A 144,179-nucleotide genomic window follows, 5' to 3' on the forward strand; every position below is an offset into this window, starting at 1 on the left:
TTTGAACAGTGAGTATGACAACTTGAATGGAATGCTGATCTCCTTTCATAGAGTGCCAAACTTATCTATTATCAGTTCCAGAGTTTCACTAAATATCAGCCAGTCCCACTTCTAAAAGCACCTCTACCTCTTCTTGGAGAATTTGCTCTGGTTATATTGCAGTCAACAGAAATCTATTAATTCTATTTTCATATGCATAGCTTTTTCTAAGTCTTAGCAAGTCAATATAATATTCAACTAATTTTGTTCATTCAGTAGGCTTTGGAGTCATCCTATACTTTATTTACTTTTAGGCAAATTCACTGATACCAAGGATCTAAAATAGGCTTATATCCTAAATAATTGCTGATGCAAATAATGTATAATGACATCTCAGGAAGCTGACACTTATAACTTAGATTGGAGATGTCACTGTTTACTCATCAATTTAAAATGTGGGAGAGCACTGTTTACTGAAGAAAGAGTTGTAGAAGACAAGGGGATAATATAGACTCCAGACAGTGATAAAAATGTTTGTGTTGTGTGGAACCATCTGTTGGCTGCTCCTCAGTTGTCCTCTACAGCATGGTTTAGTAGTCAGCAGCAACAGATATTTCTTTCATAACTCACAAACTATGCTTCATATAGTTTTAATTCCTTCATTTCTGAGATATAAAAAATCCCTTAAACACATATCAAAGCTAACAGTGGAGGAGCACAATATATCAGCATCATGTGCTCATGTTTCACCAGCCCTATAAACCAGAGATCAGCACAGCTGAGCTTAACTTTTCTAACTTCTATTGACTCAGCTCTAATTCCATTTGAGATACTGCAGAGACACTGCAGAATCCCCTGGCCCCATCAGGTGTGACACAGGAGTGGCACCTGAAGGACAGCCAGGACATCCTAAAGTGTCCCAAAAGGCACTAGATACCTATGGCTGGACAACTGAATGTCCCTCATGATTTCAGCAGTACAATGAGTAGAAGAAAGCTCTTGGGACAAGGTGTGAGCTGGCATAACCTACTGTATTTCTCTCTTTTACAGTCTGAGCACACTCCACTCTTATTTCCTCACAGTTTCTAATGGGAGGTGACCCCAGAACTTTACTCTTTCTGATACAAGTGTTGTTAATGTTGCCAGCCTTACCCAAGGATGGTAAAACTCATTTGCTTTAATGCCAACATCCTTCAGCTTCACCAGCACCAGTGTTTTTCCTCCCTTGCTGGATGTACAGAGAAGAATATCCACTTACACCACAGTGTTTGCTAGGCTAAATAACCCTAGGCTTCAGCAGAGCTTTTTAGGATGACATTAACAGTCTTTATCACTACTGGAAACACTGAGTCTGAGACTTTCTATTTGCTTTTTCTACAGTCACTTGGGTGAATCACAGCCATCCTGTTGTTAGCTACCAGACTCCAGACTTTCTACCCTCTTTGTCATTTTGTGTGGGTGAGCTTCCAGATTACAGTAATTTGTCTTTTTATTAACTGCTTTCATATCATGATGTTTTATTTCATTTTTTTCTCTCTTCTTTCTTATATACCCAACTATATCACAATCCAGTATAACTTTTCTTTTATAAGACATGAGCTTTCACCTTCACTCTTAATCACTGAAAGCTCTCCATTCTTTGGCATTAACTGAGGAAGTTCATTATTAGTTCAGAAATTACATCCTGGGCCAAAAAGGAAACAGAATTTATTTCTGCTGGGAGAAAGACAGAAGCAGGGAGAAGCATATGAAAAAGATTATTGTCTTCAGACAGACTACCTAATTCTTGTATTTGGGGACTTAAATCTGATATCTAAAGAAAGATACTGTAAACTGCATGTTGATTGGCAGGAAAGAATACCTAAAGCAATGATGAGACTTGAAATTGAGGTTACCATGGCCTTGCATGGACTGCTGCTCACATGATGTACACAAGGCAGTTTCAGACTCTTCTCAGTGGTATCCAAGAAAACAAGGAATACAAGCAAGGACTTACATGTATACATAAGAAAAACCTTTTACCTTGTAGGGGTGACTGAACACTGCCCAGAGAGGATGTGGAGTCTCCATCCTTGGATGTATTCAAAACCCACCTTGATGTGGCCCTGAGTAATTTGCTGTGGCTGACCCTGCTTTGAGCAGGAGGATTGGACAAGACAAATTCCAGAGGTGCCTTCGAACCTCATTTGCTGATCCTCTACAACTGGGAAAGTAAATTGAAATCTACAAGGACTAAATTTTTGGCCAAATTTTGCTACACAATAGAAATATCGTGGCCAGAGTTTTTTCAGGTAGTGAAATCCCTGCTTCTCAAAAGCCTTCATCTTTTACTTCCCCATCCTGAAAAACCTGGCTTTGGAAGGATCAACCCCATCTTGTTTCTTAAGTGCCCTTTTATTCACAAGTCTCACACACTGAAATGCAGATCTGAGAGACTATTACACATAACTGCAGCTGTGGCACATCCACCTCTGTCCTGAGCTGGGATTAGTTCTCTCTTTCAGCTTGGAGTGTCCCTTTCTCAGTGAATCCCTGCTGGATTCCAGAGCTGCTCACTCCTGTCCTGAATAACCCATCCAGAATTGCCACTCCAAGCAGTGTTTGATCAAAGTCACCTTTCCTTCACAAGAAACATTTTGTTCCCTTCCTTTCCTCAGGGCCCAGTCCAAAATCTGATACAGAAGAGCCCAGATAATTCAAATGGAGTGTCTCACTCGTGGCAATCAAGCAAAGAGATAAGTCAGACCTAGAGGAAAAAAAAACAATCTGGTATTCACCTGCTCTAGTTTCACATCTAATCCAAGGTGGGTCTGTAGGCTCCATCTGTGCTAAATGAGACAGAGCAGGACTTCACAAGAGGATTCAATTCATCTCTAAGGTAGGAGGCACAAGTCAACACCTGAAGAAGCATCCCCTTCCCCTTCACTCTGTTACACCCAAACAGGAATTTCAGGAGGCAGGTCAGGTGTGCTGAGCCCCATGGCACTCCCTCCACACTATCCTTGTCCATTTCCAGTCATTCAACCACCATTCCCCTCTCCTCAAATGCAAGTCCATTTGAATTTGTTCCTACTATGTCTCCTGACTTAGTAAATCAAATCCATTGTAAGGCACAAAAGCAGAGGCTTTCTTCCAATCCAAATAAATTATGTTCAATGTTTCAGGATTGCCTCTCAATCTGCTAGTGTATATAATGCATTTAAATGAAATGAATGCATATGAATGGTGATTGCTCCTTATTGAAACGCACATCTCTAAACACCCTGTAATCTTGTTTCTTACCAGTGTCTCCCAGAAATTATTCCAGCATAAAAGGCTTTCTTCTTCATTCTCACACCAGCTTTAAAGCCATAAAATACGAACTGTTACTCAAGCTTTTATATTGTCATTGTATTTATTATTTATTCCCTTTCCTCCCACACACATTTATAAGTGTTTTGCAAATATATAAAGGAAATTCTCGAGGCTGGAATTTGGAGAAAGACTGGGAAAACAAGCAATATATGAAAGACAGAAAAAAAAGTCTCTAATATTCTTGTCAAAAATTGGTAAATATTTAGAGACCTCATCTGATGCTTATTGCCAGGAGCAGGAGACTTTTTCTTTCTGCAGTAATTTTTTTGCCGTCTGAATTCCTTTCCCATCAGTCAGTCCCCCAGAACCATCTGATCTCTTAAATGAGCAAAGTAAATGAGTTCTCTTCTCTCTGCCTGTGTCTTATGTGTTCAGATTCCATGTCCTGAATGACTCAAAGAGGCATTAAAATCTGGACACACTGTCTCAAAAAAATATATAAAGGCTTCCCTAGAAGATTTCTAGCACACCTGGGGATATATTTTTACTGAGTCTCAACTGCTGTCAAATTGCATTTCTTCCAATTTGCCTACTAAGAAGTAAATTTCACAATCAAACTGACTTTAAAAACCTAAACTTCATTTCCCAGAAGACCAAGGTACTTCAGATTCAAATCACATTGAAAACCTCCTACCTGCCTAAATCCCTTTTGAAAACTGATTGCTTCTCAGCCCTTTCCCAAAGAAACCTACACTCTCCCTGTTAATTTACAAATCTAACTATTTATTTTCTTTCAAGTAACAAGGTGACATTTTTTTTCAGAAAACAGATATTTCATGACCAGGAAAATAAAATAATTTTCTACAATGACAACATTTAAAATACACTAGTTGCAGTATGATTTGTGCATGAATGGGTGATGAAAGAAATGCATTTCTTCCTGCCAAAACTAACAGCTGTATTATTAAAAATATTGATAGGATGCTGCAAAAAATCCAGTCAGATTACTATTGTGAAAAAGTACCTCATCTGCTGCTTCTTTTTAATACAGTAGCAAATATACTGCCTGGTTTGGCTTCATGCCAAGATTAATTTTAAATTGGACCTCATGAAATATTTATGAGGTCCAATTTAATGGGATTGCTTTCTCTGGCATTAAGCCTGTGTGGATAGCATCTTAAACACTGATGTTTTTAACAGAACCTCAAGACACACACACACAAAAAATCCTTGGGTATTAATAGGCTTATTAATAAATTGTTTAACGCTGTGACAGTCTATGTTAGAAGTATTTTGACAGGCCCTTTGTAGTGAATCTTTACCTGCTTTTCCCTGAGCCTGCACTTTGCACTCTGTCAAACAAACGCTGCTTAGCATTTAGCTAAATGGTAAATCATCATTAGTTAGAAACAAGCTGAAGTAAGGCTGGCTAAAGAGCTAATCACCCTTAGGTAGACTTCCTGGGGAACTGACAATGCTCAGAAAGCTACAGACACCACTCAGCTCCTCTGTGGCTTTCTTGACTCACTGAGACACCATTTACCTTTGGTTTCTAATTACATTTAATAGTTCAATAAAAACACTATATTGAGACACACATACTTACAAAAGCCCTCAGTGTTTCGTACAAAGAAAACATACTGAATAATTGATAAATCATTTTCCTTCCCTTTTTCAATTAAGAGCATGGGCCTAATCTCTAGAGCAAATTATTTCAACTGCATTTGAACCCATTTCTAAATAGCTGCTTCACTGCTTCTTCTCAGTGCTCAGAGTGGACCTTCAGCAGTCAAAGACCAGGAATGGAGTGATAAAGGCAGTGCAGATCACAGCCAAATTTGATCCCAGCCTGCTACTATGAGACAGCACCATTGATGTGTGACCCCTGTCAAATGTGAAAATAGTACTGCTGACCCCAAAGGACCCCCCAAAATCTATGGATCAGCTCTACAGCTGCAATTGTTTCCTTGAGTACAGAACCAAGTGGGTAACAGAGTACAGAGCCTTTCTCTTTTCTACAGAGAGCTTTGGGAGGCCTGACCAAGCAGGGCTTGTCTGGAGTGCAGGGCAGTTGTGTTCTGCATCACAAACTGAAAATATGCTCCTGTGTTTCCCAGCATGAGCCCTTTAGAAGGGCCACAGATAGCTCACATGTCTTGGGAAAAAACAACTAACATGAGATAGTCAGAAGAAAAGAGATTGTCCATCTGATCTGCTTTGTTCAACAAACCTTTGCAAAAAAGTAAAGGCTGCCCTCCACAAAGGCAAAAAGTATCAGGTAAGCATGAGTGAGTAGCACACAATTCAAAAATTGTAGTGAGAAACTACATCAAATCATGTGTTTGAGTAACCAGAATCAATTGCTAAAAGATGCACCTTTCCTTATTGGTGCCCTCTGATTCTAGAACAATTGACAGACACAGAGTGGGACATGATATTGTAAAATGAGCCTCAGTTCCTTTGTACTGGAGCTAGAAATATTCCCATTTAAACCCCACATCCATATCACCAGTGCTGCACTCAAGGAGGCAGAAATTTGGCTTCACCATTTGCCTTCCCAGGACCCAGTGTGCTCAAGAGTGAGAGCCCTTTAACAAAAATAGAGCCATGCTACCAGAAGTTTGGAACTAAATATAAAAAAATAATGATCTAAATAATGAAACTACAAGGGAGTTTTAGGAAGGCAGATTGTAATTAGCCAACTGGAATTTAGCCAGGACACCACAGCTAACACCTCTGTGACCTTCAATCAACACTCTTTTAATATGCATGAAGTTGAGTTTCTTTATCATTAATAAACTGAATGAAAATCCAATTGAAGCAAATACTCTGTTGGTTGATTTTCATCATTACAGAGCTGCTGGGATGATGAAATTCTTGGGGGGAATATTGGTGCACAGTTTTAAATGCATAGCCAGCTAGCATTCTGTTCCCTCTCCCATACCTCTGATGCTTGACAGCTGTTGGACGTGCACAGAAAATATTTTCACACTCATATCTGGGGTGTATAAGCAACATACTTTGGATGTTTCCTGGCAGAAACCCAGCCACCCAAATTCCCACTGAAGCCAGCAGGATAAAAGAATCTGTAGAAGGATACCTTGAATTCTCTTTCTCTCTCCTGTGAGGCCACTTTGGGACTTGGTGTATTTCCTAAATCACAGGCTGCACCCTCCCACTTTATTAAGGCATAAAAGTGCCAGGCCAGAGCAGCACAAAACCTGCTCATTTTGTTGTTCCCACACAGATCAACACTCCCAGCATCAAAGAAAAGCTAATCACAGAAAAGCCACGATTCACAGGCAGCTATTTCAACTGGAGGAATCCCACCCCACACAAAGTAGCTCTATGGAATAAAAACTTTGAGCCAGCTACCCCTGTTCAGGAGTGTTGATAGCAAGATTAATTATACTTCTGTTGAGAGGCAGAAGCTGCCACAATGATGTGTCACCAGCACTTACCGAGCAGGGATGTATTCATCACAAGTGACAAGACTGCAGAGAAGTGAAATTCTTGTTTAATATGTGTCTGTATGCTAATGCAGTTTGAAAACAAAGTTCTCAAAAGCTGGATGAGAAGAAAAAAGAGAAGAAAAAAGAAAAGGAAGAAGAAAAAAATGCTTTAGCCAAAGTAAATGACAGGAAGAAGTAAAGCAATTTAATTTTTTTACTCATTTTACAGACCTTTTGAGATTTAATCTGCACAGCCATTAGGGATTTAAAGAGGACTGATGTTTAACTTGTTTGCCCATTTGACTTAAGACAAATCCATCTGACAACAACAAAGCACTTTCTTTGTCTTCACCACCACTTAATTTAAAGGGGACATGTTTACTAACAGCTTAATCTGTTTAATACAAATAGTCTTTTACATTCTTTAATCTTGTCCAAAAAAAAAACAAGAAAAAACCAAAACAAACCTTCAGAAATTATTTGGTCCCTTCCAAAGCCCAAAGCTGGACATATTGGAATGTGATATCAATAAAATATCTTAGCTGTACAAACACACTCAACAATTTAATCTTTCTCAAAGCAGGAGAATATGTAATTTTTTAAGTGTCTGATGAACACTTTATGCTTTTTTTTGTGAAAAAAAGTTGATCTACAGGAATTCTATGGCAAACACACATATTTATTTCACAGAGCAACATGCACAAAGCTTTAGTTAGTATTCATGAGGATTAATGTCAAAGAGCATAACCACCACAACATCTCTCAATGTCACGCTGTTTCTAAAATCTACTCAGGAGAGTTCAGTGGTCTTTTTTTCAATGCACATATAGGCTTGAACTGCATATGGAATGCCTCTTTTTCCTGGCATATTCTGTTCCATCACCACTGCTGCCACTTGGTTGTTTAATGCTAATAAAGATGGAAAATGTCTTATTCTGTAAAAGTGTTAACCACCTGCTGGTCAGGTTTATTCTTTTCTGATTGCATTTTCTTGTCTTTGCTGTTGATGTTAATCACAATCCAGTAGGAAAAAAAAAAAAAAAGAGTAATGAGAATCTACAGATTCCAATAGTTTCAATTCTGGAACTGTCTAGTGTACCACCTCAAATAAACAATTCAGCCCCAAGCCAGAATGACATCTGGACATATATTTAAGAAAAATCATTCATCATAAAGATGCACTTTATTGTCTCATTGCATTGAAGCCTTGCCTTTCCTCTGCATTTCAATTTCTCCATCTGCAAAATGCACTAAGAGCAATTCCAGCAAAAAGGTATTGCAAATGCAAAGTAGTGTTCTTGTCACTTTGCCTGAGAACTTTGTTCAGGCAGTCAAACTATCTATAAGGTGCCAAAGATTAAATTTTATGGTTTACATCTAAAATTATTAGTCCACAGGATTCCAAACCTTGCAGAACACTGTAGATGTACCATGTTACCATCAGCTCCCCTTGTACTTCAAAAATTCTACCAGCATCCATATTTCCTCTTCTTTAATATGGAGGAGAAAATATATACTTGCAAAAATCCATTCAGAGCTTAACATTTTTAAAAGAAGGCAGTATAAAAATTGTTTACTGTTTTATTTAATGTGCCAGAGTTGCTTCAGCTATTAGACAGTTATTAAAATAAAGCCTTTTATCTTCAGATTCAAAAAGGAATGCAATATAAAGACACCTCTGTCAAAATACTCACAGTGACTACACTCAGGAGTAAATGCAGCCATACAAAAGCTAAGTGATTATTAGTCCTGGTTAAACAAGGAGCTTGTGGAAGAAATGGGAACAAGCCAATACTAAGCATTTACACAGGCCTTTTCACACAGGAATTTAAAACATTTTTAAAAGAAAACAGCAACACAAAAAGCAGCACTTGATTCCTGAAGCTCAGTCTTCTGCTGTATCTAGTACACATCCATCTTGTCCAGAAAATGTTGGTTTTGACATTTGCTTTGTTACACATATTTTCACTTTGCTTCTGTATCAGGTATGCTGAGTAAACTGCAATTTTATACCAACATGCATGCTTTTGAAATCAGACAAATATTTGAATTTCACTGTGGAGTCTCTATAAAACCCAATTACACCCTGTCCTGTAAAAACAATTCTTGACAGCAATAATAAAAACCTTATGATAATAATTGTATTTTCACGTTAATGGCAAAATAAAGAGTTTCTAGAAGGTAGTCTTCATCAGCCTAACAACTATGCTGTATTTTAAAAAGACCATGGCCACAGAATAGGTTAGATTTTTGGAGGTTTATCTGAAAATTTTCCCTTAAATTATCATTTAAGATTTTACATGGTTTTGGAGGAAGGCTGTCTTTTTATTTTATGTGTTTATAGCACTGTATCCTATCTGTCAAAATCCTAGAAATAATGAAAAATATCCTGGTAATATTTTCATTAATACTATGCTCATTGATTGATGGACACCTCCAGCTTGGCCTCAGATATCTTACCATTTTATTCAGAGACACAACATCTTTTAAAAACAAACCAAAACCTGCAGCCCCAAGGCATTTTTAAAAGCAGGACTGAGGGATTCACTTGGCTATAGATGTAAAATGTGCATCCCATCTTTACTGAGCTCTTTGGAAAGCCTCACTGGGCTGTTTTTGAAAGCATGGAGATGCTAACTGAGAGGTTGTGTTTCTCTTTAGCTGCAAAAGTATACACAGGGGATAATTAAATTGCAATTAACTTCTAACCACCTTGTCTCTCAACAAAGTGATTCTCTCCTGTGGGAAAGGAGAAAGTAAAGGGGATTTGGAGGTGTGGTGTACTTCCCTGCCTGCTTTCCCAGAGCTGATGAATGCCTACTCCAGCTGGAAAAATATAAACAGCTCCAGTGAGTCAGAGAAGTTTGGACATCTTGCTTGGTTACTTGATGCCAGATACCTGATAATGCAGACACTCACTAATCCCCCATGTACATGGCATTTTGGGAGTAAGGCAGAGTATGAATAGTCTGTTGGTGAAGACAGGGACTTTAATTAATCTTACTTTGTGGGGATTCACAGTTTTAGACTATGCAAGTGGTGGCATTTAAATTTTTTGCCTTATCTCTCTTCACATCTTCATGCATATAAACAGTAAGAAAAGCCTTGTTGGATATCCTCCTTTTTCAGAGCAAGGCCAAAAAAGTTCCTTGGATGTTTCAGTTAAGAAAAATAGACAAAATGAAGGAAAAAAAAAGATTAAACATTAATAATTCTGCAGTATGTAACTATCCCAAAGGCATGGGAGCAAGCAGGCATTTTCCAAACATGTCCTCTCCCAAAACCAGTGAAGTGCCAGATGTCACACTGAGAAATGGGACAAGTTTTATTGGGTTTTAATTAAGAATGATCACTTCAGCTGTGCAGGCAAAAGAATATGCCAGAAGCAAATGCAGGTGAAAGAAAACAGCTTTTGGCTACGAATTTTCAGTGTAAGACTTCTGTGCCCACATTCTCACTGTAATGTCTCACCATTACCCAGAATCTGTTGAAATTGGGCAAATCTCTGCATGTCAGGGGATGTCACCATAAGGAAAACCCCCCTTACAGCCAGGGTCCCCAAATCTATGATGCATTTTGCTGTTTGCTGCTTCAGTTTCATCTGAAATGATGCAACCTGCAAGACAACCAGTAAACTTGTTTTGGGGAGGAAAATATTCTGCTTCTTTGAGAACACCCTGTCTTCTTCAGCTGTTACAGCACCTGGCAGTTTTATGGATGCATTTTTTGTTGCCTTTGGACTTTGTATTATTTCTTTATTTAGCATTGAGAGTGAATATGGACAATTTATGGATCAAAGACTCTCAATTTGTCTCTAATGTGTCTGTGTAAGAAAAATTAAGACTGCCCAACCCTGTGACATGTAAAAAGGATTAGGCATTTGGTGGGATTGTCTGGGTTGGAATTTGGAAATTTCCACTTTCAGTGCATACCTTCTTATGTCTAAATCCATTTCACATTCAAAATATCTTCACAAAATGTGTGTCACAAATTATTCTTGTTTTTAAGAAGCTTTTCATTACTTTCAAAATCATTGCCAGTGTAGTCAGAAATTACCAGTGTCAAGAGTTAAGGTGAAGATTATTTGTTGTTGGATACTGCTGGGAACCAGGGAAAAAGCAGCCCTGAAGCCTTGGGTTTCTCAGGCTGCACAAGGACAAGAAATTATAACAATGATTAAACACCTGCTGGAGAAGTGTGCTGTGTGATGTTTTGCAGAGAGCATGTTTTCAAAGAGGTGTTGCCTTCTTGGACCAATGAGTCTTCACTATTTTGTACTGCACAAACTACTCTATATAAAAGTGTAGTGTTTCTTTAAATAAAGCTCTATTTTGCTTCACCATTTCATGAGGAACTATGTTGCATTATCTTTTTCATTGCTCCCCTATAGCTCAAATGCAGCAATTATTCCTTTATTCATGCCTTTTGCATCAAGAACCAGGTATCCCCTATGAGGCAAATGCTGTACATTTAATTTACAGCAGCTGGCCTGAGCATCACAGTACAATCAGGCAATGTAAGAACAAAGTTTCTTCACTGAGAAACAATGGAAAGTCAAAAATGCAGCTTGTTATTACAGCAAATAAAAGACAAATTTCTTTAAAATTACACATTTTTCTTGTACACTCCTCTTTTTGCTAAAGGAGTCTCTCAGGACATAGGAGGGTATTTGCAATGAACAAAAAAGCCATAAAAATAGATGACAAAAAAAAATTAAAATTTGAACGTGTCAGAGCTCACAGTCAGACATTCTCCATGAACCTGGGTTTGCAAGCCCAAAACAGTCACAAGGATACTGGGGCCTTTCAGCTCCTGGTTCTGTCTCTAAAGGAATGGTTGGTTGAAGCTGTTGTGTGCAGGAGCACATTTTAGTTAATTGTGGTCTCTGGATCTATTGATGCCAGAGAGAACTCCACTTGCACATGCCTATTGAAGAATGTGATACCAAGGCATCAAGAATATTTTTCTATTTTATATGTAATTAAATATTGATTTATGGTAAGTTTTGTTCAATTGCAATAAGAACTGATAAGATATTGCAAAAAGGTAAATTATTCACGTGATTTCCTGGTTTTATTATAAAAATGCTGAGGAGGACCTGTAGAATCTAGCCATGCAGAATCTTTTTTCATTATCTCATTATCTTTTATTCATGTAAGGAGCTAATCTGATTTTGATGCAACTCTGTAAATCTGGCACAGGAAAGAAATCCATTCAATTGTTTTGGTTGCCATTTGTACCCTTCCTACTCTGTTTCACAGCTCAATTTCTCCAATCAACCTTCACCTCTCTTGATGCACCAACATAATTCAATCTTACCTCATTCTTGACAATTCATGGCTCAGGGAAGATTAAGACTAACTGAAGAGTTTGTCTCATTGAGGAAACTGGGAGGAAGAAATGCACAGAATTTAATGACTAAAGCCTGCATAAGCACCTATTTACTTTTTAAAATCACAGATCCTTGTAGCAGAGGAGAGAGTTTTAATAGGTTATATTAGTGACAAAATATGAGTATTTGATAAAATGCTAAAGTGAAATGCAAAAAACTATCATCCAAAAGGTATTCACTTTATGGAATGTATACAGGATAGCAACTTCAGCAGATAACATTAGTAGCTAATGTTTAATTAGTGTCTGACTAAGCCAGGTTGTGGCACTCAAAGTTTAGGGTGAAATAATGTTATAAAGTATCGGAGGTGATGAAGAGATAGACACAGATTAAAAGACAAATGGTAGGATGTGAGGTACAAGAAGAATGCTGAAAAGAGGCACAGTTATTAGGAATATGAAAATGCAGCACTGGCCTGATTCTCATTTGTATTATGGAGTCTTTATGCCTCTCTATTTGCTTAATGTGGCTTTGAATGAAAGAAAATTAAAAATCTATAACCCCACTGGATTTACTAGCATGACTTCATCTGCTTCAGTGCTGACAAGAATTTAAATCTTACTCTTCAATAAAATTAAATTATTTAATACTAGAACTGGTTAAATACAGAAAAAAATTTAAAAATGTATTCATATTCCAAAATCTAATAGGCTAATAGATTTCTAAATATTATTCTTCATTCATGCATATTTACCTGAACTCATTTTCAGTTGCAGGAATAGAGAATATTTCGAAGAGTCATTCTTGATGTGGACACCCTGGGATGTGCATCAGCAATTCAATGTAGTCTATTCACAGAGCAAAACCATCATCAGGTAACCAATCTCAAAGTACCAATATATGCTACAAATATAATCAAGTCTTTTTTGGACAAGTTCAAATCAGGTTTTAGTTTGAGCTGCCTCAAATTGGAGTGATTTCAAATTTTTCACAGAGAATTGCATTGGTTCTGCCCCAGGAATAGGTATTTCAAAGCAGCTTTTAAAACACTAAACCCAAGTGAAAGAATAACCCTGTCACTTAATTGGAAATATCAGGTGCTGACAAACCAGAGTCATATTTTGCAGTGATAAATCTGAATACCAGATGTGTTCATATATAAGACAGAGAGCAGAAATTCCCTACACATACTGCCCTCACTCATAAAGGAGGGAAATGGAAAACTGTTTTCACCCCAACTTCCTCATATGAATCTCAGTGTCAACAGAGTATCAACTGCTAATGAAAGGTTCCTTCAGACTGCCTTGTACTTTGCTCTGAATCAAAGTGTGACTGCTTTCACCTGCTCCTGCCAGGATAATCATCTGAAGGTTGATCAAACACCTCTGAGCCTGCACAGGAGCAATCTCAGATGGGGATGGATGCTGTCAGCCAGGGAGATGTTTGTTCAGCACTTGTCACCTCTGGATCACAGAACCTCCCTGTGCACCTTTCCTTTTTATTATGACAACACTCAAGTCCAGCAGCTTTCATTCCTGAAAGCTTGATGAAAATACGTGATGATTTTTTGAAATATGAGAAGAAGCTGCTTATCTTTGGAAAGATGTTTTCTTTGATGCTGGTGTAAAAATGCGTGGAATGCATCTAAACTCAATTAAGGAATATTTGTAGTATCACTTAACCTCTTGCAAATGCTTCCTGGCCAATTGTAAAGAAAGCTGACATTTCTTTGAACAGAAGAAAAAAAGGATCAGGGAGATACATATTAAAACTTACTTCTTGTGGGAATATGGTCTGGGAAGTTTCTTGCCAGAAGAGAAAATTTTAGGGCTGCCAATAAAATGTAATGTTATGTAACATCATGTCATTGCTTAAAGGTTGGATATGGAAAATATTCATTACCCAAAAAAATCCATCTCAAAGTGCTAGGCAGGTTATACGGACATCAAAATATTTTTAGGTATTTCCTTAAAGAATGTAACTACCATGAAACACTGTACACAGCTCTTCTACTTCACAGATTTTTACCACTTCCTAATGACAACATAAAAAAGCATTTTTTATGATAGAGTCTTAGATTTGGATACTCAATAAAAATTGGTATGTTGTTCAGAAGTGGCTTCAGTTCATTCAATTCATTTAAGAGTTTCATTACAGCAGATAAACAGGAACATAGTGGCAAAGACCTGATAAAGAACAGACTGTGTTAGTAGGATAAACCCATAACATTCCCAAGTCTGAAGGAATACAGAACTTTCCTTCTAAGGTGGCCATTCCAATCTAAAGCAAGTCACAAGATGCTGTCAAGTGCTGTTACTATCTTACTATTCAAGTATTTTACATGCCTCAAGTTACTAATAAAAAAAAAAACAGCTCCTCTGTTCTTGACCATTCCCACCAACATCTCTAGAAAACACTTTGGTGGTCATCCTTCAGCTCCTAAGGCCTCATGGTCCAGACTCCTACAACCCAAACTCCATCTGAAGTTGAACTTTGGGCTTTCAAGGAATCTGAAGCAACAGAAAGCACCAAATAAGTGGAGATCAGACTGTGTGAATCAAGGGTCTCCATGTCCAGATCCATACTATGCCTCTCCAGGGCTTTCTTAACATAAATCCTTGCAGGAGGAGGGAAGGGACAGTGCAGTGAAACACACAGCATTTTCCTCCCCAACTCCTTCAGCTGAGACTGATACCTCCAGGAAAGTAATTCCCAACAGGTCTACAAGCATCAGTAAAAAGTATCAGAAACTGAACGGGATTGGGGTTTCAGATATGGTAAGAACAAGGAAAAGTGAGCATCAAAACACCCCATACTTTTGAATTTCAAATCTCAGCTGTGTTCTTTAACTAACATGGATGATGCAACCATGACATCAACAGACTCTTAAAAGAATTATTGTGAGTAAAGAAAAATGGAAAAAAAGAAAATTCCTTGATTGCTCAAAAATGCTTCCAAAGGGAAGGTGTGTTTATTCTGCCAGCAGTAGGATAAGGCTGAAGGTGGCAGATGAGGAATTTAGCAGCCACCTGATAACATCAGCATTATGAAATGCTGTTCACAATGACAAGGTGCCATTCAAGAATAGTAATGGAATTGCTAATGTACCATGGAAAATCTTCTCCACCACACTTCTGCACACTAGAGAAACATGGTCAGTAACCAAAAGGAAAGGAGATTATGCTGGCAAACCAATGGAGTTTGCTGCTCAAAATAATGTGCATGGCCACAGTATCTACACACAGTCACTGCCATGCACAAAGCCATCCACAACCTGCCCTGAATGAAGTTTGCTCAGATACTCTTCATGCCAAATACCCAAGTATTTGCCAGTCTTCCTGGAAGGGATTTACAGCCCATACTCCCAGGACAATATCCTTAGTACTGGCCATTATCAACTTTTTGCACAAAGGGTACAAGTTGTTGACCAAAGGCTATTGTATCATGAGATAAAAGACTTCCTGGAATTCCCTGGATAAAGGCACTGAGAGATAATGCAATACATAAGGACCTCAGGTGGTCTTTAGACTAACACTAAGCTTCCAGAAGCAGGACAAACTGGAATCTCCTACACTGTTTACTGAATGGGGAATATTTTAGTAGTTCCCAATCAGTCTGCCTTTAGCATCAAACAAACAGAAAATCTGTGAGATTTGGAATTTTAAGTCCTGTTTCTTACAGGGCTTTTTTCCAAATAAGGAACAATCACACTTGCACATATCTCCTGGTTCCTCCTGACAGAACATGGCAAGGTAGCTAATTAACACACTAAAACATGCGAAGAAATACAAGTTATTCCAATTTATTTTCTCAAAAATATCTTTCCAATTTGTTTTGTTTCATTTGCAAAGTGTTTCTCCATAAAGATTTATCAGAAGGGGAATGCTCACTTTTGCACTGTTCCAATTCACAGTGCAGGTGCTCTGCCTTCTGAACACCCAAGGATTCTGATTTTCTTGTGTTATCTGAGTGACTCAGACTGGAAAGATTTGCCCTCCTCCAGGTTTTGGATCATCATGAAAAAATATTCTAGGTCACTTTGGTGCTTAAGTCAGAATCCAAATGCATTGATGCCTGCTAAATAAATACTTCACAGGTATACTTTAGATATTGTACCCTGCCCTGGAAAAGGGATATTGCATTGCATTTACTCTGTAATGAAGGAACAAAGGCTCCTTCCACATGGAGCTTTTACTTCTGGTTATAAACCATATCTCTGTGGGAAATCAATAGAGTTCTCTGCTTTCTCTTTTCTTCTTTCATTCTTCTGGTTCCTTCTCCCATGTAAGTCTTTGCTTCTGTAATGCCTCCTTTTTCCATCCCTCTTGGAATCCTTGAAAATAGGGGATCTTCTTTACTGGTGGGCTGAAGAAGAAACAAAATCAGTGGGATGCAGTCAGAAATAATTGAGACACAGAATGGAAAAAACCAGTGTGGATTTGATAAACATCTATACTAAACATACTTGCATTTCATTTGCCTGAGACTTAAGGCCTTTTGATAACCTAATCTAAAAGTTAAACTTCCCAGGAGCTAGGAAGAGCTGTTGATTGGAAAGGGAGGATATCAAAGAAAGAAAAACTTTTCCTGAATCTGTTTTGTTCTAGTAGAGATCACTATTTAAAATACTCTTTTAATGACTGAATAGAAGCAAATAAGCAGCAAGTCAAATATTTTCCTCTAGCACTAGATTTAAGAAGAGTATTATATCACTTTTTTTAGTCATCTGAATATAAATTTTTTTCAATTTCTTACTTAAGGGAAATGCCACAGTAAAAATATCCTTAACAATAACATCTTTATTGCTTAGGATTAGAGAGCAAGACCACCTTCTAGAAATTAGTAAGGAAAAGTGACATTAATTTGACCTACAAGAAAATTCTACTGCAGGAAGTGCTAAGAGCACAACTGTGAAAATGAGCAATAAGAAAAATTTCCAGATAAACACATTTAAAAGTGAAGCACACTGGTTAGTTACAGTGTCAAACAAGAACAAAATAAAAATGGGCAATTTTCAATTTAGAAATTCAACCTTTATTTATATTATTACAACCATTTTCAGGGAACTCATCATTTTACACCTGTTCTATCAATATCTCAAACAATAAAGGCATCACCTTTGGATTTCAAAGCGTTATTTAAAACAAGAAAACAAACATAAAAATGCTTTTGGTTATGCAGAGGAAACAGAATTTATCTATGCAAGGACTGGAGTTAATTAAAATAAGTGTTTCTAAGGTGCTTAGGAGGCACTACAAAATCAATGAACAAAACTTTCTCACCAGCAGAAGATTATGGTTTATGGTAAAGATAGTATCTACAGCAGGCAGTGCTCTTAGACAAGGCTGTCTCAGTCTTCCCACTAAAATACCATCTTTACAGGAGTTTACATCTTCCCCAAGCTGTAATGATTTGGGCTGAGAGGATGAAAATTGCTATGGCTGAAATTTTTGGGAAATGTTGACCTAAAAGTACTCTGCTCTTTCTCAAGGCTGGGAGGATGAATCCATTTCTTTCCCTATTCCCTCCTCCCCCCACCTTTTACGTTTTAAGTAAAAAATACCTTTCACAGCTGCTTGGTGGAGATGCTACTGCTCCCTCCGTGACTCAGATCAGGATTGGAAACAGGGAGCAGCAGTTGCCATAGCATTGATATTCTGTTGTTCTTGTGAAAATGTCCACAAATTCAGCCAAGTTATGAGTTTCTGCACATCTACCCACACAGACTGAGTGGAAAATTTGACTGTAGAAAAAACAAGCACAGCTGGACCCACTGAAACCTGTAGGGGCAGAGTGTGTGTACCTCATCCTCCTGAATCACAGGTCCATCCCCTTGCAGGGCTTGTGAGCCTTTCTGTCTGTGTGCACCCACCAGGCCCAACAGCATGCAAAGCTGTACCTTTCCTGTGCCTTTTATTGCCTCTGTCTGCTGTCCCTCTCTGCTCAGTCATGGTTAGAAAGGTATACTGAAAAATATCCCAGCAGAATGAGAATCAAGCAGAAAAGTTCAAGCATGATTGGATTGAGAAGTTCAATTACAAAGCTTGGAGTGGAAACTGGCCCACATAATGAAGAAAAACAAATGGTTGTCCAGTGCATCCAAGGATTTTGTCTTTGCCAGAGTCTCCAGCAACCAGCAGCTTCACAATCACGTTCCCAACAAATGAGGTCTCAGTTCCTTTCACAGGATGGCATTATGAAAAATAAGGCTGGAAAAAACCCAGCACCTTGGAATCCCTGCATAACTTTGCTCCAGCCCCTCAGAAGTTTTGGACCTTTAGATGTTCACCTACATTAAGCCATTTCATTCTATGTACCAAGAGACCAACAGGCTGGGAACCCATCACAGCTGGAAATACACAGAAATTGAAAATGGCATCTTTAAGATCCTCTCTCCCTTACAGCACTTTCAACAGGAGTTGAAAGACTGGCAGTGCCTGAGGAAAGTTAAGAATGTGGTCATAAAATTAAAGAATATAATCCTCAAGTATTGCAGACAGTTTTGGCCAGAACCTATATGAAGCTGAAAAGATCACCCCAAACTTTGCACTGATGAATTCTGACTGTCTGGCCCTGACTTTCTGAAAATCCAGATTACCTGAAATCAGAATTCTGGTTTATGAAAGAGCTGAGAATCCAGAACTGCAGAACTTGGGCACAGACCTGCTTTCCTTACAAGAAGTGTGAAGTATTCTGAAATATAAGAGGTTTAGGGCATCTCGAATTTATAAAATTGATCACTTTTACCTTGATTTTACCATTTTTCCTGTCCCTGTGCACTATATAGCAAAAATACATTTAAACAGTGATTAACCAAAGGATTAATCAACTGCCCTCTTATGGTAGCACTATATAGAAAGATACTTGAGGAAGTTGATAATCATGCATTCAATGCTGGGCAGAATGGTGTGCAGCAAAAAACTCAGTGGCATACACTGAACAATTCAGATAAAAAGAAACATCTCATAAAGCTCCTATTCAGAGATTTCTTTTGTATATGTTAAAGGCACAGACATCTCATAGGAAAAAGTAGCTTTGCAATCATGTAATTTAATATCCCTGTCAGGATGGTGGTGAATGATTGAAAAAAATAACCAGAATTATGATTGCCTGTGTATTTTTTATTTTCTCTACACTTGACTTTGCAACCTTAACACTTTTTTAACAAAGCACATGATATTCTGACTCACCAAAAACCATTTTCCCACTTCTGGTCACTTCCATATCAGGAATTTGTAAACACTGCTTTCTTGTATTGAAGTCCTACTAACATTAAGGAAAATCAGACACTTGAAAAAGTCACAGAAGATTATATTCAAATATATTAGTTTATTATACATTTCTAGTAATTTGGAATACTGAGCCTGCCTTTCAAAAACACATGCAAATGCTATCATTTATCAAGCAAAGGTGCAAGACCATGTTCAGTGACCCATTTAGGAGGGTATGGAGGTAGAGGCCAGGAATCTGAAAATATCCTCTTTAAAATGTCTCCCTTCTTTAACTTGGCTCAATTAGGGAAATGGTTTGCCATTAAACTATGGCTCTCCCACACACCATTTAAATACACACTTGACTCCCATTGAAATGGTCAGTTCAACTTAAATTAGATTGAACTGTGCATAAACAAAAGGCTACTGGAGAGCACAAAACTCCCATAGCACCCTCTGCTGATAAAGAGGGAATGGGATTAACATTCATACAGAGCAATTCCACAGAGCAGGCAAAGCAACAGAGGAAAGTGAAAATGGGTTTTCATTGCAGTTCAGAATTTAAGCTGCTGCTTTATAAAGGGACCCTTTCAAGACATTACACTCAAAGGTCCAATCCTGCAGTCCTCACTCTGGCAAAATTCCAGCTGAAGTCAATGGGAATATTGCCTGTGTAAGGACTATTCAAAATTAGTCAAACTGTCTGAATATCATTCAATCAGCTCTAATCACTGCATTGAGGATAAAGGCCGTAATTTTAGCAGTTTTTGTCACTTTAAATTCTTCAACAAATACTTGCATTATTCCCTGTAAATCATCTTGCCAAGCAGTATTTGTCAAATAATTGGACAATTTTTTTCCATCAACCATTGAATAAATTATGAATAACAAGCACTGATTTAACCATGTGACTCCCATCAGTCAATTCTTAAGTTTCCTATGAAGGGCTTAACTGGAGGTTTTATTGGTGGCTTAAACATTAGAGAAAATCTCATTCAACAAGAACTACTCAGCAACCTTTCCATCAGTATTGACAACGTTAAACCTGAGTGGCAATTTACTTTTTTAATTGCATGGACTACCATAAAAGTTAGCATATTTATGATAGCATGTCTGATTTTACTCATTCTTTCAAATCCAAAGTATAATTTTAGAAAAAAACAAGCAAAGCTCTACTTAGGAGAGATGATATATGTAAAGAGATTTAATAATATTTGTCAAATTAACAGATATGCTTGGAATAAATATTTATTTTCTCTCAGGCACATAAGCCTCACACAGGCACAATAGCTACATCACATTAGCAGCAGCATTTGTGTCTCCTATTCAACAAATATTATGCTGGTTCTTTCACCTCTGAGACAAATTATAATTAGAAATATGAGGGTTATTAGGAAATTTTACTCTCTGTCAATAAAAAATAGACTAGAAAATAAATACACATTTAAACAGGCATTTCAGAGGCATTTAAAATTTTAAAAAACAGGGAGAAAAATTAATTTTAAATTAGAAATACTAGGGAATCAATATGCACAAATAGCCCAGTGACCAGTATCTAAATTATTCAGTGACTTCTGGTTTAGAAGAAGAAGTTGTCCCTTTAAAGATCTATTATTGTGCAATAGAGTGTTAGGAGAAAAACTGGGGTTTATCTGAAGTTGTATGGCAACTGTAGCCACAAGTATTGGGTATTAGTGATGGTGCTCTTCAGCAGCACCTACCCCTGAATTAGAGAAGAATTACTGTTCCATGCAGGGCTTGCCCTACAGAAGCAATGGGGATTCCCTCTCTCTCTACCCCATGTGGATGTAACTATTTGCAAGGGGTTTTGCCTCATTAACTCTCATTAACTTTGTGTTTCCCCCTCATTAATTCACCTTTTATTTCAGGTAGTATCAGGAAGTGCAATTAGCTTCATCAAGCACATCTTCACTACACAAATTATTTACCTGGTAACTGTGCTGATAATTCAGTGGTTTAACAGCACTTTACTACATATTTTCAGTTGCTCACTACCTTGCCAAACTTGAGTTGTTTTCCATGCCAGGTTTCTGTCTCGGGAAGCAACTTTTCTGGAAAATTTCTGTAAAATCTTCTATGTGAGTGGAAAAACTGTTTTGTCTACATTCAAGACCCTTACGACTTTCTCAGATATTGCTGAAGTGGTAATTGCAGAGAAAGAGAGAAAATTGGGGCATGTCCTTCTACATGTGCCCAAGGGAGTCTTGCTGGAGTTGGCAGATTTAAAGCTTCTGTCTTTGGCTACTATGTTCCATCTTCCCAGAGCTCTGAAAATAGAACCACTTCAACTACATTTTACCCCTATAAATTGACCAGCCTCTATTCTTGTCCTAGCAGCCTACACAGAATGTTTTCTGCACCAGTGCAGGAAAACAGAGGCACCTAGATCAGAAAAGCTGTGGCTTTTACCCAGCCTGAGATCTGTGGATCCACAGCTTGGTGGTACAACCCAGGCAGTTTATCCACCTCCCCAAGCCTGCCTTGAGCTCAGTGTGGGCCACCCACAAAAGTATTAACTTGGTTTTCCAGAAGGATTTTTCCAGCTCCCACTACATCTGTGTGATGCAGAGAGTTAGAGGCTGAAGGCAAGTTCCCCACCTTGAAGTTAATTTGGGGAGATGGCAGAGGAGCAGAAACTCCCTGACAGCTGTATGGACTTTTGAACTGCCTGTTTCACTCACAGTGCTCCCCTTCTGCTCTGTGGTGCCTATGTAGAATAGTTTAAAAACCCTTTCTGATGCCAGATCTGGAACTGGGAAAGGTAGGAGAAAGCACTGGAGCAGACTGGAATATGATAGAAGAAATCTTCATCCTATAGCAAAAATTAGAAAGCAGCTTAGAATTGACTGTAAAAAGTGATCCTAACCAGCATTCAAAAAACCCATGTCTCTGAATACACACCTTCCAGCCTCTGCACAGCCTTGCTTTCATAATTATGTCAGTCTTTTGCTCCAGGTCTCTGCTATAATTGCCCTGGTTTTCATATTAAAAACATATTGGGGTAGGTTCTCACTGGTGCAAACTGGCAACATGCCCTGATTCTCGTGGAACTGTGCCAATTTTCATCAGCTGCAGATCTGGACCATTCTTGCTAATTTACTCATAAAGAAGCTCCCCACATGCCTCTAATCATTTCCATTTTCCCCCTTGACCCTTCCTGCGTTTGAGGCTGGGTTTTTATCCTAGAAACATGGTGAGAAAATGCTTTATTTTGTTTCATCAGCAAATTGGGATGTCATTAGTCACCACTTCCAGCCTCTCCTCCAAAATCAGATTCACAATAGGGTTCAGCACAGAAAGGTCTGTGACACCTCCATGGTTTGGGAAGAGGCAGGAAGGGACACACACAGGGCAGCTAAGGGAGTGAGATCTGCTGTCTCAGAAAAATAAGTGGCTCTGTCTCTGTGTCAGCTTAAACACATCTACAATGATCCTTGGATATCCCACTGACGTATTTTTCTAAGGAAATCTTTTGTTTTCTATCACCAACATAGATTTCCCCCTCATTGGCTTTATTCGTCTCACCTTAACTAATAAGTTTTTATTTTCTTGCTGAGCTGTGCTACTAGCTTCTCTATAAAAACTTTGTCTAGTATTTTTTGTGGAACTCATGTCTTTTTAATAAAACTATATATGTACTTCTCCATTAAATTGTTAATCTTTGAAACATACTATAAGGCTGGAGCAGCAAGATATACTGTTGCAAAAATCAGAGTTATTTTTTCTGTAGAATTACATTCCATCCAGGCTCTTTGTAGGTTTGGGTCTTTTATCTTTAATGACTTTATCAATTAAGTTTCCTGACACCAAAGAAGTAATTCCTGGAAGCATTCTCAGAACCACTTATCCCAACACGGTTTTGTATGAAGCTGGCTACCTCCAGTTTTCCTCTATTGTATCACATTTTCCTGATTAATTACCTAACTTTTAATAGGAATTCGGTTAGCAGTTCTTTAGCTCCTTCAGATTCCTTGGACGAATGCCACATGTTCTGACTTTCACTGTCATTTAATTCCATGGGTTTTTGCAAACCCTGTATATACATCAGTGCTTTTGGCAACACTTGCTCTTTGTAAATAGCAAATACTAAGGCAAGTGGTTCCTTATGATCTGCTCTGCTGAAGTTCTAAACCACCAAAACATTTTGTTTCTGCACAAGCTTTTTGTCTTCTCAGTTTGTTCCCTCTGTGCCTTGGTGACTCCTCATGAATTTCCAGCACGTTATCACTGTAAACAATTCTTCAAATTTCCTCTAAAGTATTTGAGGTTAACTACACTTGTATTACAAGCAAATGGCTTTTAAATAATAATAAACCCCTATTTCTTAGCAATGCACACCAATGTTGTCATTTATCTTTACTCACATTCACCTTAAATCCCATCAGAGAAGAAAACAATCTTTGCTTTGTGCTCTTTACTGTCACTCATAACCTATTCAAGGCAGGATTTAGCCCATGTGTTTAATCCAGGTCTTATGAACTCCATTTTCTTGTCTTAAAAAAAAAAAACAAAACTGTGGGATTTATAAAACAGCTTCCCACTTCCACATCCCAATCTCTTTCCTACACAGTATAGAGAAATGAATTATTGCACCTCATTGATTTTTTAACTTAGCACCATATTTCACAAGTGATAAATTACACCCACATTATCCTGATGCCAGACATTAAGCCCTACTCAGAGTTTCCTTTAAGCTCCTTATGTCAGTATTTGCAAGTTTTATTATTTTATTGAAATGTTCTTCTTCAGAGGTATCCTCTCTCTCTTGCTGCACCACAGATGCAGTTGTTTACTGTGTGTTCTGTTCTTGGGTGTATTTTGCAAAGATGGGAGGTCTGAGTAGCCTTTAAGGAATAGAACATACAAGAGGAGATAAGCAAAATTATAGGAAAATATCCTTTCTTGCAAAGACTGTTTTTTGCTGCATACACATTTGTTCTATGCAGAAATGTGTAACACTAAGGAAGAATAAGAAATATTTTTGCTTTGCATAAATTGATGAAACAAAGAACAGAATACTGGGTTTATCAAGTATCTTAATTTTTTTAAGTTGAAAATTTGTGTAATGCACAGGGTGCAAAAAAAAAGACAGGAAAATATCCTAGGCCTAGGCAAAACTCTTGAGAGTGGTCTGACAAACCCAATCTATTCAGATTAACAACAGAAATTGAGGGATGACTTGATGACATCATTAATGTATCTTTTCAAGGAGAAAATAATGCCAGTTAATAAAGAGCTCTTCAGCCTAGATGAGAGAGGCATAAAAAGAGCAAATGGTGAGAAGCTGATGCCAGACAAATTCAAATGAGATATAATAAAGAGTAACAGTCACGATGATTAATCACTTGAACAAACAGCCTCCTTCAAATTATGAAATTTTTAGATTAAAATTGGATGGATTTCTGAAATACGTGATTTAAACAAATGGTTTAAGTTCTAAACAACTGCATAAAATTCTTGGGTGATCAAGCAGTGCCTCAAACCTGAAAGTTTTGACATGTGGCAGCTTCCAGAAACATACAACCATTCATAACTACTGCTCTTTTTCTATTTTTTTTTTTTTTTTTTAATTTTCTAAAAATGCTAACTTTGTGAAACAGTTTTCCAATCCTCAGCCTTGTTACACAAAAGGTTAATTCCCCTTCAGACATATCGGGTAAAAAGCAGGTGAAAGTTGTATTTAAAAAAACACTCCTGTTTCAAATAGCATTTAACATAAAGAGAGAGAGGGGGAAGAGGGAGAAAAAGACACAAACACCAGCTCTGGAAGTATTAAAAGCATGCTCTGAAAACCTGTGTGATGACAGTTTGAAGAAAGCAGCTTTTATGTGCTACTGAGCCCATCTCCACAATGTCTTTTAAATGCAACTGTTTACCTAGAAAATATCAGCAAGGGCCAGAATCTGGACTAGATGAGGCACCTTTTGATTGCAGACACTGAACTGAATCCTTAACTAATAAATTGTTCCACACCTTTGTCTAAAACAAGAAAAGCAAAGGTCTTCATTTTCTCACAAGAATGCACAAGCCCCCTCAAAAGCAGCATGGTTTTCTACATCTAAGTCTCAGTATTTGTTGACTTAAAGAGTTTGTATGAATGACAATGCACATCACTGGTTTGTTACTTCTGTCATCTGTGCTACTGAGTGTACCTTGGCTCAGATCAAAGTTGAAAGCTTCTTAAAAGATACACAAACCACAATGTGACAAATAGCATGCTTTGTTTGACACAGCAAACAAGAAATTACTTTCATCAACCCAGGGAAAGAATCCTGTGTTTTCAGTGCTAATTCTGAAGGCTGCAGTGATGGAACCAGAGCTTTACTTCATCCCCAAGGAATGAGGACCTCTCCAAAGACAAACAGAAAGGAAGAAACAATATCAGTGCATTAAATGCTGACAATGGTATGAATTCAAGGCTTGCACTCTGTGGGACACATTTGCAAAAAGTTCACCCTTTACGCAATTAAAATGGATTTCCCACGAAGTGAAAAATGTCTCCATTAAGCAAATATTAATCTGGCCGGAAATTACAGATTAGAACACTCTCAGCACTTCATAAACAGAGCCAAAACTAAACATTCCTACATCTACCACATTACATTGCCTCATACCACACATGGTTAATGCACAGGCATCAGAAATATTGCAAACAAGAGGCCTTGGCATCACCTAAGCAATTGCCAATGCATTCTTATAAAATATTGTAACTTTTTAACAAACACAAAGCACCTTAGATTTATAAATCCCTTCTAAATTTGCACTATTGGAGTAACAAAATTTTCACTAAGACATATGCTCAATAAAAATCAAATCAAATCAAAAATCAAATGCGTGAAATCACATTTTGGTTGAAATGTAATTTGATCCAACAACGTATGTATATAAATTTATCCTTAAATCAAGCTTTTTCTACCTGAGCAGGAAGTAGTATTTACCTAACAGAAGAGATTTTTAATTCAGCTGCTAACAAGGGGCAACCTTTTCACTGACTTGTAAGGGCTTTAAATGAGACCTAATAATATCTCTACTGCCCTCACAAACTAAAATTGCTCAGCTTTCCTACTGAGTTGGAAGCACACGCCTGAAAGTTAACAGAAATTCACAGAAAATGCAAAGAGTAAGCAAGTAACACAACAATGACAGACATATAGTATGCCTGTGAACAAAACAAATATATATTTGATGTATGTGACCAAAGGGCAGATTAGGTAAAACATTTTCAAACTCCTGAGAAGAAAGGGCAGACACTGTATTTTTGTAATTAAGGATGTCTGACTCAGTTGTCTTAAAACAACTTTTAACAGGGCAGCTACAAAGGCCTGTGACACAGTGCTCCTTGCTGAGTCAAAGGCAGGGCTCTGGTGCAGATTTGCCAAAACCTGCCCTCCTCAGCCAGCAGAGGTATTTCAGGCTGGAATTCCTCTTTAATGCATTCAAACTCAGCTCTCATTGTTTATGACAGCAGTGCACTTGGTTCTCAGGAGAAATACTGACTTGTAGGCTGCCAGTAGCATGAATATCCTGATTTCCAATAGGAGAAAAAATCTGTGTGTTTACATATGCAAAGGTTTACCCATCCTACCCAATGTCTGTGCCCTGGAGCTTGGCAGGGAGGCAGGGACCCAGCCCAGCATCCCTGGGACAATCCTGCCTAACAACCCTTCAAGGGATAAACTAAGGGCAGGTAGAGCCCTCACCATGCTCACTGCATTATTTATTATTATTATTTATTGTGTGACACTTCTATTACACATCCTCTTAGAAATTACCTTTCCGTTTGAATCAACCTGCACTATAGAACTGCTTTCCTTTCACTTATATTCATATTTTATCACACTTTTTTAGCACAACTAAGTGCAAAAACACATCAGAGGCAGGAAGTTAAATGATGCAAAGACACAATATCAGTGGAGCTCATTACACTTGCTATACTAAAAATTTTGCTTCAAACCTTTGTCCCAGCATTAGTGTTTCTGCACCAGATTTATTCAACTCACACAATTTAATAGCTCTTCCTGAAAAGTTACTCTCCTGCCATTGATGACAGCAGGCCACCTGCCTCTGCTAATTAGCAGCAACATGCCCAGTTGCAGCTCTACAAGAAGAAAATAGATTGGCTCTTTGGCAGATGCATTTCATTCTAGAAGACCAGAAGCTGTTCAATCTGTGTCCTACTCCTCCAAAAAGGTTTTAAAATTTGCTGCAATGTACAGTACCTCAGCTGAGTGCTGCTAACCTGTAGCTAAAAATCCTCATTTTTCCTAAGTCTCCTTAAAAAGGATTCTGTAAAATTCAATCATTCTACACAGATCCAAGATTTCAGCACTATTCAAACACACAATTAACATTTAAAAATTACATACCTGGATAAAACCACGTATCATTAGTCACTTATTAGTCACCTTCTAAACAGGCAGCGTGTTCATTATGTTAATGTCCTTGGAGTGTTTAAAGCAAACTTTTGCATTTGGAATGGAGGCTCTTGGTAAAAGGTGGCACTTAATAAGAAATGGCAATTATTAAGGCATGTTACTCTCCAGAAGACTGCAGTATGAATTTTAATTTCTTCTTGGCCATGTATCAGCTAAGGCTAACACAAGCATTTTCGTTTAGAAGCAGTAGGAAGTACAGTAAAAGTGAAAACCAAAAAAAAAGAGACGACACTAATCTTCTCTGAGTTTCAATTAAGGGCCAGCACCTCTGGATTAAAGGCTTATTTTAACTAAAAGCCTTAATTAAGACTACATGTGTATAGGATCACCTTAATGAGGTATGACAGAAATAGAAGGGATGGAAAACATTATTTGAAAAGAAGCTTATTAGCAACTTTAGGAAAGTCAGTCATAGTGTCTAAAAAAAATGGAATGCAATACTGAAAAGACACAAGAATGCTGAATCATGTTCAAGCATAAAACTGAAACTGAAATAGGCACAAGAGAGGTAATTTTCAGTATCTTTATGTTCATACTGATATATGTTAGTGATTTTTCCATACATCAGTGGGTTGGGTTTTGGAAATATTTCAGCATTTACCGCTTCATTTAAATTTTAGATAGAAATTTATTTTTTTTTTTAGTAGAAAATTGAGTTTTCTACTTTATTTCCTAATTAAAATTTATCACTGAAAATCTTTAGAAGTTTATACTGTAAAATATCCCTTCACCATATTTGTCAGGATAACTTGCAAGTTCACTTTAAAAATCGCTATTTTATCTTTTTATTGCTGCCTTTGGAAACAATCAGTGATTTAATGTCATTTTAAAGATAGCCACTTCAGCTGCTTTCTACATCTTCCCCTACCGAACAGAGAGGTATTCTCATTTGCAGATTTGACTTTAAAGTAATTACTTGTAATTACAGAGAAGTGCATCTAGTGGATTAATCACTCCATTTATATGCTGCTCAAAGGATTACTCTCAGGACAGCCTCACTTCTTTTGCTCAGAAAATGTCACTTCCACAGGAAAACAAATCTCTCAAGTCAGCAGCAGCTGAGAAGGACTCTGACAAGTATTTAAACCCCAAAAATCAAAGAAATTGCACACCTGGATTTGAGGCACCATCTGTGCCTGTCCTCCTTGTGAAAAATAAAGGGCCACCAAGTGAGAATTTCCAGCAAAATGGCCAGAGGAAGCCTACACTCCTTCTAGGACTTTTGCACTATTTGGGATCTGAAAGAAATACATCAGTGCTATTCAAAGATATGGGCAGTGCTTCTGGAAAGCACACTCTAAAATGTGGGAAATCCCTGAAAGAGCTGATGCTGTACTAAACACATTCTTGCCATGTCCCCAAGCCATTTTCTTTCTTGCCTTGGACAAAAATGGGACAGTGAGGGCAAAGATCTGTGTTTGATCCATGTGGATACCATTCATCTGTTGTCTTTATAAAATTTTCTTTTTCTTTTAGTGGTGACTCTATTATAGAGTTGCCAAAGACACAGGTCACCCAAAATGTCAGTGAGGAAGCTGCTGAAGGCTCTGGAGCACAAGTGCTGTGAGGAGCAGCTGAGGGAGCTGGGGATGGAGAGCTGGAGAAAAGGAGACTCGGGGGGGACCTTATTGCTCTCCACAAGTGCCTGAAAAGAGGGAGCAGACAGGTGAGGGCCAATCTCTTCTTCCAGGTATCAAGCAGTGTGGATGAGAGAAAATGGCCTCAAGGTGGGTCAAGGGAGATTTAGATTAGAAATCAGGAAAAATGTCTTTAGTGAAAGGGTTGTCAAGCACTGGAACAGGCTGCCCAGGGGAGTGGTGGAATTACCATCCCTGGAAGTGTTTATAAAAATGTGTAGATGTGGAGGTAGAGACAAAGTTTAATGGTGGATTGGTAGTGCTGGGTTAATGGCTGGACTTTTTAAGTCCTTTCAAACCTAAACAAGTCCATAAATCTATGATAATCACAGGGCCTGCCTCCCATCTTACCACCTGCCAGGTTAAAAATACACATTAAAAATTGAAAAACACCACAAAAAAGTTTTCAAAATCCAAATGCACGCTGAGGGACACAACTAATACTCACTAACTCTCATGGCATCACAAAGGCATAGAGCTAAAAGAGAAAACACTGCCTAGGGACAGTGGGATACAGGAAGGGGTAGGGAAAATCAGAAAGGAATCATTCCCAGGGGATTCCCTATGGGCAGTGACTGGTATCAAGCCAGGAGAGGCTCCATTTCACCCTCTGAGGAGAAGGGAGCAACACCTCCCACTGCCAGCTTTCCCTCAGAGCCTGTATGGGGCTGTGGGGTTGGGGCTGTGCTGGGAAAAGGGACAAGAGGCTAAAAAGAATCATCATGGCTGGAAAAGAGCTCTAAGACCAATGAGTCCAACATGACTCATTAACCACTGCCAGGTCTACCATGAAACCATGGAACCATGTCCCCAGGTGCCACATCTGCAGCTCCTTTGCAGCACAGCCCCAGCCCCCCCGGTCACCCCACCCTGAGCTGTGAGTGCAGAAGTGCAGAGTTGGCTGTGCTGGAAAAGCAGCAACCACACACTGAAACAGATCTGGGCTCCCAGGTGTAGGAGGGACAGGGATCTGGAGGAGTGAGTCCAGAGGATGCCACTGAGATGATCAGGAGGCTGGAACACCTCAGGACAGGCTGGGAGTTGATGCTGCTCAGCCTGGAGAAGGGAAGGCTCCAGGGACCCCTTTGAGCAGCTTGAAGGGACAGCAGGAGAGGGAACAGGGTGATGGACAAGGAAGAATGGCTTTAAACTGAATAAGGGTAGAATTAGTTTAGATATTGGGAAGAAATTCTTTACTGAGAGGGTGGTGAGGCCCTGCCACAGGTTGCCAGAGAAGCTGTGGGTGCCCCATCCCTGGAAGTGTTGGAGTATGAGACTCTCAATCTCAGGGATGTGTGTTGGAGCCCCACCCTGGGCGCCAACTGCAGCGATTCCTGAGCCTCCTCTCTGGCTCATAGGCCAGCTCAGTTCCAGGAGGAGGCTTGGAATCCCACAGGAATGAGACAAAAGACCAAAAGAGACTCTGCTTCCTGGGATGATCCGAGCTCTATTCCTGAAGGGATCCAGGGAAAAAAAGGGTGAGCATGGGGGACGTGGGGAATTTTAAACCCAGGGTGAGGGGCAGAGGAACCCTGGATCACAGCCAGGCAGATCCAGCCAGGGAAAAGGGGTAAAGGGTTAAACCATATACCAGACCATGGGGGAACCACAGGAGAAGCCATTTTAGTGCAAAATATAAACCAAATCAGTGAAATACAATATTGGTGGGGCTCTGAGCAACCTGGGAGAGTGGAAAGTGTCCCCAGCCATGGCAGGGGGGGTAGAACAAGGAGATCTTTAGGGCCCCTTCCAACCTAAACCTGGCTATGAGGGTGAGTCAGAGCAGCCCTGTAAGCTGTGGCCCCTGTTTGTCACAGCTAAGGATCCCATTTATCCCCTGCAGCTCCCACTCTGGCCCCAAGTCACGTTCCCCTGCTGCACCAGGGGGATGTGGGGATGACAGAGGAGCAGCTTCAGCCCCAAGGGGCTGCCAGCATCATCCCTGCTCTGTGTGTCACAGGCTGCCCTGCCTGCAACAGGCTAATCCTGCAGAACAGTTCTGTGGGGTTGATGGCTGCAGCCACATCTTCTCCCCAGTTCAGCCTGAATTTTGTGATTGCTGCCATTTGATTTGAATCCATTCCCTGCACATTGCAGGCAGCCCACTGAGGGTGAAATGAGGTTGACAGGAGAGGAACAGACTTGGTGATTTATGGATCCAAAGTTAACTTCTGCACCTGGAACAGATGTTAAGCTCTTTTCCATGGGATCCTGAGGAGAAAACAACAGGAATTGCAGGTGTCTTATCTGCTATTGATGAGGCTGCTTCTCCTGAGAAATATTATTGAAGCCCTTGTACATGTCCTCTTGTAGAGGAGCACTATTCTTGTCAAATCAGCTAAAGATTACCAATGGAATATAATGATTTCACACAGTACTATTTCACATTCCCTAAAATGAAGCATAAGCATGGGGAGAAATGGAGGAACAGGTTGATAAGCCCATTCCCTGTATAAAAATAATACATTCCTGTTTATATTCAGTTTTCTGGAAGGCAAAATTAGCCTTTGGGATTGTTTTTAATTATAAGAAATTAAAATGTGTTTGGGCATGCCAAACTTTTATAGTTCATAATGAGTATATTGAATATAATAATTATGAGCTCAGTAATTAAAACTTTTAAATTACTGTTATTTTATTTAATATAAATGATAAATCAAAGATTTCATTTGACTTTTTATAAGTTAAAACTAGGATGTGTCAGAAACATCAATCTTAAATTTCATATTATAGTAATTGCATGTTAGGCTTAACTACTGGAGTTATATTTGTACAAAAGCATTTAACAATTCAAAAATATTGGCTAAGTGCAGAATATCTTTTAATTTACTATAATATGTATTGTTTTAAACAATTTATAACAATAATTATTCCAGATTGTTTGGGGGTTTTTTGCTTTTTAGGGCTGCTCCTCCAAACAAGAGATGAGAGCAGTTTCTGCAGTTGCTCTACAGGATCATATAAAACACAGCCATGAGCTCTTTTATTAACAGATTCTTCTAAGTCAAGGACAAGGAACACCAAGAAGTTTTATAAATCCCATTAATAAAAGAAATAGTCAGAATAATAGTAGATACTGGACTGAGAAAAAAGAGCACAAAAGCGAGGAAGATGCAGAAAAGGAATATCTCCTGGACCCCAGTGCTCCACAGCTGACATTAGGTAAACCTGATTATTGATTTGATTTGTAAGCTTTGTTTTTTATTTTAAATAAGCTAAAATGTGGAAACTAAGATGATTTAATGCTAGACAGAATGATATCTTGTTTTAAAATTTATCAAAATTCAGAAGTTTAAACCATTAGGTAAAAAATGGGATTGCCATCAGTGGCTTAAATATATCTTTTCATTTCTGAAACATGAAAACATTATTCTTGTGACAATAAAGGCAAAAAGGTGAAACTAGTGTATCTTGATGAAGACATATTCTTCATAAAAAGCAAGAAGTTCTTTTAATGCCTATTGAATGCCATAATGTTCTTTACATTTTATTCTCAGGAAAACAGAAGTGATTTTCTTACTGTATTTAGTTGGGGGAAGGTTCTAGCATTCCAATTTTTTTTTAGTCTATTTGAAATGGCCTGGTTTACTCCTTATTCTGTAAAAAGACATTTAATAATGCTGCATGAAATGTATTCTTTGTTAATATATGCCCAGCTTTGCTCAAAGTTAAAAAGGTTTGTTTTTACAATGGTCCTGGGGCTAAACCAGGGAAGAATTAACACCTGTAGCTAAATACCTTTTTCAAATATAGAAGCAAACATGCAGCAAGATAAAAGTCACAGATGTGAGGGCTTGGAATGATGCCTAGTGAGAAAATTCACTTTTAAATAGTGTTATAATAATACAGTTGTGGAGCAGTGACAGACGATATTGCTTAGAAAAACAAAGCAAAAGAGCATCTTAACAAACCAGAAGACCAAATGTGCTTCTTGCCTCTCAGTTTCAGCCCTGCATTTTTCTTTTCTAAAGATTTCAACAGTATTTTTGCCATGAATATCTTCTTGTGTCCATCCTTTCTGCTGCCCTGATTAGGCACTACTTAAAGAACCTTCTGGCTCCAAAATTTGCATTTTTGAGCATAATAAATTTTCATCATGGTTAATAACTGTTACATTTATTCTTTTTCATGGAAATGCCCTTTGGCCTCTCTGAAGATCAGGTTTGCTTTGCCACAGGAACTGTCCCAGCAGTCCCAGCTCCAGAGGGAACACACTAAACCAGGGATGCTCCATCCAGGCTCATCTGCCTTTGGAAGCAGCTGAAAATTCAGAGGGAAAATTCAGTTAAGTGCACAAAAAGTGAGTGTAACCAGTGACAGGAGAAACATAACAGGATGAGGGAATTAGCACTATATTTACATGGTTATAGCTGTAAAGATGGGAGGGGATTTTTCTCTTTGGTTCATTTTGAAAAGAGGACAGGAAGGGGAAAAGCAGAAAAGAGGTATTGGGGTTAAAATGAACATCAATAATGAGTGATTACAGAAGCTAAAGGCTGAGGTGAAAAAAATGCAGCCCAGGTGTGAGCATGTTTTCTGCCATTATTAGAAAGACTGAGTATTTTCTCTTTAAATCACAGCACTGATTGAATTTTCCCACAAAAATGTTTGTGCAAGGGATTTAAAAGACTGTGCTGAAATGTTTTTTGAAATTTGAATTGTTCCTGGGTTTTACTTTGTAGTATTTTCACTAATATTCTCATATTATTTCAAAATGCATCTGTCAAACTTTCTTATTAAGGATTGTGTGGTTTAAACATTAAAACTGTAAAACAATTTTGAAAATGTAATTTAATGTAACATTTTCTTCTTGAGTTCAAACAAAGTTCCACTGATCTGTGTCATTAATTTTTTTCAACAGGAGTTTGATTCCTAAAATCCAGAAGTAATAGTTTAAACGTTAATGCATGCAAATACTTCAATAAGGTTCATTTTGGGATAAATAACTTGTTTGTAAATGGGTGTGTCAGTAAATGGGTTGAGCTTTTAACTTTTATGCATAAGGATAAAAAAATTCTTGGATGTCTCGAGCTGTGATAAATGTAGGTTTCCATTGCTTGTATTTTTTCAGAGTAGTACTTTAAGAATATCTCCACAGAGCCTTTTTCTTTGCCCACACATCCCTCCTTGTGTTCCCTGCTGCCATCTTTCTTTCAGAAACTCTCTTGTATAAAAGTTTTCCTTCTAAACACCTGTACAACCTGTCTCTCACAAGTGTCCCATCTGGTTTGTATTATTTAGAACTTCAGCTTTGCTGCCAAACTCTTCTTGTTTGGCAGTTTAAATAATCCATTTGTGAAGGCTTTAAATAAGTATTTTCTCTTACCCTGGGGATATACAGAAGGCTTTCCACAAAGCCATCCCAATTTCTTCCTTAGAACAGCCTCTGACCACAGTGCTTGGAAAGAAACCAGAGCAGGCATTTTTTGGGTTGTGATACTGTCCTTCATGCTGTCACTGCTTTGCTTTCTTGCTCACTCTCCCTGTACCCAGATTTTCTCACCACAGAGGTCACCACTCCATATATTGGGCTACCAAAATGGGATAAAAAAGTAACAAAGTGAGGTCTAGGTGAACCAAACCACATGCAGGGAAATCATTCCCCAAATTGCTCCAAAAGCATAAACTGACCCAGCTGAAACCTCAAAGCTGTTGCTCTAAAACAGATTGAAATTGATTTATGTCTGATCGATGTCATGACCTCACAAGGAAGTAGGTTAGGCAGATAGTTCAACTAAAGGGAAGACAGTATTCCTGATAGATCCTTTAGTACCTCTCAAAAGTTCTTTTAAAAGATCAAAGGCAGTTTGCACAAATTTTAGATGATTAATGATATACATCTGTAGATGGATGGGCTCAGAAGGAGAATTTTTGCCTCAAAAATTAACAAATCCTGCCCTAGAATAATGAGATACTTGAACAAGGGGAACACCAAAACCCCATGATTTGCTAGGATTCCTTTTTTCTTCATGAGAAATGGGTTTGGATGCACAAGCTGCCTGATGGGGGCTTTGAAAGCTTACACAGAATAAATATGTGCTGCATAGTAATGTCAGATTAATGCAGATTCTGGTATGAATGCAAGAGTTTACCCTTTCCTTCCCATCTAGGACTGGAACTCTCATCTAGGTGGCATCAGCTTGTATTGTGATCGTTTTAATTATTGCAATTATTGTACATCTCTCTTCCTTCTTGTTCTGTTAAATACCACTAAGGCCTCCTCATGGACTCAAGCTCCAAAAACTGTAACTGTGGTTTGCTACACAAACCTTGGACATTTCTCCATGGGCTGTGGTCAAACAACACAAGCAGCTTCTCCTGGTCTCCAAAGATAGATAGATAGATAGATAGATAGATAGATAGATAGATAGATAGATAGATAGATAGATAGATAGATAGATAGATAAATAGATATTCTGCTGCATGTGGTTTTTACTGCTGAGGTACTGACACTGTACTTTATCTGCCTCTTGTGGGGGCAGGCAGGAATACTGTGAGTATTTTCACTGATTCCTTCTTTAAGAAAGCAGAGATTTCACATGTACATGCATCTAGGCACCTCACATTCACTGCTGGAGATGGACAGGCTCAACTGTGACAGTGACAGTGTCACTGGCCTCTTGTGACCATCTCTTTGTCTCTTCATGCTCTTTATTTCTTGTTCTTATATCACAGCCTCATTGAACTTCAGAATTTTGCAGCAGCAGCCATAGTAATTTATTATACTACTTGTTAATTTTTATTTTTAAGAATGCATAGATGCAATACTGAGGAAAACTTCACAATTCTGAGATATTATTTATACTGATTATTTGAAATTATGTTGCTGTTACACTCTTTAGCTAATCCCAATTTAAAGGTTTTGAAAAGTATCATAATAAATTCAAATTACTCAGCAAATAAAAATGTACATTAAAAAAAATCCTGTATGTTAAAGAGGTTCTGATAATTACTGAATATCTAATCCATTAATGGTTTACATTGGAAGGGACCTTAAAGATCATCCAGTTCCAACTCCCTGAAATGGGCAGGGACACCTTCCACTGTCCCAGGCTGTTCAGAGCCCCATCCAACCTGGCTTTGAACACTTCCAGGGATGGGGCAGCTACAGCTTCTCTGGGCAGCCTGTGCCAGGGCCTCACCACCCAAACAGGGAAGAATTTCTTCCCGATACTAATCCAAACCTACTCTCTTAGAGCTGAAGCCATTCCCCCCTTGTCCTGTCTCTCCATGCCTTTGCCAGAAGCCCCTCTCCAGCTCTCTTGCACCCCTTTAGCTGCTTGCCAGAAATTTCCTGATGGTGCTTTGTCTGATGATGGATTTACATCAAGTATCTGAATAAAGTATTTCTAAGCAAATGCTTTATTAATGAATTTCATATGTAGAAAACCCATGGTTTGTAAAGGCCTATGGGGTATATTCAGTGATTTGTAATTATTGCTGCTCAGAAATCAGGAATAGTTGAGCACTCTTCCTTGTCATTTCCTACTGAAGAATGGGTAAAGAGACCCACACAGCATGGAAAATCCATACAGCACTGTGCAACATTCAGGAAAGAATTTGCAATTCAACCCAGGGTAGAAATATAACTGAATAATTGTGTGCACTCACAATTGTAATTACTTATTTATTTTCCTGAGGTACTGCTGAAAGTCACTAGCTGGAGGAAGAACTGAAGGAAAGATTCTACTTTTAGATTCTACTTTTAAAACATTTAGTTTTTAATAAGTGGAACAACTCAGTGGCCAACTCTGATATTATTTTGAACATGACAGGGAAGATGGGTAGTATTTGTGCACTTCTGAAATTATAACAGTAGAGAAGTCTTTTTATCTGTTCTTGCAAAGCAGGTATAGGCTATTTTCTGCTTCAAATATTCCTGTTAGATATGATTCTGGCCTTCATTCATCAAGTAAACATTTGCTGTTTGTACAATTCAAGATCTTTTTTATCTTCTCAGAAGTTTTATTAATGTGAGTTTAGTACAACAATTATTTCTATCTGGAAAAAAAGTAGGTGTACCCCCAATGCCAGACAGTCACTTCCCCAGGTTATCTGATGAAATGCTGCATTTCACCTTGATGGCTTGCTCAATGCACGTGTGCATGTGGGCATAAGTACATCCTGCTTTATTACAGTCTCTAATCCATCATCTTGAAAATATTAAGCAAAAGAGACAAGTACCTGATGGAATGGAGAGCTGCTTCAGAGAGGGATGATGGCAATTCAGATTATCCCAACTGCTTACAAGGTTCTTTCCACAGTGCATATTAGGGTAGTTTTCCTGTCTGTTCCCCTTTTAAAAATTTTTAGATTTTTCACAGCCAAGTCTGCATTGTGAAAGAAAGTATTTGAATAACCTTAGAGACAGGGATTTAGCTTCTTTTTACATCAGCATTAGCTGGAGGTGAACTGTCCACAGACAGGTGGGAGAGATCTGGGAAGATCTGCCAACTTCTGGCTACCCTGAAAGTCTGAAACTTCACAAGTGAGAGCAAAAGACAGCACTCATTAAGAAGGTTACTTCAGATTTGGCACAAAAAGGCAAATGCCTCTGGAATTGTTTTTGTCCTCAGTGTTTCTTAGCTTTCCTCCCTCCAGGGAAAAAGCCACTGAATCTGAGAATTCCCTCCAGCTGGCTGCTGGCCATCAATCCTCTGGTGTTTGCCAGCTAAGAGTGCTCACTGCTCCTCCTGGGCTCACTCCTTCCCAGCCTCCCTTCCTCTAAGAGCCAACTGCTTGTTTTGTCCAACTGCACATCTTTTGTTGGGATGGAGATCATCAGCATTTGGTGGGAATTTAGGTCAGATAAAGGTGAAGTTTTCTTGTAGTCTGTCAACTTTCTCTTTTATTGTGTGTGAGAAACGCTGCATTTGATGCGTATCACCTCTTGAAATGTAATGTCTCTCTTGGGAAACGGGAGAAAAATTAATCAGATTTCATTTTAAATGTTTTATAATTTTTTTCCTCCGCTCAGTAGCAGTTGCCATTTCTTGCTTTCTGCCACCCCATGTGTTGTTAATGCAAAATTCACTATTTCACAAACTAGTTTTATTTTCACACAAAAGATCACAGTAATCACAGAAGGAAGCTGATGACCTTTCAGAATTTTTCATGTCAGCATTTTTTTCCTTTTCAGCTGTTAGAATGCTTTAAAGTCAGGTTTGGTTCTGGGGTTGTTTTTTTATTCCTTTGAAAAAACAGGTGCTGCATTCATGTTCCCATGTAGTCCATTAAGGGAGTACATTTTTATATAACTATCCAAGCACATAATACATGAGTCTTTTAATTAAACTACTAAGTGAGTATCTTAATGAATTAAATGTAATCATCTTGAAAAGTAATTTTGATTCCAGCTTTTTATGGTAAGAAATATTATTTAAAGCTATTTTATGATGAAGCACTTTATTCTTTTTTATAACCTTTTTTAAAAGCATATGGGAAAACATATTTTTTAACTGAGCTATACAGGAGTATACTAACCTGGAATAATTTAATCCATGGAACTTCATGTGAGTATGTGGAGACTTACAAAATTCTTAACACTTTAATTTTAAAAATATGCATGTTGTAGAGTGTTCATGGATTGATTAATTAACTGTTTGTACATTCTGTAATCAAGCCTGTTTCATCTCAAACCAATGAGATTAAATACACTGCAAGTAATTGTAAGTATAATTATTTTTTCAGTCCTGCCTGAAAACCTTTGAAAAATTTACAGGTAAAAAGTTGTCCTATGTGTACAAAAGAACAGTATCAGACCAGAGTAATACATGATGGGGCATGCTTAGTTAAAATTGAATTAATTAGGTAAGCCTTACTTCTGCTACAGGTGTGTCACTGGACAATATTTATTTCTTAATAATGCTCCATTACACTTTTAGCAAGAAACTAGACAGGATGAATGCACTACAAAAGTTGAAGTGTAAAAAAATGCATTAAATCATTGTTTCATATCAATAATTAAATTATATAAATTCGAGTTTCCTCTTCTTGAGCAGAATTGTGTCTTACAGATTTCAAGCTTCCTGAAGGGGATATATTGTTTGAAAAGAGTATAAAGAGGGAAGCAGTGGCTCCTAAGGATAAAAAATTAAGAAAGCAATTATTTGACAAAAAGTTATGTTAAATTTGCTTCCTTGGGGCGATTCAGCTTCCTTAAACCAGAACTCCTGAATACCAGCTCCCTCCCTTTTCACTTATTCCTTGTTATTCATACTAAACAGGCAGCACTGGAGCTACTCTGTTGTTTTGTCAGTCTGTTCATTCCATCCTCCTTAGAATCAATGCAAAATCCTTCCCTGTAGCAGAGAAAAAGAGTTTGAAGGTGACTGAAGAACACTGATGATACACTCAGAAGTGCTCAAGCCCTTAAATTTGGAATAAATGAACCTGACAGTGGATTGTGACCACTGTCACAAGAAGTCACAAGAAGTGTGACTGGAACAGACAACAGCACCACTTTGATTTTGCTGCTCTTTGGGAGTCTGGGGAAGCAGAGGTAGGCTTCTTTCCCAAGAAGGCTGCCAGTTTCCCAGGGGCCCAAGACACCATGCTAAGCCATGAAACAAGGTCTCAGCAACAAGAGGGCTCCTAAAAATGCTGAAAGCTGCTGCTGAATGCCATTAGTCAGTTTATCTCAGATGGCTACAGCAGCAGTCATGCCCTGGGCTAGCTTTAGGGTGGCTGCCCACCTTTCAGCCCATAGTTACAAATTCCATGGGGAGATTTTCATCCAACACAGTGTCCACAGAGAAGCCTAAGCAGCAGGAGCTCATTCTCACATGTAACACTTCACGATTTTACAGGCAACAAAATGGGCACTGCTTTTCCCCCTTCTGTTGAGAATAAGTGTCTAAATCTTCTCATAACAATTAGCCAGGTTTGCTAATTTAGTGCAAGTTGTGATTGAAGGACCTGCACTTATTTTTCTTAGTGGTTTTCAAGGGGGAACTGTAGATGAGTTTTCCTGCTGTTCACTCTTACACTTCTAATTGTTGGTTAATAAAAATATTATTCAAAACGAGCCATCCATTTCCAGTCACTAAAAAGCCTTTCTAAAATAAAATTTGCTTCTCAAAATTGAACTGTGCTTTTAAAATGTCACTCCCTAAACATTAGCATAAACAAATGGCATCACAATAGCAAAAAAAACCCAACTATTTTTTTAATAACCTTGCCACCACTGGAAGGATCACAAAGGTAAAATGTCAAGTTTCATATGCTTAAATAAATATCACAAAATAAAAAACAAGGTCTGAAATATTAGTACTAGAAGGACACATATGCCTTGTTTCAGGGTGCTACAGTAGCCCTTATTACACCTGGCATTAAAATTTTTAATAATCTAGATCAAAGGAGATAAGAAAGGTCACTGAAACCAAAGTAGGCTATTTTTTAGCACTCCTATACACAGAGAGCAGGGTGTTGCTTCAGCATGTTAGGTAGTGAATTTCTTTGATCCTACCTATAAATGTCACTCTGTATGTCATTTAATTGTGGTATAGCCTTTTATTGGTGCAATTAAATCTTTTCTAATGCATTACATTATCTCCAGCTCTGCTAAAAATCCTGCCATTATTTGGGAAGCGAGGTAAGTCATTGTGAAATGATGCAGTTGACTTTAGTTTCTTCCTCCCCCCTCCACATGATTTCTCCCAACGATTTTAATTTAAATCTCACCAAACAGTATAATGGTCCTGGAATTTGTTTAGTCCTTTGACTTCCTTTATCACACAGAGATGGTAAACATTCTGTTGCTAACCTGAAGTGGCTCCAAGCAGCAAAACTAGGAGGATATTAAACCAGTAAAAGCTTATCAACTGATTCATTGATATGCTGTAAATTCCAGCCTTTTCATTTTACTTTTGAGGGTTGCCATAAGTCAACACATTAGTAAGCAATTTGCTGACATTGGATCACTTAAAAAGGCTTCCTCGTGGACAAAGTTCACCTCAGTGCTTTGTTTCATGGTTTCATTTTATCACAGCCTTGTGCTGCTCTACAGATGACTGATGCAGCTTTGCATACCGATGAGGGACTGCACAGTCACCTCATGCCACTCTGTCCAGGCTTGAGGAAGACTCTCAGGCATAAAATAGTGTTTTCAGCAATAAATTCCATTGCTTTGTTTCAGCTATTCCAGGATTTTAAAAGTTATTCAGTATTATGCATTAAAACAGAGCAGAATTTCATTTTTACATGCTAGAATATGATGATAACAAATTATACAAAATGCTGATTTTCTTTCCGTTCACATTGACAGCTCACGCTGATTGAACAGTTAGCAAAAATTCTGGTTTAAATTTCATTTACACTTGCTTTTCTTCCCAACCTTAGACTTTATTTACTGATTGATGGATTTGAGTTGGGTCAGGTCATGCTACAGAAAATCCATGAGTAGCTCAAAGAAGACAGTATCTTAGCAGCAGAGGAACTTCACAGATCCCTGTCTCATGCAGGAAAAGAGTTTTCCTCTTTTTTTCTTTTTTTACAGTTCCAGCTCACTTGGTTACAAAACTAGGTCAGGTCTGGTCCAGTTTGAGACCACTACAAATTAAGACCAAGCATAACTCAGGGACAGAAGTATTTTCAAATGGATCAACTTTTACTTGAGGTGAACAGAAACCCCAGATTATGTAAGAGTTGGGTGCAGTCTTACCTTATCCTTCCTGAAGCCACATTTTAATATGAAATCAGTAAGAGCATTTGAAATTGCAGTGCAGAGATTAAGTTCTAGAACCCAGATAACACGGGGTTGTTATTGATTAAACACATAATCACATAAAAACACTGAAGATATTCACAGCGTTTCACGAGTCATTCAGAGAGCACACGGTGTCACCAGTCAGGATTGTTTGGAGACCACAAAGGGTAAATATTGGAGGAGGCCTGTGGTGGGACTGTTGTTTATTTGTTTTTTGTTGTGCACATACCATTGAAGGTCAGTGTGAACGTCTGCATGGGAGAGACTGGGATGCTTCTTTCTTGACACTGAGCAGCCATGGGGGGAAGCACCAGGTTCCCCACCTGCTCTTTGCTACACAGAATTCTCTGACAGAGTAGAGGAGAGGCTGCTGCTTTTCCCATCCCTTGGGGATTTAAATATATCCAAATACAAAGGCTCTCAGGGAAGTTCTTTCTTTTATGTTACATTGCCAAATCAGCATTTACAAATTAGGAAACAAATCCAGTTGCTACTGACAAATGGATACATCCTTTCAATATCCTGTTGTGTTAGGGATCAATTGAGAACACAGTAAATCATAACAGCCCTCAGAAAGAAGTAAATAAGACCATAGAATAAATAGAATATGAAATCATGTTAGCAGAAAATTTAGGAAATTCAAAGTTTTTATATAAATTCCTAGTGAGTTTTCCATATCATGTATGAGGGATTTTTTTGAAGTTTGATTTCTTTGTGTCTAGAAAAGTTAGTTTCAAATACTCTGATATATGCTATGAAGGGTTACTTTTTGCATTTGGAAGGCAGCAGATGTGCTGATAGAGAAAAGCTACTAAAAGAAAAAAAAGTTAAATGCAACAATAGTAAAGTGTTTAGGTGCCATGAGGCTGCTGCTACTTTGCCTCCTACTTCCCAACCCACACTCCCCCAAAAAATGGCTCCTTCTTTAACTATCAGGTTTTTTTTCTCACATGGAGAGAAAGGCTCACACTGCCTGATCATGACACAGATGTCAAAATGTGCCTTAAAACTGCTGCACACATTTATGGGCAGAGACACACAGACAAGCCTAAGACTTGTGTTGAGTCTCTGCAGAGCTTTCAGATACAGGGGTACATTAGGAGAAAGTGGCCACAGTGAGCTGGGATTGCATTCATAATGATTAAATGCAAGAAAAGCAATCCTTTTAGGTATTTGTTTTGTTGAGCCCCTGTGGGAACATCTTCAGATATGAAGATGAGATTGCCCAGGCTTATTTTCAATATGCAGAAACATACTCAAGGCAGCAAAAAGGCATAAAAATCTATACTGAGGACACCTGAGATGCCTCTTCTCCCACTGTCTGTCAAAACAACCAACCCAAACCAACCAACCCCTAAAAAATACAAAGAAAGAAGTACTGAAGACATGATGTAGTGCCAGAGCTCAAGCTTGGAGGTTTATTTCTGTGTTCACTTGAACTCTGCATTTCCAAAAATACATAAGCATCCCCATAGACAGCAAAAAAGATGAGAGGAGACTTCCAGAAAACCATTGAGGGAACTGTGGGTCACTTCTCATATAAAAATAAAGTGAAATGTAACCTTTCAGGTGTGGAAAAAGCTAGTGCAAGCAGAAAGGCTTGTTTTAGTATGGCTGTTTGAGAACAAAATGAAAGCTTAAAGCATAGCAAGGGCCCTTCACATTTGACATTTATGAAATCTTGGACAATTAAACATTGAAATATACTGCCCTAGAGACAGCACAGCAATCCCATCACAGATAGCTCCTGCCAGGCTGGTTAAATACCAGGAATAATGCAGCTATGTTTGATCCTGTACAGCTGGATGGATCAAACATCTCCAGGTCCCTTCCAGCCATGTGATTCTTGAACTTTAAAAACAGCCTAACTCTCCTGTGAAATGGAATTTAAAGTCTGAAGCTGTTTAAGTTATAGACAGTTCAGGAAGGACGGTGGTCAGGGGTTTTGCCCTTCAGTCAAACCATTAAACGATTGAAAATTACTTACAAATCACATAATGAGCACACTTTGCTATAAACAATCCCCACTGGCCTGAAGCAGAGGGTTCAAATTAATTACACACCTGTCTTAAAACACAGGGCTGTGATGCCTCTGAATGTAGAGGAATCTCCATCACATTCCCCACCTCAGCTATTTTAGAAACAGAACAATTTGAGAATCTCAAAATCGGGTTACATTGGGAGGAGGAAGAAGAAGAGAGAAGAACACAATTATTCATGCCAATTACTGATAGGATAATTTAGAATGACACAGATTCTTATTTTTTTATTGCTTATAACAGAAAAAAAGGCACGATACTCAGCTATAAACCACACTTTACCTTTATTGAAAACACAGTAAAAAAAAATTTCTACAAAACATTCAGTGTAACATTTCAAACAAGAAAAAACACATATTACCACTCCTTTCCACAAAACAAAACCAAAAAATCAGCCTAGCTAAGGCAGCAGATATTTCCTTTTTTTTCTTTTTTTTTTTTTTGTAACACAACAAAATACCCACAACAGAGAACACTATAAATCATAATTCTGGATGATCTAAAATGAACCAGGAAAGGTTTGGTTGGGAGAAGGTATCTACACTGAAAACTGTTGAGACTAAAGTAACACTCAAAGCACAATTTTTCAGCTGTGTTATACCTTGGTTAGATACATCTATGTGAAAGAAAAGTCAGCTGCTCAAGACTGTGGAGTTCATAAATCCTAAAGCACAAATCAGACTAAGAGGGGACCACCAGTTCCATTCAGCAGTTTAGAGATTGTGCGTAATTTATAATTTTTTTTTGTAAACTGTGATATTAACCAGTAACACTGCAGTGAATGTGCACAGTGAAGGTACCTGCTGCCACCATCACAGCCCAGCCAGCAGAATTGTGTTTTTATGGTCATGCCAACAAGCACACATTAAGCCAATTCCATGTGACAGGGATCAGGGTGCCAGCAGCACCCTGAGAACATCCTCAGTCTCCTCACTGTGAATTTTAAAGACAAAATTTAGTGGAGACAAGCACAACATGTGATTTCTATTTAGGTAATGTGGGGTTGGGTCCCAAACCCCACAGGAAAAGAAATGCACCCTTTTTTTGTGTACATGTGTTTCATACACACACCCTAAGATTTCAAATTCCACAACCCAAATGTATCTTCTTTTTCTATCCACTTCTCTTTAAAGCAACAGAAATCACATCAAAGAAAGCAAAAATACTTTGAAATCTACCTTTAAGAAAGTAAAAGTGACTGAAATTTTTTGTTATGGAAAGCCAAGGAGGAGAAAGCACTCTCAGAGATTTTGTGACTCTTAAGAATTTTGGTCCAGACTGGAAAAGACTCGTGGTTAGGGGGAAAGGGGAAATCACGAACCAGCTAATTTTCTTTATAAGCATTTAAGAACACCCACTGAATTCACTGCACAGGTATCACCACCATGCCACTTCTCTGAATGATCAATTCACATGGGGAGAGAAGGTCCAAAACAAGCTCATACACGTGAAAATACAAAAATGCAGAGAACAGGTGAAGAGCCTCACCTCAGCACCTTGCAAAGCCTGGCCCTGATGAGAACAGAGCTGACACAGTGTGTCCACCTCCCCCCGAGGGAGGCAGTGAGAGCTGAGCTCTCTGCACATCCCACAGCAGAGGAGCTGCAGCCAGGACCACACCAGGAGCCACCCCAGGGGCCAAACCAGCCCATTCCCCTCATGACACTGGAAGCTAAAAGCACAAATACATGCAGTGGCTAAACCCTCCCACTCATGATTCAAACTGACTTGAGCTCCTGGTAATTTGTTAGAAGACCCTCTAGTGACAGGATTGCTTAAATGGAGTTTAGTGGTAAAGAATTAATAAAAGTGGATATTTCTGTAGAGGAAGAGCAGTTCTAACTAGGGAATATCTCTGTACAGGCTACATGGGAAAAGAAATGCATTGAAATCAAAGCAAGTGCCCCAATACTTCAATAGCTGTTATCTATGGAAGCAGGGAATAGATAAGGAATGCAAAATAAAGCCCTGCTCAGGAAAAGAGCTTCATCCAGTGATGCTGACTATAAACTTAATGTAATGGGGGTAGGGAGAAAAGCAACAGCAATGCTTGGGGTGAGTCATCAACAAATATCTAGAAGCAGCATTCCAAAGTGCTCAAGTAGGTACATATCAACATTCAGGTACCTAAAATCCTAATTCTTAGGATTTCCTAACTTCTGTGTTGATGTAAGACCTTCATACAGAGTTTCTAAATAGTTTGCAATTCAGTGTGTCAAAATATCAGCAATTACAGGATATTTCTCACACTCTCTCTTGGATAGTTTGGAGTCACCTTCTATATTTGTTAAAACATTTAATGCTATGCATATTAAAAAAAAAAATTATGAGCAATAAATGAAACTAAAAAGTTACTGATAAAATAAGGTGATTAACACAAAACTAGCAAGCATCCTCAGGTTTCTGTTGCCAAGACAGAGATACCTTCAGAAATTCACAGGCTTCTATAGAAGTCCAAGACACTGTTTCACTGTGAATCACAAAAGAGATTTTAAGGAGTGATGATTTTTCTTTTTCAGAGTCAGTGAATTAATGGCATATTTAGAGAAAAAATAATTAACGTTTGTATACTAATGATACACATTTCCTCCTTCTCTTTGAAAGAAGAGTTCTAGGTGCTCCAGTTGTGAAATATTTCAAAAGCCTTCCATTAAAGCTGCCTTCTGGTATGTTTTCTTACAGTGCATGAATCAAATTTATGTGGATTCTTCTGCTATTTCATGTTTTGTCTGTCTCAAGGGGAAAGGTAGAAAAGGGTGCAGAAGTTGCATTACCTTGTGGCTGGTGGCTGTGGCTTTAGCTTGCTCTTGCTGAATGGGATAAATTCAAAAGTAGCATTTTTGTAAAGTTCAAATTCTGACAATGTGACTGAAATAACCTGCCAGCTTACCCATAGCAAATTCAGTGTTAATGAGTTGGAGAGGGAAGTCAGTGTAGGCAATATTGTCTCAACTCAGCAGTAAAATAACAACAGAAATTCTAATACTAGGAGGTAGGGAATCCTATTTCATTAAAGTAATTAAAGCTTCACAGTTCACATCAATACTTTTTAAACAAAACTAAACACATTTCTTTCTGAAGAGATTATTTATGTGGCCTTAATATACCATCTCTGTTTAGATTATTTCACCTTGATTTTTAAAAAGCTATTTTCAAGACCAGAGAATATGTTAAACAGGATTTAGCTGTTTTCCTCTACATGTTATTTCAAAATTTTAGATGCCAGTTCACTCAGTTGCTGCACATATACCACCACCTCACTTTTGGAAGAGGAGGAAGAGATGGGAAATAACTTAGAGCATGCTTCAAGAACTCAAGGGAAGTCACATGCAGGAAGAGGCCAACTGCTTTCTGTTTCTACCTTATTCCTTTCTAACTTAGACTGTAAATTCTTTAAGAGAAGGGCCATTGTGTCTTCACTACACAGCACTGGGCACACGTGAGCTCCTCAAGTAGCATCAGCTGTTTCACAAACTCACAGATGAGAGGCAGAAACATGGTGGGATGGACAGGGGCTGCAGCCCCTTGGCACCCTTCACCCCTGGTGACACAGGGGAGGATGTGCCACCCCTGGTGACACAGGGGAGGACGTGTCCACAGGATCTGCTCCAATGTCCATCCTGCCAAGCACCTGCTGCAGGAGCTCCTGCTTGCATGGGCAGCCCAGCCCTCCCTTCACTGGTGCTCCAGGTGGTACTTGGGAACCAGACAAGGAAAACAACTTATCAAATCTTTTAATGTCTGTGACACTAGAACAGCCAACAGGGTCAAAGGTATCAGAGGAACAGGGTCAAAGATAAACAGCACATTACAGACAGTAAACAAAGCTCCCTATGAATGCAAAACTGTTACTTGTACAATAACCAATACTACTGTTTTTTAGCTTGAAGTGATAAGCACATGTGCTTTATGCTTAGAAACCCCACAAATACTACAGCTCTGCAACTGCATTTATTATTGTGCTACCAACATGGAAAAAAAGCCAAAAAACAGCTCACTTCAAACACTCAGTTTACACCTATTTTTTGGTCTTGTGTGGAATCTAGTTGAAGATGGAAGAATTGATGTGCTTTTTGCCTCATAAGAAGTGAGGCAGATGTTAATGTTACTAAGATCAGCTGTATATACCTTGAAGGTATAGACCACCTGACTCTACATGAGTCAAAAATACTAGGAATGTATTGTCAATATCCATTAATGAATTACCAGTTGCTTGTAATTAAGTGACCATATGCTTCTGTGGAAAGTATACAGTGACCTGTATCTTGCATGCAGTGACAAAGCTTTGCATAAGCACGTCATTTTCAAGGCCAAAGGCGTATTTTAGTGTAGACAGTGCCACAATATCAGCAGTTGATTTTAAAACAAAACACTGTCAGTAGTTGCACAGGGTAGTTCTGAATTTCTCACCCATCTTGGAAACCATACAGCACCTCAACCATCTCCCAGAGTCCAGTGTAAAGTCTTTCATAACACAGCCTTAACCCACACATCAGCCTGCAGAATCCTGCAGAAGGGGTGGGGACAGTCGAGGCTCTAACATTTGTTTTGAAAAGGAGTCTTAAAGTCTTGCCTAAAGCTTGGGTGCTTCAGTTGAAGTAATTGCCCAACTCACTTGCAGAAGCCACACACACATTATAATCCACCTTTTTCTGTCTTCTTGAGTCACTGATGCCACAACAAACATCTCTCCAAAGGCACAAAGAGCAAGACCTATGCTGGTTCATACTCCTAGGTTTATTCCTAATATTAATTTCTTCAGAGTGTATTAACTGTCTTGGCATTGTAACAGAAATATTTCTATAAAGCTAACTGGCCTCACACACCACAATTCACCAGCCCCATTAAGACATGAGGACAATTTTGGTCATACAATGACTTGCATGAAAAAGTGGACATATTACACTGCTTTTTAACTATGATGCCAATCCATAAGGCTACAAGCTCTGAGAATACCTGACTTGATGCCCTTAATAATGTATCTCCCAATATTTTAAATATAAACTCACTTTAAAACAACTTTTAATTATAGCTCTCTCTTATTGGTTGCAGACCTCTCAGATAAAGATTTCTTGCTAAAGTGTCAGCATTAAACAAGAGAAAAGATGCTTGTAAATCTTAGTGAAATCAAGTACTTTTACTTCTTCCACAACTTGATACAACACATCAATAGTCAGTTCAATAAACCTTGACTTTGTACTAATCACACACACAAAAAAAAAAAAGTAATTCTCTAGTATCATATTTACTACAGAAATATTTACATTATGCCCCAGTTCAAGGCAGAAAATGCAGCTGCAAAAAAATAAATCCTCATGTGTACTGGAGCTTGATTTTTGAAGCACTTTAGGGGAATAAAACAAGCAGACATTCACACACACAGCACTAAGGCCTACAGCCCAGAACAGTCATCTCAGGAGAACAGCCAAAGAGTTTCTGACACAAGGTTTACCTTATTTTGGAACCACACCAGAAACCAAGTTGTCACTAACTAATATAAGACCTCAAACTACAGACAGGCAGACTTGTTTTACAGGAATAGGGAATGAACAGGAAAATTTTCTGGCTCCCTACATGATGGAGACTCACTGAAGGATCCCCATTCCAGCCTGTTTGAAGATTACTTGTAGCTGAGCAGGACAAAAGTGCAACCAGATTTTGAATACTTACTTGGTAATTTTTTTTACTATAAACTGTTTAAAGGATTCCTAAGGCTGCAAGGAAATGCTACAAGAAAGGACATTATCACCCACTGATGCCATCTTGAATCTAAAGCCTCTGAGCAGTTAGACTTTAACACTGCAGAAATTCAAACTACCAAGACTGACCACACAAGTCTTACTTACCAAACCACCTACTGTCATCTCTATAACCTTAGAATTTAATTTATGATATCTACACATATAGGCCTATATACATGTTCATGTGTACATTAACAAACAGGCTAGTGACACATAACTGGATTATGCCACTGAACAGAAACCCTGGTAACTGAAGTATAAATTCAGAGAAATTGACTTTGAACTAAAGATTGTAGAAAACTGCATCTGCAGCCTCCTAGGCCTGTGCTCCTTGCATTGATTCCAGGTACTGCTTACACACAGTAGCTCATCAAGAATTTCACAGGGGGAACTGGGTAGGGGAAGGGACCTCCAGGACACAACAGCTCCCAGAACTGTGAGAGCTGTGACAGGGGGTCTACACAGCTTTTTACAAAGCATACTAGGCTCAGATTTAACACTGAAGTTAATCTTCATCTTGGACTTCTGTAAGACATGGTTTGACCACCAGTAAAGCAAGCTGGCATTTAGAGCTAAGGACATAGAGCTGAAAACACTGGCCTTCCAAAAGAAAGCTCTGTGCTCTGTGACACAGCCTACTGCATCCAGCACTGAGGGAACTGTGACCTCCCCTGTCCTTTTTAACTCCCTCTCAGTAGAGCTGTTTATCTCCTGTCACAGATACCTACTCCAGGTACTTTATATTTCCAGCAAGGGTCATGTTGGCCTTCAAGTGTATGTTTTCTTTTTTTTTTTTCAAATCAAGTCCCAAAGTTATTCTTTATAGCTGTGTTTATATAACACAGGAGGTACTGTGCATTCAAATGGTAGCAAGTTTAAAAATAAAGATGTGAGACGTTCAAATAAAACAAATAAAAAGGAATGCATTTTTCTCTTCAGCTTCCAGTCTTCAAGGCACCTCCTGCATTAACTTACTGGGAAATAAACAAGCAGACCGAAAGTTCACTGGAAAGAGAAGAATCTAACACACATAACTTCCTCAGAAGCACACAGCATCAAAATGAGACAAGACTCGACCCAAACTAACAACTAAAAGCAATATAAAAATGCTGATGAGATGACAGGAATGCCATGAGGTTGATGTTTTCAGCTCTGCTGATTGCAGGTGATTGTTATCACAGTGTTTTCTGATGGCCGTTTGCAGAAGGCTTTGTCTCCGAGTCTCTTGGATTGTTTGATAGATGGAGTTTATCTAATCCTGCAAAACATTACAGAACAAGGAAAAACTAAGACTCCCACACAGGTATTAAAAAAAACACAGACAATCCAAATTCTACTTTGTGATTGTGGACTTCACATTTGTTGAAGACCAGAACTGATGTTCTGCCTCCTGTAAGAATTGCTTCTGGGAAATTCCCTCAGTGTTGTTTAAGTGAGAAAATCCATTAGAGTGGACAAGCATGGAAGACAGGGAATCCTAACTTTCCATTGCTTAAATCACAGACTCAGATGTTAAGAACCAACAAAGACTTGCAATGATTTACCCTGTTGCCTACAAAGATCTAAATAATTAGCTAAAATATTTCTTTTAAACTATAACATCTTTTTGTAAATCATTCACTGCAGATCTTAATGTCATTGGTGATGACCAGATCACTTCTCTAAACTACTTATACATCTGATTACATTTTTAGGACTATACTATTACTGATTTATCTGTTTCAAGCCATTTTTTCTTATTGCACAATCCCTATTTTAAGTCTCACATCTGCCCCAGGCAAGCAGTTAAATTACTCTTTTTTGGGACAAGGGAGATGAGGAAAGAGGGCAAATTAGCTATATTTTATTCAAAAGGGGCATGATGCCTGTTCTTCCTTGATTTTTACAGTTTCTCTCTAAAGTCTCCTATCAAGTCTCTAAAATGAAGGATCAAACCTGGAAAGAGTTTCTTATTCATTTCATGCAGACTACAGAGTATTTTGCTGAAGTACCAGGATGTACAAAGTTAAATTTCTTGCATTGTTGGAACTGGAATTTCAAAATTGACTACACTACCAAAAAACAAAAATTTACTTAATATTCTTATTTGTAGTCCTAATATGTGAATTTTTTGGTCATAGGCCAATTTTGGTTCTCATTCTTTGAATTCCATGGGACAGTTTTTAACAGCCATCATTTGTGATGTATAGCACTGAAAACAAACCCAGTCTGTGTCAGGAACCTTCACATTTCAGGGTTTGTGACTCCCTACTTGTGTCAAATCCAGTGATAATTACCCTACTATGCCTGCATTTTTATGCTTGTTAATCTGCCTTCAACATCTGTAATTTTTTATTAAACAATTTAATTAATTTACAATAATTTTAAACTAATCTTCCACCAGCACTCTCAGAAGTGCTTGGATTTTGCTTCAGCATCACAACTCTGAAAGCAGTGAAAACTAACATGAGTAACTTCCAGATGATGCAAAGTGAATCTTCAGTTAGAAAGAAATACTAAAGTTTCTCCACTAATTCTGTCAATTTAAGCAAATAATACTCTAGAGATCTAAAGAGAGAGGAGCTCTGCTAATTACATATTATAAGATAAAACAAAAACAATTTAAAAAAAAAATTTTAACCTCTTAGTATCAAAGGTGTTTCAATCCTTTCAAGATTGAAAGAAATATCAATGAAAGAATCAAGAGGTCAATGAAAGAATCAAGGTCAAGAAATATCAACACAAAATTCAATCAAATTTTTGATTATATCAGGTTTTAGTCAGTTACTAAGGTTCTGTACATTCTGTACAAAGATTTTCTCAATAGATGTTCAAAAAATGTATGCAGTTAAGATGTCTGCTAACTATTTTTAGGGAACTAATAAGTAGCTTTAAACAAAAAAGAAAAAATCCAACCCATACACAAGTTGAAGTTTTAATTTGGAATAACTGCTCATAGCAATGAGAATGTTTCTGTGCTCTGCAAAGACTGAAAATCTACCTGAATATCAGTAAGTACCCCAGTCATATCATTAAAATCAACACTGTACTTTAGCTCTGTACTCTTCAAAAAGCAACACAACATTATTCATCCTCACACCTTAACTTAAAGAAATTCCCACCAAAAAAAAAAAAAAAGTATTTTGTGAGCAATACCAGTAGCACATCAAGGTGTCAGTGGTGGAGCAAGGGAATGGGCAAGCACACAGAGAATTTTCAGGGCTGTGTTACCTAATGCCTTCAGGAGCTCTTCTCGCACAGCAGAGGTGAACTTTCTGACCAGACACAAGGTTGTCATGATGGCAAATAGCAAGTTGTAAGATAACACAATATAGAAGTTCCCCAGCCAGTTGAACCTTCCAAAGTCTCCAAGGAGATCGAATCTGGTGATTCCTGTTAAATTGCATGCAAGATTTAGATCAAAACATGCATAACATTTTTTTTAGGAAATGAAAAAATTCCTTTCTATTACATTTACATTTGGATGCAAAATTCTTATAGACAGCACACCAGAAGATACATGGTTAAACACATAAGACAATGCTAGTTACTATAAAACTGTAAGACATCTTTATCAAAATATTTTTTAAATTTCATAGTAAAATGCTTGAATAATAGGAGTTGAAATGAATTGCCTATTCTAAGTAAGAACTCTTTTTATAATTTCAGTAAACACAAAAAGGAAAAAATCAGCTGTAGTATAAAAACTGCTTGAAACCTCAGTTTCTATAAAACCCTTAATGATTCCGTAAAAGAGTGAAATGTATCTTGAGCTTTTTTTAAAAAAATACAGGTAGCAAACAGCCTTCCTATGAGAGCCACATTATCTTATGGTAAACACTTTTAAGTGTTCTTCCAGAGCACTGCTTTTCAAACCAAAGTTTAAAGACATCTTTCCAACTGCAGTTTTTCTCCTTGATACACCCACCACTACAGCCATGGAGCATTTGCACAGAAGGAAGAGAGGCTGAAAGATGGTGCTGACAGGTCTTCACAGGGCACCTCCAACCCTGACACTTGGGCTTCGTGCTGATCAAAGGCCTGTCAGTCACCAATTAAGTGAACAACATTTTTCTGAACCATGGAAGCATCTACAAGGTGTAGGGCCCATGCAGAAGGCAGAAGAGGAAGAAGCACAGGTTGTTCCTTTGTTAGGTGTCATGGATACTCCACTGAACACATGGCAGAACACTGAGATGACAAACACGTGTCCATTGTCTAGATTCAAATGCATTCCCAAAAACCTTTGGCTTAGATGAAGAAGAGGGAAGTCTGCCCTCACAGCAGTGCAAAAGCAGGAAGCTGACTGTCCCAGAACTAAAATGACAGCAGCAAATGAGGCAATCACAAAGTAGCCCTGGCTCTGAAATTTGTGAAATATCCTGATTTTTCTATCATCTTATTTTGAAAGTGTTTGGGGGCTTTTAAAAACTGACTTCAAAAGTGACTTCAAAAATGAAGAGATAGAATTAAGGGTCAGTTGCACTTTTTCCAAGGGTAAGCCTGACACTTAGGAATCTCACTGTACCTGCATACCCAAGACTTGCAAGCCAATTAGCACAATGCTAAAAGATACACACACTTCTTATACTCAGCATCAGTCATTTAAATTAAAACATGGGAATTAAATTGGGAATCTAAGGAAAAAAAAGCTCAAAATAAATAGTTTCAAAGGACAGAACCAAACAATCACTGATCAAACCAACAAAAGAGGCAGCAAAAAATACTAGAAAAGCACAGAAGGTTTTAGCACAGAAAGAAGAAACCAGCTGTCTGATGGGTAAAGAGATGAAGGACAAACACAGAACTGCCTTCCCACTTGAAGGCAAACAGTGTCCTCAACATTTCCAAAGCAGCAGTGTTTTAGTCAGACTGTGGAGCCACATGAAAATTAAGACAGGTTTGAATGTACAGGCTTCCAAAACTTTAAAGAAAAAGGAACAAAACAGGCAGAGCACTGGAATTGTCTGGAAAAGGAATGACATTCCATGACACAGAGAGGTCCAGGAGAACAGTGAGCCATGAAGCAGTGTTACAAGGACAAACAGAAATGAACCCTGACACTTCTGTTAGAGTAGGTGGGAGAATTATTATCTATAAATTATATCCAATTTCTTCTTACAAACAGAAAAGGTCACTGCTCATCAGAAAAGTGACACAGTAACAGTCTGCAAACTCATGGGAGAAAAAGGTTGAAAAGGTTTTGATAACTTTCTTACAGAAGCAGTACCTACTCAGTCCACAGAGAAAAAAACCCAAGATTTTTAATAACTCTTCAGTAATTGAACAAAAACTTGCATATCCGGTGGCACAAATATATATACAAAAAGCTGATTAAATTTCACCAAATAAACTATTAAAGAATTCTTCAAGTTTAAAACACATTGTAGGTTTTAGACAGCACACACAAATAAATTTAAAATGCCCATTTATTTGCACATAATACTCAAATGTAGAATACTAGGAAACCTTCCATATAGTAGAAAGTTCAATTTTCTCTGGAATTCTTTGTTTTTGTATTCTTGACTATTAAGTGCCTTGCTCCCAATTTGTTTCTCTGTGTTTAAAAATCTGGTGGTGGTGGGAAACATTTCTGAAGGGCTACGAAAAGGCTGAAAAGTTCTGGGAAAATGAGTTAACTTATTATTTAAATAAAGTAACTTAGTTTAAAACTTTCCTAGAGTTCTAGAAGAATGACATATCCACCACCTACATATCTAATTAGAATGCTATGAAACATGTAAGAAACTATTTCCATTTTTAGAAGTTGAAAAAGGTCAATGTATGTATTAGATAACTCTTGCTTTTTCACCTTTCCCATAAGGATAAAGTCTAGTCTTTTCTGACTAGTCTAGAATCTCTCTTTTTTAATAAAGTGAAAAGACTATGAATCTGCTTAACATATTTATTTCTTTTCATCTATTCAGTGCCACAGGGTGGTGGCATGTAGTGCAACACACATTGATATTTCTGCAAAGCACCACATGACTCACTGTACTCTAATGCACTCTATTAATCCTGTTTGGACAGCTGTGACTGTGCATTTGTTAGCTGTGTGTTAATTGTTCCATCTTTTTTCTTCTTTTATTTATCTCTATGGCAAACTATCCAGGAATTTCACTTCTTAGTCTGGTTTTTAAGTGAGTTTTACCATTAATCTGTTTCCTATGAGACAACAATGGACCCAGCGTGTACACTTACTGCCACAGAATCTGGTTATTATCAACTGGTAATCTCATGGATCATTAACAATTAATTTTATTTTCTTTTAAACAAGTCTTGAATGCTGTAACTTAGTGGACACAAACTTATGTTACAATTCTATTCTAAAACAGTGATTTTTCTATGTAATATCTGGCTCCACATGCTAGAACCATTTCACTTTTTAGACCTTTAATATACTTTAAATACTTGAATTATTCTTTTGCATTTTGTGGAGTTTTACTATAGATTTTTTTTTAACTAAGTTCTATAACGCCCATTTCTATAGAAATTACTTATAATGTATTAAAATGTCTCATCTGTAGATATACATAGCCTGAGATTATATAGTATAACTTACTGGAAAACAATTAACTATTCTTGATTCAAGAGGATTCTCCCTGAAATGAAAAGCAGCTACAGAACTACTGAGCACACACTGTTGGTCTGTGGGCCTGAGCTCAAACTTCTAAGCTTGTACTTAAGACTTGTACAGCCTGAGGTGAAGATTTTTGTTTTGTTCTATTTAATGTTCCCAATGAAATTCACATTAGCTACAAGGATTCTGCTACTTAAAACATGTAATAGCCTTGCAATTTAACTTCAAGAATTCAAGCTGAAGATTACCTAATTAAAGTGAAGATACAACATGTCTTTTCAACTGGTTAAAACAGCTTAACAACTTCAAATGCTACTGCCAGTCCTCAGCAACAAAATCAGGTCCGTTATGGTAGACTCCAAATTGTTAGATTTGAAAAATAAAGTTAAAAAATACAAGCATATTATTGTAGGGGAAATGAAAGTAGCCTGGTATAACTGTTGATTAAAAAACTTTTATTCAATGAAGAGTAATTAATTGTTTTTAAAAAGCCATTTGCACTCAGTGTTACCTCAAATTTCAGACACCAAATCCCAAATGCATTTTTTGACAGGAACTAAACATTAATTTCTCAGTGAACATGAAACTATTTCATACTGCTCTGGGCAATCAGTTTTCCTATCTTTTCAACTCACAATCTCCTGTTTCAAGAAGCTTCAAATCCAACCTTCTTCAAATAATATATTCTCTAAAAAATGCTTAGCATCTTTTTTTAGAAAGTATATTCTGCAGTTCATGCACATAGATGTATGTACAACAGCTCATGTAGAAATGAAGGCCACAGATACCTGCCCTTTCCACTGGAAGCAAAGGCAAATAAAACACATACTATGGGAAATACAGCTACAGGCTCTTCTTTTTTCTTGTATTCTTTAATTCAATTAAACATCCTTTATTATGATGTTACATTCATTCCACTTACCTAGTGTCCTTGACATCACTGGCAAAGCAGAGCTCAGCACCAAGATTGAGACACAGTTTCCAATTATCTGTTTGAAAATGACAAACAGCATTTAAATGATAAATGGGATTGCTGAAGGGAACACAATGAAAAACAGTGGTCAAGATGAAAAAGAATTCTTAAAAGGCACATTCTTCAAACTGAACCTAAAGCAATTTACAGTAGCATATTGTTAGTCTTGCTGACTGCTGTCACTCCTCTCCACATGGTGCTAACCAAGACGAAGATGATCCAGGAAGAAAATCAAATATGTATTCATGTGCCTTTAATCAGTGCTAGGTATGCTCAGATTCAGAATTATTCAAAACAACCATGTTACAAAGCATCAACTGTTTGCTTACTTCCTGTGAATGTTGTATAAAAGAACAATTCCATGGACTTAGAATGGATGACTGATACATCAGCTTAAGCCTTGGATGCAACTGCTTGCAGGATTAGCACTATTTAAAAAATTACAACAAAGAGCTTCCTTTCAATTCAATGCCTGTTGTCTACTTTAAATAATAAAAAAAAAAAAAAAATCACAGCTGTTAGATTTTACTCTTGTTCTTGTAAGGCCTTTAAAAAGAGTAATTGAAACTTTCTTTCACAAGGGATCATTTTCTTCAGGTTTAGTTCTATCAGAAGCCAAAGGAAAAAGGAAAAAAAAAAATTGAAAATAGGTAGACATTTGTACATACACTGTTTATTTCCACACTATTCCTGGTGTACTGCAAACAACCAATAGGAAGTATCAAGAACATTCCAAATCTCTACTACTTATTACTTTAATCATTTTGTGTGCATACCCACTTTCTCACTTCCAGCAACTTGTTGTAGAAATATCTTAATCCATTACTTATAAAAAAAATAGAAACAATGAAATACACTGAAAAAATAATTAAATTCAACATCTGTTCCACACTTCCCCACGTCAGCTGTGGGAATATTTTGCCAAAAACCTAGGCATGTTCCTACAAATTAGGTAACAGCTTTGATTATTCTAAAGCCAGTGCTAAATTGTAGAAAGTCAAATTAGCTTCAGATTGCAAAATGCTGCTGAATAGCCATCCTCAGTCTTAGTTTCATTATTCAAATTTGAATTACTTTGTATTACTTCTAGCAACCACGTTGTTCAGATCTCAAGCAAGCTCCCTGAAGTACAGTTAACACAATCAAAGTTACTCATTAGCAATAAGTTCCCTTTGAAGGAAGTTCTTTCACTTGCTTTTCTATAGCCAGTTAACAAGCTCTGCCATTCCTGGCTTTTTACAAGTGAATGGATGCCATCCAAACTAAACAGAGCACATCCTTTTTCCCACTCATTCAGCATTTTGACAATCTTCCAGTTTGTGTTTACGCAGCTTACAAACAAATACTGATCACTGCAAATGAGCCATTCAGGGCAATTACTAAGAGAGTCAGTTTGTCTTGGGTGGCAAGAAAGACAAGGAGGGGGCCATCCCCATCCCCATCCCAGACTGTACCTTACCTTTGTCATAGTTGTATCATCCTTCCTGGGAGTGAAATTCTCAAAAAAACGAAGACTGTAGAAGCCGACGACAGAAGATACCATAAGATAGCTGTGAGAATCAAGGAAAAAAGGAACCTGCAAGGAATGCAAGTTTCACTCAAGTTCTCAGCAGTCTCTGAAAAGTCTTAAGAACTAAAGAAAAAAGAAACAAAAACACATCAAGTGTTTGAGAAGGACTGACCTATCTCTTTCTTCTTTCCAGGCCAGTGTCTTAATGTATTACCAGTGTCCCAGAAAACTAGAGAGAATACTTGTTAACAGACAGGATTCTTTCAGAAAGGATACAAAATCAAAATGATTTCAAGTGCAGCTCCCACAAAGCCAAAGGTGGATAATGAGGCATTTCCTATTCCAGGTCCCTACAAGGAAAAAGACAATTTGCACAATTCAGATACATGCAATGGTTCATAAAGTTAACATCTACCAAGAACAAAACATGTAACATCTTAGATGAAACACAGCCTTTTCTCAATTCAGTGTTTCAGGGGCATTCAGATATCCACCCTCCAAATCCCCCCCACCCCATCCAATGGCACCAGCAGCTTTCAAGCTGCAGTGAAATGTATTGCAGAGATAAAACTTCAAACTCCATTACTGATCTGCTTTACTGCATCACTGTATTTACATAAAGCTTCTGCACTATTTTAGTAAGAACTCACTACTAATTACATGTATTAAATGTTTGCGTGGGCACAGGAATGAAATCTAGATGCAAAGTCAAGGTCAAGGTTCATTAGTTTCCATGTTATTAAAGCAAAAGCTCTCACTTGCACTTCCACAAGGCCTCCAAAGTTTTACTAAAATTATAAAAATTTTAAGAGAAGATTACTTTACCCCTGATCCCTTTGGCATTGCAGTCTCATCAACCAACAGGTAAAGAATGTTGAGAGCAACCAAAAGAACTGAAAAAGACTATTAAAAAGTAGAAACAGTCTTGTTACTGAAAAGTATTCCACATTTTTTAAATCTACACATTCATCCTCATCAGACTCCATAATGCTAAGTTTGCTTTTTTAAATGGTCAAGAAAAGAGTATCAAGTTTGTTGCTTAAACACCCATCTCAAAAAATTTAAAACCATTCCCTCAAATAACCAAAGAACACTTCATACTTTTTGTTGGAGAAAAAAAAACCAAAATTCTTACTGTCTCAATCAGGAGCAATATCATGACAGCTGGATAAACTAAATTCCTTTCCCAAGCAGAAGCTTTTTTCCTCCGTTCTGTTCAGAAGAGAAAAAACATAAACCTAATATCACAGATTACCTTAGAATAAAGCAAGTAACAATCATTCAGCTATCTATAAGCTCACTATAAATATAAATAACAACAGTACCCTGACCTGGAACAAACATCAATCAGTTCATAAGAAGCTGCACAAAACAATGGCAAATACGAAATCTCTCTAGAGAATGGCTGGGGAGACAGAAACAAGCAGATTTTTCTTAGAGGCATGTTTCCCTAAAAGTTTTTTCTTCCCCTAGCACACAGCAGTTCCACAAAGTTTAAAATCTGCTGAGTTTACAAATACACGGTTTACATGTATATTTTAGCATGACCTAAAGGGACAGAACAAAATTTCAGATACTTAAATAGTATTGTCCTCTTGAAGGATAGGAAAGACAGAACTAACTTCACTGGACATCACCAGCATGTGCAAGGAAACTAAACAAAACACTGCTCGAATTCTACAGAAATAATTTGAACACAAAAATGTCGTAGATTATCCAAATATTCATAAGCATATTATACACAAAAAACTCCATGCAAAGAAGTGTTACAATTTCTCTAAAGCAATGTTAAAAATAAGATCCAAATCAGACTCTTTACTTAAATTTTTTTGTTGGAGGGATGCAATGATTACATGTAATGTATTTGCAAATGCAGAAATTTGGTTAAGAACAAACTGGAATCAATCAAGCAACTGCTCCAAAATAAATATAGCACCTTAAGGTCATTTAGTGAACTACAACCTACATGAAAGTTCATTACCTAGATTTGTTTTCTTGCTTTTCACTTTTTCAAGCTCGCGTTCCAACTCTACTGTCTGGTATTCCACTGTGGAAGATACACCTTTTAAAACAAAAGACACAATTTTCTTTCAGATGTGAGTACAAGGCACACAGTGACAATTTGGATTTAAGAAGCATCACATTAGCACTTGTGACTTTAAACTGCAGGTGTTTCTTAGAGATTCTTCAAATACTTCTCAAAAGCAGCAGAGTCCACCCAGAAAAGTTCAGCACAGAGGTCTCAGGATAAACTCCTGCGATCCCAGCTGTTCTGCTGATGCTGAACCTTCTCACAAGTCCAATGACCAGTCATAGTGTGACAGACAGAATGTCTCAAATGCCTCATTCTTAAATCCCTATATGACTCTTGCAAAGATGTAAAGAATTCCCAGATGCCTTTCAGGAGCATTAATATTTACCAAAAGTGGAACTTAGCCTTTAAAGTGGCCAGAGCTCCAGATTCAGCTTCTGCCCCTCCCTCTCCTCAGCAAGCTCAGTTTCCATACTGCTGACCTGCTTGCTGACAAATCTTCTGCTCATACCAGTTTGTCTGCTCCATCCCTCTGTGCCACAATCAGATATTCCCACAACCACTCCTGAGACCAACCTCTTCCACTTTCCAGTTTACAACATACACGTGTCACTGTTGTGCAACTCCTCATACTTTCTCCTGTACATCAGCTTAGCTCTGACAGCCATAATTTTAATTCCTTTCTTCCGACTAATTTTCTGCCTAAAAGCTGTTCATCAACTTTTTTCCTAACCCTACACAGCCTTGAGGACACCCAGCCCATTTTCTCTCTCCACTCTTTATCTCTTCAACCTTCCAATCTCTTCCAACCACTCCTCTTTCCCAGTGCAACACTGGGGTTTCTCTCTTTGATGCCAATTCCTTTACAAACCCTGCACAGTGTTCAGGCACTGACACAGCTCTGCAATGCTGACTAGAGATCTGCTGTTTCAGTTCCCATCCCATCATTTCTGCTTTAGCTTTCTTTCTCTGCAAACACAACCTGGAAATATTCTGCCTGGGATAAGTTAGAAACACTCCCCACTCACCTTTGTTCAGAAATAAAAGGGATGAAAGTGGGGCAATCTCACCTTATAAGTTAGGGGCTCATATTTTCCCTGTCTATTCCAGGCCAATTTCACTCTGCAATAACACACCAGGGCAGTGATATTCAAGGTCATAAACCCAAAGCCCCCTCTGTTGTTGTTTTGCTGATTTACATTAACACCCTTCACCTGCTGGCCATTTCCTACCTCTGGCCATGGGCTAACCTCTAAGAGCACCATGCTCCACATACTTTTTTTAAAACAGCTCCCAGTAAATTTATAAGAGATTAATACTCTAGTCCAGGCTTTTTTCTTATATCTGGATCACTTGCCTACAAAATCTAAACAGCACTTAGGCTATTGACACAGCAACACTACTTTGCAGTGCAGTCTCATTACATCCTTATTTTCTGTTGCCTCCTCATCCATCCACCAACCTCAACACAAGAAAAAAAAGTGACTTTTATTGCAGACTATTAAATACTGATTTGTTCAATGCAGTCAAATTATCAGTGAAATATCCAACTGTTTTAAATTGTAAATGTTTAAACAAATTAACTGAATGTTTCCTTCACACACACTTTTGTATATAACATGTAGCTTCTGAGCTATGTCTAAACATTTATCTTGGATATCAGTGACATAATGAGCATGGGGTAATATTTACAGGGGTTCAAATATAGACCTACAGACACTGTTCCATTACATCTTATCACTTGAAGTGCCTGAAATACACACCCGCTTTATTTCTCAGCTGTTTTTTTTTAATTAATCATAATACACAGGTTTTCAGAAAAAGTCTTTAAAAAAAAACCCAAGCCAATTATCACTATAAAAATAAGCTTTTGCAATGATGCATTCTCCCCCAAAAAGCTCTAAAACATCTGTTTTATGGAATGACTAATTACTGTTAGGTGGGAAAAAGGATAGCTACAGAGCTCAGAGGGAAAAGAACTTTCATGGAAGCAAAAGAAAAATAAGGAAAACTCAAGTCAGCATCTGATGTTTTCTTCTTGTCTGTAACTGATTTAAGAGTCTCTGAGGAAAAGCTCAGTTCAATATGTATCTATGGTTTTTTTCTTCCCTCAATATAAAAATTGCTCCAGCTCAAAACACTGATTTAATAGGAGTCTATCCAACAAATCAGCGTCATCACAGTAGGTCCCTAAGACACAGGTCAGTAGAAATTCTGAATCATATCTAACTGCTGTTGTAGTTCCTCCTTAAAAATAGCTCCAAACAACAGGTTGTTATACAAAAGGATATTTTACAAGAGAGGCAAAGTTTCAGATCAGTCAAAAGAGTATTTGAAAAGGATGCAGCTAAATTCTTAAAAGCTCTCTAACATTAGCTTTATTTCAAACACGCACAAAGTTCAATGTCAGCGCTGTCTAGCCAATAAATCAAATTGGTAGACGAGACTTGTTTGGACTAGCAATGAAAAGTTAGAAGGGATTCTCCAAGAAAGCCACAAAGCAGCTCATTTAAGGTCAATTTAACGGTATTATTCTGTTTTTCTTCCAGCCCCGACATAAGATTTCAGTACCTCAAAGGAAATTGTAAGAGTATCTATTTGCATTCCCCCAAGGTGATTGGCAGTTCACCACCAATTAGTTCAAAATTACACTGTTACTAGTGTGCAATAAAAACAACACCTTTCATCTTTCTTACATAGGTAAGGATACCTTCAGAGCCAATAACTTTGATCAAGTAAGTATTTTTGATCCTACCCCACCCGTCTCTTTGGATTCAGGAAAACTAATAGCTGAAGGCAACTTTTTTCTTTTAATATAAAAAAGTCCCAGCTTTATTCTTCAACTGTAGGAGTGATGTGGGTACTGAAATATAATACACTGGAAACAAACATTTTCCCAAACCCCAGTATCTCTTCAATAGATAAAAATACTAGGGTAGATAACACAAACTATCCCCTCCCTCCTCCTCCAATTTTCAGTTAGACACTGCAGACACCTGAGGAGGAAGAAAATTAGTTCCCACAAAGAAGATCTACAGTTTCACAGATAGATTTATTTTCAAATATAAAAAGCTTTACAATCATCAAGTATCACTTAAGCCTCTGCTCTGGTCCTCTCATTTTAATAAAAACTCAACTCTTTAGTTATACATATAATACAAACAAAAAGTGTATATTTCAGAGCACTTTACTGCAAACCTGCCCAGCAGGACTACTTAAGCACCATGGATTTCCACCAACACCACTGTGGAAGAGCTGCAACAGCCACAGCAGAGGAATTGTGTAGCTGAATACATCTGCTGTGATACAGCAAGAGACACAATCTGTGTGCTAAAACACAGACTACGGCCTCTAACACCACAGCACGACACTTACTGATGTAATTAGTACCACCCCCATTTATACACACTTTTTAAAATGTAACAAACACAGTAAACATGACCCTTCATAATACTGGCAATAACAATGTCAATGTTTCTGGCATAATTTGTATGCATTAGAAAGACTTCTGGAAAAGAAGATGAAGGTTTCCATGCTTGTCATAATGAGAACCATGCTTAAATTTACTAAAGTAACTACTCACAAAAATCCTGCAGAGTATCTTCTTGCACATATAACATTTTGCCCCAACTACATGCTGTTGGCAAGTTCAGATTTTCATTTACTTTTCAGCTTAAGTCTATTAATTTCCTCTGCATACCAACCAAGGGGTTTTCAAGCATTCCTTTAGATGGAGGTGTCCATGCCATTCCCTCAGCATTGGAAACAGAGGAATTCAGTTCCCCTCCTGTCTCAGGACATTTAAGCCCCATGTCTTTCACAGCTCAAGAGCAGGCTGGTGAGTGCTCCATGGAACATGGGTGGGCTGCAGTTCCACTTTTCACTGAATACCAAGCCTGTGCTGAAAGAGAATCCAGCCTCTTGGCTGGAGTTAGGGGAGCTCCCAGCACACATCCTAAATCCATATCCAGTTAGTAAGCACCTACAAACAGCCTAGGTCCACTCCACAAGTGATACTGAACTACAATAGAAGCAAATGTTGAGAGACTTCTGCAAGAAAAAGAGCAGCCAAGCATCACCTAAATAATCACATTCTCCATCTGACTAGCAGACCCCTCTGTGCACTACTTCCAATAGATTCCTGAATAACTATTGAGTCATTGCTCTGTGTTGTACACAAGCAGCATCACCATGACAACATCTTCAGTAACAAATATTTTACAGTTCCAGCTAACATCAAAAACACAGAATGATGATCATTACCCCATCAAAGACACTCACTGCATGCACCCTTTTGTGTGCCTGTGTGTGAATGCACATACATGTATCACTACAAACACCTGAAAAGGTGAATGTTACTTTTAAACTGAAGTGATGGCTGATTTCAGCACAAAGATGTCACTACTCCACCACAAATTTTAAGCACTGGAATAAAGATGACCATCATGATGATCTCTGCTCTCAAAGGTACTTCCCCTGACCAAGTAAATTAGAAAGGAGAGTTAATGAGATCTCAGAGAAGGAAAGATTGAGATGTATGACAGGATACTAAAAAGTAAGAAAGAAAAACCAGGAAATTTAAAAAATTAAGGCTAAAAATAAGTCATCATGACAAATACATTGTTGTGCTGTCTTACATGAAAATGTCTTGGTTTTCTGCAGTAATTGTGTAAATTATGGATGCATGACTTATCCATGCAGTTAAAAGCAAGTTGGAAGATTTGTACAACATAATCTCCACATTTATAGAACCAATACATTTTCCATAATTTGTGTCTGTCATGTTGCAACACTCCTTTCTAAGCCAAAGCTTAATACTGTTTTTCTAATACTTCATAACAGAAGCACCTCATCAAGAAATGCAAAATTGTAAGACTAAATACAGAAAGTCTAAAATCATTTTTGCAATTATTAATTTTCATTACTTATTAATAGAATATTTTAAATTATTAAACTCATGAGAACTCCTAGAATATAAAGGACTGCTCTGTTTTTTAATGGATTACTACCTAAGATTTTAAATAACAATTAACTGAAACTCAAAAAATCCTTCACATTAGAAACAAAACTCATATTGCAGGAAATCAAGCCTCTTGCTAGTAAGTTCACTGTCCTTCAAACAAGGCTGAAACAGTCATTTACCAACCCAAGCTATTTTGCAGTAATGGTGGTGGGTCTGGACAATTACTCAATTGATCTCTCAGGCTCAGAACATTCCCACACTAGAGAGCTGACAAACAATTCAAAAACAAAACCAAAGCAAACCACACATACACAAGAGCCAACCTTGGAAAACCCAGTGAAGAAATGTACACCTGTAACATTTGTTACAGGCTAAGATGCTGAAATTTTCTGTTTTGAGAGAAGAGGCTGCACAACAGTGAGACCAATACTCCTGACCAGAACCACTCTACTCTAAATACTGTATCTGAAGCAGTACCATTACAACTACAGCATACATACCATTAAGCTTCCTCTGAATTGCTTCTTCCTCTAAAGTGATGATATACATCTGCTCATCTAAGTCTTCCAGGATCTGTATTTGGAAATAGAAACATGAACTGAGTATCAGAAACAGTTGTTTTTTCTGACAGCACTTACATAATCAGATTCCTGCAACCTGTACTTTAAATATACAGTCTACAACATTACTGACACAAGTAAGAACTTCACAGAAGATTATTTCATTCTGTTGTATCCTTACTTTAAGCAAGGTTACCATTAAGGTTTTATTTCAAGTTATGGCTTTCACATTCAGTTTCAATCTAAAGAGACAGAACAATATGTCTGACCTACATTCACATCATATCAACTTTCACACTCAATTTAAACAAAAATAATTAAAGATTTAAAAAAATTTTATTAAAACAACTTTTCATATAAGCCAGTATTTCATGCAAATATAAATTGCTATTGGAGCTAAAACCAAATAAATTAAGTCTGTCTACCTCAACTATCAGGCTCTGAGACTACAGATAAAACTAGTAGGTATTTTCTTTGTATTTCCAGGGTTGAACTGACTAATGAAAAGGAAGATCTAAGTGCACACAAATTTTAGTAAATATAAACTAGGACATGTGACACCCAAGTCACTAGAGCACTTGACATGGTAGAAACTTCTCCTTTCCCTCACAGCATTCAGAACATGAACCAAAGAGTATCTGTGTATAATAAGCTCTTAAAGATGACAACTACCCAACATTTCACTCATCTGTGTGTACCCCCAGGTACCCTTCTTGTTATCCAGACTTTTGTTCCTAAACTCAGAATATGCCCACACTTTTCAGGCAGTGGTACAACAGAGCAGGAAATACTGGTAATAAATAATACTAATAGCATTGACATAAATTGAAAAATCAGAGGAAGTCTGTATTATTATAAGAAAAACTTAGGAAAAAAGACTTTTGTGCTATATGAAAAACATGAAATGAGTACATAAAGAGTAGTTATAGCAACTCTGATGAACTGAAGAGTTCTGTAGAAGTGTAAGCATTCTAGAAGAAAGTACCCAAATACCATCCTACCCTCTCACAGGTAGCACAGGACAGAATTGTGCAGCACTTACTGTCGGCTTCACCAGCAACTGACCCATTACTGTAAACATCCTCGAGAGCCCCACTGGCGTGCACACTGCAGGGGAAGGAAGAGCATCCAAAACAGACATTTGTAAGTCAAAGATCAGTTTTCCATTTGAATGCTTAGTGTGCTATTCCACATATGACCATTTTTTGGTTTTGGAAAGAACTGCAAGAGCTTAAAGCTCCAATATGAACTTTTAAGCATTTCAATCACACGAATTTTGAACAAGACAAGCATCTCTCTCCTCCAAGAGTTTAACTGTGACTCTTTTTTATTTTGTCAACAAAGAATGCCATATAATCAGAGACCTTAAACTTGCTCAACTAATTAATTATTTATTCAAAGCATGTGGCACCAGAGGCTATGCATTTACTTGTAAATTCAGCAGTGCCAGGATGCATTCCTGGGCTGTAAGACTGGATTGCCTACATCAGTAAATTGTTAGAACTATTCCTGCATGATTTGCCCTGGGCCAGTTAACTCTTCCAAATGGTTCTCAGTGCAGTTCTGGAGTTCAGGCAGCCCAGGGACCATTGCCCTGCACAGACACCTGACAACTGCAATATCCCAGATGGAGTGACACTGGTTGGCCACAGCACTGGAGAATCTCTCAGGCACGTTTCATCTTCTAGCACAGGTGTAGCTGCAAGACCAAGAGATCCTGAAGCTGCTTTGCTCTCAAAGTTCTCCTTCAAATTCCACAGATTGTAGGTTCAGCTACCAGACTTTAGGTTATTTTCTATAAAATAACAGCAGGCCCTCTCTGTTCCTGGTCTGTGATAATTTTCAGGAATGATGCATGTATGCTTCTAGGGAGAAAGGCTCAACCATGATAATAGAAAATTATTAGCAGAAAACAACAGTTTAGGGAAAACAGCCTTCAAACACTAAAATATGTCAGAGATCAAGGAATTTATAACAACATGGATGATCATGTACATCTACAGTTTCCATTATAATAAAGCATTGTTGCCAAAAAAAGGAGACAAAATTTTATTGCGAGAATTGCACATTGCATATGTGAGAATTACTTTTATTAACTGGTGTTTCATTGTAGCTACTGCATATTACAGGAAAAATACAAGAGTATACAAAAATCTAACTTAAGCTAGTCTGTCTTTACTGCAGAAGAATCCTGCAGAAAAAAAAAGAAAAATTAAGTGATGCTCCAAATGACCACTGCAATAAGGCTTTACTTAAACACTGCTTAAAACTAGCTGAAGATCAAAAGCTCCACCCCAGCAGCTGCCCCATTGCTGTATACTGCCCTTTCAGCTACACAGACCTAACAGCTTGGAGGGCCTTCACCTCACTGATTTGCTTAAGTTACACATTTCCAAAACCTGGCATTTAGATGCAGTAATTTCAGTGAACTGGTTTACAACAGCCCCAGAATAGAGGCTGAGTTTTCATCTCTGCTGAAGGAAACTGCAGGGCTGATTTGAAGTTTTGCAAACCAACTTCCTGTTAAAGCATCATCACCTCTGTGAATGCTGCTCTGGAATGGATGAGATGTTAAGGGCACACTGTTTAATCCTCCCACCTTCTTCCAAAGTGCATTTGAGAATCTGCACATACAGAGAACTCACCAAGGTCTCTTTCACAGATCTGTTTAAAGGATATCACAAATTATCATTCCTCACCCCTCCTCCACAGTGACAGCCCCATGTAAGCTTTGAACATGTCAGGTTTGGTGAAGAGAAACCATAGTAATCCAGAAAGGAAGATATTCTGTCCCTCTCAGCAATTTTCTAGAAATTATTCAAGGAGGGGTTGAGATTATAAGTGGGATTTGGAGCCTTCTATCATGTTTCTTTTTCCCCTAAGCATAGATGACCAAGCTCTGGTTAGGAACAGTCAGTGTAAGGCTGGGTTTTTACTGCATTTGTTTCAAATGCAGTTGTGTAACTGACCTGCAGACTGGCCAGAGACCAGCTGTGTGATTATGAAAGCTGCCTACACTGTCTGCCAACTCCTGCCTGTACAGCAACATTTTCAAGTACAAAAGGAAGAATGGTAGTTTACTGAATATAGGACAAAATGTTCCAAAATAATTTTCTCACCATACTACCGACCTCCTGCAGACATTTCATTTAAAAATTGTGCTTTTCTTTGCAGAATGGAGTCCCTATTTTTCAACTACCTGCTTTAAGAAGATAAAAGTCGAACTTGTTTTGGGTGAAGCATAAAGTTTCTCAAAAGTTGAAAATACAAGGTACCTTTTATTTAAACTTCAGAACCCAAACCCAAAATTCACATCTAAACTTAAATTTAATCAGAAAAAGAAAACTCCACTCAACTTTCACAATCAAAAAGTTTCCTTTAACCATTAAATATAATTGAACACAATACACACAAAAAAAATCTCCCACCATAATATCATTCATCTTTTGGACAAAAATGAAGAAAATACTTACACAGAAGTAACAAGCATCCCATCAGTGATATACAGGAATATAAATAAGGGAGGTAGAATTCCCAGAGGTCTGTAAAGAAAACATTTAGCACAGATTTAGCTTATTACCAAGAGGCTACTTGTGTCACAAAATTTAACATCAAAATGGTGCTGACTGAATTCTGCCACCTTCAGAACCTGTGCAATATTCACATAGCATATATTAGAAATACATTTAATGGGAAATCTGCATTTCTGTATTTACAACAAAACTGAGGGAAGGTTCTTTTGCATTCCATACCATATAAAGACTCCATACTGGCAGCATCATTGTCTATGAGTGCTGAAGCCACCCATACAATTCCAAGGATAAGCAGTGCAAGAAGAATGAGCATTACAAGGGTTTCCAAAATCCGTGCTCTGATGCCCTATTGGCAGAAGAGGGGAGAGAGAGGAAAAAAAACACAGCCAAGAAGTTTGAATCGGGTATTTTCAAACGTTTTTAAAATCACAAATAAATAGCAGATCCTTCTTCCTAAGTACATACTCACATTTTATTCATGTAGACAAAAGCATAACATGTAATGCACATTTAAAAGGTAGTGCATAAAAAAGGAAGTACTTACGGCTTTATACTGCCCAGATTGCATTTTTCCCCTTAAACCCACAGAAAAACGTTCTAAATTGCATATGCCTTACAGTTCTCATTAATCTCATTATTCCATAAAGTACTCTTTATACCACACGATTTTGTTCGAGCATTTTTAAAAGATGGATTACTTTCCTAATACTTTCAGCAAAGAAAGTGGATTAGCAAATTTTTATCTATGATTCCAATCAAGGGAATGGAAAGCCAATTATGGCAAATAGCCAAACGGCGCGGCGAGCACTAAACCGCGCGCGGGCGCCAGTCTGCGGAGCCCTCCAGCGGCCGCCCGAGGAACTGCGGCCCAACAGCTCTGCCCGCATCCACCACAACCACGCTCAAATAAGAATTTCACTTGTTCTTTGGTTGCCAGCGTACATCTACACAAGTCAATCCAACCTGTTTCTCACACAGGTTAACCCCAGTTTGGGGATATTTCATTGCAAAGTATACTTGATAGTTAAAAGCAGAAAATTTGTTTTATTGTTTTTCCTATTTTTATCTCATCTTCCATCACTGCTCAACTAGAGGATTACTTAAGGGAAATCTTTATATGACATTAACCCTGAGAATTATGTTCTCTATATAATCACTGCATCCAACCCCAGGCATCCTAACCACAATCACTGATTTCTTGTAACACACCAGTTCCTCTCCTCCACCAGTCCTCTGCAGAACAGTCAGATTACCACTGACAACTCGCTCCATTCTGCCCAGGGCAGAAAAATTTCTGTATTGCACAGCACACACAGACTAGGATTCACACTCATTTAAATATACTGAAATAATAACACTTCTAAGAACTTTGGTGAAGTGATAGTTAGAAATATTCTGTCAGAGACACTAATGAATACTTGGTAATGGTCCAGGATAAAAAAGAAATTAAGACACTTAAAGCACATAGGTAAATACTTAATCTCAATTAGGCACCCATAAGACTGTGCCCTATGAAAACATTAATGTTCCAGGCACATTAGTTCATACTTATATACATTAGAGCACCTGCCAAATAGCTGCTATTTGAAAGGAATGAAAGGTACAGAACTTTCCCCCGTGCACACAGAGAAAACCTCTGGAGAATCACAGAGTGATTGAGATTGGCAAGGACTTCCAGAGGTCACCTAGTGCACCCTCTGCTCAAGCAGGGACACCTAGAGCTGGCTGCTCAGGAATCTTTTGAGTACCTCCAGGTTTGGAGACTGCAAAACCTCTCTGGACAACTTCTGGCTTCATTTTCAGTAAGGCAAGCTGCCCCCTGAAGTACTATTATAAGGCAGTCAAATTTTCATTTGAGATTACTTTTCATTGGCCAAATAATGCTGGGATCCTGATTAAGGGGAAGGAGTAAAAAAAATACACAAAATGTAGTTAAGCTTAACATTATAAAATTAAATGAACAATTGAAATGTATATTAAGGTGGTGGGCTTTCATACACTCACTGCTATACACTATGAATACAGCTGTAACTTCAGGTTACATTTCTGTGCAAGAGGAGAAAGGGGTGGGAAAGAAATAAGGGAAGTAGGAAGACCTGGAAAAATATATTCCTTTTAAAAAAACCTTGTCTAAACACAAAGGCTACAATCAGAAAGACTACTTGTCACTCAAAGATTAGAAAACTTGAATTTGTAACCAGGACACATTTTCATCAATGGAAACAGATGAAGCAATATAAAGGATGGTTGGTTCTTCAAACACTCCCTGAAGATATCAGACAGGAAAAAAAAAAAAACCAACAAAAAACTCCCACAAAAATGTCATGAACAGAGAAGGGGCTCAGAAATCACCCTCTTTTGGACACACTGGGGTTATTCCTACTCCCTGGGGACATGCAGAGAAGAGAGAAGGCTGTGTACACTAACAAGGAGAAAGAGATGAACTGGAACACAAAGAGCAAAATGATAAAACTAATGCAAGCTATAAAGAAAGGCAGAGGTGTTGAAAAGAGTCTGATCTTTGGTCTTCAATTCATACATTAATTCCTCTGCATGTCAGTAAAGGAGAGGGACATGCTCCCAGCATGGAGTCAGGATCAGAGTTTAGAAAGCATGAACACCTGCCAGTTTGAAGGAAGGTAGTACTTCTTTCTCAACAGAGATTTTGGTTTAAGTAGCTCTCCACTTTAAAGTCTTTTTCTATGAAGGTATCCAGAAAAAAAACATCAACTGCCATTGTACTACAAGCCCATAGCAAATTCTCTGGTAACTGCTGAACAGGAAAACAAAACCACCCAACACCTTGCAAATTCTTCCAGGTGAGTTTCAGATGATCCATAAAGCAAAAGCCACTCCTGAAAGTCAATGTCCTGTGTGGTTCCCTACTGTCCCTTAAGCAGAAGTCTGACATCCTACAGACTGACACATTAAAAGAGTCCCTTGTGGAAAATGAAAAAAAAATATATGATAAACAAAAATTTTTGGAAACAAATTACTATAATCCAATAGAAACTGTAATTTAATTGTTTATCAATAAAACTGGGGGAAAGAACTGACAGATTATACACTCAAACCCCCCACATTTTTTTTTTTAAACAAAGTTTCACAGTTTGAGTCCACAGCTCACCTATACTTTCACTCATAGCATATTGTCAAAATCCATCCCAGCTCGTTAACATGAGCACTTAACCAAGTGAAGTATTTTATTAAAGGACAGATATTTAACACACCAATCCCAGCAGACTGCAACTTGCCAGAAGCCCAGCAATATCCATCATCTTTCCTCTGCACTAATGGGGGGAGTGGAAAAAAAAAGCATTTGAAGTTCTCAAGGTTTGCCTACAAATAAAAGCTGTCCACAAACACATTCTAAGCATCTTGTGGTTTGTACAGCCTTAGAAATATCTGACTCTAAGACTTCTAATTCATTAAAATTCAATTGTCAAGACATTCAGAAGTTTTTAAAGCTTAATCCTGAGCTCCTTATGCTGCCTGGAGCACCAGGCCTCAGGGTTCATGTTTCCAGAAAAGCCTAATTTAGCAGGAAAGGTTTTAATTATTTTAGAAGTGTTCTGACAAATTTTTAATTGCTACTCTGGAAGGCATCATCAAAATCTTACTACGTTTCTTTTCTATTATGATTAACACAGATAAATCATCCCAGATGACAAATAGCCAAAAGATATTAAAAAACAACACATGGCCAAAAAAGGTAATTCTTAATCTGAAAAACCCAATGAAGTACAAATGACAACAACAGTCCTGAAGGGATAACAGATGTCATACAAGGAACTTGGCATAATTACCAAGAAAACCACCCCTCCCCTGCACATTTCTGTTGAGGGATGACTATTATGCCACATTAAGATTTTTCCTGCTATATGTGTTCACACATAACACCTAGAGACTGGTTTTACTTTAGAAGATAATGAGGTGATAGGTCCTTCCAGGTTTTCAATAAGAAAAAGGAAAAATTCTTGATAATGGAGACAAAAGTGTTGGGGTTTTGTTTCTCCATTTAAAATTCTGTCACTGCTTTGAATTATACAAATGTAGCAGCACAAAATGCTTTGCCATTAATCTGGCACCAGTAACAAGAAACCTCTGACAACTGCCATTCCAGCAATGCTAAGGTAAGACATACATCATATTACAGGAAAGAAGAAGATAACTTTATCTTCTGAGCAGTGGCACAACCCTGGGCCAGAAAATCACATGTTCTTCTTGGGAAATAATTATTAAATAAATGAAAGCAATCAAGCCATTTGTTGCTGACTTTTTACTCTGCCAGTTGTGATGAGAAACACAAATATTATTTTTCAGAAATTTAAGAATAGCTTTTAATGCTGTCTAATGCTATATGGATTTTAACATATATGTAGAGATTTACCAAGAGCTCTTTTTTTTTAATGCCAATGAATTATTAGAAAACCTTTCAGTATGTCAGCATCTCTTTTTGCAAGAGGCCAAAGTGGTAAAGTGAAAGAACTACAGCCTCATCCTTACCTTAAAAAATAGCATTTCTTTGTTGGAACATTACCTGGCTATAGAGATTTTGATTAACATACTATCAGCTCCTATAAAATGGGCATTTTTGGAGTTACATTGCCAATGCAGGACATAGAATGGCTTTTATTAATTCTATCTTTTAATCTAGTTGCAAACTGTGCAGAAAAAAACTAATAAAACACCATACCCTATCATCAATGAAATAAAAATTATGTGTTACACACAAAACCAGAGAGTGTTAACTAAGTTTCTATGGTGCTGAATATGTGAACACAGTTCTGCTTGGACATCTTGACCTCTTGCAAGGTAGGCAAACATCACTTTTTACACCATGCCCTGACCCACGGGGAAAGCCTGGGAAACATTTCTGCAGTCATGGCACATTTAAAGTACACATGATCCCATTGTTCTCACGTGACAGAAAGGAGTCCTAGTAACCCCAAGATTTGTTCAGTGAGGGCTGATGGCAACAAACACACATGATAACATCTGCAGGAGAAGAGGAGGCACTAAAAAGGGAGAAGTACACTGGGTATGAGGTTGGGGATGTTATATATTAACCCCAATTACATTTTCAGCATGTGACACCCCCTCTTTCTCAATCTGTCAGCATTAGTGAAGAAATGAGTGTCAAACATGTCACCCAATTCTATGGTTTGACACCAGACTTGGAGCAGTCCTTGCTGTGACCTATTCAAGGCAGTACACAAACAGGTTTTTAATAAGTAAAGAATAATTTTGCATCAGGCAACATGAAACACACACTACATTTAACACACTGAGATTTAGTCAAGGAGTCATTAACTCATGAAACTACACAAATTAATAGAGTCAAAAACAGATGCTGTAGTTTTAGGAAAATTCAGTTAATTTTAAAAATGTAGCTGCTAGTGACTCAGAACCCTCATGAAGCAAGCTAAGAAAATTTTAATCAAGAAGTAATATATTCAGGCATCAAGTATTCAAAGTAAGTAGGAAAAAAAAAAGCCACCAACATTTCCTTGCCCATAAAGGAATCAAATACTTCAAGCTACAGCACTGACTGTGTCTTCTCCCACACCACCTCTTCTCTCATAGAATCTTCATAGACTATAATGATTTTAAGATTAAAATGAGCACTTTTCATCACAAGTATATTTTAAAGTTTATATTTATTTTCCACACAATACTAACATGAAAAATTCAGTCATGAAACATTTCCAGTAATTTTCAGTTGATTTTTCTGTTAGTATCCTTTCTCAAATGTTTTCACAGTTGTTACCATGCTGTCAATGAAGCAAGAGTAGGCAGCCAAAACACTGAACTGCATCAAACATCACAGGCACACAGGATAAGTAATAAAATTAATAAAATTTTGAAAATTAAAAAAAAAAGTTTCATTCAAAATAAACCAAAATTATTTCTTTGGGTACTGGCTAAAGATATGCAACAGTAAGTATTAGAGTTATGCCTGCCAAGTTGGAAGTGAAGGATCAAAATCCCTGAAGCAAAGCTCAAGAAAAAGATGTCTTTAACAGCCTGGAGAGGAGACCATCTATTCAGGATGCAGCACCCCCACTGGAGTGACTCCTCTGCCAAAGAAAACTTATGTTTCCTTCTTCAGTATGCCAGAGGAGCATGCAAGCCACAATGTTACAGCATAATTTGGGGTCCATACCCATCAAATGTTCTTGTTGACACCACCACGAACAACTCGGTGAAATAACCTAAGAACCAAGATGGACTCCTTGCAGACTTGAGTCCTTGTGACCAGGATATAAAACACAGTTCTTGCTCACTTTTTTCCTTAGGGTCTATTTAATTATCCAATTCAAGATGGACTCCAGTGAGAATGGTAATGTGGCATTCATCTGTTGCTTATCAGTTAAGTCACTGTTTCAAACACATGGATTGAAATTACTCAAGCAAAGAGCATACCCATGGCTGTTCCACATTAGGGATCATTCTTGTAAATTTAACATAGAGTACATTAGAAGTATTATTCCTTACAAATTTTGTATCAGAATTTATACCAATTTCTTAAAATGAGGAAAAGCTAGACAGAATAGCAGCCAAAATGCAAGTACACACTATCTGGAATAAAATAATTACAGCCTACAGCTGTCAGATGCACACAACTACCCTGCTGCAGCGCACCCTAGAAGGGATGGATGCAGATCTGTGGACATCCAACCCAAACCTTCTGGGGAGAAGAGAAATGAGAAATGAAAGGATAATCACAGTAAAATGGTAACTGTCCCAGTGCTACCCCTTTTCCCCTACAAGTTTGCTCAGTTGTTCCATTCACCAGCTCAGCTCTGAGATGATCCACTCCCTCCACCTACCAAGTTTCCCAGACTTTCCAAAGCCACCTGCAACAACAACATGGGAGCTGTGGGATTTCTGACACTATGAGTCTCCCTCTAATCATTTACTTTTGGATCAGAAAGACTCTTTCCTGCTAGACTGGCCTGATAGGAAGATAAATAGATGTTTTCCAACTTCTTTGTACCTTGGCAGAGCAAGAAGATAAGTAACACTAAGTATAAAGAAAGACTTGGAATTTGTGATTGTGTTTCTGGCAGAATGAAACCCTGAAGACAGTTTCCAAAAGCAAATTACATGTACAAGCACACAGGTCAGTTTTAAAGTTCTAAAATAAGTAAAACAGAAGTAAATCCCCTGAAGTCATGTCTATTACTAATGCCCTGATAGAGTGAATAAGCCCAAGAAGAAAACACATTTCTAGGAACTGGTCAAAGCACCAGAATGATGAAGTTCCTATTAATAAGCTGGGAAACTCTTGGAAAAGCTACCAAAAAAAAAAAAAAAAAAAAAAAAAAAAAAAAAAAAAAAAAAAGAGGACAGGGAATGAGAGAATGTCATTGGTTCTCCATCTTCCCCTCCTTTGTAAATAAAGTTATCTGTCTCAAATTTTCACTACAGATGTGTAAGCTCCTTCCTTGTCAGTTCAGAATAAGTGATTCCTAATATAAAGCAATCCATAATGTGAAGCAATTCTAGTAATTCTAAATAAGTAATATAGACTACAAATTTAAATATCACATGGTTATCAGTATCAAAAATTCACTGCTTTCAGAGAAGGAATGGTAAGTGGTGCCTGCCTAGCAAAGTTTCATTGAATAAATGAAAACCCATTAGAAAAATCTTTATTGCCTTTCTATGACCCAGACAATTATATTAAACCTTTCCACTATCAACAAATTTCAATGGAAATTTTCATGTCTGAATTAAAATTACAATTATAGTAACCCTGTAAAGTATTTTTCCACTTTATTATAAAGCAACAAAAGCACATAAATAGACCTAAAATAAAGACAGCTTTGCTTGTTCTGAATGGTCACTACTTGATGTGAATGGAGATTCAAAGACACTGACAAATGTGGAAATATTTAAATATTCAAATCTTAAGATATTCCTCATGCATAAACCAGACATTTTTATAAAGCAAATTGAATCCTCCAAATAAAACTAGCAGCAAATCAATTTAATGTTTCTGAGCATTTATTGAAATAAATCCAAACACAATGAGATGGGAAGATGCTCAGATTGCCTCTTGAAGCCTCTAACTCAGATATGCCAAATGCTTAGAGGTATCTGCTGTTTCCATTGATTAAGAACAGGGTCTGAATCATCCATTTCAGGGATCTTGCATGTGTGAATATTTGCTTCCCAAAGGATGGCAACTTTCACCATGAAACATTTCAGTTTTATATTAGATTGTTACACGAATTCTATTATAAACTGACAAGTAAAAAAAAAAATCTCAGCGTTTTTTGATACACAGTTATCATCCACCACAAACAGAAAGGTCTATACAGGGCATTAAAAATGCTCCATCCAAACAAAATCTAAAAACTGCTTATTCCTGCCTAAAAATAAGTGTCTCAAGAAGAAAAAAGAAGCCAGTGCTTCAGTTGACATTAGTGATAAACTAAGAGACTCAAGTTTAGCAATGGTAGCTGTACCATCTGTACACTTTACAAGTAGTATAAGTATTTAACAAGTTTAAATATGTTTTAACATTTTTGCTCATGCAGAACTCCATCCTAAAGCCAAATTAAAACTGTAAAAAAATAAAAAAAACCCTAAAAACTAAAAATCAATTTATCCACTAAGAGAGCAGCAGAGGAAAATATTCTCCTCTTATTCCATTTACAGGCTTCCAGCTACATGTTAAGGCTCTTAGCAGAAACTGTGGAAATTCTACAAAGCACAAGCATGTCACATACAGCACAAACGTGCAAGCTCAGGGCAGTGTAGGCGTGGGGAAAGCACAAAAGTTCAGCAATGCAGCCCATTCCTGGCTGGGGTGAGGTGAAATAACTAATGCTCCAGTGCTAGCTTCCAAAACTGAATAGTGTTACAGATACCTCTACCTACTCATAATGTGTCACCTAATGCAGTTTCTCACAGCATGCTAGAAAAGTCAGAAAACCACATTTCCAAACAGCATAATCTCCTTTGTGCAGCATTTTTACCCCAATTTTACTAACAACACCCAGTTCACCTCATCATTCTAAAAACTGCCATAGCTCAAATACATTAAAACACTGCAAGAACACAAACTAACCCAACACATTTTGATTTTCTATCTACATTACAGAACTGGTCACAAAAAGTAATTATAACCTCAACTCCACAGACAGCTGCAGAAAGGCTGAGCCCCTGCTCAGATAACAAAGTGGCAGTGAGGCAGCCAGTGCAGAAAAGCTGTATCAAATAAACTTTACCATCAGCTTATCTCCTGGTAAGTATCTACTTTTTTTGTGCCTTACACCAAGGCCTCTTTAAACGAAGTACCATCTAATTTATGGAAGCAACCAACTGACATTTAACTACTTCAATGAAACGTAGCACAGATCACATCTCATCACATCTTGATCCAATGTGTGCAACAACCAAATCCCTTATTTCCCCCTCAGCTGTCCCAGATACAGAACTGTTACTTATATTCAACAAACCACAGATCTCCTTATGCTAATACAAAAAAAGACAGATTTTTGCATGCAATGTCCCCAACTGACTTAAGAAAAAAATCCTATAAAAATCTGATAAAATATTTTATATATCTACAAAACCAAATTCACATTAAGACATTATTCCTCATCTGGCAAGTTTCTCTCTCCTGGCCACTGATTTTTGAATTTCTTTTTATCTCACTCTCAGTGAAGCATGGTATGGCCTTAAGCTGACAAATATATGGATGTTATTTACCTTTCCTGCATAGCCTTTGATCCTAAATGTCTAAATACAGACATTTAGGCCAAAAAATAATTGTGTTTTGAAGTCAAGATTTTGAAATTTAAAAAAAAAAAAAAAAAAAAAAAAAAAAGAAAAAAGTATTCCCAACCTCTTTTGACTTACCTGTAGTAATTTTCATGCCCTTACAGTCATTGTGAAAGGACAGCAGACAGCACTACAGACACTACTTTTACACAGGTATTTTCATTTCACACTAATCTAGTGTAGAGTTACAGATTCCAGTCACAGATTCACAAAAGCAGACTACACACTCACTAAACTCTAATTTGCTAATATATATACCTGTAAGGTAAAAATATTTTTTTCTCTGCAGAAGTACAAGTGAAGGACTTGTTAAAGTTGTAATTTTAACATGTTTCGAGAGCTCAGTGTAACACTTGTCAATGTTACATGCTAACAAGTTATATTAAAACTACTCATCTTACCCTCCCAGCTGCTTTCTAAGCTTTTCTCATAGATGGTATTAGATGGGGCTATCCTCTTCATACAAATTAAAAAAACATTCTACATTTAGCCATGTACAAGCTGTTTCTGAGACCTTGGTGGAAGCAGCAATCACACAAAGGTTCAGGATAGGCACCATCCTCAATGCAAGATTTACAGTTAAATATAGTTATTAACTCTGCACCTGACATCCTACAGATTATGTTATGGTGTTTGTACAACTGTCAGCAAAGTATACTTTTATTTTTATTAGGAAAAAGAAAAAACCGTGATCAAGCAACTTGTCAAATCAAAATTCTAGAATCATCAGGATCTGCTTCTAAACAACAAACTAATACATTTTAGGTGGTGTCATTTTAAAGGACTCCAGTATAAAAACTGGACTTCATATCTGAACCTAACATGTTAGTTTATGTCAGAAATTCAAATCTGAACAGTTGCCTTTAATGTGACTGATTAAACAACTTTTGTCCCTGGTATTACTAATGGAACAAGTAACTGGGGTGTAATATAATGTACAATAATTCAGTTGCATACTAGTAAACATTTCATAGAGATCAGAATATTAGAGTCTCAGTTCATGCTGAATGATTTTATAGACAAATAAATATGAGCTTAAATGACAAATAAACATCCACTGTTAACAGGGCACCTCAAGACTATTTGGTGAGCCATACACACAATGGCCTGTGGGTATTGCAGTCAGGGATAAAAATAAGCATAAAGCACAGCCAAATACTGTTTGCAAACAATGTTTAAGATTCTTGAACTTTCCAATTCCATTTTACAGAAAAATCAAGGAAAATTTTAAAAACTGATCTTAATTAGAAATCATTTCATATTTGAAAATATTTCCAAGCCACTTATTTACCAGGATTCTGTAATATAGGAACAATTTCTTTCCCTGGAAATCTGTTTAACTTAAGTGAAAAAGTTTCTAAAAGTAAATACTTCAAAGCTAACTTTGAACATACTTCCTGCATTGTCATCAAACACTGTAATAATGTCTTTCACAATAATCTACACCTATAGTTGTACCAGAGTTCTACTTGTACAAACAGCAGAGCTGGGAGTACAGATTTTCTGTAAGGAAAAATACAGAAATTAGAATTTCCATACTCACCAAGAAATATAAAAGCAGCAGGTTCACTTTTCAGTGCATTTATTACTGTTTTTAGTAACTTGGAATTTGCAAATATAATGCACTGCAACACAATACATCAGAAACTCAAGCTCAGTTCAGTCCTATTTCACAGTGCAATGACTAAAGAAGTCATTGCTATTAATAAAGTGATCAAATAAAATAGATGGAGGACATACACATTATGTTAGCAAGCTAACAACAGAATACAGCAAAAAAAGCAGTTTGAAAATTGTTAGTAATAGTATTTTTGCAAAGATTCAACTTTTACCCTCTCCCCAAGTAATTTTACTTATGAAATATATTCTTAAAGGAGATGAAGGGAAGAAATCTGCCTTTAAAAGCATTTCACTATTTTGTTAGGAAACTACACCCTGTGTTTTACTTGCATGGGTTAAGCTGCAGTTGCTAACACAGGCAGGGCTTTGCAGCCACAACAGCCAAATCTTTATACAGTAGCAAGCACAACACAATAAATGCTCTGACCACTGGCCCAGCTCACCTGCCTTCAGCATATGAATAAACTGCTACATTTTTAAGTGGTGCTTTTATTAAAATAAACTGAGAATTTGGGAAAAGCCATCAAGGAAAGGCAAGCAGATGGAGAGCCTAGCTGACACATAACAATAGCTGGTGAAATATTACTCTTATTTTCTGTAATAAACACCAAGATCAAAACATTACGCAAGTTAAATTTCCTTGAAAGGTTCCCAGCAGGAGTTTTCCTTTTTGTTTGTGCAGTACACGATTTCCTCTCACCCACAAAAAACATACCAAGAATGTGCATGTGCCACTAACACTAAGCAGCACTTCCTTAATCACTCATTTCCAACAATTTATGGATGATCAGTGGCAAAAACGAGCAAAAATAATGAAAGCATGCAATGAAAGCTCATTGAGACAAACCGGCTTGGACTTCCTACTCATTTCTGTGTCTCTTTAAGATGGGGGTCTGATACAAATTAGCCACTGGGAAAAAAGTCATCTGGTCATAAAATACAGTACAGGGTCACTTTTATGTAAGTTTGCCAAAAGGGACATAAACCAGGACAATTTCAAACTGTGACACAGGATAGAAGTATATTAAAAAAATCTTTGTTCCTCCTCCATTGTGCTGTCATGTTGCTCAGCTTTATAGACATTCTGAGCACCAGCTCTGGCCTCTTCGCTTCCACCTGGTCTACCTAATTAATTAAGCAAGGAAGTTACCTCAAATTTTTGTACTATTTGTTTTTATTATCATGCACTTCTTTTGATGTTCCAGGAGTTAACCTCTTAATCCACAGACTCTGTGTGTTGTGCTCTGAACATTTTGGGATGTCTGGATAATTTGGATAATTGGTCAGGATGTTGCTGTCGCTCATGTTAAACTTTATGCTATGACTACAAGTTCAAAGATCAGTATTAAGGTAATATACTTTATAAAGCCTTTTCAAAACTCTATACTTGTGATTATGCAATACCTATTTTTTTCAGCTTCTCACAGTAGCAAATTGCACTATTTGTATTTTCTTACAAGGAAATTACTCCAAAACGTCCTTCTCTTCATCAACTTCAAATAAATACAAATTTCCATTGAAGTTACATCAAGAGAAAGGTCATATTTTAAAGGTCAAGAAAAGGTATACCAATTATCTCCTCAAAAATGCTTGCCTCCTTCACACAGAGCACACATGTACTCTTCTGTGCAGTCTTACCACACATGGAAACATCAGCACTGTGACCTACTCAACTGCAAATAGCATAATTTTTCTTTTTGGAAGAGAATAATAAAGAATGAGGTTAATTCTGACATTAAGAAACACTGTCGACAACTTTGTTTCATAACTACAATCTGAGCACATCAGTGACAAAGAACTAAAAGATTATCTAAACAAGAAACACAACTTTATGCACAGTCTCTACAGTTTCTCTACAAAGGAAGACAAGAAGAACAGAGAAAGATGTAAAACAGTTTTTAATACTGATGCAAGAGATTGAAGTGGTATCAGGTACACCAGCAGCTCAGTTAACAGCCCTGGCTGAGTTGCAATGTATTATAGTTCCAAGTCTTGAAAAATACAATTCACATGTGCACGCAAAAATGTGTGTGCATACATACACACATGGCAGATACACAAAGACATATATATAAGACATAAGACATATAATATACATATATATATGTATATTATACACCTCCAGTATTGTCTGGATTATTATTATTATTCTTGTCCTGACATCAGAATTGTTCAAGTGCCATTCAATGGAAATGAACAAGAGTAAAGAGCAGCATTTAAGCTCTTTAGAAGGGCATGGTCAGTCCTCTCAGGCCCAAAATGCCCTTTCTGAATTCACACAGTGCATTTCATGAAAAACTAGCAGAGAATCAGCCTGAATTCCAGTGCAGCACTGCATCAATCCATGGGCAGTGATTCACTTCCCTATTTCTCTCCTCTGCACAATATGCAAGCCCTTGGTTGTTTTAAACTGCTGCCTTGGGAAGCCAAGTGAGTCTCCAAAAGGGGCCATGTGCCATTTAGAAAATACATCAGCAGAGAGGGAAAAGGGCCATAGGAAACTGGAAGATGGTTAATCAAACACATTCTGATTCAGAACAGTTATAAGGGGGCAATGCTACCATTCAAAACATGGATGAAAAGTTATACAAAGCTCACAACAGTAATTTATGATCTGAAATATCAGAGCTTGCAAAAAACAAATATCACATTACAGTCAATACCTAAAATCAACTTTTACAGCACAGTGTCTGTGATAAACAGATGGCTAAAATCTTCCAAGAGTCAGACCCACACATGATAATGACTAAAATCACTGTTGCTATTTAATCTGAACAAAGACATCCATTAAAAAATAAAAAAATCATCTCAATTTCAGGAATGAACCTCTTCTAATTATGCATTTTCAGAACTCGTATTAAAGTCCAGCAAGTAATTCATATATGAAGACCTTCAAATAGACATCTTCACTGCACATACCTATACCCAAGTGACCTATTCAGTCCTTATGATGAAGGTAATGCAATGACAAAATTACCTCCATAAAAGCTTCCACTGAAAGTCTTTTTATCCAAATTTTGATCTGAGCTGGTTATCTAGAACCAACTGCTTTCCCAACTCCCAAAAGAACTATTAAAGATCCATGCCAAACCTCTTTACTGAATGTCTTCACATTTACAGTAGATCATTCTTCTCTTAAATGCTACAAGTTTTGCCAAATGCATGAAATGTTCTTTTAAATTGAGATCACTAAAATGAGATTTTTCCAGTGAACAGTAATAGCATTTGAACAGTGTTTTATCTCTCTGATCGATTAGTTTGACGTAATGAATGACGAAATAGACTTTTTTTTTTTTAATTTACACAAAATAATTTGCTAAAATATCAAAATTCTACAAAATAATTATGGTGGCAAAATCTTCTTGGAAAAGAGGTGAGAAACATGACAAAAATCTACAGAAAATAAAAACTAATGGGAAATACCCTTCCTTTGCAGATGCTAGAGCTGAAAACCTTACATGCTTGATTGAGTTTGATTAATCAAGAATTTTTCCAGCTTCTAATCACCCAATTACGTGATGTAATTCTTTAAAACATACATAGCAATTATTACAAGCAGAATCCTTTATCCACATCAGCATCTGAAAAGAACAGCACATGTAATTTTAACTATCACCTTAGTTCAGAAGTTCCATCTGCCACTTTCTTTTCAAGAAAAGCAATCTAAGATAAGGTATGCTCATATTACAACATCGAACAATTCCTGAATCTTGACCAGCTGCTTTAAGGCTCACTCCCAACTGGCAAAACAATTCCATCCATTTAGTGAGGTAGAACAGACATTGCATAAATGCCTGGAATATCTGTACCAGGAATCACACTTGGGTTCTGGGATGTTCCACAAACACCCAGAATTCAAAGTAAAAAACCAAAAATTCAAAAATGGAATTTTCTCCCCTCCAATAGGTAGGCTTTGATACTAAAATGTGATCTCATCTGCCCCCATGAAGAAGCAAACTCTAAAGCACCAACAATCATCTTTTCCCTGGCATCTGCAGAAGATTATGGTCCTATCTGATCCATCTCATCTCTCAAATGCTTTCAAGCATAAACGTGCAATGGTGATCTGATTTATCTTGAATGGGATTTACTGATAGCCACTACCATAAAAAAGTTACACATTAACTATTAAAAGTTTCATGTAAAGTGCAAGATTCATGTAGCTGGGATACACAAAGCATCTGTTGGCACTAACAGAATTCTAACAGCAGAAGTACCTTACCCAGTATGCTGATGGAGAGAATGCTTGGTTTTGTTGGACTGCAGAAAACACAAACCCCACTGAGATCAGTTAACATATTGTTTTAGAAGAGAAAGATATATATTAGCTGTGGCTGGATACTTAAGTGTCAAAAGGAAAATGGAGTAGCCTCCAAATGAAAGCTCTCAGTTTTGTAGATATCTGAAGTGAATGAGGAAGAACACAAAGTGTTTTCCAGCCAAGATGGATGAGTTAAACACAGTAGCCCATCACCAAACTCCTTGGAAGCTGAATGCATTAGTTTGGTCACCCAAACTCATAACTGAAGTGACCTGGCTACTTCTGCAGTTTGGTCAATGCACAGCAATGCTGCAGCAGCATCAACTGAGCACAGGTAGCACCAGACAACATTTACACACCATGGGCTGGACCCTGCAGGTGTTTTCTAACACAGCTGCATTGCTGTAATCCACCAGTACCTTCTGCTGTGCAATAAAGCCTCTGTTTCTTCTTGTTATTCTTTATGAATTAAAATTTTGCCTCACACAGTAGTTTCTAAGTTGTTTTTTGTTTTGCTGACCTATTTTTTCCTCAAGTGAGCCCAAAAATCCCACTTGAATGCAGCACTTGGTGGGATTTCCCTAATCCCACCAAGAACCAAAATGGGAACTTCAGTGCCTTCATACCAGCTCCTGCCAATGAGACCAGGAATGATGCTTTCCTTCCAAACACAATTATGCCCTTGTGGCTTTAAGTTACATGCCCTGCTTCAATGACTTAAAGTCTTGAATTAATTTTATCTCTCCATATTTCAAGATCAATTCCCAAGACCCTTTGCTTTCTGACAATTGTCATCCAAAGGGACCAGAATTCCCTCCAGTGTAGTATCATTAAAAACAAAAGTGTAATCATTTAGATGATAAAGATTAATGGAAAATGCTACAATTGGTCCTCAGACAGTCATTCCAGTTTAATCTATTTGATATTTATGATTTGAAATTAATTTTGATGTGCCTCCCATTATAGCAATTTTTCATGTATTTCTTTAGTTCATGTATTAGTACAATCATTATCATCCCATTGTTCAAAAATTGCTCTGCCAAATTCCCTGAAACACTCAGCCCTCTCAACCTGAATATATTCAACTAAGTTGAGTATTTTAAGACACTTTTTTAAAACATATTGTTAATATTGACCATATTTGAAAATTCACAAATAAAGCTTTTTTTCTCAGGGTCATCCATTATTTATCACCCTTCCCATTAGCAAGAAACCTGTCCCTCTTATCTTTGTTATTTCTAGTGCATTTCTTAAACCTTCTCTTCATTTAACATCCCAACAGAATCACCTTCCAAAAAATAGAATCTTGATTGAATCATTTCATTTTTTAAAAAGTAATTTGCTTTATTTCAGTACACATGGCTTTTAGGGAGTCCTTTTTCCCCTGTACACCTGGTCTGTGCCAGAGTGTGAAGCTGTATACAACCTTCACATAAGCATATGCATGCCAGCACCAAATCCTCCCCAACCTGTAATCTCAGTTGCAGCAGAAACAAGGGCTGAAAATAAAATGTACACTGCAATTACTTTGTATTTAACAGTGCTTTTCCTACCTTTTTTAAGCCAGCAAATCCTTCTGATTCCAGGAAGAAAAATGCAAAGGGCATCAACACAAATAAACATAGATTTGAAAAAAGAGAGGCAAGATTCCACAAACCTGCAACAAACAAGAAGTAGTTCACATAATAAGTTTCACAGCTAAATATATTACATTTTCCTCCCTTATGTATAATAATGTAATATATGTACAAGTGCCAGGGGTTATGGATATAGTTATTTACAGGTCATTACTGAAAAATATCCATTTGTCTGCATAATGGTCTTCAAACAAAACCTGGGTACAACTTACCTTCCAACAGCAAATGTCTGAAACCTTGGGAGACAGACTGCAAACTCAGGTACCACTTCCACAGTCTCACTGAAGGTTCTTTAGAGAACCAATGGACAAAAGTATTTTATTACTCTCAGTGAATCTCAAAATCCATATTCTGCACACACCCTTTCCCCCTTATTTTTTCAAGCAAGCCATGGATTTTAACATGAGCAGTACACAAATGCCAACATCACCTCCAAATCAGAAGATTTCATGGTAACACAGCCTTCCACAATGGGATGACTGGCTCAGCAGGCAAGAGGAGAGCAGCAGATATTTTTATCTCAACCTTATAAGGCTTTCAAAATGATCTCCCATGAACCCTCTCATAGCTTCATTAATGAGGTATGGGCAAGGTAAGTGGGCTCTGAGGTGGACTGAACATTGGCTGAGCTTCTGGGCTCCCAGGGTTGTGTCACCAGTGGTATGGACACCCTCTGATGGAGGGTTAAACACCTTCATCAGTGACCTGGGTGATGGGAGATGGCACATCCCCAGCAAATCTGCACAAGAGACAAAATGGGGAGCAGCAGTGTCCTGCAACTCTGATGAACCTCAACAGGCCAGACAGACAGAGAGCAGAGAGGAGAGGACTTAGGGAGATTTTATCCATGTATATAAATATCTGATGAAGGTGGAGAGGCAATGAGCACGAATTGAAAAACTGGAATGTCTACTTAATCATAAAAGGAAAAAAAACCAAACTAACTGAAAAACCATTTTCCACTGGCACTGTAAACAAGTAGTGCAACAGGCTGCCCACAGGTTTTATAACCTCCATCCTTCAACATCCTCAAACCTAAAAGGGGAATGCCTTGAACAGCCTTCTCTGACTGACCCTGCTTGGAGCAGGTTATTTCCAGAGGTCTTTCCAACCTCAAGCATCCTGTGATCTATGTGAAAAATCAACAACTGACTACAACAAGGACATCTGTATGACACATGTGACATCTGCAGGAAAATAAAGAGTTCAGAAAACAACCTGAAGTGATATCTCTAGTAGAGTATCTGCTCCATTATGATTTCCTAAGCTGAACACTTTCTTAACAGCCAGTTTCTGGTGCCTAAAGATGAGCCCATCATCAATCATCCTATCAGAAGTTGTGTAGGATGCAGTGTTTCCTCTTTATAAAAGCAGAAGCTTATCTGCAATTTAGTAGCTAACACGTCTAACTACTGTCACATGTTCTGCATCCTAAAAAAAAAAAAAGTCTGCAGAGAAAAACAGGTTTCTTTCCCCACTTTCCCCAAAGCTTACACATTTCTGTAATTCTGCAGGACTATTATATCCTTCAAAAAGTAATATTATTTCCCCCCCCAAAAAAAAAAATTTAATTAATAGCTTTGTTAGATTCCTTCTTCCCATGTACAGGCCTGTTCCTTTTCCCCTTAGAAACTGATCATTTTGTAAAGAACAGGGAAGGAAAAAGAAATTTACTGAATGTCCAGGGTATTTATTATCAAGAGAAATTTCTGAATTAGAGCCAAATGTAAAAAAGTTAGCAGTGATTTTTGCCTATACCCTCTCAAAAAGTGCTTCTTTTTCCTTAAATGACAGCATTCAAATTTGTAGGAGAAAAAAAAGCTAGAGGGGAGGAAGGGGACAGGGGGCCAAGAGAACTTCTTCAGCAATTGACAGCAGCAGGACACCAGCAACCAAACTCAGCCAAATAGGCTACAGAAAACAAAACAAGAAAATTCCAAAAGATGCGTGAAATATAACACTCATTTGCTAAAGAAAACAGACTGCCTAAAGGTGGCTAAACTCCAGTTAACAAAGAGGGGGATTTTTCCTTTTGAATTTGCTTTGCCAGGAAGCTCCTGTTACCATTCGAGAAACATTCAGGCATAGCAACATCAGCAGGAATGTCATTAACAGCCCTTACAAGGGGACATTAGCTCCAGCAGTCTGCACTTTTTTTCCTTCCCCTCAAAAAAGACACCAGAGGAAGTGTAGAAATACAACTGGATGGGGTAGGAGTCTTACTTCAGCAGTTTTCTCTAACTGAAGACAGAGTGCATTCAGTTACCTAATGCAAAGCTGAATATCTGTTTGTCCTGATTTCAGCAGCTCTATTACACGAGTATCTTACAACATAAAACAGTGTTTAGCAGCTGCAGGGCACATTGAGCACTTTAAGGGAGGAGAGACTGGTGTACAACCAGTTAAAATCCAGAAATTTACACACCAGTAGCCTATAGGAACCACATTTACAGAATATTAAACTACAAAGCTACAATATGCACATAAAGTTAGGAGAGGCAAGGACAGTGCTGTGCTGCTGCTGACAGACACATGCACTTTCCTCAAAGTAAGGATCTTCTCTATTTCTTATCCTATTTTGATAGTTCAGAAATCAAATTAAAATAGATCCAGAAAAATAATTATTTTATATTATACTGCCTGAATCATAAAATTGCATAAGACACTTGCAGATAACATATACCAAAGTCTTAAGCAGTCAATTAGAATTTTTTTCTTTTGCATTTGTAGTGACCTAAGATTGTCCCCCATAAAACAAGTTAATAAAACATAAAAATTAGAAATTTCTCAGTCTTTGGCAAACAGATTAGACCCTAAGCAATTTCCAATTTTTCTTATTCATGGCAGTTTCATTACGTTTTACCCCCACCTGGTGGTTGTACCCTAAAGCAGCACAAGGGAGCACTGCTGTCAGAAACAGTTCTGGATTAGTTCAGCATGCATTAATTAAGTAACAGTGTTTATACCAAATTCAAGTTTAGTTTCAAAGTTTGAGTCATATTTTCTGTTTTATTTGCTCAGATGTAATTCAACAATCTACAGAATAAAACCCCTCCGTGTCCGATTCAAGTACATCAGATGATAGCTGTAAATCAAAAATCTAAAAAAAAAATGGAATGTTTTAAAGCAGTACAAGCGATCCAATTTGACAACCTTTGCCAGGCAGTGCACAAACACAGGCGAGGGCTGCGCAGGCAGAGCGCTGCGGGATGCGAGCGGCTCTGAGCTGGGTCTGGGAGCGCTCCGGGACCGGCGGCACCGGCGAGCGCCACGCGGGGGAGCCCCCGGCCAGCGAACGGCTCCGACCCGAACCCAGCGGGGCCCACCTGGGGGAATCGCACCTTCCCCTCTGCTAAACCCACCCGAACCCAGCCGGGCTCACCTGGGGGAATCGCACCTTCCCCTCTGCTAAACCCACCCGAACCCAGCCGGGCTCACCTGGGGGAATCGCACCTTCCCCTCTGCTAAACCCACCCGAACCCAGCCGGGCTCACCTGGGGGAATCGCACCTTCCCTGCTGCTAAACCCACCCGAACCCAGCCGGGCTCATTTTGGGGAGATCGCACCTTCCCCTCTCCAACACACACCTGGGAACATCAGCCAGCATGCCCAACTTCCCTCCTTGTCAGCCGCAGCTGATGGACTCAGGAAATACCAATTGTACTGTGTATCCACAGAGTGGTATTTTCAAACGCCATCGCATTAAAAGATGGTCACAATTCAAAGGCTTTCCCATTCAACAGCAACTATTCCAGCAGATTTCTTACTAATCTGAATTTTCTGAAGCAACAAGTGACAGTAAAAAATTCTGAACTGGTTATTATATAATTATTATATAATTTTCAGTCTCTAATGAATTTTACTGCCCTTTTTCCAAAGACAATTCAGACATGGAAGGAAGGGTTATCTTTCAATAATTTTTTTCTCATGTTTGGGAGTAAAGAATATAAATGTCTGAGCAGCTAAATCCACGTGGAAAATTGATTTAACTTGGCTCTTTCTTCCCCTGTAGGAGACATACTAAATTAACAATTTCCCATGACACGTCACAAAACACATCATCAAGAAACTCAACTACAAAGAGCCTGTAAAGTCACATAGTCTGATCTGCCCTTAAAAAGCCAAACTGCAGGTGCCAGCAGGCTGCTCAGGGCTTTGGTCACCTGAGTCAAACTTTCAAGATCTCCAAGTGTCTTTGGACAACTTTTTTCATTGCTCAACAATCCCTGCTGTGAAGACTTATTCCTTTATGTCCTACAAACATCACTTCGCACCTTTCACTTAACAAAAAAACCAAAAAAAAAACAAAAAAAAAAAAAAACACCACAAACAAAAAAAAAATCCTTACAAGTCAGGGATCTGAATTTGCTATGTGTGAATATTATTAGACATTTAGCAAAAAGCAAGCACTTTTCAGAGAAAAATCCTCCAAAGCCAAATTGCTCTCTTCAAAAGTCTGAGGACACCACAGTTAACCTGTAAATTTTTTGTAGCAGATGAAATAAATTGTTTCACAGAATGAACATATTTTCTGCAGACAAACCTAGAAAAGAATGCCTTGTTTTCACCAGTTATTGTATTGCATATCTTTATCATGATACTTATGTTCCACAATTTTTTGTGATTGCACATAAATCACTAACAGTTGAATTTAACTATCAAGTCCAAGCTGCCCTCAGCTAGCAAGCTTTTTAAAACATGTTTTTATATTGAGAATAAATTTATAGGTATCATCATAAAAAGAAAGGCATATGAATCTTGCATTAACATAAAGAAGTGTGAACAGCATGTTTCAGGTTAGCTTCTAGTAGCTCTTATTTACATTAATATTTGAAGCAGTGAATTTGGTTTAATTCCACCAAGTTTGCAAAATTCTTAAAAAAAAAAAAAGAACAGAACAGTTAAAAGAGATTTTTGTGATATATCACACAGCAGCAAAACCAACTAGTCAACAGCACATTAACAATTAGCATATTAAGAAAATGAGTTATCAGTTTGAAAATAAGAACATATCTGTGCACATATAATGAAGACATCCATTTTAATTACATTATGCTGAGTACTAACCATGAATTAGTGAGCCATTTAACCACTGAATATAGTAGTTTTGTGGAAAAGAAAGCAGGATCTCATTGCTGATTATTGAGAAAGGTAGAAGCAGGACTGCACCAGCTGAAACTGCTAGAGTGAAGGTGCTCAAGAACAGCCTGAAATTTAAAGAAATGTTCCACTGTTACCACCAACATGCTCTGAACAGCAGGGAAAAAAAGGTAATTAAAATACCTGTTAATCAGTGTCTGAAGGCAACACATTCTCACATTGTAAATGGGCAGGAAGAACTGGGATTTCCAAAATATCTGACTTCCAAAAAGCAAATTTAATATAGTTTACAGAACCCAGTATAAATAATTAGCTTTTACCAACTACCATGATTACTCTCTTGGCACATGCATTCAATTCCATTGTAATACAGAGGTTAAACTATTGGAGTTCATTAAATATCTTTTCACAAGTCTCCTGTATCAGTTTTAATTTCCCACACAGACACATAAACAAGAAAAAGATTCAACTTCTATATTCTTAGAACAATTTTTAAAAGCAGAGCAACATTCTAACAACTAAAGAATAAGTACAATTACACATAAATATTTGAACACCTAACTGAAAAAAAAGCTGGGTTTTATCACAAAGGAGTTATTCAAGTTATCATCTCACAGATGTAAATTCAATATACAGAAATCGTATTTCAAATATTTAAGCTTATTCTTTCTAGATCCCAAATACAACTTACACCAAATGCCATCTTGTGGCATTAAAAAGAACTGTCCTTAAAAAAAAATAAGATCAGTCAAATATTCTTACAGAACTAATCTAATGCAATAATAAACTTAGAAATAATTCTCAATTCAAAATTGCATGACAAAATAAATAAATAGAACATCCCTACAACAGAAGCATGTGTAAGCTGCTTACAGAAATCTTACTTTTCCTTAATAGTCTACAAATCCATTTTTCATTCATACAATACTAAGAAAAGAAAGTATGAGTAACTAATTTTAACATTCAAAATATTCTTATGGTATTGTTGGCTTCCAAGATTTGTTCTTTTATTTAAGGATGTTTAAGTATTCTAAGGCAGAATTGGGAAACCTAACAAACTACAGCAATGTGTTACAGCACTTTGGCTTTGTTTCCTCATCTCTCCACACCTCATGTCCTGACAATTATACCACATGAAGAAAAATCTATTTACATATGTTTGAGGGTTATTGCTTCTAGGAAAATAACATGCATATTTAAAGAAGCTTAGGCTGAAAGAAAAAAGAACATTTTATATTTACAACAACACATTTCTCCAAACTCTCCTTCCAAGGGGATGTGACAGCTCCATCAGGGAAGAGCCAAGAACACTAACACAGAAGGAGCCAATTGGTTCAGGCAATCCTGTAATTGAGAGGGCAGCAACAGCCATGGAGGTTCTGTACATTCTGAGGTAAATTCAAATAGGAGATATTAATATCTAACTTTATACAGGAAGAGGATAAGGAGAGAGCTGCTGGCAGACCAGGTCTGGCCAGTGCTTGTCTTCCACTTGTTACCTTTCTGCAGCTTTTTTACAATGATCAAAGATATCTTCTTCAGAGAGAGAACTTCCTTCACAGGATCCACTGCCTCCCTTTAACTGCTGTGGCAACTTACAACACCCCCCATCTAAACACCTACATTCCAGAGACCTAAATGCAGGTCTTGCACTCCATTTCACCTCTTGCACCAGGTCCTCACACAATATCCTGGCCAACTTCATCCCTACCAGCAGCACTATGGGTGAAAAAAGCCTAGACCAAACCTCCACAACACTTTTCATAACTCAAGGTGCCACTAGACCAAATCTTTTTCACTGACTCTCTAGCAATCTATTTAAAATGCATTTAAATATTTCAAATAGAATCTCATTTATTTGGAAGCACAGAAGATTCCTATCATGTAACAAGTCATTCAGGAAAAGAAGTTCTGCCAAGAAGAGTTATACATACGATATTCTGTTAACGATGGCATCTTCATCCTCTTGCTCATCTGAAAGTTAAATTGCATCAGGTTATATTCAATACTCACTTGTCTTTCCTCGGGCTAAAATGTATATAAATAGGAATCATTTTAATTTACAATTAAAATTCAGATGTACTGATACAATTTATGAGCATCACTATATTAAGAAGGTTCCTTCCAAAAATGAATACACTTACTCTGTTTTGCTAGCCAAATTCTTTTCAATCAATGTAACAAAAAACTTATTTCACTTTACTTCAATATGATCAAAACTTCTTGAAGACCTCTCCCAGGAAGCTCTATGGCAAACACACTTTCAGACTACTACAGCTAGAAAATCCCCTTTTGGGCATCTCTGGAACCACAGAGAGCAGGCAAGCTACAGGAAAGTCTAAGAGTCCATACAAACTACTGCTAGACATCATTTGCACTATAAATGTCTTTTTAAAACAAGAAAGCATACCCAGAACAACAGTGATGACTACTCAGTTGCTTTCCTTTACTTACCCCTATTCCCAGCTCCTGGGGATTTGGGGGAGGGGACGAAGGAGAGGTAGTTATATTCTTTTGGATTTAAGATACCATTACTTCCTTCTAATACTTCACATTTTAGACTGTTTTATTCACTTACTCCTCAATTAACACTTTACTAAAACAATCTTTTTGAAACAATATCAACATTTAACTTAGATGAATCGTTAACACATCCATCATTTATTCTTTACACCCCTCTCTATACACATCCATACACAAATGTAAGCATTTCTAAATTTGAAATAATGCAGGCATTTTGAAACAAAAATTTCTGAAATTGAAATAATTTTACACTCAGCATTATGAAGGTTTCCCTATTTTCTATGGGAGATAGAACACCTGACTTCATTTATACTTCAATTTATGTTCTTAAGAGTCATGCACACAGTTGAAATAAAGACACAGCAAATAACAAAAATAATGCTATTTTGAAACTTCTGTGAAAGGACCTGGGGCTGTTGTTTTTTTGATGGATACCTCATGGTGTTTTGAAAGACTAAGTCAAGGTCTCTTATGAATCATTTTGGCTAAAAAGCTTCTTGGAAAAGCAGTGAACAATTTGTCCTGAAAGAGTTCCAGATGTGTTAACTCTTCAAATATTTCTCACCAGGAAGATCATAGCAGGCTACAAAGCGTGCCTAAGTACATGCTCAAAAAGCTTTCATAAAGTCAGGACAGCTGCAGAGCAGCTCTTCCTAGCTGAGATAACTGCCAACAAAAGGTAATCAAAGTGTCTTTGCATCCACAAAGTTTGCAAAATCAGTTTCCCCTTCCTGTTCTTCTCCAGCTCCAAACGGTAGCAGCTTTGTAATGTCCAAAATACATATCAGGATCAGAAGACAGTACCTGTCTTCTTATGTTTACAGAGATGCACATTTCTTTCAAGGAATTAAATTCCATGAAAATTTTTCTTTTTAAAACATGAATCCATCCATGAAAGCATATATCATAAGACATGTCACTCAATAAACAGTTTCCAGTAAAGTTCAAAGCACCAAGATCACCATACACAAGAATGTTTCTACAGCCTGATATTATCAAGCACCAAGATACCAGACAAGCTGCCAAAAGTCAAGTGTTCTGATTTTACACTGATTTTTATGCTATTTGTCTTCAGAAAAAGTCTGGAAGAAAATGATAGGGCTTTCTAGAGACTAGTTTTAGAATGGAAACTAGACAATGTTTCCAAAGGGAAAAAAAAACAGAGTACTGTTTTAAGGTATTTCTAAACTTCAGTGGTGAAGTCATAAGAAACAGGTTAAAGACAACTGAAATAATAACTGTGCCTCAGAGCAGGACTTTTTGAAGGAATAATGCTATTTCCCTTCTGGTGACCTTTCACTAGACTAGCAAAACCTCAGAACCTGATTTTGCTGTGAGAACTGGTGAGGATATATATTCTGGAAAACCTGATGTGAAAGGAGAAGAACAGGATCTCAAGGCAGAAGCATCTACTTTGACATTAACCCCTTTCTTCCATCTCAAAAGAGTACACATTTACACAACCAGGTCAATCCAGGCTGCCTTAGACCAGCAGCCTAACAAACAGTTTTGTTTCTACCACTTTCCTTGTCAGGATGGGCAGGAAAAGAACCATCTATTTTTTTGAAAAATAACATTTTTTGACATATTAAAAATTCTATGCTTACCTGCTTTCCTTTTGTATCTTGTGATTATAAAGTAGGAAACTATGTAGAGAATAGCAAACAGGAGAAAACAGATCTGGAAAAAAAATTGCATTTATTAGGTCATGAAGAAATGCCTAGATTATAACAAGCAGTAAATCTAGTCTCAACAGTTTAAAATTGAATTCTGATCAACAGGAGATTATTTTATGTAAATTTCAAGACTTATGTTTTATATCTTATTAACAGAAAGTTAAACCCATTAAAATAGCTTGATCAGAGTAATAGGTATTACATCAATTATATGGCAAGCAAGTTTTACTCTAAAATTAAGAGAGAAGCTTTATTCACAGTGTGATTTTTTGTTTGAGGGAGGGGTGAGTGGGGTGGGCTGTTGTTTGAAGTTTGAATCCACTTGATTTGTAGAAGTTTTCAGGCTTTGTATCCCCTTCACACGTACCCTAAGGGTAACTGTATTTTATATAATGGGCTCTTGAGGATCTATTTTGGACTATGCTGTCAACACGTGGAAAAAGACAAACATGTTTACTATTTGCATCCTGTCTTGAATCAAACAAATTCTAGGTGGCAACACACACAAGAAAGACTTGTGCCTACAGTGGATGTCCAAGCATGAGCTCAAACACAATGAATCCTTCACAGCCAGAAGCCAAGGGCACAACTTCCCTTCTCACAAGGTTGGTGGTTTATTTAGGTCAGATGCACCTTCAGCCCACAGTGTCTTGGATCAAGCTGTTTATAAGATTTAGCACTACAATTACAATACAGTAAATAAGACCAAAACACTTACAAAAATACTGGAAATCTTACAGGAAAGGAACTGAATAACAAGAAAGTTTTAACCCTCCCAGCCTTCGCAGGAAAACAAAACAAAACAAAAAAACCCACAAAAAACACAAAAAAAACCCAAAAAAACCACCACAAAACAAACAAACAAAAAAAAATAAAACCAAAACAAAACAAAACAAAACAAAAAACAACAAAACAACAAAAAAAAACCCAAGAAAACAAACAAAAAAAAAACCCCACATTTTATTTGCTGCTGAACGAGGCAACAGTGGCCCAACACTGCTTCCTTAATCCTGGGTGCCTATGTCTATTAAAAACACGAGTCAGTCAGAAATGGCACAAGAAGCCAGCATGCCATTCTGGTTTGGAAATTTACTTCATTTGACAATAGCTGATGTATTTCTTCAAGCTATCATTTGAAGATTTGTTACCTTTAAGACTCACTGTCTTAAAAAAAATCAAGAGCAGAAAGGCTACCCTAAGAGAAAGGGAAAAGTGAAAGTGAAGGTAGGGATGATAACCCTGATAAATCTGCATCTAAATAACAATACTGCATCCAAATCAGCAAATCACAGTGGAGAATAATGTATTATTCATTAAATAAAGGCTTTCTAATAAATACTGATAAATATAAACTGGAAGGGTTATTTTTCTGGTGTAGTCAGAGATTTTAGATTTAAGAAAAACAAGTATAACCAAGTGTCTGAGTGTGGCATTTGGGTGATTTCCAGGTGCCTCCCAGAAGCACAACAGTGCTGTAAGTCTCAAAGTGGCAATCCAGCTCATTCTCTGTTCAGGAAACACACAGCAGCAACACCCAAAACACAGGCACTGAAAATGAGATTTCATAACCAGATCTCTGAATTCCAATCTTAAACCTGAACAGAGCTTACCACCCCAACTTTCTTAAGGATGCCTCAAAGAAGAAAGTGTTTTGATGAAGAATTCAGTCCTTTAAATAAGTAATTCTAAAGAATGTTTATAAGATTTAACAAAAACAAGTTGGCATATTTTTGAAACAGGAAGAACAATAACTGAGAACAGCCTTGGTTTTTCAGAGTACTCTGACCCAGCTCGTCCCATCAGTATTGGAAAAAGCAATGCCAGTGCTGAAAGAGAATCCTTCTCTAAGCTTCCAGTTCCTCTGAAAACTAGACCAAGGCTACAGCTAGAGACATCTAATTTTAGACACCCACTTTTAAAAACCAGGTATCACATATACAGGGTAATTGAATTCTTTAAAAATCTGTCTGATGCAAATAACACGATGTAACCTACGTAAAAGAAAAATATAGTTAAGCTCATTTTTGGTTTAATTTTATTTAAAACAGGAGTAAAAATTACTGCAATCTTGTTTATACCTTCAAATAGAACAGATGACCTTCATTCTATCCGTGATAGCAAGGTTACAATGAAAATGTGGGTGTGTACTTACAAGGTACCACTGAGATAACTGAGGTATTTTGAGGGCAGAGCAGATGAAAGCTGTCCAGTAACACAAACTGTCAAATGCTGGATTTCTGGTTTTAGATAAGAGATACTCTGCAACCCAGCAATAGGGCATAACTACATCCTGGTCTAATTTTCCCTCTACTTCTGTCAAATTTGAGAACAACTTTATAAATAAATGAATTTATTTATTACTGAAAATTCACACAATTTTGAAATTATTGGCAAGAAAATAAATAAATTCCAGTAAGTAGGAGCTTTATAATCGTAAAGAAGAACTCAGATTAAAAGTCCTTCATACTGACCAAAACAAGTTAAAACAGCAAATTCAGAAATATTACTGCAGTCTCAATTTCAGTGTAACTTTTGATCCTGAACTGTTTCTAACCATGCATTCTGAATAGCTCTCTAAAGGAAACAGCTCAAGTCAGCATCCAAACTATTTTTAGAGTGGAGCTCAGTTAATCTGGGGAAAAGGAACGTGTTGCCTATGATAGCTGAAGAATAGGCTCCACTGCCCTGTCAACACTGCAACCCTGAGTTCTTATCCCTTCTCCTGCTGTTTGTTTCAGGATATTTTTGTATTAAAAAAAAAAAAAAAAAAAAAAAAAATCCAGCCTTGTTTGCATTTGCTGAAGTTTCAGTTCATGTTCCTCAATTATGAGTGGCTGGGCTGCATGCAGCACTCCAGGTAAGATTTTACAGCTGTATGCAACAGCACTAAACCCTTCTTGCTGCACTGAAAATGATTCTCCACACCCACCTGAGAATCACACTGGTAACTCAGCATTAACCCCTGCCACTGGATCCATCAGCACTGCCCTCCCCAATTGCTTACAGCAGAGCAGCTCTCAAGTTTCAGTAGAAACTTGGTTTAAGGCTTCAAGTTCATCAACAATTCTTTTCTTTTTTTTTTTAAACCACACCTTAATGTCACACTATATACAATCATCTGTCACTTCCATTTCTAATCAAGCACAGTATTCATACTGAAATAGGGCAATACTCACGAAAGAGCACCATACACAAAATTACATTGATACCTTCAGTAAAAATAAAAATTTAAAAGAGCCTATATTCTGTAAATTCCATCTTTCCTTCAGAAACTACTCTGTGTGTCAGTATTGAGTCAACATTGGAATACAATGTTAAATCCAAATTATGCTGCGAGTTGTTTCCAACTAAAAAGCAGTGATTTATGCCATCATCTATCTCTCCCAAAACAGCTGACAGAAGGAGCTGCAAATACACCAGACCTATGACAAGCTGTATTCCTCAAATCCCCAAGCTCTCAGCAAGTTTTTCACTGGAGCTCAAATGAAGCTTTTCTAGGTTTTACTTGGGGAGACAGTCAAGACACTGTGCAGAGAATGTACCCAACTGTGATGAATAAGGATTTCTAACATCCCCCACTTCACTGGAAATAATAACATTCAATCTGAATCTTTATTTCCTTAAATTCATTCCAAATTTGAGGGACAAAGTAGTTGTGGATCTGTTGCCATAATTAGACTGGGAAGCTACTTTAAACATAACTAGTATACATTCTGACCTTTTAAGGGAAATGCACTCAATCTGTGTTTGACTAGGTGAACCAAGATACAAAGGAAATACAAGGAGCCTGAAACTTGTCTAGGGTAATAGCCAAACAGTCAACCAAAGCAATTCTTAATAATTTTTAATGTCTTTGTGTGCACATCCCTTCGCACCTCTCAGTAATTGAAAACAAGGCACATGGATTCTGTGCCACATCCCAGGGCTCCTTTGTAACAGATGGCACAATAAAACATCTTCAAACCTCAAGCATATAATTCATTTACATCTCTTCCCACGGACTAAATACAACCTCTGGTAGGAGAGGCAAAAAGAAACCTGTCTTCCCCTGAAGCCCTTAATCTTTATTTGGGAAAGGAAGTGTCTTCTGCTCCTGCTTAGATTACACACCAGACACGCCAGGAGAGGCTGCTTCTGGAGACACTGCACTACATTCTTACATCTCTTGTAACCAACTCTTCCAGTGTCACATCTTAGATCTCTCATCCCAAGCCATCCAATATGATCCACATCATACTTTTGGATCTGTACCACATAGCTCCCAGCTCCTGTGAGAATGGATACTGGATACTGCATACTGTGTGCCTCTAAGGGGCCAGCACTGAAGGGTCCAGCATTAAACACGAGCTGTAACAGTCTGAACTAGGTCAAATTACATTCTAGTTATCACACTGACAATTACTACAGACCAGCTGACACTAATTTGTCTGTGTGGATGAGCTTTAAAACTCTGGCACTGAAATTCATGCCTCAGATTGGGAAAGCATCATCTTCTGTTGCAAGTATAAGAGCTACACTTTCATACTAAGAAAGACTATGCTCGAAACGTGTAAGATTCTCTTTTTTCCCCTCTTACAAACAAGATTCAACCATCTTTTACAACTGCAATTTATGTGTGGACATCAAAAGCTGCATTTTTATGTACAGGATCCTATATATATAGCATGGAATTATTTCCAACTGTTGTGAGGAAGCTGTATTTTACACTAGCAAATAGCATACAGATGCCTTGTCCAGTAATTGTTCATTGTCTCTCAGCCAGTGTGCCCTGCTAGCACACAACTTAAAGAGCATCCCTGGCTGTATTACCAAGCAATTGTCTCTGTCACATGTAGCTGCTGTGTCTAGTTGTGAGCTCCCAGTACAGGAGAGATGTTGGTAACTGCAGGAAGAATGATCACCAATGGTCAGAAGGCTGGAACACTGGCCTGGTGCAGACAGCCTGAGGACAACAAGGCTTCAGGAGGACCTGACAGCACCTAGGAGGAGGTCATTATAAAAACAGAACTGGGCTCTTGACCGTGGTGTCAGTGGGAGGATAAGACTGGAGGTGAGAAGAAATCCCCTCCATGAGGAGAGCCAAGCAGTGGAACCAGCTGCCCAATCTCCATTCCTGGAGGTTTTTAAACCCTAAGCAGTCTGACACCATAGCTGAGACTCCCCTGAGCAAGAGTCTGGAGTCCTCTCAGCCTTATTTTCTACTTTCCTGACTAAATAAGCACCATTACAAACTTAAGTCACATCATAACTTATACCTTTCTCTACGTTATTTATAAATCTATTCATTAAGTATAAGCACAGGCCCCTGTAGGACTATGTCAGGGATTTCACAGTGTCCTCCCAATGTGAAAGAGCCAGAACAAATTTAAGCAGCAAGGAACCACCACAGAACTCCTTCACAGAGAGGTCCCACACCTTACTAATGTTCTTTAACCTAACAAGCTTCCAAGCATGAAATACAGATTCATTTCCACTTGAAAAGCATCCAAGTAAATAAGTGATTTGTTTCCTCTAACTTGATTGCATACTAGATGTAGAACAGGGAACACCTGGAGGAGCAAAAGACAAGCAACAAACAGTGTTTTACTATGTCATGTATGAAATGAAAGATCAAGAAGCTCTAAAAAGTAGCTCCAAACAGTAAGGGAAGAAAGGAAATAACTTCAAAATGAAGAAGCTGCGTCAGTACTAAAATAAAGTTACTGCTATTACATCCACAAGCATTTCTATGCAAATGATACACAAAACAAGGCTACAGACCTAACAAAGAACACTTCCACTTCCAGCTGCTACTTTACAGAATGTGTCCTTTGCCCTAAACAGAAAAAACAGCACAGAGAAAAGAGAAAGCAGAGATCACTCTGGGCAATATTACCATGCAGAATATGTCTATTTACATGTTTAAGTGTTGAAAATGAAACAGTCAGTATTTTGCCTGTGATTGCTATCTACAGAATAATAGTGTTGCCCTTCTGGGTTTTAATGTCTGTAATAGAGAACAACAAACACAGCATTATACACCCATCTCTTACTGCTCTAATGCTGCTGAGGTATTTTAATGTGCATTAAAATACCACAAGGCAACTAAAAAGCTTCCTCCTACTGTCCCACTTGGCAAATGCTTTTATTTACTCACAGAAAAGATGGCAGGAATAAACAGCAAGGAAATATAGGTGGAGACAAGCAGCTCTGCCTGGTCTATTTCTAATAACTCAATTATCCTGATACACAGATACACAATTACACTGATACCCGATAAAAAGCAAACAAGGCATTCCACCTGCTTTGGATGCATCAACAGAAAGTGATCTACAGCCAACAAAGCACATTAAAGAAAACTGAAAATTTTATCTGTGGTCTCAGTTTGACCTTGGCATTCTTTGTATCATCTGCTCTGGAAATCTCATTTGTCTCAAATGAGACATTAACTCTGCTGTGGTTAGATTAAGTTCACTCTAAACCATCCAGCCTCATACACTTGGCATGACACACTAAATTTAATCTTATGAGAAAATATCAAATATGTCCTATGACTGTCTATGACTATAGATTAATTTTGCTTATTGACACTGCCCTCCATAACTATGATTCTCCCCCATACACACTCTCTTCTCAGGACTCCTCCCTGGCTTAAAACATTTGCAAGTGGTTGACCCACTTTTTTTGGTTCCTAAGTCATGAAGAAATTATAAATGGTTCAGAGGCAGCTGCCTAGACTTGCTCATCTAGAAAACATCCAGGATCCAAGAGAAAGTAAGAAATACTCAGAAAAATATTCTACGTCTAGAAATTCTGCTGAAGATAAAATTCTACAGTCCTTCAGTCAAAAATGTTTCTCAGTATAGGTGCAAGATTTAAAAACACTCTCTAGAATTAACACAACAGCACCAACCTAGATCATTCTAACATTCTGTCCCTGAATGAGGCAATATTCAACACTGGAAAGTCAGGCTGTAATAATTGGTTATATTAAAACTCCAGAGTCATACCATTAAAAATTCATTTCTGAAAAAATAACCTCAAAAGTCTCATTAATACAGACTTGGTAAACAATTTATTTAAGGCAGCCTCTTTGACTAATATTAATTTTTAGGGCAAGATGTAGAAGACCTTAGAGGTAATAAACTTTCTCATCCTAACACATAAAAATACTCTTCCTTGTCTTTTCACACATATCCTGGAGCATTTTTAAGTGGCACCCCCAGTCCCAAAACACAAATGTACTTAAACTGCAATAGCTGCATGTCTTCATAATTCTCACCAATTATGCAGACTCTCTGCTGGATATAAGTTACCACAGTCTGAAACTCAGCAAATATTTTAGACATGTTCCTATTGTCAAATTCAACTAAAACTCATCAGCACCAAATTTTCCCGTAAATACACTTAAAATAGAAATTACAGCTAGATAATGGAAAAAAACTGGATAATCAAGGCCTAAACAAGCACTTAAAATCAACAGTAAAACTGAAGTTTTACAACAGCAAAACCATGTTTTGATGACAATTTTGCAGCCTATCCTGGAAACCACACAAGACAGTAAAGGGGGAAAAAATACCACACATACAGACCGCTTCTACCTTCTGAACATTAACCCAGCCATATGCAGATTTTGATGCTATCAATACACATATTACCTGCTGTAGGAACACACATGATTTGGAAACAGAGAAACTGAAACACAGTTCTGTATATTCCAGTTAATCAAAATTTTCAAAAATTATCCAAGTGTTCAAATATTAAAACAGTACAAACCACAGGGCTCTCTCTTGAAATCACATTGATGATAGTTAGAAACAACTTTTAACATATCCAGGTAATCAAAAGACTAGAAATCTCTGTGTGGGGAGCAACACTATCATACATGAATATTCAACACCCAGCTGATAAAAGGGCAACATGAGTTTTGAAACCATCTTTCTGAGAGTCAATTGGGTCCCAAAGAGCACAGGTCAAAGATGCTGGAAGCATGAAGCAATCTCACCTGTCACATGAATGCCTAATCAGGGGTTAGAGCAGCAGCTTGTTCCAGGTCACCTCTGCCTGGCTCTATGCTCAGCCTCCACAGTGATGCAACAACCAAGGCTGTTTGTCACTAGATGCATAAAAACAAACTCCAGCCACGACTTTCAAAGTCTCTCCTCTTCCTGTGTTAGAAGTTGCATAAACTCTTGAGCATGATTGTTCCTAAGAAGGCAATGCCCCAAGTCATCTGACAGCACACTGGAACATGAAAGAGTCAGTGGTTTTCAAGGGAAGGGGGGGGAGTGTGGGAGTGGAGAGTGATGCAGAAGACTCTCAACAAAAGTTACCACTGCCCTCCTAAATGAGGATAAATACCAAATTAAATAGGAAAGGCTGAAAGACAGGAAAGGAGAAAGCACTTTAGAAGAAAGAAAAGAAAAAACACAATCTTCAAATACAGCCAGTAAACTTACACTGAATGGAATTTTTCTTTAGTCTTCCTTAACCCAAAATTCCATCTATGTCTACAGAACTGAGCTCTGAATTTTTTATCATAATGTCATTTGTAACGTGCTTCAGATTCTCTCTCCACTCTGACTTTACCACCATCTCCTCTGCTCCTCTGGTCACCTGTTCACCCATCTCTCAACCCTCTTTAACCTCTGTGAAAACACCTATTTCCAGAGGGTCTAGTGCTAATAAACTCAGGAACACTCAGCAACCTCCCCACAGCAAAGACTGAGCTGTTATTACCACCCTCCCATCTCCCAGTTACACCCAGCCATCCTACCCAGTCCCTCTACTCTGTGCCCAGCCACTCAAACAAAACCCAACACGGATAAACTTGGTTTCAGTCACATTATGAAAAGCTGCTTTTGTTTGCTGTCAGTTCTTCCACTTTTCATTAGATTTTCTCAAGTCTAATTACACCTAAATACAAAATTTTCTTTCCAAGAAGTGTGCCGCCCTTCTGGTCAGCTGCTCCTCCAAACAAACACACCAGTAACTCAAAAGGAATTATTCTGAACTGCAACTAATTGCAAATTTTTACACTTCAGCCTTTCATGCTTATTTTACTTAAACAGCAATAATGGAACTCTCCAAAAGCTGTTTCTGTTTTGGGAATAAGTATCTCTCTCCACTTGTCTATGCCAAGTATTTTGAGATGTCTATTGATTCCAGATGGATCCACAGTGCTGATCCCCAGGACCAACAGCCAGAAGATGATTCATCACTTCTCAAAGTTCACTACAGCACCCATGTTTACAAGTAAAGGTATACTTAGGTGACAGAACTATGCCAACATTTTATATATTTAATTATGGTAAATGTGCACCAATCTTTAAGTCTCTCTTCACCAGTACAAATACTCCTTTATTCAGTCACAAATCTTTCCCAAAATATTTAAGAGGAAAAAAGAAAAGGAAGCAATACTGAGAAATCTAAGCAAAGTTATTTTCTCAAATTCAAGAAGCCATTTAAGATATAAAGTAGTTCAAGTTTTCATGTACAGGTAAAAAAAATTGAAAGGCATATTTTTTTTTTAATAAAAGATAAACTTGCATAAGCATTCAAACAAAAACATTTCACTATTTGTAGAAAGTTTGTCCTTACAAATCACCCATGCTTCTAATCAGCACTTTCTTCTGGCCCACTATCAGAATATCATCACTCCTGGCAGAAAAAAGGGTCTGTGAAAATCTCAGTTTTTTAAGGATGCACAACTGGTCAGGAAAAAGAGCCCACTACCAACAGAAGTCAAGTGCTCCAACCAGGTCCCTCATTTTACAGCCTCACACAGGACAAATGTCAGCAGTAGCCACACTGAATTAATAGAATAAAAAAAAAAAACTATGTTTCTCAGAATCTGAAGCCTGCACCCCTGAAAACATTTAGTCCTTCAAATGAAAGCATATCACATTGAACATAAAACTCCATATTACACCAGTTTCAATATCTGCCTGAACTCACACAAAATACTTAAAGTTAAAACAGCACTTTTGTATTTGAAATTATTATACTAGAACTGATTTTTTCCATTACATACTTAATAGAATAAATTTATTTCCAAATATACTATGTTTATTCTTAAACTTTCTAATTAATAGTTCCATGGTGCTAATAATAGAACTCAGTAGCTCTGCTGTTTTCTTCCACAGTTTTTCCCACACTACAAATGCAAGCACAGAGTATTTATTTTGCCAAGGAACCCTCATAACCAGGTGTACACTTATTTTTGCATACTCAAAATCCCACATTTTTAAATGGAAAAAGAACAAAAAAAGCCCTTGTATTTTTAAACATACAAGCTAATACTGCAGAATAGAAGACTGACATTGGGGAAAAAAAAAGGAAATTAATATACTAAAAAGTAAACCCAGGGGACCAAAAAGAGGCTCAACCACTGCACTTGCTCCATTTACATTTGAAATAAACAATTCACAACAATACCAGCAGAACATGGAACACTTTATAAACAAGCATAATAACAGGACCCAAGGGAAAAGCAGTTCCCTAGGAGTTCAAATATTTTCCATGGATGTGCAAGATCTCAGCAAATTATAAATGAATCTAAAGGAGCAAGAAAGGTAAACTAACTGAATGTTGTCCTGCCTTTACAACACACTGACCAAGTACAGAACACAAACCCTTTTCTGTACTTTGCAACCAACTAAAGCTGCTTTTCAGAAAGATGTCCCATTTACCCAGAAGTGAGGATGACTCTGGCTTTGTTGAAGGCAAGGATCTCACTGACTCCATGGAAACTCCTGGCTGTGCCACATCTCTTACACTGGATCAGCAGTTCAGTCTCCACATTTAGTTCATTGCATCTGAGTTTTAAAGTTCAGACTCAGACAAAGTCTGAGTCTTGGTGTTTTCAACAACTGTTCAAAACAACAGATCCTCTGTAGAGCAGATTCATGTTTGAAGAGCCATGCCAAAACTAGAGCCCTGCCTGACTAGGGAGTTCACCACCTTCTAGCAGCACAGATTATCCTCATGAGGCAACAAAATCCAAGGCAGATGATTTTGTTGCAAACAGGCACCCTCATGAAAAACAGGTGCCATACAGACACTCCAAATGAGGTCAAGAGCAAGCAGGCCTGAGTTAAATTAAGCATTAAGCCACTGAGTCACCTCAAAAGCAGATGAAGGATATATTTTTAAAAAATAATCTTTCACTACCCTTGCTCAATCTATAAACGTGTCAGAAATACTTGGTTTTTAAAGTTGGAATTAGCAGAAGTTGGCACCTGCAGAAAGAGACAGGCACCACCAGGAAAAGGATAACAAGCCTTGATTATTTTTTTTTTATGTTACACAACTTTATGGAAAACTTTGTAGCTTGCCAGTTCAGAGAATACATGAAACAGAAAAAAAGCATTACACTAGCTAAACTCAGCGTGCCCTTAGGATTCCATCAGAAAGCACAATATAGAAATTCCGTATGTATTAAAAGAAAATTTGTAAGAGAAAAGTGAAAAGGTTTTTCTTTCCAACTACATCAGCTTACTTTGATTTCTCTTCTCTCATGAATGTATCATTTTAGCTTCCAGTAGAGACTGTGCCACACAACTAGCTCTCCAAAGCTACTTCTAACAGATAACATAAATTTCTCTTGTTTCTAACAGGCATACAGAGGTTTCCTCCACTGCAATATTGCACAACAAACTGGAATGGAATGGTTTGGGTTGGAAGGGACCTTAAATGTCATCTGTTTCCACCCCCCAGCCATGGGCAGGGACACCTTCCAGTAGACCAGGTACCTCAAAGCCCCATCCAAACTGGCTGGAACACTGCCAGGAACGGGGCATCCACAGCTTCTCTGGGCAACCTATGCCAGTGCTCACCACCCTCACACTAGAGAATTTCTTCCTAATAGCTAATCTAAACCTACCCTACTTTAAAGCCACAACATCTTATAATATCAAATGCTTTTTTTAAGTGCTCTGCTGCCCCCAGACCACCTGCAGCTGGAGTCAAGATTTAATGTATGTGTCAGAGTGGAGTATGTTCCCTGCTCCAGCTGAGGGGCTGATGACTACACCATTACCCACACAACAACTGCCTATTTGCATATTTTAAGAAATTCTATTCACCATATGACTTCATGAGCAGCAAGGGCAGGAATGGTAAGGAGGGATGTTAACATAATTGCACATGTAAGCAACATACCCTGTGTGCTCCAGCATGCTCAGACTAACCACAAATGCACTCATATTTGCAATATTCTCCTGCAGCTGTGTGGGAGCCACAGGAGGCTGCACACCCAGCTGCACTTCATGCACTCATAAAACCTTGTGGTGTTCCAACATATATTAAAGACAAGACCACAACTGTACCAATGTATGATTTAAAAGGCAACATTATTATTCTTATTCCCACTGATTAAACAACAACAAAGGTAGCCTGTGATCAATGTTAAGATCAAAGTAAAAGTTTCAAGAGCAAGAATATTCCCAGTTCACTGTGGAAACAAAACAACACTGCACTTCTAAAATATGAGTTAGTGATGTCCTGTGTGATTTCTCACATGACTACACCAGTAGGAAGATTTATCACTTGCTTTGGAGGGGCTGAAAAAGTCCCTCTAACTTTATAAAAGTAACTGCAGTATAGATGTTCTTTAAGAATTTAATAGACTTCACCATTTGTAACAGTCCCCAGAGAGGCTGCACACAGCCATTCCTTCAGACTCAAAAATCCATGTTTCCTACTGAATGAAACCACATTATGTAGCATCTGATTTATAAGAACAAGACTCTGGTGAAAATAAGTAGGAGATAATTAGCACACAATGGAATACAGATGGAAAAAACAGATATGAGGGAAAAAAAGGATTTGTACATACATCTGTGCTTTCATACCACAAAGGTGATTAAGATAATACTTAGAGCCTTCCTTACAAAGTATTTTAATTTTTGTGCTCCTCCAGTAGTCATGGCTTCCAGGACATACACTGCATCCACACCCACACATTCCAAAAAATCCCATAAAGTAGCTGTTCTCCACATACAGGCTTGTTTTGCGCTCTTCAGAAAAAAAACACCCCAGAAATAGAATATTTCACAAGAAAGATGGATTAAAATGGATTCATATACTATAGAAAAGTAATTAACACATTCCAAGCAAGTCTACTATCAAGTGACCTAGCCACAGCATTACATACATCAGTTAACCACTGTATTGTAGTCCCCCAACAAGGCTGAAAAACACTTATAGCTAAATTATGAAATCTTATTTTAATTCCAGAAATCATTTTTTTTCCCCCAGACAACAGGGACAGCAAAGAAAACATGATTCCCTTGTTGAGCCAGGACAGCACGTTCACAGGACACAGCACTGCATGTTTTCCCTGTGCAGCTTTTACTTCCTTCCTGGAATTGAAGTAGGAGAGACATGAGCCCATCAAAACACCTCCATCAGCTTTTAACAGTCCCGGGAACAATTATGAGGCTGTCAGAGAGGAAACCACAACTGCTGTGTCTGCACGAAGCACGTAGTGCTGCCCCTGCCTAGGAGGGCTGAGGGAGAGGGGACAGCACAGGCACTGCCATGTGCTCCCTGGGAAGCACAAAAGTTACACACAGCACTGCAAACAGCCCAGCGAGGCAGGAGAATCCCAGTGTGACAAGCGATACCATGAGGGGAACAGGGCTGCACTGAGAGCTGAGGTGTCCACAGAACCCAGAATGGGTCACAGTTGGGAAGGACCACAGTGGGTCATCCGGTCCAACCTCCCTGACCAAACAGGGTCATCCCAAAGCACACGGCACAGGATTGCATCCACACCTTCTGCAATACCTCTAGGAAGGGAGACTCCACAGTTCCTCTGGAATCTGTGCCAGTGCACGGTCACCTGCACAGTAAAGAAGCTCTTCCCATGTTCAGGTGGAGCTTCCTGCACATCAGCTTCTGCCCATTGCCTCATCTCCTGGTGGCTGGCACCACCGAGAAGAGCCTGCTCCATCCCCCGGGCACCGTCCCTTTAGACACCCGTGCACATCCACGATGCCGCTCGCAGTCACCGCTACTCGGAGCCGAGCGCTGCCCACGAGGCTGCTGCCCCGGCACCTGTCCCGAGAGCGCTCCTGTGCAGCACACCCATGCCCTGCGCGCATACAGCATCTCCATCTTTCGCCGAGGAAGACACAAGGAGAGGAAAACCCTGCAGGGGGCCAGCGCTGGGATCCTCCAGTTCTCGTGGCACCTCAGAGAAGGTGCACTCACCTCTCTGCCCACAGAGACGGGCCCCGAGTCCCTCCGGACCTGGGGCGAGGGGCAGGCAAGGACAGCGGGAGACAGCGGGACAAGGCGCGGGTGCCCGGGGACAGGGCAGAGAGAACTGGCAGGTCAGCGAGGGTCCGCGGGGCACGGCGGCACCTACCGTGTACTCCCGCACTTGGCTGTGGAAGTTCTGCTCCCGGATCGTCACCTCGTCCGCTTCCATCCTTCATAGTACCGCGGCCCCCGCGAGCAATGGCGGCCGCCGCCGCCGCGCCTGCTCCTGCCCCGCCGGCGACGAGCGGGCCACCATGGCCGGAGGCAGCCCGGCTGCTCCCCCGGGCCCCGGCAGCGGCTGAGGGGCCCCGGCTCCGCCGCTCTGTCCCCGTCCGGCGGGCGCGGAGGAGGAGGAGGAGGAGGAAGGGCGGGAAGCGCCGCCTCAGCTCCTCCTGCTGCGTCACCGCGCAGCGACCCCGGCGGGGCGGGCAGGGGAGGGCGGGGTCAGATCGGGGGCGTGGCTTAGGGATAAGTGGAGGGTGTGCGGAGTCACACGGAGGCGGGGCTAAGGGAGAGAAGGGGCGGGGGCAGGAGGGGCGGGGCCAGAGCGGGCAGGGGAGCGATAGGGGCGGGGCGGGGCTTGGTGCGGAGAGGGGCGGGGCTTGGGGCGGAGAGGGGCGGGGCTAGGTTCAGCGCCAGGGACGGGTGACAGGATCACGGAATTAATTGTTCAGGCAGGAAAGGACCGGAGACCATCGAGCCCAGCCCATGGCCCAACACCACCGCGGCACTAAGAACAATATCGTCTTTCCTTAAACACTCCCAGGAGCGGCGATTCCCCCAGTTCCCTGGGCAGCCCGTTCCTATGCCTAATCGCTCTTTTTAGTGAAGAATTTCCTCCTAAAGTCCAACCTGAACTTCCCGTGGCGCACCTTAGGGACGTCCTCTCCCTGCCAGGGCAGGACAGCCACCACTGTCACCGACCCTGCCAGGGCAGGACAGCCACTACTGTCACCGACCCTGCCAGGGCAGGACAGCCACCACTGTCACCGACCCTACCAGGGCAGGACAGCCACCACTGTCATTAACCCTGCCAGGGCAGGACAGCCACCACTGTCACCGACCCTGCCAGGACAACACGAGGGAGCCAGGGAGCTCGAATCTAGTGGATACTCCTCAAACTCAATAATGTAAATGCATCAGAATTTCTGGTTTGAAAGACTGCACTTAAAACTTCAGTCCTTACTTGTATTCCTCTTCCCTGGAGCAGGTTTTTGTCATTGAGTGATTTCTGCTTTTTCTGGTTTTTGCCCAAGTGTTGGGCTGAGAAGGCACAATCTCCCCATTATTCCCTGTTCGCTCTACATGCACGGGCAATCCCTTTTTCTGAGTCTGCAAGTAGATCAATTGTCTAAATATACACGAAGACCATTAATCTAGGACACACCATAAATTATAGATTGTGGTTTAGCAAATCAAACTTTTATTTCAATCCAGGTACATATCAGAAGTCTAAAGAAGTTTCAAAAATAAGGATCATCATTTTCTGCTTGTTTACAATTATTGATACATTATACATGTTGTCAATGACAGCTACAATTCTGATTATATTCATTTCCCAGCTTCTGGCCCATTTTTTTGGTTAAAAGCAGATGATAAAGTATTTATGAAGTTTTAGATTAGAAAAGTAATCTTTGACTGATGTAGAAGGTCCTGCAGCTTCAGTATGGCCAGAGTTCCACCCTTCTTCTTTTGATATTCATGAATATATTTATGAAGGTATTTGTAGATACAATCATACCATGGCTGTGACAGGCTGGAAAGGTTCCCATGCTCGCTCCTCTTGAAGCCACTGCTCAAGGAGGGAGACTTTAGGTGTTCACTGATGCTATAGAAACAGAATACCATTAAAAGCAGAGTTGAAGGAGCAGGGAACACAGTCTTTGAGCTGCTTCTTGGGAAAAGCTGTCCTACTTTACAGCTGTTTTTTGCACGGCACTTGATTCTGTCTGATATTATTACTTGTCTGGGTTTTTTTCTTTGCCTATTCCCATTTACCTTCAATATCCTTTTCTTCTTCAGATGTTGAAAGTGATAAAAGCACCCCTAGTTTCCAAGATGAATTTGACAAAGAGTTAGGCTTCCAGTCGAAGCCGAGTTCTAATTTTGACTAGAATTAGGCTATTGCTGTTCCCTGCTCAGGAGCTGGTCCAAACTGAATAGTGTAACTAAAGGCAAGGTTATAGGTAGACAAAATATCTTTTATTATAAGAAACACAGCTGGCAAGAACAGACAACTGTCTGGCATGTGCAAACCTGACCCCAGGGAAACCAAATTCTCTCAGAGCTAGCTATAGACATATTGGAATAGAACAGCCAGGATCCCAACTTTCATCATCTTCTATAAAAGACCCACACAATAAATGACAGTGGTATTGGAGCCAGGCTGTTAGGAACTGAATGTTATGTCTTCACTGAAATTGTGATGAAGAGAGAAATGCTGTCACCAGAGCAAACCTGCTCTAAGAACTAGGGAGACCAGATATCCGAATCAAAGAGGAAAAACGGGAACAACCAGAGATACAGCCAGCAGCCCAAGCCTGAGGTGCACATTAGTTCCTGAGCTACCTGGGAAATGACTCACCCACTGTCAAGAAACAGCATTTCAAGCATTTCTAACTTTTTCTGCAGACATAATAAATACTAGAAGATTGTAAGGAAAATTAACTATTTTTGTAGCTTACAGAAATTAAGATTTAATTAGGAACCTGAAGCCACCACTTGCACTTGGGCAATATGTGTTCTTTTTAATCTACTGAAATTTAAGTAAACCTAAGGAGGAGATATAGGATATAATTTATCTCATACTGTGTACTGTCAAGTTCTTTCTTCTAGTTCTAGCAGATGAATCATCAGAAACAACATGCACAGTTACATTTGCTGAAGAGGCAGGGGAGGAGTAGAAATAGCTTCGATCCTTTCTCGGGCAGAAGTTACTGCTCAGTTCTGAGGTATCTACATCACAAAGGAAGGCCAGAGTTGCCAGCACTGCAAAATCTATTTATGCCAAAGGAAATTCAGTCTAAGGTAGGCAGCTCTTGCAAACTGATGAGGAGGCTGAGAGATGCATGTATTGATCTGATGGGAGTACAAAACAGTTTGAATCATACTAGATGTAAAACTGCCAAAGCAAGTCTGTGGTACTTCGAACTAGAGATTGGTTAAAAGGCTTCTAGGCATTTTTTCATCCAAATCCCAGACAAAATGAGGCAGTGCTGGAGGAACTGTCCTCAGCCATTCTTAGGACCTCCTCAGTGATTCTAAGGGATCTGGTGTAAGCTATATGTGATTTAGGTGTAAATTAAAAACTTTCTCATACTGGTAATATACAGTTACACACACACAAAAGCAGTAATAAAACCCAGGCTTCTTTTAAACTTATTTGGCTAATCCTTCAGCATAAAAAATGAGAAGATTTATGATCTTTTGCTCAGTTTTGCTCAGTTTATTGCTTTTCAGCATAGTTTTAACACCATTTTTCAGCTCCAGGATGACCCAGTAAGTATCTGGTGCCCTAAATGCCCAAGGAGAGTTTTATGTGCACAGGGTTACCTCTGAGATTTTCCAGAAAAAAAATATTGGGATGTTCAAGCTAATAAAATCCATTTGAATGGTCAAAGATGAAAATTTCTAAAGTTGGAACTGTTTCTCTAGGAAGGTTTCCTCAGAATTTGCCAATGGATTTTAAAGCACTTTTTAACTCTTTAAATGTGAAATGGGCACCATACCTTTAAGTCAAAATTGATCTTACAGGATTTGAATAAGTGATACCTTCTTGTCAAATCATCCTTCAGCCAAATGCAGCAGGAAGTTATTCTCTCAGTTATTATGATACTTACATTTTTATATTCAAGATATTATCTAAGAATTGGTCAGATTGAAGCCCAAAGCCCACTTTAGTATGGAGCCAGCAATGACCACTGGTGTTAAAGAGATCTTTGGGTGCACATATGCCCCACATGACACCTAGTACTTTATACTCAAAAAGCCAATTATGGAAGAAAAAGAAAAATTCAGAAGTTAAAATATCTTGATCATAATATGAAAGAAACATAATCCTATCATAATTATGTACATTAAGTTTCTTTATTTTTTCAGTGATTTTTTTTCAGTGTCTTATACTTGGTAATCTAAAACATAGCAAGAATTGCATTGTAACTTCAGAAATCCAGCTCTATCAGTCTTGGATCTGGACTCAGCTTAAAATATTGTCAACTGACATTTCATTTCTATTCATAACTTATACTTTTTACTTCTTTGCTTTTTTTTTTTTTTTTTTTTTAGAACAGAAAAGTTGGAGAGTTTTTTGCTCCAAATACATCCAGCCTGTATTTTCATTGCATCAACCTAGAAGCAACTCTGCATCTAAATGCTACATTATAGCACAATATATATATATATAAATTTTTGGAACAGTCAAGGGAAAGAAATTTAAATGAAAAATTATAATGTCATCATGAAAAAAAAAGATACAAACTAGTTAAGTTCAGACATAGGTACGTGCTAGATTTTATATATATATAGTCTTAAATGTATTGATTAATATATACTTCCCCCAAAAGAAGAAAAAAGCACACCAAAGTATTACAATTTTGAACAAGTTTTTAAAATTAACAATTTAGTAAAAATCTGCACTACTTCTAACTTAAAGCTTGTAAAAATCTACACTACTTCTAACTTAAAGCGTGGTGCACTAGTAAAAAGTTTTTTGAGATTGCTTTCAATAACAAGGAACTGGATTTGATGATGAATAAAACCCCTTCTAATCCCTGAGCTTCCTTCAATGACAGAAGCCTAGAGACAGTGAACATGCAGTTTAATATAGTCAGAGGCATAAACTCTGCAGGAGTTCAGTGCTGTCAGGTAAAGGAAGCATAAGCCACATCATGAAGCTGGAACAGTTTTTCTTCCATATCTAGGCAGTATGAAGTGACTGAAAGCTCATTTTGCCTCTGTTCACTCTTAATGGGTCTTTCATGTCCCATTGGGAGCATTCAAAGCACTCCTCAAATCAAAACTAAGCAAAACTCACACCGCGTTGCAGCTAAAACTTGATTAGGAATAATAATGAAAGGTAATATTCAATATTTAATATGCAGATGCATCTGCAAGTCAAAGTTCACCTGCTATGTAGATAGGAATGAGGTCAGGAATCTGTTCCATGCTGTGCACCCATGGCTCTTTGGGCTGATTCTTCAAGGACGTGTTTATTGGTAAAATTCTGGAACTGCTGGCTGGGCCAATATTTTTACAGAAGAACCAAAGAACTAAATCAACTTAAAAAAAAAAAAAAAAGAACTGTCCTTTTCACCAGTCTATGTCTGCTTTTTAGCCCAGAAATTAGTGTTAGACTCTGAAAGGGGTTCAGCTAGAACAGATGGATGAGAAGAGTGAAAATTCATTACTTCTCCTTATGGTGTGCTCAATATTTAATTCCTGCTAATCACAATTCTCCTCAAAATCTCCTTTTCAGTCAGTTAAGAAGATTTACTCTGAGTAAATTCACCCTTTGAAAATTTTTCTCAACCGTGAACTCTTTTTTTTTTCTCCCTGAATTCTTTCCAAACTTTTAACCTGCTTATTAAAATGCAGACAGAAGAACTGAAAGCAGTATTCTAGGCTCAGTAACTTCAGCAATTCTGTGAACAGATGTAAAATCACCTTCTTATCTTATGCTCTTTGTTACAGACCATTTAATCATTGCAGAAGAAAACAGCACATGGACTCAGAGGTGAAAACCATGATTACTTCCCAGAAGTAAATGGAATGTACTGCAGAAGACATTTGTATCTGCTCCTGTCTTCCTGCTGTCAGAAAGGTAAAAAGCTGCCTTTGTGGGTTTGATTGTCATGTCCACTTACCTTCATACAGACAATAAAGCCAATTTAGGGACATTTTGATGCAAATGCTATAGTGACCATTTCCTTGGCATAGGAAATGGTGGTTACCTCTGAACTTCACTCATACCCGAGCAGCAATCTGTAATTTCTATTCTGAACACTGCCCTGCAGATGCAGCCCTGGTTCTGTAGAAAGGACCTCAGCCCCTTGTTCCCAGTGCATTCATGGGTGTTTGACTGTTCAAGCCTGTTGTTTTCTGCTTCCCAAACATTTCATATTGCTCTGTATGATTAGATCATCTTTGTAATTTACCACTCCTATTTCCAGTATTTGCCAGCATTTTTGTGTTATCTGCCCAGTAGCATTAGCAGTGATTTGTCGACCAGAATAAATTCATCCTTTTAAAAAATATCATTACCATCTCTGTGGGGTTTTTTAAAGTTTTTCTTGCTTTTTTTTCCCTCATCTTTGGAAAGTTCCTGATGTACTAAGTACATAAAATAATTATTTTACTGGTTGCAAGTGTTATGTTTGCCCATATGTAATAGGAGCTTGCCAATATTAGGGGTTGGTTCCATGGCAACATCATAAGGAGATTAAAAGAGTTATCCGAGACTGAAGTCAATATTATTTGTGTTAGCAAATAATCATTAGAAGCTTTAATGTTGTTTTACCCCTGGCTGAATAATAGCACCAAATGTCTCTGAAACCCAAGAGTCACCAACAATTCTTCTGTTCTTCCAGAAGAGATGTTTGTTCTCTTCACTCTGTGCTTTTTCTTCTGTTTCTCTGTTTAGTTCTCACTCTTGAGGTGCCCATGTGAGAGGTCCCCAGGCTCTGCTGCACTTTGGTTTGTTGTGTTCACTGCACCACGTTACACCTGCACAACACAGAGCATGGGCTGCAGAGTCTGCCCTGTGCTTTCTCCACAAGCTTTGCTGATCTTTTACCTTGTTACTTTACAGCATTTCTCTGTCCTTTCAGAATATTCTCCTTTGATTTGTAGGCCAGTCAACATCTTGCATTAGGCATCTGAGTCTGCCAATCTACTATTGATTCTAAAAGATGTGATCATGTATTAGCTGTACTATAAATGACGAAATTGCAGATATCCACCCATATGATCAGTTCCTGACTACTTAACGTGGCTGTAATCATCCTTCTTTAAAAAAAATTAAATCATTAATCTGCTGGGCCATCTGTGCTTACTCTGAACTACCCTCAAGCTATTTTTTGTTAGTTACATAGTTTTGAGTAATGGAATTTTACCATTTTTGGAGAAGAGAGGTTACACTGTGAAATCCCTAAACAATAATAAAAAAATATTTGGTACTAGCTAAATCATTTTAATTTTTTGTCTCTAAATTCAGCATTTGACTCATCATGACTAAGATGCTTGTACAATGAAATACCACATGGAAGGCATTTCAAAAATCTATCCAGTATTAACTGCAATCGTTTTTCAGTCTGGGTGACAAAAATCACATCGTATAAATTTAGCCTTTGAAAGTAAGCCATGCACCTTTTATGAAGGACTTTTATCCAAAATGCTAGAAATTTTAAAGGGAATTAATCATCTTAATTTCTTAAATTAATTGGTGCAAGATTTATTCTTAAATCATGGATACTCCTTTCTAATTAAATTCAAATGTGTTTAATGCATCTCAGGAGTGTTAAGATAATAAGTAGTCCTTTTCTGGAACTTAACATCCTCGATCCCTGTCAATAATTATATTGGGTGACTAATAAAATATGATGCCAGGCATTTTTTAAATCTTTCTCTTCCTCCTCTGTCTCATTAGCAAAATGAATAGGTTTGCTCCACAGGCACCACCTAATCTGGAGAATTCAATGTTGTTCAAGGACACAGCAAATAAATTTCAGCAGGTATTCCTTCCTGCAACAGTCATATATAAAATGCACTTTTACAGCATCTGCCAGTTGCTCATTGCTGTGTAAGATTATTGCCATTGTAAAAGCCACCAAAGGCTGGAAAACTAGAAAGGTCTGTCAAGTGTGATCTCCTGACTAGAAGAACTTTATGCAATTATCCCATCAAAAACTCACTCCTCAAAGAGCTCCAGTGTCCAGTAACTGATCCACAGAACACATGGTACTCATCCATTCCACCAGTGGTCTGTCAGAAAATGCTGACATCAAGAGAGCTAGCAATTTTATAACATAAGACAATACTTATTTTCAGAAACTGGACTCAGCCCTAGCAAGCCTTTTAACAAAAATCATGCCATTAATGTGAAATTAGCTAATTTGTTCTTGAGATTTAATTTCCTTTCTCAAGTAGACATTACATTACAGTAATTACACCTGCAAGTAAGAAAAAAAAAAAAGGCAGAATCCTCAGTCTCTGGGATGATATATAGTCCTCTGGCTCTCATATAAAAGCAAAGCCATCTCTAGTCACTTGGGTATATGTAAGTACAGGAATGGAGGGCTCCAGAGATTTCATTTCATTTCAAGGTGGGAGGACAGAACAAGGAATAGGTTGTGATTCATCCAACTCTTAAAAATATTTTCATATTTCTAATTTTAGGTCCTGTAAACCATACATTAAACTCAAATGATATTCACCCTGCCAGTGATTGCAACTGCAGAGACACTGCATGAGGATACTCCATCATCTCTGTCCGTGCTACAAGGCAATAATATTTGTATATTTGACCACATTTTACATGCTGTGTATCACACAGAATCCCAGAATCTTTTGAGTTTAAAGGCACCCATAAGGACTGTCAAGCTCACTCCTCACAGGACAATCTGGAACTAAACCATGTGACTAAGAGCAATGTCCAGATATTCTCTGAACTCTGACAAGACTAGTTCCATGACTTCTCTGGGGAGCCTGTTCCAGTGACCAATCACCCTCTCAGTGGAGAACCTTTTCCCAGCTGAAGTCCAAACTGAACCTCCCCCAACATAGCCTAATTCCATTCCATAAGGCACCCCTTCAAAAATCAATATCACACTGTGCCCCTCTACTTTTTTCCCATTTTATTGAGTTGTAGCCTGAGGCCTGGGCAAGAGGAAAGGTCAATCTACACAACATACAGAAAAGCATATGTCTGTCCAAAATCTCTGACTCCAAGGTTTGTCTAAAGACTACTGTCCACATACTTCATCTTACTCTGTGAGTAATCACCTATTTAAATTGCAGAGATAGTACAAAGTCAGCAAAGTTTCATAGGATAAATTCATGTTTTACATTATATGTGTTGATACCTCAAAACTTACTTGCTTTTACAGAAACAATATTTTTTGCATTGTTTTTAATTTGCCAATAGCTAAACATAAATTAAAAGGCTACATTGAAAGTCGCTATAAGGCACATGGAAAAACCTGAATACCAAAGAGTCTCTTCATCTTGAATATTAAAAACAACAAACTATGGGAAATAACTCTGCAGTTTGTACTCACTGGTGAAATATTGCAGAGGATGTAGTTTTCATTGCAGTACCATTAATGCTGCATAACATATGACAGCTTTACTATTTATGCAGTCATGTCTGTGCTGTTTCTGGAGCCTGACAGCCCATCTCCCTACCCCACACTCTGTCCTGTCATCACTGAGGGTATCCAAGTGCCAGTACTCTGGGTATATGCCAACCTTACATCAACCTCACCTTTAAATCCTAGCCTGCAGCACCCTTTGATCCATTTATAGTCACCTGCCCCTAAATTAGCATAATTAGAATATATTTTCAGACCTATTTGCTGTCTCACTGTGTGTTAACACCTGAGAACCACCAACAAAGTAAGAAAATAACCCATCTCCCTCAGACAGATCTCCCTACTTCAACTCTGTTACCACAGTGATATTTAGTCTGGAATGCATTCTGGCTGCTAGCAAACCTGTCAGGGAATTAATTATGGAACGTTGCTCTTGTCCTAAATAACACTATGGGCTTTGACATACATTTGGATTTTTTGTTGTAGGGACAGGGGTAGCTTGCCAGTAAGCTCATCATCTTTCCAGGTTCACCCCAAGCTCACAGTAAAACACCAGCAGCACCCTGGTGAGATGAAATTCCAGCCATACTCCTTGCCTTCCTCTGTCTTGCAGCACTGACTCCCATATTTAACATCATCACCACACAGCAGGATCTGCTGATGCATCCCTTCCTATTTTCTTGTTGGACTTTGAGACATGCCAGGCTTGAGGGAACATTAGCTTTCCTGTCAAACAGCTCTGCAGGAAGTCTGAGATTCCTTCTTTGTGGCCCAAAGTACCTTATAGAATATCTGAATCAAAAACTATTTTGTCTATTCAAGTTCTAAATTTTTCACTTGTGAATTAATCCTGCAGCAAACAATGTACAACTCCAAGTTCTTTAAATCTAATTTATTTTTATGTTACTTCAGGCTAATAATCTCCATATAGCCTCTGAAAAACCCAGCTTAGGATTTCATTTGAGCACTTTGTATAAGTAAGTACTCAAGCAAGTATTTTTTGGGCTGTAGTACTGGTCCTGTCCAGCTCTGGTTTTGTTCAATTTATTCCCACTACCCCTCAGCAGCACTGACACAGCCATATGTGGCTGGTCAGACCTGGGGAAAATAATTGAGCAAAAATAAGAAATTTCATCAGAATGAGTTCTCTGAGCCAGTTCATTCTGTGTTCACACAACAGAAGGAGTGATATAAACTGAGCAGAGGGAGCTACTCCAGCCATCACTGTTGCAGACAGAAATACTTGTGAGCTACAGTGCACATTCAAAACAATCACAAATATGTTTTTCTGTTTGGCCAATGCCATTTGTAGTACTGAGAGTAATAGAAAATGTGTAAAATTATATAATCCTTTTGCTCTGTAATCAAAATCCTCATAAAGGATTTATGAGTCAAGATATAACTATGGACCAATAATTTTCAGACAGTTCTTCCTGCCCTGGGCTATAGAATAAGAAATACATATGCAGAATGTCAGCAGGACAAGTTTATTGCATTTTTTAAGAGTTTGTTCAAAGATTCACTCATGCAGTAGATTTTAAAGTGTAAATTTTCAAACAATTGAATGAATTTATATACTGTATGTATACTTATATACAGTGTGGGTCTGTGTATTTATGTGTCTATGTGTGGTGCCTGTGCTTATTTTTATTTAAGATTCTCCAAAATATAGTTACTCTGCTATTGTACTAAAATATGCTTGTACAGAAGAGATCATTGTGTAGTGTCCTCTAGAGAAATTCTTTACAAGAGCCCAATTACATAATTTGTATGCTGAGCAAACTTCAAGAAAGGCATGGGCACAAGCACTTTTCCACAAAATCATGGTCTAGTGACTTTTCTGAAAACTTTATTTTTGCCTTTACAGTGAAGTAGCCGCTTATATTATTCTTTCATGTGAATTTGTGTTGAGTATATATATGAAAGGAAAATAAAGATTAGTAACTGTTGGAGGGCCTCTTTAGCTTATCATTGCATTCTGCAGTTTATATTTTCTTTCCTGCAGAGGAGCATTGAAGTTTGTTCCCCAAATAAATTCTTACTTTAAAAATGGAAAAAAAATATTTAAATGGCTGCTTAATATAATACAAGAACTAATAAGAATAACTATTATAAACTTAAAAAATTATTATAGAAAAATCTGAAATATACACAAACTAAAGCATTTTCTTAATTATCTTTCTGTGTTAGATGCATCACTGCATGCACAAAGTCTTGTAGTTCCAATCAATGTCTTCACCTAAACTATGCTCTGGAAAAAAATGGGAGTTTTGACTACATAGAAATATAATAAGAATTCCACAATGTGACCTATAGTTTTTACTGAAATAAATTAATGGATGGCATGCAGATGCCAAGATTAAACAGAGTAATAACAAAACATTAGTAAGCACTTTTAGTGTAATTAAATTTTTGATGTATTACAATTTTTAGTGTGTAATTATTTTTGAAGGAACTGGAGAGTAATACTGGATCACACCCTTATTCAATCTAGGTACTAAAGAATAAAGTGTGGTGATACTTTTAAATTCTATTGCAGAATAATGGTGTATTGTCCATCACAGATAATGATGGCAAGGTTTTTCTCATCTGACAATCACTCATAGTGATTACCTAATAAAAGCACAATCCCTGGTACTGCAAGAACCTTTGGTCAGTCCAGAATGTAAGCAAGCATTAAGATGTGCTATATAAAGCATCTCAGTTTGCAAGTGACCTTGAATCTGCTTCCTTATTGCTGGAGGTTGGGATTGTTCCATGGCTATGTTCCCAGTCTGCATCAAGAGGCTGCTGATAACATCAATCTTATACACGAGTCTCTAAAACTATTTTTGATGTTGGCCTTGAACAAGTCCAATAATTTCACTTAATCGCCTCTGTTTCTACACAAAAACTGGAATCTAGGCTGACTTCTAATTTTTCATTCTTGTGAAATCCGGCCACAGGTTTTCTGTCTGCCATCAAATATCTGGAATCATAATTAGCTAAAATATGTCAGATGCCCTGTGACTCTCAGCCATCTTTATTGTATAGAAGTTCACTTTCAGCTAAGAGTAGAATAAATTCTGTTTGACTGAGAGGTCAGTCCTTGGGAAGAAAAATGGGGAGTGTGTTCATTCGCATATTCAAACATGCAAATTGAATGCATCCAATTTGCGTTATTTGTCTCCTAATGAGAATGACCTTTCCTGCTGATGGGAAAATGCAATTGAAATTAGGTATGTGAAAGGTACAGAAAATACAGAATTCCAGCTCTTTAACAAAACAGCTGCTTTATCCCGTGAGTAAAAAATAATCAATGTCATATTGAACCCCGAATCCTGGTGCTCTCTCATCTTTAGAACACCCAGATTGGGTTCAGTATCTGAATTTTGCTATTCAGATGTATCTCTAATAACACTTCTTGCCTAGCACAACTTCCCCTTCACCATCTAGTATGAAGAAGATCTAAACAGTTCTCCCCACCACTAACATGGCTCAGGTTAACACTACAACATCTTTATAATCAATTTGCATAACAAAATACGAAGCTGTAAAATTCAAAGATCAAGTGACCTGCCCAAGGCTACAAAGAGGATGTTACTACATCAGGACTGAAACTCAGGTACATCAGGTCTTTGGTCCTGTGTAGATCAAGTTTCTTTCAATACCAAAGTTGAAACAGGAAGAAGCCATGATCAATTTACCAAGAAAAGGAACATTAAGATCACATAGCTCGTGTTGTTCTCCTGTGAATGCCAGAGAAGAAAACAAGTCCTGCACATGGGCAGCTCATCCATAGACAGATATCATCATCACTACTAGTGTCATGCATTAATATACATTAACTATCTTCTCTACTAGGAAAAGGGAAAAAAATAAATATGGTCAAATTGTTGATAGGCTTCTCTTCCTTTTAAGCTTCCTCTTTCTGCAGAGCTCAAAAGGCAGAAGTGTCACCATAAAGATAACAGATCTTAGAACTGGAACCACTCATGTGCAGAATTCAGGACTAATTAAAGAGCTCAGAATTCAAACCAATACCTTGGCATTCCTTAGAAGCAAGGGCACATTGTGGGCTATTGTTGTTTCTTCTTCATTACAGGGCTGCAAGAGTCTCCCATCAGGGATAAGGGCCTCACATTATGAGGATTTATTTAAACACTTAATGAAAATATCACACCTGCAGTTAAGAATTTACAACCGCAATTATAAGATGAAGAATAAAACTGTCTCTTCTGCTGATTTCTGAAATCATAAAATTTTCTATGATACTACCATGTGCCTCATTTTAAGTGTATGTTTTCCCATGATTATTTAGAGGACTAGGATGCAGTAAGCTTAACACTGCCATTCTGGAAGTACATCCAGACAAATGTGGGTTCTCCTAAAAATAGATTTCTTACCTTTGCCACCAGTAAACAAGGAGGAAATAAAATTGAGGCTGTACAGACTCAGGCAGGTCCCTAGGCACACATATACAGTTGTGTAGGCTTTATTCTTAACATTAACTTACTTGTTAGTGTGCTTTGCTTTATAAAAAATTATTCAGCAGAGCAAAGAAGACAAATCCTTTCATGAAAATGTAATTATACAAAAAAGGGTTTTGTAATTGTTCCTGTTTTCACCTGTGTTTCAAAACCTGTTTCAGATTGGGCAACAGAAGAGCCAGCTGTAGCTGTTGAATAATGAATTCTCCCTTAAAGCAGCATGGGAAATAACTCTGACACAGTAATTTCTGTATTCTGCTAAGAGTGTAGTTTCATAACAGATTTTGAGTGATCTTGCTCTGTGCTACTACTGGAAGAAGTTCCCTTTCCCACAGCTAGTTCCCTCTTTGTATAGCTGAATCACAAAATTAAGCCGGTCCAATTTAAAAACTTCTTCTGTTTCACGCTGATCAAATCTTGAATTTGGTGCATTATGCCATGACTCCTGCTGTTAACAGGGGAATGCATTACCTGGACAAATTCGTGGCAGATTGAGGTTAACCTAAAGTAGCTGCAAAACTGCAGGTTTGAAAGGTGGTAATCACTTGAAAGGGAAGGCATGAAGTGAAGAAGTAGATTAGGGTGGTATCTATTTTAGATACTGCCAGACACAAACTGTGTAAACACGAGGTTACTTAAGGTCATGTGAGTATGGTTTTGTTTTGCTGCCATGAACTTTGCGTGAGTCACAGAATGAGGAATCTCCAAGACCATTGCCTGCAGCTAAGCCAGTCATGGAAGGCAGCCTGTTCGCCTTGGGCTAAGGGAGTCTAAGGCACCGATGATCTTGTCCTGATGCAGAAGCCTAAGATGAATTAGATTAGTTTTTTGGGTTTTTTTTTCCTTTAAAAGTCAATATTTCCCTGCATTTGACTATAAACAGAGAGCAAGGAGATTGGCTCAGTCTGTCTAAACTAAGGGAGAACTCTCTTGTCTGTCAGGCTTAGATCAGTGTGGCTATTTCAGAGTACTTTGAGAGAAGGGTCTGTAACTGGAGATGTGACAGGCACAGTCACTGCTGCACTCTGCTTGTGGTCATGTAAGTAGAGCTCCTGATCAGGAACTGCAATATGCATTATAACACCATGCTTTATAAGAACTGGGATTAAAATATAGAATGGCAGCCAAAATGTATAAATTGATATCATTGTTTCAGTACAAGCTTGCTGACATCCTGGAAAGACCTCCAAATGCTTCATTGTATTTGGCTCAGACACACATCACATTCTGCATGTTTAGCAAAGCCTCAGAAGAAATGCAGTAAGACTTTTGTTAATAGCTAGGACACCCCACTGAGCTGAAAAAGCTGCTGAATGTCTCTGGAAATTATCACCTTACACCATGTACTAGAGAAAGGGGATGAACAGCAGCACTGCACACTGCTGCTGCTGCCACTGTCAATGGCACAGCACCTACTCTTGTTACTGTCTTCACTTTTGTAAGTAAGTAAACAAACAGGTAAAAGGCGACTTCAACAAAGTAAAAGCAGTTTAGGAAATTTGTTTGCTGAATTCAAGCCTTCCCAGGTATTTCTTCTAGAGTGTTACTCCTAAGTATTCTTTTTCTAAAGTTGCTTTGTCAGAATTAAATAAATAGCTAATAGACTATTCTTCAGGGAACAGAATTTCAACTGGGACGTTAAAGCTAAGTAATTAACAGCAAAGGAGAAAGAACAGAGGGGAAAGGATCCCTTGGTATGTATTTACAGGTTTTTGATGAAAACTGCCTTCTAAACGACAATGCAAGTGTTCATTAGATAAGGTTGGTGTTTAGCACTAAGTCTCCCACAGAGACAATTCTTGACAGAGAACATTTGATTATATAAATTTTCTGTGAAAAATGCTAAGTGCCATAATGTGGGACTTTGATCAATGGTGTTATTCGATTTACAATTGGTTTTTTTTAAACCATGATTGGCACAAAACACTAATTTAAAAGTTCATTTTAGTTGCAATTTACCTCATCCTTTTAATAGCAAAAAAGTAATTTGATTGCATTTCTTCAGTCATCCTTGTGCAACATATTAGATAATCTCGTTATAGTTTAAAACTAAAAATGCTAATGGATTGAGGAAATGGGTTTCTCCTTTCACTCAGCATATCTGTCTTTTTTATGCTTGTCTTTTGGATCATTTATCTAAATAATAACCTTTGGTACCCACTCCTTCCTTCCAATGAACTAAAAAATATTAATGATTAAAATCAGTGAGTATGCATCTTCTCCCTATTTGAGTTTTGCCAGCTGAGGTTTCCACTTTCATCTGCTTTTTTTGGAGGGGAGGAGGAAAGCTACAGGAATCCTCGTGTGAAATACTCATGGTTACTTTCTAATTTGTCTCAAACAAACAGCCTAAATGAGCTTAAGCTAATGGCAGATCTCCTCTAAGGAGTATCACCAGCGAGCACTGACTCAGATGACATTGATTTCAGGGACTAAGAGAGAAATTATGTGGAAAACTCAGCAAACAGCTTTCAGTCGGTAAATCTGTTGGGGCACCCCTGGGAAGAGGCAGGAATTACAGCTCGGGGGGGGTGCTGTGGGTGCAACTTCCTCAGCCAACAAACCTGGAGATACAGAGGGATTCACTTGTGTGGCCTTAGTCTCAGAATGATGGAAGGAAGCTCATTTTGTACAAAGGCAGCAGAGAGGAGATAAATGACCAGCCCAAGGTCAGGTACAAAGATGATGGAAAAGTGGGAGAAAGTGCCAGAACAGATATTTTTCTAGACTCTTTGTGTAGTCAGTTTTTAGCATGCTTGGCTAAGCTGTCTACAGACCAAGACTGCAGGAATTGCTTAGCACATACACCATGAGGGGAAAACAAACAAACAACAACCCAAACCAAACAAAAACCCCAAAACAAATAAGGGAACCCCCAACAAACCAACAACCAAAAAAAACCTCACCAAGATTCTGAGCAACAGGAATATATCTTTAAAACACTATGGAAACTATTTTCTTCATCTGTCAATATCTTCCACAATATATGGGACTGAAACACATGTGAAGAACCAGCAACTTTGTACTGCCTTGAGACTTTGGGAAATGTTTCCAGAAGAAAAGTGTCCTTCCACAGTTAATCTTTCCCAGCAGACCAAATTTCAGTTCTGCTGATCCCAGTGGTGGCAGTGTGACATGGGGAGAGGCAGTACCTCCAGTAGATGGATGCTGTGTTGGGTGCTCACAGCAGAGTCACTTGCACTGTTCTGAGGCTCTCAGTGCTTGGAATAAATTCATTCTGGCAAGAAGCTTTTATTCTCTAGAGTCAAAAAAGGCTTTGTATTTAAAGCCATGTCCTTACATTAATCAGGCTGTTTTCTCCATTGATGAGAACAAAGAGCCACCCTTAAGAGCTCGGTCTAAAAGTCTTTCTGGTGCTGCTTTGATATTTCCCGTGGTGATAAATATTCTCAATAGCTGCAAATTACAAAAGAGCCAGAATCTACCTATGTGCATTATGTAGTCACCAAGGCACATTTTCATGGCATGTAGGAGGTGAACACGAGACAATAGCAGACAGGCAGCTAAAGGAATTGTATTCTGCTCATTCTGCTGGGGGTGGGAAATAATAATCCATGAGTATAAATTAATAGGAAAGGAAATCTGTTAACAAAGATTATCTCAGCAGGAAGCAACAATTTTATATGAACTTTCATTTCCAGTGAATCATGCCATTATGCTCAATTTCATTGCAAATATAAAGCCTGCCCTCGTGGCTTGTTCTCTGATGTGGGATCACTGTCAAAACAAAGAACAATTACAAAATGTTCCCTCAGTTCCAAATTCCTGTTTAGTAAGTGATGTTCACATGATGTAGAGATCTAAAAGAGAAATTTGTGGAATGGAAATAGGATTTCCTGCCTTTTCTGGTATTTAGACAACACAGGAATGTTGGAAGAGTCCTTGGCAGGATTTTCTAATTTATTCACATTTTAGACCTTAAGAAGACTATATTTACCAGCTACTCAAAGCCAAAATGCTAAATGTAAAATAATAAACCACAATATCCCAGGATAGGATCTGAAATATTTGTTGTAATGCAAATGTTGTATGTCTTTTGATCACTAGATTTGAATGCTGGATTAGTCAATTAAACAGGTTGGTATTTCTTTAAGTATTACATTTTCATTACTATAATATTTGTAGTTTGTCTGAAATATTGTTTTAATTCTTTTAAAGTATTTTTATTTCAAAACCAGGTAATAGTAATTCTATCCATATATTTTTTTGTAAAAGTAACATATCCATTTTCATTCAAATTTGGGATTATGGGCTTCAGCAAAATACATGTTTCTCACATTTTGCTTTGTGACGTGAATTATTGAAGAAGGCAAATATTGGTATTTTCTCTCTTTGAAGATACATGAAATTTCCCATTATTGGAAAGCTCTCTTGCCCTGAATAACAAATTACATGATGAGACACAAGGAAAATGCAAATCTTAGGGTTCTAAAAGCATCTAATATTTTCTCAAACTATATTCAGCTGTATTTATCTTGCATTCTGGCATGCTGCTGGATTACTGTTATCAATAAATCCATAAATAGGATGCAAAATGCATGTGAGCTGTCTGTGCATGAATAAAGAGTGGCCCAGCAATAAATTACAACATAATATATAGTTTAAAATGTAGCAAAAGGAATGCCTTGACAAATCAATGCAACATATTTTGTCAGTGAAGATGAAAGATTCATTATGCATCAGCCTTGAGAAAGCTGAATTTCTGAGGCATGGGTCATCTAGGACATATGATGTAATCAGAGAATATGGAAACATGCATAGAAAGACAAAAATAATCTTCTGAGTAATAAAGCCATATCAATTGTCTGTGCAGTACTTCATTGTCCAAAAGAGGTCAGGAGTATCATGACAGACAAAATGAAACCTGATTTTCTCTGGATTTGGTCCCCACAGCAGGTTCAAGACCAATCCTTTTTCTGAAACTGGGTCATATGTGCTGGCTTTCATTTGTGTTTTTCTAATGTCTGACTAGGTCTAGGCTCATCTTGAAGCTCTTTGTACAGCCAAGAAATTCTTTCCCCTGCCCAATTTTCAATGAAACTTGGGAAAAATTCAGTGTTTTGGGGAACTCCAGGCATCTGCCAGACATGACTGGCACACACCCAGCAGACTCCATAAGCCTGGAGCACAGCAGAGACTAAAAATAAGGCCAACAAATAGGTTTTCCTGCTGACAGCAGCAAACTGCCATGGGACATTTAATTTCCCCTGATCACATGGATGACAGACAAGCTGTCACCACCTGTGCAGAGCCAGGAGGATGCACGCCTGTGGCAGGGACACAATCCCCAGCAGTGGCATCACTTCCTGAACACTGAGGATGGAAATGGCCCAAGAGAAGTTGGCACCAGTCACAGAATCCCAGAATGGGTTGGGTTGGAAGGGACCACAGTGGGTCATCTGTCCCAACCCCCCTGCTCAAGCAGGGTCATCCCAGGCACATGGCACAGGATTGCATCCAGATGGTTCTGGAATTCCTGCAGTAAGGGAGACTCCACATCCTCTCAGGGCAATCTGTTCCAGTGCATGGTCACCCACACAACAGTTCTTCATCATGTTCAGCTGTGAGTCAGCTCCTGCCCATTGCCTCATCTGCTATTGCTTGGTACCACTGAGAAGAGCCTGGTCCATGCTCTTGGCACCCTCCCATAGATATTTATACACATTAATGAGGTCCCCTCTGTCATCTCTTTTAGAGGCTGAATAGGTCCTGCTCCCTCAGCCTTTTCTCATAAGAGAGATGCTCCAGTGCCTTCATCCTCTTTGTACCCTACACAGGACTTGCTCCAGGAGCTCCATGTCTCTCTCTTGTCCTGAGGAGCCCAGAACTGCACACAGCATTCCAGATGTGCCTCACAAGGGCTGAATAGAGGGGCAGCATCACCTCCCTGACCTGCTGGCAATGCTCTCCCAAATGCATTTGAGGATCCCATGGTTTTCTTGGCCACAAGGACACACTGCTGACTCATGGACAGCTTGCCATCAATCAGCACCCTCAAGTTCCTCTACAGAAGGCCATGGACATGGATGTTGGCTCTGGCACATTCATGAAGAGCACCTGAGCTTGGCAGTGTTGGAAAGGGTTTAAAATGTGGCTCTTGGCAGGTGGAGGAGTGTCCGGGGGCCGGTGTCCCTCAGCTCCTCAAGAGGCGTCAATGAGAGCCTCAGGCCCCATGGGAGCCGTGTGATCACTGCCAGGGCTGTGAAGGACAGATTGCTCTGGTCACTGGTATAAGAAGAAGGACAAGCCTCACATTTTCTTTCTGGAGAATGTCTGAAAACGGGCAACGAAGCTGGTGATGGTCTGTAGTATAAATCCTGTAAGCAGTGGCTGTGGGAGCAGGGGGTGCTCATCCTGGAGAAATGGAGGCTCAGGAGGGACCTCATCACTCTCTGCCAGCACCTGAGAGGAGCGGGCAGCCATGTGGGGGTCGGGCTCTTCTCCCTGGTAACAAGTGACAGGACGAGGGGACACAGCCTCACACTGCAGGTTTGGACAACAGGAGAAATTTCTGCACAGAAAGGGTGACTGGAATGGGCTGCCCAGGGACTTGGTGGAGTCCCGGTCCCTGGAGGTGCTTTCTGAAACACTTTACTTAATGTACATGATGGTGTTCGGCCATAAGTTGGACTCGATGATCTCAGAGGTCTTTTCCAACCTATTCTTCTATGATTCTCTCATTCTTAGACACACACGCACAAGCGCGAGGAGCGTTCTGAGGCAGCACCCCGAGCTCCCGGCCCCTCACGGCCGCAGCCGCCCGCGCCGGCAGGGGGCGCTGTGCCCAGCATGGCGGCCGCGCGGCGGAAGCGGCGCCCGGCCCCAATCCAAGATGGCGGCGCCCAGGCGCGGTGTGGCTGCGGGCGGGATGAAGCGGGGGGCGGCCGCCCGCGCCCGCCGCGGCGGGAAACTGGACCGGCTGCGGCAGGCGGTGCAGGACTATGTGCAGGCGGCCGGCGGGCAGCCGCCGCTGGCCCTGCTCAAAGACTCGGAGAGGTACAACCGCAGGAGCCGCCGGGACGCCCGGAAGGAGAAGCGCAGGCTAAAGCGGAGCCGCCGCCGCCGACTCCAACGCGGGGAGCTGGTGGAGGAGCTGGTGGAGGCTTCCACCGTCCCGGCCAAGCCCACTCCGGCCAAATCGGCCCCGGCCAAATCGGCTCCGGCCAAACCCGCTCCAGCCAAATCCGCCGCGGCCAAACCGGGCCTGGCCAAGCCCTCTCCGGCCAAGCCGGGCCAGGCCAAGCCCTCTCCGGCCAAGCCGGCTCCTGCCGCCCGCCCCGGAGCCCCGGCTCCGCCTGCCGCTGGGAAGCAGCGGCCCAGGCCGGTGTCGGCACCAACATCGGCAGCCCTTGAGGCACACTCGGCCGCCGCCGCCACCTCGGCGCGGAAAAGGGCCCTGCTGGAAGCCAACGAGGAGGAGGAGAAGGAGATCCGGCGGCTGGAGCGGCAGCTGGGGCTCGGGAAGCGGCGCAAGAAGAAGCAGGAAGGGCCCGCGGCCGAGCGGCTGCCGCAGAGCTTCCTGCGGGACGGGCTGGGGTACGTGCTGGGGGCGCTGGGCACACGGGCCGGGCTCAGCCAGCTGTGCGAGAGCAGCGACGAGGAGCAGCAGGACACCCAGCCGGGACCGCGGGAGCGCCCGCCGCCGAGGGAGGAGGATGGTGAGGAGCATGAGGATGATGAGGAGGATGGTGAGGACGAGGAGGGTCAGGAAGACGCCTCAGACCCCTCGGAGGCAGATGACGGGGAAGGACATTGGGAGAGCGAGAGCTCGTCCCCCGAGGACGGCGGGGTGCCAGAGGCCAGCGAGCCCTCGAGCGAGGAAGAGGAGGAGGAGGCAGAGGTAGGATGTTCGCCTCAGCACGCACGGACCTGTTCCCCAAAGCACATCCCACAACCTGAACATAGGGCAGAATCGCATCCGCGTGTTTGCTGTCCAGCCGGGCCACGTGGAGTGTTGTCCTGGCTCGAAACAGCCGGGCCCAGCGGCAGTGTTGACCTGGGGCGTCTGCCAGCTCCTAGGGACACTTGTTAAGCGTGGAGGGAAGAGTTCCCGAGTCAGGCTGGTGGCAGGGAATACCCTGCACAAGGCATGTGGGAGCTGTCTGTGTGTGAAATCTGCAAATAAAAGGAGCTGCCGTGGCATCAGAGTGTAAGAGTATGATCAAGCCCTTCTGCAAAGTGAGCTTGTGTTGAAATTAGCAGGGTTGCGCACTGAAGTGTTGCTTTCTGAATGATCTTAGAGGTTCTGCCAGTGTTTGAACTTGCTGAATGGGTGGAAGAGAGGAGGTCACACAGGCCTAAACTTAAACTGTCTCTGATAAAATTTGAGTAAAACCAAGACTAAGGATGTCATGTTTTAATGACCATAACTTAAAGTTAGGGAAGAGGGGCTTTGCTGTCATCAAGTTTGTCATAAAGGGTAATTTTTTGCCTGCTTCTTTTCTTCATGTTGTTCCTTTGGCATTGATTATTAGATGGTAAGACATAATCTAACTAGGAGTCTGGTTCTTTAATCTTAAATAGAAATGTATATTTGTGTTTAGATACTGGTCTCATCTGATACCTTGTTTTCTTGTTTTCCTCCTAAGAGTGCTAATCATGGTGCTACAAAGTATGTTCCTCCTCAAATAAGGAAAGCACAGGAGGCACTAGATGACAAGAAAAGAGAAGAATTGGGAAGACTGAAGAAAATGGTGAATGGCCTCATTAATAGGTAATGTAATAAGGAAAGTCATTAATCTTTCTGGATCAATTTGACAATGCTCATCATTCAAGGCCAGGTGGCAAGGATGTGACTTTTCTCTTCACAAACTGATTTTAAGTTGGCAATCATAATCTGCTATTGTTAGGAATAATTATCTTTATTGGTATAAATTCATCAAAATTAGTCATTATATATGTTGAAAAATCTAGAAAATAAATTTAAGATTGGGCTGGATTCCATACAGCAGTTGCCTGCAAGTGCTAGGTATAATTCACTAAGTGTCAGTGGGAGTATGCTTATTAAAAAAAAAAAACTCAGAAGAAAACAGGGTTTGGTTTGGTTTGGTTTGTGTTTTTAAATAAATTAAATTTCTCCAACACTACACCTGAGGAGGAGCAACCCTTCCTAGGTTAAAATACTACAGAGTAGAAAAAGTAATTAACGTTGATTTCAGTTTTAGAGTATTTTTAAAATTAGAAATCTATTGGTAGTTTTCGTCTGTTGCCTATAAAACATAGACTAGATTTTGTTCTGTCATTTGAAATTTGATATGCCATATATTAAGTATAATTTATTTTCATACTTAATTTCTTCAAAGACTGTGATGTGCCACAGTTAAAACTGCTATAACCAGTCTCTTTTTGTAATAAATCTGTTCAGTGTGACAGCAGGTTGACAGAGCTTTGTAAATACTGCTAACATGTTTTTACATGTATTTTTTTAAACTACATTAGAATTAAAAAATGTACTATACTTTTTTAGTTTAGTAAACACAGAAAAAATACAAAAGATCCCTTCCAGTCATCTTATTAATCTTCAATCTTTTCTTCTTAAGTCAAACTAGTTTCTCTAAAAATAATGGTTGTTTGTTGGGTGAACTCAAAACTGTGGAACTATGTAAAGAGAAGAAAGAGTGAACATTGAATTTTGTTTCTCCATAGGTTGAGTGAACCAAATTTGTCCTCCATCAGTGGACAGATGGAAGAGCTCTACATGGCCAACAGCAGGAAGGACATGAATGACACTCTGACAGACATTCTCATGAATGCCTGTGTTACTCCAGTGGCCATGCCCACGAGACTGCTGATGGAGCATGTTCTTCTGGTCAGCATCCTTCATCATAATGTAGGAATTGAGGTAATTCTTGTGCTTGGGACAAATTTGGTATAAAAATACATATTGTAGAGTGTTTTCCTTGACATTTTGTTTGATTTGCTTTGTAATTTTTAACTATGTGGCACTAACAAGCATCTTTAGTTGAGTTTCATCAGTGTTTTGTGGCTTATTTGCAAGGCTTCCACAAGTGAAAGGGTCTAAGTCTGTTGCTTTATTTGGTTTTATTTCCTCCATGAGGTACCACTGGTCAGTTATAAAACCATCATTTTTTCATCAAAATCTTTCTGCACTCAGAAATCAAAAATCTCAAACATTCAGTCTCTCTTGTCTTTAGTTACACAAATCCATTTCTGTTCTCATGGATGGATACATGAGGGTATTGTTTTTGAAATATGTATATCCAGAGAAGAAAAGTGTTACAACTACAGGAATCCTTTTACAATGGTGGATAAACTTTTCTAAGTAACTCATGCAAATCATCAGTGGAATTAAGTAGTTATAACGTGGACTATTAAAAACTTCAAAAGGCATGGCAATTTTTGGAGGGGGTTTTGTTTTGTGCTTTTAAGCCTGATGAATGAGGTAAAATCCCTCTTGTCCAAGCTGATGCTGAAGCTCCTGATGTCAAAGGGAAGATTTTGGCTAATTTCAGTGAAATGTCTGTCAGGAAACAGTTGTTCCAGCAGTATATTCCTATTAAATTACTCTTTTTTCTTCTCCCCCATCTCAGTGCAAAATATATATTAATGCAAGTTTTTCAGTTTGTCACACTGTGACCTGAATTCTGGCTCTGAAACCATATTAAATATCAGATGGATACAATTACAACAGCTTTCCCCATGTAGCCTTGGCAATAAACTTTTATTTTGTCCCTCTTTGCTGCTTGAAAGGCAGTTCTGACTGCAAATACAATTTCTATAAAATAAATGTACAATATGCATCATTACATGAAAGTGTGATAGTACAGCTGCACTGAAGATTAGGTTGAGCAATGCAGAAGTTGTCCTGTGTTTATAAACTTGTGCAGCCATTGCATAGTTAACACCTAACCTGGGTCAAGGCTTTTTAATGCAAGTCAGTACTGCTGCTGGGACTTCTGGTTTTCTTAAGGTCAGCAGATTTTAGCACAATAATAATGGGTGAGGGTCTTATTTAGCAGCAATGCATTCATTGCTTCCCTGTGTTTTACAGCCTGTAGGCTTTCTAATCCCAGCCTTTAGCATCAGTCCTCTCTTCAGAAATAAATATATTCCAAAGTGTCTTTTTCCAGCTGTACCACTGACAAATGTCTAAGAATTATCCCCACTTCAAAAGCAGCTTTACCTTATGTTCAGCACCTGTGAAAGCTTGGTATTATGGAGATTTTTTTCACAATATTACTTTTTAACCTTCTGTTAAGATTTTGTTCTGGAATGCCAAACTCAGAAATGCATTTGCTTTTTGACATGCAGCTTTTCCTGGATGAATGACTAGTAGTAACAGCATGCTAGCCTGACAGCTGGAAAGATGCTAAAATGTGCTCATGAATATTATATAAATAAATGCTAATATATGTATACTGTAAGTTCACAATACTTGTTTTTCTTGCACAGACTTTAAAAGGCAACTGCATGTCAAATATGAGGTGTGATTAACGTAGACTTCTAGAAGAATATCACACTGCTTAGATATTTGTGTATGCAAATGTAGAACTTCCATATTGGTTGAGAGGAGCAACAATATTTCTTTAAAAATAATAGTGGCAGTGACCCAAAAATGAGTTTTACAGATGTCTGTTAAATCTACTTACAGTTAACTGTCGGATTTTATTTTTTTTCCTTTAATGGAATTGTTGCCAGGTCGGTGCTCACTTTTTGGAAGCTGTGGTGAAGAAATTTGATGAACTCTGTAAAAGTGATGCTGAAGGGAAAGAATGTGAAAATCTGCTTGCATTGATTGCTCATCTATATAACTTCCATGTGGTTCATTGCCTGCTGATCTTTGATATTCTGAAAAAGCTTGTTAGTGCTTTCACTGAAAAAGAGATTGAGCTGATTTTGTTTCTTCTGAAAAATGTGGGCTTTTCCTTAAGAAAAGATGATGCATTGGCTTTGAAAGAACTGATCACTGAAGCCCAGAAGAAAGCTAGCACAGCAGAGAAGAAATTCCAGGATCAAACTAGGGTATGTGTTTGTTCCAAAGACGTTATATTCTCAACAGCCTGCAGTAAGTACTTGGATACATAGTTTAATTTACAGAAACCTTTTCTACTACGTTCCATTCAGATGTCTGTCTTTCTGCATTAGTTCTTACAGCACAAATACCAAAATGATTGGTGAGACAGGACTGATTTGTGTCTTACACAGTGGATAGTTTTTCTATTTTGTGCTACTTTGTACACTTCAGAAAATGGTCACTGAGGCGTGGTGTTTAGCAGATGTAGCTTGTACACAAATTAATATAATAGAGGTTAAACATGTATTTAAATTTTGATGTATATTGCCAGCTGAGCTGCTTATTCTCACAGCATAGTAATTTCAAAGTGCACTCTTGTACTGTATTTAATAATCCCACAGCTCAGCAGCCTCAGACCTGTTTCTTTTCCCGATAGGTTCGGTTCATGCTGGAGACGATGCTGGCGCTGAGGAACAATGACATGCGTAAGATTCCTGGGTATGACCCTGAGCCAGTGGAAAGACTCCGCAAACTGCAGAGAGCACTGGTGAGAACTTTCTTGGCTGGTGTAGCCTTGTTATTCTTAATCCAGGAGTAATTATTTGTGTTGGATGTCAGCTTTCTTGGGGGGTTTTTTGTTGTTGGTTTTGTTTTTTTACAGAATGGGCAGTTTGTCTAGAACAGCCCAGTATGAAAGGGTTGGAAGTAATTTATCAGTGCAGGATGTGCATATGAGGATAAAAGGCCAGGCAAAAACAAGCTAGGTAATCCAGTTCTGTAGGATTTCCTCTTTAAATTTTTGCAGTGCTGATATGCTTTTAGACTCTGTTATTAAAAGTTATGATGTTGTTCAGAGTTTAAAATTTTTGTTATTTGAACTGTGCAACACACAAGGCAGTTTGTTGTGTCATTTTATGTAGTCACAAGTGTTCAAAAGGAAAATCATGATTTGTAAGATGTAATGTCAGCATCCTCTAAATTCTAACCAAACTGTGTTTGGAAGAAGTCTCCTTTTAGATTAGTACCTCTTTTTTAAATAACAAACCAGGAGTTTCTACATATAGATTTATGTTACTTTATGCATTTTAAAAATTACAGCATATGGGAAACTTGTAAATTCTTTTCAGGTTGCTGATTGAACAAAGGTTGGGGAAAAAACATGAGAAGACCTTTATTAAGATATGAACTTATACATGTAAAATTTTTATTTAAAAATAATTTTAAGTAATGAAAGTATTTGTATTTCAAATACAAGCTTTTGTGTTGTTTTTTGTTTTGTTTTGTTATTCAAGGTTCACAGCAGTGGTTCAGGAAAAGACACTCAGCTCCGCGTGTCGCTGGAGTCGCTCCTCAGTGCTGACCGGGTTGGTCGCTGGTGGATCGTGGGGTCATCCTGGACTGGAGCACCAATGATCACTGATACAAAAAGCCAGGCTCAGCAAAAGCTGCATGTAGGAAAGGTAAATCCAGATTATAAGTCAAAGTGTTTGTGATCTCTTGAAGATTTTTCATATGTGTCAATAAGTTCATTTCAGAGCCCACCAAAAAACCCTTCACGTGCTCTTGTAAAACCAAGCTTTTGGACTGTAAATTAAAACATTGTACTCATATGCTTCATAAAAGCAGTTACTAAAAATGTGATATATCTTGTTTTTTCTTATCCTGTGGAATTGCTAAGGTGAAAGAAGAGACTTGATTCAACAGTGGGTTTGCTAGTAGGAATTCTGACAGAATGTGGTGTCTATCTGGCATATATCCAAACTGATTCCAAAAGTAATGTGATGAGATGATCGTGGTGAATTGCTCACATTAAAGAAGCATGTCTTAAAATTAATTGGCACAATTAAAGTAGATTAAAATGTATTTCCATAGTTGAAAAAGCTCCTGATGATACCTGTGCCTCTGGACAAAAGCTCAGGACCTTTGGATTGGTGAATCATGGTTTACTGGAGAGCTGCATTGATGTTATTTAAGGCTGTACAGAAATAGTTTTTTTAAGACAAACATAAATAAAATAGCATATAACTTTTATTTTCAGGTGAGTTCAAAAATAATGGAGCTTGCTCGTAAGCTGAGAATGAACACTGATATTAGGAGAAGTATTTTTTGTGTCTTGATGATGAGTGAAGACTTCATGGATGCCTTTGAAAAACTTCTGAAGTAAGTACAGACTAGTAAAGAAATCAACCCAGAACTAAAACTAGGTTGTAAACACAGCATTTCTGGTCAGGGCATAAGACAATTCAGTTGATAATGCAATTAAAAGAAATGCATAGCTAGGGATCCACATAGCATAAAAGGGTAGGAGAAGGGACCAAAACCCTGGTGTAAGGATTAATGGGGGCAGGCAGAACTGACTGGCAGTCAGAAGAAAGGAGTAGCCCCTGTTGTCACTCCTGGCTGTAGCTGGGATTTGCAGCATCTTTTGATATGAGGAGCCTGTTTGCATTGGAGCTGTGTGTCCTAGTAGACTGGATGGAAGGCTGCTGCAAACTTGTTTCCTTACAGAGGCAGACCAGAAGCCCCTGCAGAACATCTCTGGGTGTTTTTGTTTTTTTGCTGGATTGCTCTGATTCAGTACTACTGCCACTTCTTTGACTTCTTGCCACCTTGATAAGCCATCTCTGCCCATACTTGCATGACCTGGTAGTGTTCTAGCACCTCCACTTCCCTCTTGCAGAATTTATTAACTTTGGATTTGCTTCACATTAAGACCAGTTCCCTTACCCCTTGACAATCAGCTCTTCAGGAGAAGATATAATTAGGGAAGAGCTCAAACTAAGCTATTCTTTGTGTTTGTCAGAATATTAACTGTAAGTCTGTAGGAACAGGGAGGGGAGAGATCAGATCTGAACTTTTCTGTCTCAGCTTTGTAACTCAAGGGTATTGTCTTACCAGGATGGCGTGCAATTATTTAATTTGCTTACTGAACCAAAACAGACTTTGTAATAAAGTCAACTAATATTTGATTAAATGCCACTTCTGCAAAACACAGCTTGGACTCAAGACTGTGATGGAGTCATTCCAATATCTTAATATGGCCTGTTCAATTAAAAGAAATTAGCTGCTGCTGCAGCTCTTGCCAAGACCTGGCAGCTCAATTTGCAAATTGGACTTGATTCTCATCTGTGCCATTTAAGCTAGTACACAAATCTGAATACATACAGGCTTGGCAGAAAATCTCTCTGCAGGCTGCCTGGTGTGTGTTGGTGCTGATGTTTATACAGCAAACTCAAAGAGAGGAATTCTTAAATCTGCCCACATCTGGCAGAGTATAATGGAACACACACATAATTGTCAGTGAAGGAATTAACTTCAGTGTGAACATGTGTTCCAGAGTGTATGGGAATTTGTATGTTTTGTGTCAGTCTCGTGAGGAAGAGCATATAAAGAAATATTTTAACTGCTCTTGTTGATTCATCTGCTGCTAATTCTGTGGCAGAGTTGAGATGTGGTTAAAGGATAAACTGTTTGAAATCCAAGGTGCTATAGTTTTTCTCGTCCCTTTCCTCCTTACTGCAAATGCGAGTAATTAGTTTGAAGCCAGAACAGCTCCCTGAAGTGGTTTGGTGATTACAGAGGTATCAGGGAAGAGAGAGGGCTGGAACATCACTGGTGACAAAAAGGAGAGAGTGAGACTGCATCCTCTTCAGCAGCTGAAAGGCCACACCCTCTTCACAAACCACAGTTTCTCTCAGGAGAGAGAATGAATGCTAACATCCATAAAGCTTCATCATTTCCACAGTGCCCTACAGGATACTTGTTTAGCCAATACTCTTAAAGTTTGGAGTCCACTAGGAGTTTTAAAGACTTCATAGTTACTTTGTAACAAGTAAAATTTAATGTGATATTTGGAGAGGTTTTAAAGTATTGCTCTCAGATGTTGACTGTAGTTCTTATTTTGTGTCAGCAAGTTTTTCCTTACAAAATGATTCTCAATTTCTTGCTAAATTCTAGGCTTGGACTGAAAGATCAGCAGGAGAGAGAAATAGTTCATATCATCATTTACTGCTGCTTACAGGAGAAGACATTCAACCCCTTCTATGCATTTTTGGCTAACAAGTTTTGTGGATATGAAAGACGATTTCAGGTAAAGACAAATCTGTTGCTTGATTGGTTTTGTGTCATGATTGTGATTAGAAAGACAGAGTACCTGAGAATGGATCATGCCTGTTAGGATCTTGATTCCAAGGAAAAATTCTGCTGGTGTGGCTAAGCATTCAGTAAGGCATACCCATGGTCAGATCTGAATAGGAAATTAAATGCTGAATGTTTTCTTCCTTCTGTTTTATGCATTTTAAAATAATTGGAACAGTCTGATCAAGCATTTCTGTTAATTAAAGGCAGGCTTATAAAGAATAGAAGGTCAAAAGGTTTGTTATGTTGTTATTCATTTAAACAGCCACTTGATTTGTAGGATTATTTTTTTTTACCTTTGACCTCTAGGTGACATTCCAGTTTAGTATTTGGGACAAAATCAGAGGCTTAGAAAATCTGTCAGCTACTGCCATCTCCAACTTGGTTTCACTGCTGGCTCACTTAATAAGGACAAAATCACTGCCACTTTCAGTTCTCAAGGTTGGTGTCTTTTCAAGTCATTCTGTGTTTTCCCTGTATTTGCTAGTTCTATGGAAGGCATATTTTCTCTGTTACCTATCTGGTATTTTATCTGATGATCCTAAGATAAACTTATTCAAAGATTACCAAATTGTTCCAATTGATGATGGTAATGCTGTAATTTGGGGAAGGGAACATGTGGTGACCCAGGCACAGAGAAAGTCTATATTTCTTTATCCAGAGCAGTTGTAAGATTATTTTCTTTAGTGTATCCAGTGTTGGAACTGAGGGCCCTTCATTAACAGGCTTTGCCAGTGGATTTTGTACTGTGGTTTTAGCTGATGTTGTTTTTATTAGACAAGAAAGTGCTGAGTAGGTTTCTTGGATTTCAGAATGGGGAGTCCATAGCAATTAAATGGATTGTCCCAAGTACTTACAAAGTATTTATCTAATTGAGAAAGGACATCTGGTATTCTGGTACCAGTAGACTTATATTCCTTAGAAGATTTTCTTTGCTTTCATTATTGATTGGCTTTTGGAGGCAGCCTTGTCAGGTAATTATTCTGTGCTAAACTCAAGGCTCAGTGTATGCAGAGACCAGTTGGTGTGCTGAAAGTTCTTCATTTAGGAGAAAAGACCAGCTGTTTAAAATACTTGAATTAGTCTAATTCTCCCTCTCTGTCTTCCAGGTAATTGAATTCAGTGAACTGGACAAACCCAAAGTCCGTTTCTTACGGCAGGTATTAAACACACTGTTAACCAAAGCAGATGAGGAAGAAATTACTGACATTTTTATGAGGTAAGTGATCACTGGCATCTCCAGAGAACTCTTGTTGAGCACTAATTAAGAAGATAAGAAGTTTGCCTGTTTTGTTTGGAATTACACCGTGCCTTTTCCACACATCAGCCCTCCATCCCTTAAAATGAGAATTTTCCTGTCTGAGGGGGGTGAGTGTGTCCTAAGTGTGTTGGTACAGGCTCTGATAAAGATGTCACTGTGTTACACTGAGTATCTGGAAGCCTTATTTTGTATATCATTTTGGTCATAGGGTTTTCATGAACAGAGCTCTGTAATTCCCTTTTTCCCTTATTGCATTACCACCTGTGTGCAGTGAGATTCACTCTACCAGCAGTCATTGCTAGAATGTATCTTAAGAAAGAAAAAGAAAGTGATACTAATGAGGCAAAACTTTGGGAGTATTTTTAATGGGTTTTTTAATCAATGTTCTCTGAAAAATTTTTATATGGGACATTTTTTTTCATATGAGACAGGGCTGCCTGGAGAGGCTGGGAAATTTCCATCCTTAGAGATGCTTAGGACTTGAGTGGATAAGACTTGCAATGTCACATAAAGTTAGAAAAAATTAGATGGTGATGTTTGAGCTGTCATACAGTAACACAAGGAAGCTTTAACATGGTGTTTGCTTTGTTCTTTGCTTTAATGTAATTGTTTACATAAAGCAAGCCTGAGGCTGCAATATTCCATTTTATTGTTGAGCCCAGTTGTATGTCGAGAGTTTGGGCTCTTTGCCAAACCAAGGTAGACTTGGTAATTTGAAAGCTTCTTCAATAAAAGTTCTTTTATGGGTTGGATTTTTTTTCTACAGCTCTATTTGAAGAAGATGATAAAAATTAAGAAACTTCTGAAATGGGGGAAGACTAAATAATATTTTTTATCTGTATCTTTACAGGATATCTGAAAACCCCAAACTGGGAATGCTGCGGGAAGGGTTGAAACTCTTCCTTACCCACTTCTTACTGAAACATGCACAAGCCCAAAAGAGTGCTGAAGAAGCTAGCTTGTTAAAAGAGAGAGTGGAAATAGCAACCAAGGCTTTAGAGGCAAAAGAACCCAAATTGAAGCTATAGTTATGTTTTTACTAATAAAAATACAGAAGAACTGTGCTGGGGTTTTTCAGACCTAAATAATTGAGAATGAGGAGAGCTGTGTTACTCTAAAGGGTCCGTTTTTTTAATACAAACAGTTACTTTGCTCTATGTGCTAGTTGGAGGTTTAATTGAAGGGGATGCTAGACTTTTTTGAAGAAAGGGAAAATATAGTTTTGTCATATCCCTTTTTGGTACAAGTGCTTTATATTGACAGTTGGTATCTGGAGAAGAGGGTGAATTTCTCTTCTGTGGTACTTTGTCAGCAGTGGTGTTCTGCATTGCATTCTAGTCTTTCATTTAAAGTTATAAAGGAAGCAGCCTTTACTAAAGGCTTTTAATAAGGAGCCATGGTACTCACCTGGAGAAAGGGGCCACTAGATGGCACAAGCACTGGTGAGTCAGTGGGGAAGAAAATAACTTTTTTCTTAAAGTGTTGAAAGTTATTAGATAATTCTGTGAATTGATTCCCTGACTGTGGGTCAGGAAAAGATCTTCAGTTGGATTTAAAGCTGTAGCAAAGCAACTTGAAGATCTGTCTTTGCCCAATTATATTGGGTTTAGAGATCACAGCATAGTTTTATGGCTTTTTTAGCCTGTTCTTCACAGCTTGAGAACTGGAGTTGCCAAATCACTTGTGTTAATCAGATTTTTCTAGACATAAATAATATTATCTATATGAGTGTTAAGAAGAGAATACCTCCCTTGAGAAGGTTTTAAGAAGGTTTGCTCACGTTTTTAATTTGGAAGTTTAAAAAAAATAGTCTATGTCTTTCTGTAACCTTCTGTTAATGGTTTGTTTCTCATATCACCTGTCCACTACACATTAAACTGCCATTTTTCTAAATACTTTGGTGTTTGTATTAGCTTTACTATGGCTGGTCTGCCAGAAAGGGAATGACCTTAAACTGGGAGGAGAAGGGAAGTGCTTTCTTGTCTGGAATGTGGATATGTGATCTACCTGTGTTGGAGTTGTCAGCCCTGTTTCTGTAGCCAATGTCCAATGGGCCATTTACTTGTGGTGTCTCCCAATTGCCTTTGACACCAATTGATCTGTCCCTGTGAGGAATTTTCTTTTTTTATCAAACTGTTAAATGTAGTCTATTCTGCTTGCTCAGGTGTACTCT

General features: G+C 38.4%; 3 protein-coding genes across 4 annotated transcripts; 2 read left to right on the plus strand and 1 right to left on the minus strand.

Moving 5' to 3' along the window:
• Window positions 1-30,845: 30,845 nt before the first annotated feature.
• RNF32 (ring finger protein 32) lies at window positions 30,846-39,175 on the plus strand (the record flags this gene model as incomplete). Its single annotated transcript, XM_079302214.1, is given in 8 exon segments — window positions 30,846-30,875; window positions 32,265-32,343; window positions 32,346-32,395; window positions 32,398-32,461; window positions 32,464-32,523; window positions 34,855-34,913; window positions 39,052-39,089; window positions 39,091-39,175. Coding segments are annotated over 8 exon segments (465 nt in total).
• Window positions 39,176-47,823: 8,648 nt separating this feature from the next.
• LMBR1 (limb development membrane protein 1) lies at window positions 47,824-111,258 on the minus strand. 2 transcript variants are annotated; one of them, XM_079300306.1, is made up of 17 exons: window positions 110,946-111,258; window positions 96,524-96,596; window positions 94,328-94,367; window positions 92,361-92,500; window positions 87,210-87,313; window positions 70,197-70,323; window positions 69,918-69,986; window positions 67,487-67,551; window positions 66,385-66,457; window positions 60,871-60,951; window positions 60,025-60,101; window positions 59,715-59,792; window positions 59,166-59,239; window positions 58,839-58,929; window positions 57,329-57,395; window positions 53,058-53,219; window positions 47,824-51,105 (listed from the first exon to the last, which is right to left on the minus strand). In XM_079300306.1, the coding sequence occupies exons 1-17, from the start codon at window positions 111,006-111,008 to the stop codon at window positions 51,023-51,025; spliced, it is 1,467 nt and encodes a 488-aa protein (XP_079156432.1). In that variant the 5' UTR covers window positions 111,009-111,258; the 3' UTR covers window positions 47,824-51,022. The 2 variants fall into 2 exon arrangements, with proteins under 2 accessions (XP_079156432.1, XP_079156433.1); XM_079300307.1 differs by lacking the exon at window positions 92,361-92,500 and having other exon boundaries at window positions 110,946-110,963.
• Window positions 111,259-131,347: 20,089 nt separating this feature from the next.
• On the plus strand, window positions 131,348-143,899 carry NOM1 (nucleolar protein with MIF4G domain 1). Its single transcript, XM_079302140.1, has 11 exons — window positions 131,348-132,474; window positions 133,223-133,347; window positions 134,280-134,475; window positions 136,293-136,616; window positions 137,045-137,155; window positions 137,901-138,068; window positions 138,647-138,768; window positions 140,566-140,698; window positions 141,055-141,186; window positions 141,855-141,964; window positions 142,857-143,899. Exons 1-11 carry the CDS (start codon window positions 131,467-131,469, stop codon window positions 143,032-143,034), a joined length of 2,607 nt encoding a protein of 868 aa, XP_079158266.1. The 5' UTR covers window positions 131,348-131,466; the 3' UTR covers window positions 143,035-143,899.
• The last annotated feature ends 280 nt before the right edge of the window (window positions 143,900-144,179 follow it).

Source organism: Erithacus rubecula (assembly GCF_903797595.1).
Source record: "Erithacus rubecula genome assembly, chromosome: 3".
Lineage (NCBI taxonomy): Eukaryota > Metazoa > Chordata > Aves > Passeriformes > Muscicapidae > Erithacus > Erithacus rubecula.

Excerpts from the sequence above, each read along its gene's own strand:
- NOM1 (XM_079302140.1), top strand. The coding sequence starts at position 131,467 with ATGGCGGCGCCCAGGCGCGGTGTGGCTGCGGGCGGGATGAAGCGGGGG. Across the intron at positions 133,348-134,279 it reads GTGAATGGCCTCATTAATAG|GTTGAGTGAACCAAATTTGT; the intron begins GTAATGTAATAA and ends GTTTCTCCATAG. Across the intron at positions 136,617-137,044 it reads AATTCCAGGATCAAACTAGG|GTTCGGTTCATGCTGGAGAC; the intron begins GTATGTGTTTGT and ends TTTTCCCGATAG.
- LMBR1 (XM_079300306.1), bottom strand. The coding sequence starts at position 111,008 with ATGGAAGCGGACGAGGTGACGATCCGGGAGCAGAACTTCCACAGCCAA. Across the intron at positions 87,314-92,360 it reads AAATGGCTCACTAATTCATG|GTTTGTGGAATCTTGCCTCT; the intron begins GTTAGTACTCAG and ends TGTTTGTTGCAG. Across the intron at positions 59,793-60,024 it reads TATTGCTCCTGATTGAGACA|TCTTTTTCAGTTCTTTTGGT; the intron begins GTAAGAATTTTG and ends ACTTTTTAATAG.